The 133,754-nt window shown below is 54.7% G+C and overlaps 9 protein-coding genes and 1 pseudogene across 21 annotated transcripts; 5 read left to right on the top strand and 5 right to left on the bottom strand.

Annotated features, from left to right (window-relative positions):
* Window positions 1-2,017: 2,017 nt before the first annotated feature.
* LOC110141305 (hemoglobin subunit alpha) lies at window positions 2,018-2,806 on the bottom strand. The gene is made up of 3 exons (XM_020900181.2): window positions 2,653-2,806; window positions 2,347-2,551; window positions 2,018-2,242 (listed from the first exon to the last, which is right to left on the bottom strand). Exons 1-3 carry the CDS (start codon window positions 2,745-2,747, stop codon window positions 2,114-2,116), a joined length of 429 nt encoding a protein of 142 aa, XP_020755840.1. The 5' UTR covers window positions 2,748-2,806; the 3' UTR covers window positions 2,018-2,113.
* A 1,412-nt stretch (window positions 2,807-4,218) lies between these two features.
* On the bottom strand, window positions 4,219-4,995 carry HBM (hemoglobin subunit mu). The gene is made up of 3 exons (XM_020900183.2): window positions 4,904-4,995; window positions 4,545-4,749; window positions 4,219-4,412 (listed from the first exon to the last, which is right to left on the bottom strand). Exons 1-3 carry the CDS (start codon window positions 4,993-4,995, stop codon window positions 4,284-4,286), a joined length of 426 nt encoding a protein of 141 aa, XP_020755842.2. The 3' UTR covers window positions 4,219-4,283.
* A 7,883-nt stretch (window positions 4,996-12,878) lies between these two features.
* On the top strand, window positions 12,879-13,805 carry LOC139032796 (sorting nexin-12-like; annotated as a pseudogene).
* A 4,528-nt stretch (window positions 13,806-18,333) lies between these two features.
* On the bottom strand, window positions 18,334-19,916 carry HBZ (hemoglobin subunit zeta). Its single transcript, XM_020900180.2, has 3 exons — window positions 19,369-19,916; window positions 18,740-18,944; window positions 18,334-18,570 (listed from the first exon to the last, which is right to left on the bottom strand). Exons 1-3 carry the CDS (start codon window positions 19,461-19,463, stop codon window positions 18,442-18,444), a joined length of 429 nt encoding a protein of 142 aa, XP_020755839.1. The 5' UTR covers window positions 19,464-19,916; the 3' UTR covers window positions 18,334-18,441.
* A 12,175-nt stretch (window positions 19,917-32,091) lies between these two features.
* Window positions 32,092-64,499, top strand: NPRL3 (NPR3 like, GATOR1 complex subunit). Of its 8 annotated transcripts, none has more exons than XM_070460371.1 (14): window positions 32,092-32,582; window positions 36,503-36,572; window positions 42,466-42,595; window positions 43,661-43,735; window positions 48,411-48,564; window positions 49,711-49,792; window positions 54,295-54,462; window positions 55,343-55,480; window positions 56,552-56,708; window positions 60,167-60,273; window positions 60,666-60,795; window positions 62,366-62,555; window positions 62,683-62,918; window positions 63,193-63,304. In XM_070460371.1, the coding sequence occupies exons 1-14, from the start codon at window positions 32,465-32,467 to the stop codon at window positions 63,208-63,210; spliced, it is 1,773 nt and encodes a 590-aa protein (XP_070316472.1). In that variant the 5' UTR covers window positions 32,092-32,464; the 3' UTR covers window positions 63,211-63,304. The 8 variants fall into 8 exon arrangements, with proteins under 8 accessions (XP_070316472.1, XP_070316470.1, XP_070316476.1 ...); XM_070460368.1 differs by lacking the exon at window positions 62,683-62,918 and adding an exon at window positions 63,821-64,499 and having other exon boundaries at window positions 32,097-32,582; window positions 63,193-63,385; XM_070460372.1 differs by lacking the exons at window positions 32,092-32,582; window positions 62,683-62,918 and adding exons at window positions 32,656-32,794; window positions 63,821-64,499 and having other exon boundaries at window positions 63,193-63,385.
* MPG (N-methylpurine DNA glycosylase) lies at window positions 64,444-71,905 on the bottom strand. Of its 2 annotated transcripts, none has more exons than XM_020900198.2 (4): window positions 71,492-71,905; window positions 69,354-69,587; window positions 66,911-67,115; window positions 64,444-64,885 (listed from the first exon to the last, which is right to left on the bottom strand). In XM_020900198.2, exons 1-4 carry the CDS (start codon window positions 71,888-71,890, stop codon window positions 64,461-64,463), a joined length of 1,263 nt encoding a protein of 420 aa, XP_020755857.2. In that variant the 5' UTR covers window positions 71,891-71,905; the 3' UTR covers window positions 64,444-64,460. The 2 variants fall into 2 exon arrangements, with proteins under 2 accessions (XP_020755857.2, XP_020755858.2); XM_020900199.2 differs by lacking the exon at window positions 71,492-71,905 and adding an exon at window positions 71,120-71,344.
* Window positions 70,909-95,563, top strand: RHBDF1 (rhomboid 5 homolog 1). Of its 3 annotated transcripts, XM_070460367.1 has the most exons (18): window positions 76,637-76,769; window positions 88,623-88,761; window positions 88,831-88,961; window positions 89,806-90,019; window positions 90,441-90,650; window positions 90,727-90,849; window positions 90,921-91,078; window positions 91,530-91,787; window positions 91,887-91,998; window positions 92,118-92,192; window positions 92,365-92,526; window positions 93,266-93,366; window positions 93,529-93,592; window positions 93,968-94,062; window positions 94,258-94,333; window positions 94,409-94,509; window positions 94,606-94,759; window positions 94,913-95,563. In XM_070460367.1, exons 2-18 carry the CDS (start codon window positions 88,645-88,647, stop codon window positions 95,330-95,332), a joined length of 2,571 nt encoding a protein of 856 aa, XP_070316468.1. In that variant the 5' UTR covers window positions 76,637-76,769; window positions 88,623-88,644; the 3' UTR covers window positions 95,333-95,563. The 3 variants fall into 3 exon arrangements, with proteins under 3 accessions (XP_070316467.1, XP_070316466.1, XP_070316468.1); XM_070460366.1 differs by lacking the exon at window positions 76,637-76,769 and adding an exon at window positions 70,909-71,078 and having other exon boundaries at window positions 88,623-88,961; XM_070460365.1 differs by having other exon boundaries at window positions 76,636-76,769; window positions 88,623-88,961.
* Window positions 95,564-96,074: 511 nt separating this feature from the next.
* SNRNP25 (small nuclear ribonucleoprotein U11/U12 subunit 25) lies at window positions 96,075-98,163 on the bottom strand. Its single transcript, XM_020900191.2, has 5 exons — window positions 98,036-98,163; window positions 97,515-97,605; window positions 97,194-97,299; window positions 96,759-96,833; window positions 96,075-96,330 (listed from the first exon to the last, which is right to left on the bottom strand). Exons 1-5 carry the CDS (start codon window positions 98,075-98,077, stop codon window positions 96,273-96,275), a joined length of 372 nt encoding a protein of 123 aa, XP_020755850.1. The 5' UTR covers window positions 98,078-98,163; the 3' UTR covers window positions 96,075-96,272.
* A 272-nt stretch (window positions 98,164-98,435) lies between these two features.
* On the top strand, window positions 98,436-101,115 carry POLR3K (RNA polymerase III subunit K). The gene is made up of 3 exons (XM_020900190.2): window positions 98,436-98,594; window positions 99,674-99,761; window positions 100,604-101,115. Exons 1-3 carry the CDS (start codon window positions 98,484-98,486, stop codon window positions 100,729-100,731), a joined length of 327 nt encoding a protein of 108 aa, XP_020755849.1. The 5' UTR covers window positions 98,436-98,483; the 3' UTR covers window positions 100,732-101,115.
* Window positions 101,116-106,248: 5,133 nt separating this feature from the next.
* Window positions 106,249-124,591, top strand: LOC110141301 (interleukin-9 receptor-like). 3 transcript variants are annotated; one of them, XM_070461286.1, is made up of 9 exons: window positions 106,249-106,576; window positions 110,659-110,760; window positions 111,036-111,147; window positions 111,245-111,405; window positions 111,889-112,034; window positions 112,329-112,530; window positions 112,951-113,056; window positions 115,529-115,613; window positions 118,745-124,591. In XM_070461286.1, the coding sequence occupies exons 1-9, from the start codon at window positions 106,333-106,335 to the stop codon at window positions 119,090-119,092; spliced, it is 1,506 nt and encodes a 501-aa protein (XP_070317387.1). In that variant the 5' UTR covers window positions 106,249-106,332; the 3' UTR covers window positions 119,093-124,591. The 3 variants fall into 3 exon arrangements, with proteins under 3 accessions (XP_070317387.1, XP_020755838.2, XP_070317388.1); XM_020900179.2 differs by having other exon boundaries at window positions 111,227-111,405; XM_070461287.1 differs by lacking the exon at window positions 110,659-110,760 and having other exon boundaries at window positions 111,227-111,405.
* The last annotated feature ends 9,163 nt before the right edge of the window (window positions 124,592-133,754 follow it).

Below are 133,754 nucleotides of genomic sequence, written 5' to 3'. Positions count from 1 at the left end.
GGGTGCCCGCTCCTGCATCCTCTAAGAGTCTGCCAGCTCCAGGCTGCGCTGTCTTGAGAACGAAATGGAGTAAGTCAGCCCGTGCTACCCGCACCGGACCTAGGCTTGGCACACTCTCGGCACTTTAAACTTGTGCAGTATCAGTGAATGAATGGGCGATTGAGTGCGCCTAGTCCATGCCAGAGGGAGCTGGACATAACACACTTGACTCATCATTCACATGTAATCAGCTAATTCCTCCCCACCCCCACTCCCGTCCAACTCTCCTGTTCCTCTTTAACCTTGGTGCTTCCAGATTCCTTTCTTTCCGCAGAGAGTTTTTGAGTGCAACTGAATGGCAGTCTTGGAAGGAACAGATACTGAGAGTGGGTTACAGAATTTGCAAGGAGCTCCGGATTCAAGTCTCCTCTCCCTGGGTGCTGGTTACTGCAGCCCTGGCCCTTTTAAGGCAAGACTTGAGGAACGTTTCTCAGCCGATGTCTTAAATTCATAATATAGGAAGACCTCCAGCATAGATATAAGGAAAAGACAAATGACTTATGAGAACAATTGACAAAGGATTCTACCAGAAAATTAACAGGAATATGGAAATAAGCGAGACAGAACTGAATGAATTAGCCAGAAAACAGGTAGAGGAGACACAGATCAGTGAGAAGAGCAAGTTGAAGGAAAAAAATATTTAAGGTAGAATGATATTTTTTTTGGGGGGGGAGGGAAGTACAGTTATAGACATAACTGCATCCCCTCAGCACAGAATAGGAGCCAGTGGGCTCAGTCCCAGACTTTGAACCTTGGCTGTTTCTGCGGGGGTTGGGGAGACAGGATGGAGGGATTCTCTTACTCTTTTGAATAACATAAAAAAGGTGCACATGGTGAAAACATTGTTATTGTTGTTTAGTCGCTCAGTCATGTCCAAGTCTTTTGCGACCCCACGGACTGTAGCCCGCCAGGGCCCTCTGTCCATGGGATTTTCCTGCAAGAATACCGGAGTGGGTTGCCATTTACTCCTCCAGGGGATCTTCTCCACCCACGGATGGAACCTGCGTCTCCTGCTTTGCAGGCAGAATTTGTTTTTTTTTTTTTTTTAACCCACTGAGCCGCTGGGGAAGTCCCTTGTGAAAACATAGGTGGATTTTAATTTTTTATTTAGTTTTTACATTTAAATAAAAGTGAAGGGGGCTGTGGGACAGTGGAAGAGTGCGTGGTGAGAGGGGAAGTAACTCTTCAGCTGTTAGAGGTCCTTGCCCAGAAAGAACGTGATCATCAGTGGCCCTGCCACCCTCCTCACCTTTTATCCAGTGCAGAGTTGCCCTGAAGATGGGGGCTGGGCTGGAGGCGCTGACTGGGGGTCCCTAAGGGCTACAGGGTGGGTGGGGTGTTCGAGGTTCCAGTGTGGAGTCCAGGGGCCTTTCTGAAGGTTGCTCACAGGACCAAGGCAGAACTGCCAGGAGACCCCAGGAGCCTGGATGGGGGGAGGGGGCTTAGAGGCCGGGGAACGCAGTCCTGGGTGCACGGTGAGCTTCGCAGACTACAGCGACAAGGGAGCGAGGAGCCTGCTGAAGGCTGCAGTGAGCTCGAGGCCCCTCTTCTCCCTGACTGCCCCTCCCCCACAACGCCTCAGAGAGTTCCCTTGACCCAGGACAGGGTGCCTGGGGCTCGATCCCTGTTCCAACACCCTTTGTCTCTGAAGGGGGAGATGGGATCTCCTGGAGGTTGTCCTGCCCCTACTTTTGCACCAGGAAAAGCCTATTTGTGTGGTTTGTTTTTTGTTTTCATCTAACTATGTTTAAGGGGGACCAGAAAAATTTCAAAACAGGGTGGCCATTTCAGCACTCCCAACCTCAGAGAGAACTCTTGGACGTCTTCCCAGGACGGGAACTTGGTTCAGCAGATTCTGGGACCCTCAGCCTTAGCTCTCCACCCTCCTCCACCCTCCTCCACCCTCCCACTCCTAGAGACTGAGAATCACGCCCACCCCCGCCGGTTCGCGGACACAGAGACCCGAGGCTACAGACACTGCAGCCCACTCAGACTTTATTCAAAGATCAGGAGGTGAGAGTGCGCAGAGCGCAAGGGGGCTCCAGGCCAGGGTGGGGGTCGCCGAGGCTCCAGCTTAACGGTATTTGGAGGTCAGCACGGTGCTCACGTTGGCCAAGAACTTGTCCAGGGAGGCGTGGACCGCGGGGGTGAAATCATTGGGGAGGTGGGAGGCCAGGGTCACCAGCAGGGTGTGGCTCAGAAGCTGCCGAGAGAGGAGACGTCAGGGGGGCGGGGGCTGGGTGGGGGCACCGCCTCATTCTCTGCCCCGCTAGCCCAGATCTGTCCCGGCCCGGCCCACGAGCTCACCTTGAAGTTGACCGGGTCCACACGCAGCTTGTGAGCGTGCAGGTCACTCAGATCAGACAGGGTACCGGGCAGATCGTCCAGGTGGCCCACCGCTTTGGTCAGTGCGTTGGCCACCTTCTCGCCGTGGGCCTTGACCTGGGCGGAGCCGTGGCTCAGGTCAAAGTGGGGGAAGTAGGTCTTGGTGGTGGGGAAGCTCAGGAACATCCTGGGTGAAGAGGCAGGAGAACCGGGCTTAGGCCGGGCGGCCCGGGACAAGGACGCGCCCGGCGTGCGGCCCGATCCCCGCGGGGCAGGTGTGGTGCTCACCTCTCCAGGGCCTCTGCGCCAAAAGCTGGAGCGTTGCCGCCAACCTTGCCCCAGGCGGCCTTGACATTGGACTTGTCGGCGGCAGACAGCACCATGGTGGGTTCTCTCTGAGTCTGGGTCGGGACCAGAAGAGTGCGGAGCGGCGAGTGCGCGAGCCTTTATGCGCCCGGCGCCAGGGGCACGCCCGCCCGCGCTGCGCTCATTGGCTGGCGCGGGGCCAGGAGGTGCCGGCCTGGAAAGGTGGATCTGGAGAGGGTGTGGGGTGTTGTGGTCCCAGGGAGGCCCCTGCCCTGTCCCGCTTTGGCTGCAATCCAGCTATTTATGGTACCTTCTACCCTGGTGCTGTGGGTCGAACGGTTCACACACTTTTCTGAGCCACCCAAACCCCCTGGAACCGAGTTTGTACTGCGTTGGGGCAGCATCGAGGTTTCCATTTGCCAGTCTGGGAGAGGACCACAATCTTTTTCGAAGTGAAGCAAGCTGCTTTCTCACTAAAGGGCATGGACCGAGGGGGGTTCTGCCCAGTCTGGGTGAGGGGTTAGTGTCCAGCATCCTCCTTCGAACTTGGTCACTGACTGTCCAGCCCTGCACATACTGTCATCCAGGGAACCATCCTCATTCAGAGTTTGGAGAGCTTGGAGGATTGGGCTGTTGTCTTTGCAAAGGCTCTGGACTGATCGCTAAGATCTGTGCCCCAGTGCTGCAGAGGAGAGATTGACAGTGTGTGTGTGTGTGTGTGTGTGTGTAAGATGGGGCGCTATGGCCCAGGGACCACGGAGACTGAGCCAGAGTGCTGGAACTGGAGTGGGGGTTGGGTACACTTGGGCCTGCCAGGCAACCAGCCTTCCTTAGGATTATTATTTCAAATATCACTTCAAAGACCCAGCGAAGTTGGGGATTTTTCGCTCGGGTTAGATTGCTTAGGCTCAGATTGCTTAGGGATATGCCTAGTGTCACACAGTATGTCTATGTGGACTAGGAATGTGTCCACCTACCCCACTCCCTGCCCCAGGAGATTCAGAGGAAGGGATTAATTCGGACGAGGGCCAGGCAGCCTCAGGCTGGGCACTGGAGTTGGAGGAGGAAATGGGGGAGGAACAGAGGTGAGGGCCCTGGGCCACCAAGTCTGTTTGACCTCAGGCCAGAAACTTGGCCGCAGGTCTCTGGTGCCCACTACTGTGTGTTAGAGAAGATTGACACTTGCAGTTCCTGAGGGAGGTAGTGATGGAGATGAATGAGAGTGAATGAGGACGTGCTTAGCAAACGGTCTGGCAGCCACGATGCCAAAAGTGAGCATGCTATGGGCCCAGCACATGCCGCTGCCCCAGGAGGGCAGCTGTTTCAGGGTGCCAGGCGTGTTCTAGACCCAGGACTGTCAGCCCAGGAAATGTCCTCATTCAGGCTTTGCTGAATGCCAGAGGCCCCCCACCTGGGCCCCCGGTTCCACTGTCAGCAAAGATTCTGGGTCGCACCCTACGGTTCCGGGAGTCTCCCCTCAGGACCCGGAGCTTCTCCACCTGGCGACTTTGAGGTCAGTCCGTCTGCTCCCTAAAGACCACACGTGCGCAGGTTCCAGCCTACTGAGGCCTGTTTATTGAATTTCGCAGACCTAGACCCGCAGGGCACGGAACTCAGCGATACTTCTCCGTCAGCACCACAGCTATGCCCGTCAGGAACTTATCCCACGCCGCCTGCATCTCCACCGTGAACTCGCCCTGCAGGTGGGAGGCCAGCACCACCTGGAAACACTGGATCACCAGCTGCCGGAGAAGAGGCCAGTGAGAAGGGCCCTGTCCTCGCTAGTGCCTCCCCCGAACACCTCCCCCTCCCCGCCCCCAACCACTCCCCGCGACGGGCTGCGCCGCGAGCCCTGCTGCGCCCTGGTGGCTCACTGGGAAGTTGGTGGGGTCCACGCGCAGCACTTGTGCGTGCAGGTCGGCGAGCGGGCTCAGAACTGCGCGCAGGTTGTCCATGTACTGCACGGCCACGCCCACTGCCTGGAGCATGCGTTGACCGTGGTTCAGCAGCTGCACCTCGTCTGGGTGGTCACCCAGGTGTCTGAAGTAGACCTTGGTGCTAGGGTACACAGTGAAGAGCCTGTGGGAGCAGGGATGTGGGGAGGACGGTCCCTCCAGCGTCTGCGCTGCCCAGATCGTGGGAAAACCCGCTCAGACTCGCCCTCCACCCAGGACTCAGGCCCAGCCCCCTGGTCTCCTCCTCCCAGCGATTCTGGAGACCCCGCCCAACCCACCTGCGTAGCAGCTCCGCCCCGAAGAGCGCCTCTTGGCCGGCGATCAGGTCCCAGACTTGTGCTATGTGGGCGCGCTCTTGGACGCTGAGCATGGCGCTGGCGTGGTGTGCTTTAGGGACCGCGCCCGCCGCCCCAGCCTCCTTATAGCGGCCTCCCCTGGCGCCCCGCCCGCCCTTATCTTCAGGAGCGCGGCTGGAACCTGGCGACCCAGGTGGCCAACCCAGGTCCTCCTCACCGCGGAGAAACTAAATCACGCCGTGTGTGGGTGCCTTTGCTGCAGACTTTAAAGGGGTCTGCAATATTCCCCTGAAGGCAAAGTTACTGCTCCGCCAGACAGAGCGATGGAGGGACAGGGAGAAAGCGCATGGGGCAGGGAGCCCCTTTAATCCGAGGGGCCAGAAGGTTTCAGGGTTCCTCGCAGCGGTGAGCTGGGATGACAGGCTCTGAGGGAAGTACTCTGAGTCCCGACGCATTGAGTGAAGCCACAGGCTGGGTGACGTGGGTTGGGACAGAAGTCCCAGTGCAGGTCTGACCCGAGAACGCGGCGTGGGCCGTCCTGGGCTGCCCTGCTCCTTCCGGTCGCGACTCTGTGTTCTGCAGGTCAAGGACCGGTTCAAAGCGCCCCTTGGAGTTACTCCAAGCTGGGGGTGACACCGTGGTGCGGTGCGTTCCTGCCAAGTCCCCATTCTCTCCCGTCACTCTCCCCTCTTTCCCCCAATACTGAGAACGCACGACCAGGCTCCTTCCATCCTCATCCATTTATTGGGGGTCCCTATGGAACACTAATAGGGTGCAGGGGAAGAGGAGGGCTCGAAGAATGTTCTAGGGGTCCTGCGGCGGCCTCAGCGGTACTTCTCCGTCAGGACGCCGGACACGATGGACAGGAACTTGTCCCAGGCGGCGTGCGCGTCGGCCGTGAAATCGGCGGGGATGTGCGAAGACAACGTAACCAGTAGACAGGCGGAAGGGAGGGCGGTCAGCGAAGACGGCCTGGACGAAGCTCCGCCTCCGGGGCCTCGCCCCGCCCAAACCCCGCCCCACCTAGATACCACCTCGCCCCGCCCTGGGACACCGGCTCAGGAAGTAGCCCCGCCCACCGAGACCTCGCCCCGCCCCCGGGGCCCCGAGAGACACAGGTGACCCTCAGACCGCCCCCATCACCTCCTCTTGCTTCTGACCACCGAGACACTCCTCACCTGCTCATGCTCACTGACCTTCCTCACTGACCACCTCACTGACCATCCTCACTGACCCCTCCTCACTCTCCCCTCCTCACTCACCCTCATCACTGACCCCTGTTCTCACTGACCCCTGACCTCACTGACCCACACGTCCCCTCCAGGCTCCACCCCAGCCCACCTGGTGCTCACCTCTCCAGGGTCTCGGTGCCAATGGCGTCCGCCCGTGTGGAGATCTTGCTCCACAGGGACAGGATGATGGTCCTCTCAGCTCTGGTCAGAGACCTGGTGGCGGCTGAGCGGGAGCTGGGCGCGCTGAGAACTGGTGTTGGTGATGCTCAGCCCCCAGGGTCCCCTTATGTGGAACCAGGGCTGGGGCCAGGGTCATCACTGGGAGAAGGGAGGGGGCAATGGGGTGAGTTTCTTATCATTTCCAGTGGCAGCAAGTGGTCAGGGCCTGGTGGGCTTGATGGCTGAGGGGCTGTCACTTCGGCTGCCCTGGCCAGATAAGGGCCCTGGCCTGGTCAAGGGTCCGTGTGTCCGCTCAGTCCAGGGCCCAGCCTCCATAACGATTGTCCCTGACCTGCCTGTCCCTCTGAGGGGAGGATGACCTGGGGGGCGTCCCTCCCAGAAGCGCTCTGTTCTTATTTTAAGTTTCTGCGGCTCCACCTGATGAGAAAAGTGAAGCCAGGTGTCAAGGTGGGAGTAACAGTAAACAGCCTTTGCTGTAGCCCGCTCCTTACCCAGCTGAGGCTCCTTCTGAGGTCTCCTCCACCCACAGGACCCCAGATGCCTGGGAGGGGGGGCCTCTGCACGCTGTCACCCTGGGGAGGGCGTGCCCTTCATGCAGTGCCTGGGGCAGAGAAACCCATGGTTTTCCCTCCCAGGTTTCCATCCCAGCTGGTGTCCTCACCTGCTTTATACATTCATTTCCCTTTACCCTCTTAGCTTATCCCCTCCTCCCCAAAGCAACCATTTCTATGTGCTTCATGGGTTCCTTGTTCTTACAAAGAGTACATTTTTATATATGTATTTTAGATTAAACAGATTATAGCTTGATTAAAAAATTTTAATTCCTATAAACATTTCCTTATAAGCACATCTCTTTTGAAAGATAGAATTTTTTAATAAGAAGGGAAAGAAACTGGATATACCACAATTAATTTGGGCTTCCCTCATAGCTCAGCTGGTAAATAATCTGCCTGCAATGCAGGAGACCCTGATTTGATTCCTTGGTCAGGAAGATCCTCTGGAGAAGGGATAGGTTATCCACTCCAGTATTCTTGGGCTTCCCTGGTGGCTCAGATGGTAAAGAATTCACCTACAAAGCGGGAGACCCAGGTTTGATCCCTGGGTTGGGACGATCCCCTGGAGGAGGGCATAGCAACCCACTCCAGTATTCTTGCCTGGAGAATCTCCATGGACAGAGGAACATCCCAAGCTAAAGACCATGGGGTCACAAAGAGTTGGACATGACTGAGCGACTAAGTACAGCGCAGCACATGGTTGGTTTAAAATGGTCTGTTAATTTCTGCTGCACGGCAAAGTGACTCAGTGATACACACATGTACATTCTTGTTTATATTCTTTTTCATTATGATTTACCCCAAGAGATTGTATATAGTTCCCTGTGCTGTGTAGTACGACTTGTTGTTTATCCATTCCGTACGTAATAGTTTGTATCTACCAATCCATCCTTCCCCGTTCCTTTCTCCCACTTGAGAACCACAAGTCTGTCCTCTGTTTATGAGTCTGTTTCATTTTCCAGGATAGGTTTGTTTGTGGCATATTTTAGAATCCACATATAAGTGACATCATATGCTATTTATCTTTCTCTGTCTGACTTACTTTATTTAGCATTGTAATCTCTAGTTGCATCTATGTTGCTTCAAATGGCATTATTTTGTTCTTTTTATGGCTGAGTAGTATTCCATTGTATGTTTATACCACATTTTCTTTATCTATTCCTCTGTCAATGGTCATCCTGTCCCTGTGGAGCCATGTCTTGGCTATTGTGAATAGTGCTGCTATGAACATAGGAGTGCATGTATCTTTATGAATTATAGTTTTGTCTGGATATATGCCCAGGAATGGGATTGCTGTATCATATGGTAATCCATGTTTAGCTTTCTGAGGAGCCTGCATACTGTTTTCCATCGTGGCTGCACCAACCTGCATTCCCACCAGCAGTGAGGGAGAGTTCTCTTTTCTCTACTCTCTTCAGTATTTATTTGTAGACTTTTAAATGATGGCCATTCTGACCAGGGTGAGGTGGTATCTCTTTGTAGTATATATAGGTATATTTCTATTTGACTGTGGTCAGGTCTTAGTTGCAGCACATGGGATCTTTAGTTGTGGCATGTCGGATCTAGTTCTCTGACAAGGGATCACACCTGGGCCCCCTGCATTGGGAGCATGTTGTCTTAGACACTGGACCACCAGGGAAGTCCCCCAGATATTATTTAAATAGAAGGAAGGGATGGATAGAAGGCAGCAAACTGGTAAAACAATTGTCCCCAGGTAATGGGGTTTGCAGGAGTTCTAGCTTGCTCGGTTTTGCATGTTTTCACTGGGCTTCCTCCTGAGCACACGTTCCTGGAACCACCAGGTGCCATGAGGTGGAGCTGAGCTGTGGGTGGCCTGGCACCATGCCCCAGTCTCTGTGTTGAGCCAGGGGTTCCCCCATCCCAGAGCCCAGGCCTTGGTCCTCTGGGGTGTTACTCCGGTCATGTGTCCCCCCAGTCCCCTGTCCATTGCCGCAGAGGAAGCACCAAGGGTGCTTAGAGAAGGGGCTGACCCCCTTCCACACCCCATCCACAGCGCTGTCCCGAGGGAGTCCATGTTCACGTGCTGGCCAGTTTCAACTCTTAATTGTTGGTGGTATTAATAATGTGTGTAGGGACACCTGGTTTTATTACCTGGGGCGGACGAGCATTTTCCCACATGACAATTAGAATCTGTTTATTCCTTTTCAGTGTTCAAATGGATTCAGGGTGTATTTTTGTAACTTGTTTTTTGTTTTTTTTTTTTTTGGACACACATACGATCAATCTCCAGACACACATGCACTGTCCTCACACACTCAGGGTCTTCTTTCTACATTTTTTTTTAACACATGTTTTCTGCATGTATTTCAGATAATATTTTTAAAAATTGCAAATTATACGCATTATTTGTAACAGCAGCCTTGGAAAAAGCACAGCTTAAAAAGCGAAAGCTCCCTTCTGTCCACCTCACCTGCACAGGTGACCTTTCTTTATGTATTTCCTGGGAGTGAGCTACCAGTGGAGGGACAACCCCGCGCCGCGGACAGCGCATGTGCAGGCCGCTCCCCGCCAACTTAAGGGGCCCCGCCAGCGTCGTGTCCTCAGATGCTCCCTAACAGCCAGGATTCCTGTTCCTACCAACAACACAGAGGAAGAACACAGACTTCTGGGTCGCCACTCACCCTTGTGTATCTCTTTGTTTAGCTGACTTCCCGGAAATCCCACCAGTGTATTGATGCTTTTCTCTTCCTTCTTAGTCCCTCGGTCCAGCAAGAGTGTGCCCAGCACAGCTGGCCCCGAGGGTGAACTTGAAGCAACTGCCTGGGAAGCTCGCTCTGAAGCTTAGACTTCAGTCCCAAGCTTAGCCACCTGAGCCTCCCCGTGGGTGCCGTTTGCAGCCCGGTGCAGTGGCAGTCACCGTGAGGAGGTCAAGTTCAGCAGAAACCATTTCCTTTCAGGCCCAGGAAGGGGATCGGTGGGGACAGGGTGATGTTTGGGCTCCAGGCTGGGAAGGGCAGGGACCACAGGAGACTGCCAGTCCCTCTCCTCGTCTTGGGAATTCTCCAGCAGGGGAGTCTCCAGCCAGAGTGGAGGGTGCCAGGTGTAAACAGGAGTGCGGTGGACCTGTGTGGGTGTGGGAGGTGACAGGGGGAGGAGCAGGCAAAGAAGTCAGACTGGATTAGAACCTGGTTGCAGGACCCCAGCCTTCAGCCCCCAGAAACTCAGGCCGGGGCAGGGGGCCTGCAGGCCGAGAGGGGCTGGGATGAATCCAGGGAGGGCCTGAGGGCAGGAGGTAAGAGCCTCTCCTTCTGGGCTGGGGCTGTTACTGACTGCTCCCCTCTCTCAGCATTTGTCAGGTGGTGCACAGACGTGCTTTGCCCCAGTGTTTTCTTGCCTTTCATTCTTCTCCAGGGTAGTCTGTGTCCTGACCCCACAAACTTGTGCCTAGGGAGTTGATTTTAGTGGAGGGGGGTGAGGGCCCTGGCTCCGTCCCCATTCTAACCCTCCTCCGTCTGCCCTTAGTCCACTTGGTGGCACTGACCTCCACCTGTGCCCTGAGACACCCCCACCCGCTCCCAGGCTCACATCCCTTCCCCTGCCTCCCGTCCCTCCTGTAGATAGCTGCTCCATCCTTCCTTCCTGAGGTTCAGATCAGTGACCCCAGGCCTCTCCAACCGTCATTTCTCACCCGAGCCCTGCTGTGGCTTCCGACCCTCTGTGAGGGAAGCCCCCGGCTCTGCCTCCCTCCTCTGTCCTCCTCCAGGCCCTGCGCTGCCCCGCTTCTAGCCTGCTCCATCCTCCCCAGGCCTCCCTCCGGGAAGGTCCTCCTTCATTGTCACCGTGTTACTAGGCCCACAGTGACCACCCCATTTACAATTGCAACTCCCCCACCTGGCCTGTCCAGTCTCCAACTTGCTACACTTTTCTTTTTTTCCACAGAAAAACATGTGTTTATTACCCACTAGAATGTAAGCTCAGAAAGGAAGGGAATTTTGTTTTGGTTTTTTTGTTTGTTTTGGTTTTGTTTCCTGGTCTGTGAAGCCTCCTGGACAGTCAGGAGCCCAGAGCTGGCTCCCCGCAAAGAACTATCTAGTGACCCAGGGGTCTTGTGCCTCAGCCCCATGCATGCACTGACGCCGTCTCCCCGAGCGAATGCTGCTGTCTGCCCTGCTCCTGGTTGAGCTGGGCTTGGGGCTGGGGGTCAAGGATGGCTGGCTGGGGCCTGCCCGAAGGTGGACGAGGGGGCTGGCCTCTGTCCTCACAGAACAGCAGGCCCACCAGCACAAACGGTGCCAGTTCTTTGGAACGTGAAGGGTTCCGGAGTCTCCTGGCCCCATGGAGAAGCTGAAGCCTAGAGAGCGGGGATGCAGCTATGGTCACAAAATCCACTGGGGCCGAGGCCCGGGCCTCAGGGAAGAGACTCCTCAGACTCAGGCCGCTCCCCTCCGCTGAGGCCTGAGACCCAGCCCCTAGGAACTCCAGGACAGTGAGGTGCATGGGTCCACATCCTACAGCCATGCTTTTGGGCAGCAGTCCCTCTGGTCAGAGTCCTCCCTGGAGGAAGGGAAGGAGGTATCTCATTTAAGAGAGGGTCTGCAGCCCTGACCAGACCCTAAAGGCAGGTGAGCAGCAGGCGCTGCCTTCGGCAAGCTTGTGAAGGCCCAGAAGCTCCATGCATTCCTCTTGGGTGATGTATGACCTTCTAACCAGTGCCAGACCACTGCTAACTGCTGGGTGCCCCGCCCAGGGCAAGAAGACACTCCTGCTGAGGAAGGTGTGCAGAACAGGATGAGGGCACCAGGTAAACATGCCGTGAGAAGGAGAAGGGTCGCCCTGGACACCTGGGTTTTCTCCATGACGCCTGTGCACTCCTGTGGAACATGACATCAGACTTGGCCACTGTAACTGCAATGCTCCAGGCAGAAAAGCACTGTCCAGACAGAGAAAACAGGGGCCACTCCCACCAAGAGAACATCCCCGTGCTGGCTGATGAGCAGCTGCAGCTTTTCTGTCAGTCACAGTATTGCTCATCTTCAGGATGAGAATTACTGAGACATTCGATTGTAGGATGATTCCCACCTCCCGGTTCAGTCCAGAGCTAGCCTGCTTCCTTGAGCCCAGGCTCAGTCTTCTGACTCAGATACAGGGCTCCCCACGGCCGTGGTCTTCTCTGTGGCCGTGAGTTAACAGGCCCAACTCTGTTTGGCCGTGGCCGTGTTTCAGGTGGTCTCTGGCTAGAGAGAGACAGGTGGCATTGCCATCAGAAAGGAGAGAGCAGGGAAGTGGTGTAAGAGGAGCTCAGAGGGGTTACACTTTTAGATAAGGCTCCGGGGAAGGTGGAGCTGAGATGGGGATTCTGAGCAAGTATTTGAAGGAGCTGGGAGAATCAACCACAAGATGTTTGGGAAAGAGAGTGAGTGGTGCCAGGTGCAAGGGCCTGAGAGGGCCCAGGTCTCTGTCATCGTCTGAGAGACAAAAAGGCCAGCGGTGGGGTGGAGTGACAGGTGGGGAGCACGCTGAGGTCAGGTCTGGCACATAGCGAGCAGTATGCTGAGCTGCTGCGGTCCCTCCACCGGGACCAATCATCGCTAACATTTGTGTTGTCAGTGTATATGGGGATATGTCTCAATGTGTTTTATTTTTCTTCCAAACACTATGGACACATGTGATGACATCATGTCTCTGTGTAAACTTGAGCACAAGTCTCCTAGAATAAGGAGGTCCTTCTATATAAATAACCACAAGCCTATCCTCAATCTAAGTGAACCAACAACTTCTCTTTGCACTGAAATTCCCTGTTCATCCCCCACACTTGCTCAGTTTGTTCAGGTTGGGATCTGACCCAGGTTCTTATGTAGCTTTCAGTTGCCTATTCATTTTTTCCTTCCAGAAGCTCCCCACCCCATACCCGCTGTTCCTTATCAATGACTGCAGAACAGTTCAGGCCAGCTGATTGTAGAATATTCCATTTTTGGGTTGCTCTGATAGTTTCCCTGTGGTGTTATTTAGCTGGTTCCTTTGTCCATGTGTTTCCTGTACCCTGGAAGTCAAATCAAAAGACTTGATTAGGTCAGGTTAAAACCTATTGACAGTGAAAGGGCAACTCACAGAATGGGAGAAAATATTTGCAAACCACATATCTGATAAAGAACTGTATCCAGAATGTAGAAATAACTCTTACAACTCAACAACAAAAAGAAACAACCCAATGAAAAATGAACAGGGACTTGAATAGACTTTATCCAAAAAAAAAGAATAACACATGAAAAGATGCTCAACTTCGTGACTTGTTTGTGAAATGCAAATCAAAACCACAATGAAGCCCCCGGTCCAGGTCTCTCCTTTGGAAAGATGTCAGACATGGCAGTAGCTAACACCCAGACCCTTAACTTGAAGCTGCAGGAACTGACCAACGCTTATAGGCTGCCAAGTAACTTTCTGGAGATCAACATCTTTAATCCACAGACGGTAGGCGTGGGCTGTGCTCGCTTTAACCACCTATGAAATTTGCATGTGGACAAAACTACTTGTTTTCAAACTGAAGGAGTCCTGTGCATGATGGTGCTGCAGGGACTTTGAGTGACTAAAAATGAGCTGGAGCAAGAGAGAAAGATTGTGTTAATAGTCCCGCCACTGCATGGGAAAGCCTTGAAATGGCAGCTCCCTTTTCGAGGAGACAAAAGGGTCTTTGAGGATTCCTTTATTGAAGAAAGGAGGTAGGGCCTCAAACAGTTTATTAGCAGAATTGCTAATAAATTGGATGGATGCTGGGCATCCACTAGCTCAGAACGAACGCTGCCTACACATGTTCCTGCAGGAGGAGGCAACTGACAGGAACTACATCCCTGGGAAGGTGTGCCCAAAGGAGCCCCTCTCACTACTGACCCTCTAATTTCCTGCTGAAATGACATTGGTTGTTACACTAAGCCTCTCTCTCTCTCTGATCTGAAGTTGGCTGTCCATGCTGTAGCCTGATAGACTGTGTGGCATTGTGTTTCTTGGCACCTGACTGTACCTTGAGTGCTCTGCTAGGATCCTCTTCTCTGAGGAGAGGTGGAAAACACAGGCAGATGCCCTTTGCGTTGGGTTGAGGTCGGTGGGGATTGCACTAGAAGGCAATTTCTTTGGCATTTCACATGCCAGAGGCTGACCCTGGTTGGGGAGCATGTGCTGGTGGGACCCTTGGATACATACTGATGCTGAAAATCCAGGGGATTTTCTGTCTTGAGCTTAGCCAGGAACACAAAGCAGGGAAGGACCCTGCCTTTCCTACTTGCATGAACTCTTTCCTTTCGGGGAAGGTGGCAGAGACCTCAAAGCTCTCATTTTCTCCAGGCCCATTCCCAGTTTTGTCAAGAGTTTCCTTTGTTGTACTTTCTCGAGACAGACCCTGTTGCTCTTCATGGCAGTGATTCTGAGGACTAAGCTGTCTGTCGTGTGGAGCGAGGTGTGCGGGTTTTCTAGGCCCGTCATCATGGCTGCTTCAAGGTTAGGAGAAAGCTGTAGGGTAGTCGAGGGGATCCTGTTGCCTAGACCCCCTCCTTTGTGGCTTGCTACTCTAGCTGCCGGTCTTTGCTCACCAGTAGGTAAGGCAGTATGGGCTGGGCCAGCAGTTCTGCCTCCCCAAGCCCTTGCTACTTTATGGGTTAGTTTTGCAGGTTTTGTGGCTTGAGGGCTGGGGGAGACTCGCCATGGCCAGGTAACTCCCTGAAGGGTGGGAGTGGGTCATTTTCTAGGTACCTCCCGGTGGTCGGAAAGGGTGTCAACGCTCTGCACTTATTTTCCATGGGACCCCAACATCCTCCCCAGAAGCTGAGCTAGCAACTGGTGTAGATTTCCCAAATCTTAGAGTCTGAAGCAGCTTCTTGAACCTGGCAACTTTCCTGGGCTTCTGTCTGGGAGGTGGTGGTTTGTTTGCTGGGGCCCGATATCTATCCCAAGTGGTGTCAAAAGTGAGGGTTCTTTGCTCAGGCTCCCTGTCCTGGAAGGACTGGAGTTCTTTATATAGGGTCTCAGGGAAAAGGGTTACTGGTTCTGACAAGACCCTGATTGGAGAGATTAGGTTTGTGTTTAGAGTCCATCCACATGTTGAAGTTCCCTGAGACCGATCAGCTCTCCAGTTCTGGGCTGAGCAGCCCCCCGAGAGAGGCTTGCTCCCTTTCCCACTTTTCCAGTGTTGGTGTTGTTGCTGCCTTTTTCATCTGTATCCTCTGTTACTGACTTTTTTTTAAGTTAAAAATTCCTTCTTTCATTATACACAAGTGCTGGGAGCCTGGCCCCATTTCTGCTGTGCGTGTATCCTGACTTGGGGCTTTATTCAGCAAAATGTTCATTCTTCTGTCCGACAATGTCATACTCAACTCTCTTCATATTAACACACTGAAGAAAAAAAACCCCCACAATTCAGGGACTTCCCTGAATTGGCCCAGTGACTAAGACTCTGCACTCCCAGTTCAGAAGCCCAGGTTTGATCTCTGATCATGGAACTAGATCCCACATGCCGCAACTAAGCAACCAAATAAATAAAATAGCAAATATTTAAAAACAAAACCCAAAACGTCCGCAAAAATATGAAGATCATGCAAGGAGAGACTGAAGAGCCAGGCTGAAGAAGACTAAATGCGAAGTTTGATGTTGACAAATAAAGGCCATTCTTGGGAAACACTGTGTGTGATGAGATCTCTGTTGATGGATTTGGAGTGGTGTTAATCTCCTGACTTTGGTGGGAGTTCTCTGCCTATGCAGGTGCCCCAGTGGCTCAGATGGTAAAGAATCTGCCTGCAATTCAGGAGACCTGGGTTTGATACTGGGGTCAGGAATATTCCCTGGAGAAGGAAACAGCAACCCACTCCAGTATTCTGGCCTGGGTAATTCCATGGACAGAGGAGCCTGGCAAGCTACAGTCCATGTGGTTGCAAAGAGTTGGACATGACTCAGCAACTTTCATTTCACAATCTCTTGATTTTGGTGGTAGTTCTCTGACTATGCAGGTAAGTGTTCTTATTGACTTTAGGAAATCCACAGATGTTTAGGGATGCTGAGAGTATTAAAGGGAGTCATGCTGCATTCTACTCTCAAGTGACTCAGAAGGAAAGAGCAAGTGAAGGCAAGTTGTAAACTGGGGAATCTTGATGAGTATTTGGGAGTTTTGTCTTCTTAGCATATTTTGCATGTTTATTATGGCAGAAAGCGAAGAACTAAAGAGCCTCTTGATGAAAGAGAAAGAGGAGAGTGAAAAAGTTGGCTTAAAGCTCAACATTCAGAAAACTAAGATCATGGCATCCGGTCCCATCACTTCATGGCAAATAGATGGGGAAACAGTGAAAACAATGACAGATTTTATTTTGGGGGCTCCAAAATCACTGCAGATGGTGACTGCAGCTCTGAAATTAAAAGACATGTGCTCCTTGGAAGAAAAGCTATGAGCAACCTAGACAGCATATTAAAAAGCAGAGACATTACTTTGCCAACAAAGGTCCATCTAGTCAAGGCTATGGTTTTCCCAGTAGTCATGTATGGATGTGAGAATTGGACTATAAAGAAAGCTGAGTGCCGAAGAATTGATGCTTTTGAACTGTGGTGTTGGAGAAGACTCTTGAGAGTCTGAGGAAGATCCAACCTGTATATCTTAAAGGAAATCAGTCCTGAATATTCACTGGAAGGACTGATGTTGAAGCTAAAACTCCAATACTTTGGCCACCTGCTGTGAAGAACTGACTCATTTGAAAAGACCCTGATGCTGGGAAAGATTGAAGGTGGGAGGAGAAGGGGACGACAGGGGATGAGGCAGGTGGATGGCATCACCGACTCAATGGACATGAGTTTGAGTAAACTCTGGGAGTTGGTAATGGACAGGGAGGCCTGGTGTGCTGCAGTCCATGGTGTCGCAAAGAATCAGACACAACTGAGCAATTGAACTGAACTGACTGAGTTATAATTTCCATGTCATCCGATTCACCCACTTAAAACATAGCAGTTCATTTTTAATTCACAAAATTGTGCAACTATTACAGTTTTAGAATATTTCCATCATCCCCTGAAGAAACCCCATACCCACTAGCAGTCACTCCTATTTCTCCATCTTTGTCTTATTTTTGCATTTGTTTTTTGATAGTTTGAAAATGTTTTAAAATACAAGATTATGAACTTACAGTATCTGTGTTGTAATAACAATAAGTTACTGAGTATTAGAGATTCTTTGCACAGCCAAGGTACTATGTTCACAAGTCACTTGGAATAGTTCTTTTTTTCTGGTCGTTAGATTACTACATCCTCAACCAGTTTAGTGTAACTTAGTTTCTTATTCTGATGTTTTTATTTTTTGCTCCTTAAAATTTTCTTTTTGATGATTTAACATGATTCAAGGTCAAGATAGTGAAGAGAGTTAGGCTTGGAGGAGCACACCTTCAACCCCATCCATGTTGCCATGTGTAATCATTTCCAGTTTATCTGTCCACAGTTGCTTTTTGCAAAAATACGCAAACACACATAAACAGATGAACATTTGCAAGGGCACACAGAGGTCAATGAATCGCTCACACACGTGTGTGCCCACACATACTTGAATTTCCCCTCCTTATAGAAAAGAAATCATGCTATACATACACCAACCTACTTTTTCATTTTTTTCTTTTTCTTTTTGACTCTGTAAATCCTGGCTATCATGTCACAACCATCATAAGAAATTTTCTTTTTTTTTTCCCCATTCCCAGTACCCTGTAATGTGGATGTTCATGGTTTGTTCTGTCGTTGAATCATTATGGACTGTTTTCCAGACTATAGCAAACTCAGCTGCCCCACTGGCTCTATGCATCTGTATCCTGCTCCAAACCACGTTGTAGGGGGGCCACCAGCAGAGTGTGGTCAAAGTCTTGGGTTTTTGTTCATCAAGTAGGTGGGAAATGGATCCCAGTGAAATTTTTAGTGTTACTTTGCATTTCTCTTGTTATGAGCAAGGTTGAACCTCTATCCCTTTTCCGTGTCTGATCTGTATCCCCCACTAGACTGTCAGCTCCACCAGTCAGAGCTTTGCTGATTTAAGTGGTCAAATGCATGGCCTAAAAAGATTCTTGGGCCCCTTATGGGCTCATAAACAATTGCTTAATGGAGCAATGAATGGGTGGATGAATGAATGAATATATTCAGCTCTCATCTCTTACTGAAATCAGGCATAAACCAGGAAACAGTATTATATATTCCAGAAGAAGAAGAGAGTATACCACCGGAAGCCCCAGAGACAGCCAGAGGGGCCAGCTGGGTTCCAGCGCTGCCTCCTGCCCCATTCCCAAGTAAAGGCCTAGAAGCGCCCTCTCTGCAGAATAGAAAGTGCTCCCCCCAGGTTACGGGAGCCAATCTCTGCCCTCAGACAGAGGGGGTCAGTGCAAGGATGCCCGCAGCCCTCCCGTGTGACCCAGGCAGGTCCTGCATCCTCCCTCCACCTCTGCCACCCCCACCCACAGTGGCCCCAGTGACCACAGAGGCAAAGTGGACGTTAATTCGTTTATTGGCCCGTCTCGGGGAAGGCGTGGGGTGGGGTGTGAGACTCCCTAGAGCATCTGGGGGCTCATTCCGTCCTGGGGGTCCTGCAGCGGCCTCAGCGGTACTTCTCCGTCAGGACGCCGGACACGATGGACAGGAACTTGTCCCAGGCGGCGTGCGCGTCGGCCGTGAAGTCGGCGGGGAAGTGCGAGGCCAACGTGACCAGCAGGCAGTGGGACAGGAACTGGGGCGGGAGGGAGAGCGGTCAGCGCTGGCGGCCCGGACGAAGCTCCGCCTCCGGGACCTCGCCCCGCCCCGGGACCCCGGCCCAGGAAGTAGCCCCGCCCACCGAGACCTCGCTCCGCCCCCGGGACCCCGGCCCCAAAACCCCGCCCCCGGGGCCCCTAGCTCACCTTGAAGTTGACCGGGTCCACGCGCAGCACGTAGGCGTGCAGCTCGCTTAGCTTAGACAGCGCGATCGCCACGTTGTCAATGCTCTTGACCGCGTCGCCCACGGCGGCCACCACCTTGGAGCCGTGCGCGCGCAGCTGCGCGGAGCCCGAGTGCAGGTCGAAGTGCGGGAAGTAGGTCTTGGCCTGGGGGTAGCAGGAGAAGAGCCTGCGGGCGGGCGGGCGGGTGTTAGTCACCGCTCTGGGTGACTCTTGTGGTAGTGAGCACTGCGCTGCCCAGTAAGGCCCGGCCACCTCACCCTGACCGCCCGTCTCCAGGTCATTCCTTCCCTCCCTCCCTTCCTCCCTCCCTCCACGTGATTGTGGGGACCTGGGTGCTGGGCCCCGAGAGACACAGGTGACCCTCAGACCGCCCCCATCACCTCCTCCTCCTGCTTCTGACCACCGAGACACTCCTCATCTGCTCATGCTCACTGACCCTCCTCACTGACCACCTCACTGACCACCTCACTCACCCTCCTCACTCTCCCCTCCTCACTCACCCTCATCACTGACCCCTGTTCTCACTGACCCCTGACCTCACTGACCCACACGTCCCCTCCAGGCTCCACCCCAGCCCACCTGGTGCTCACCTCTCCAGGGTCTCGGTGCCAATGGCGTCCGCCTGTGTGGAGATCTTGCTCCACATGGACACGATGATGGTCCTCTCAGCTCTGGTCAGAGACATGGTGGCGGCTGAGCGGGAGCTGGGCGCGCTGAGAACTGGCGTCCTGGTGCTCAGTCCTCAGGGTCCCCTTATATATGTGGAGCCAGGGTGGGGGCCACGCTGTGGTCATCGTTGGGGGAGAGGAGGGGGCCGTGGGTGTGGATCTCTTATCAGATCCAGTGACCATGGGCGGTCAGGGCCTGGTGGGCTTGGTGGGGTGAGGGGCTATCACTCCGGCCACCCTTGCTGGGCCTGACAAGACTCCAGGGGAGATAGGGGCCCAGTCAGCCCAGAAGGTCATCCTGCATTTGTAGCCCAGCCCTGCACTTTCTTGTCCATTTCAGAATTGCAGAATGGGAGAAGCCAGAGGAATGCCCACATACCGGTTCTCGGCTGGCCTGTGTCCCTGCTGGCCCCATTACTGCTGGGCTGGGCTGTGGCTGGACCCACAAGACACCTCCCCCCCTGCCCAATGCACACACTGGCTCTAGGATCCCTGGGTTTCCTCCAAGAAAACAATGCATTCATTGCCTGGTGGGCCCTGAGGAGGGAGATACTGACTGGTTTCTGAAAAGCTGCGGAAGTGGCAAGTAAACAGAAGAGAATTCTTCTAATATCATGTGATTTTAAGTTCTGCAGTGTTGCTCACCAAGTCATAATTTAAACAAAGTGAGGCAGATATGCCTTTCTATTTCAACCTACAATACAATTGATTTTTTTTAGTATGCTACTCTGTGAATTTTGACACGTGTATAGATTTTGTAACCTCAACCATAATCAGGACACACAGAGCTCTATCACCCCCAAAACTCCCACTGGCTGCCCCTTTGCAGTCTCATCTTCCTCTATCCCCTAAACTGACACCACTATACTTCTGTCTTTTTTAACATGTCCTGTAAACGGAAATATACAGCTTGTCAACATACAGCGTGTCATCTTTCAGGACTGGCTTCTTTCTTAGCGTAATATTCTTGAGATACATGCATGTTATTGCCTGTATCAATAGCTGGTTTCCTTTTACTGCAGAATAGTACTCCGCGGTAGTAATGTTCATTCATTCTCCCACTCAAACTGGGTTTTTCCCAGTTTGGGGGTATTACAAGTAAAACTGCTGGGAACATTCTTGTGTGGTCTTTATGTAAACATGTATTTTTATTTCTCTGGGATAATACCATATCTAGGAGTAGAATTGTGCTAAGTGTATGTTTAACTTAGTAGGAAACTGCTAATCTGTTTTCCGGAGTGGCTTTACCATTTTGCATTCCACCCAGCAATGAAGAAAAGTCCTAGGTGCTATGTGTCTTTGTCAGCACTTCCACACGTTGGTTGTTCTGATGTTGCGGGGCCATACGACATGCTGGCTTCAGTCTGCATTTCCCTGACAGCCAGTGACATGGAGCATCTTCTCACATGCTTGTTTGCCATCCAGGTTTTCTCTTCACTGAAATCTCTCTCCTGGTATTTTGACCATTTTAAAATTGGGTTGTTTGTCTTCTTACTATTGAATTTTGAGAGTTCTGTATGTATTCTGGATGCAATCATTTGTCAGATATGCACTTTGCAAATATTTCCTTCTAGTCTGTAGCTTGTTGGTTCATCCTCTTAATAGTATCATTTGCAGAGCCAGAGTTTTATTTTTTGATGAAGTTTAATTTATCAAGTTTTTCTTTTAGGATTCATGTTTTTAGAGTCATGTCTGAAAATTCTTTGCCTAATCCCAAGTCACAAAGCCTTTATCTAAGTGTTTTCATCTAAGACTTTTTTCTAAGTGTTTCAGAATTTATATTTTACACTTAGGTCTGTGATCCATTTTGAGATCATTTTTGTTTGAGGTATGAGGCTTAGGTCCTGGGTTGTTTGTATTTTCTCTTTACCTATGAGTGTCTAATTTATCCAGTACTTTTAGTTGAAAACACTATACTTCCTCTATTGAGCTACCTTCTCTAACTTATTTGTAAATGATTAATTGCACATATTTCTGCACATCTATTTCTCTACTCTTTCTTTTATTCCACTGACCTATGTGTCTATCCTTCACCAATATCACACAGGCTTTATTACTATAGCTTTATGTCATGTCTTAAACTTAGATAGTGTCCCAAGAATGAGAGAAAACATTTGCAAATCATATATTGGATCAGGGACTGATCCAAAATATAAAAAAATCTTACAAGTCCAGAACAGACAGCTAACTGAAAACTGGGCAAAGTACTTTAATAGACATTCCTCTAAAGACATCATAAAATGTCCAATAAACCTGTGAAAAGGTGCTCAGCATCATTACTCATTCAGTTCAGTTCAGTTCAGTCGCTCAATCGTGTCTGACTCTTTGCGACCCCATGAATCGTAGCACACCAGGCCTCCCTGTCCATCACAAACTCCCGGAGTTCACTCAAACTCATGTCCATCGAGTCGGTGATGCCATCCAGCCATCTCATCCTCTGTCGTCCTCTTCTCCTCCTGCCCCCAATCCCTCCCAGCATCAGGGTCTTTTCAAATGAGTCAACTCGTCGCATGAGGTGGCCAAAGTATTGGAGTTTCAGCTTTAGCATGAGTCCTTCCAATGAACAGCCAGGACTGATCTCCTTTAGGATGGACTGGTTGGATCTCCTTGCAGTCCAAGGGACTCTCAAGAGTCTTCTGCAACACCACAGTTCAAAAGCATCAATTCTTCTGCACTCAGCTTTCTTCACAGTCCAACTCTCACATCCATACATGACCACTGGAAAAACCATAGCCTTGACTAGACAGAACTTTGGTGACAAAGTAATGTCTCTGCTTTTTAATATGCTATCTAGGTTGGTCATAACTTTCCTTCCAAGGAGTAAGCGTCTTTTATTTATTTTTTTATTTCTTTATTTTTTGCGTCTTTTAATTTCATGGCTGCAATCACCATCTGCAGTGATTTTGGAGCCCCAAAATTAGGGAAATGCAAATCAAAACCAAAAAAGATAGCACATCATACTCATTAAGATGGCTGTAATCAAAAACCCCAGCCTGAGCCCTAATCCTAACCTTACCTACAACTTATAGAATGGCTCTATTTAAAAGACAAAATGACAAGTGTTGGTAAGGAGATGGAGAAATTAGAATCTTTAGACTGCTGATGGGAATGTAAAATGGTGCAGCTACTATGGAAGACAGCCTGGCAGTTCCTCAAAAGGTTAAACAGAGTTCCCACATGACTCAGCAATTCCATTCCATAGTACACACCCAATAAAATACATCCATTTGAAAACTTGTACTGTGTTCATACCACCACTATTCATAACAGCCAAAAAGTGCAAACAACCCAAATGTCCTTCAAGTGATGGGTGAATCAAATATGGTATATAATCTAGACAGTGGAGTAGTATCCAGTCATAAAAAAGAAGAAGGTACTGATACGTGAGTGAATCTTGAAAAAATTCATATTGTATGATTCCGTTTACATAAATGTCGAAAACAGGCAAGTCCTTAGAGACAGAGAGTAGATTAGGGAACTTGCCTAAGCTGTTAACTTGCCCAGTGGTTAAGAATGCTCCTGCCAATGCAAGGGACATGGGTTCAATCCCTGGTCCGGGACGATTCCATGTGCTGAAGGGCAACTAAGCCCATGTACCACAACTACTGAGCCTAACACTCTAGAGCCTGAGAGCTGCGGCTACTGAAACGCACCTGCCTAGAGCCTGTGCGCCACAGCGAGAAGCTCCCACACGAGAGACCCATGCGCCATGCTAGAGAGCAGCCCCTGCTTGCTGCAGCTAGAGAAAGCCTGTATGCAGCAGTGAAGACTCAGAGCAGCCAAAAATGAATGAATAAAATTTAAAAAAGGTAAAAGTCGATTAGGTTGTCTGGGGCCAGGGTAGTTGGGGTCTGTGACTGTTAATGGGGCTGGGGGTTCTTTTGAGGTAATGAAAAGTTTCTAAAATTGTGGTGATGGTCACATAACTCTCTGAATATACAAAACCCCACTGAATTGGACACTTAATTTTTTTCTTCTTTTTTTTTGGTCTGCGCAGCATGGCTTTTGGGATCTTAGTTCCTTGATCAGGGACCACACTTGTGTCTGCTGCAGTGGATGGGCACAGTCTTAACCACTGGACCACCAGGGAAGTCCCAAATTGCACACTTAAAATGGCGGGATGTATGGTATGTGAATTTTATCTCAATTAAGGTGTTAAAAGAGTGGGTAATATCATTCCTCCATCATTATTCTTCTTTTCCAAAACGGTTTTGGCGACTCTGGTTCCTTTGCCTTTCCATGTGAATTTTTTCTGTTGATCAGTTGCTCAGTCATGTCTGACTCTTTGTGAACCCATGGACTGCAGCACATCAAGCCTTCCTTGTCCTTCGCTATCTCCTGGAGTTTGCTCAAACTCATGTTCATTGAACTGACAATGCCATCTAACCACCTCATCCTCTGTCGCCCCCTTCTCCTCCTGCTCTTTCCCAGCAAAATCAGGGTCTTTTCCAATGAGTCAGCTGTTCACATCAAGTGGTGAAAGTATTGGAGTTTGTGCTTCAGCATCAGTCCTTCCAATGAATATTCAGGGTTGATTTCCTTTAGGATTGACTGGTTTGATCTCCTTGCAGTCCAAGGAATTCTTAAGAGTCTTCTCCAGCACCACAGTCGAAAGCATGAATCCTTCATCATTGTCTTCTTTGCGGTCCAACTCTCACATCCATACATGACTATTGGAAAAACCATAGCTTTGACTATATGGACCTATGTTGGCTAAGTGATGTCTCTGCTTTTTGAATTTCAGAGTTAGTCAAAGAGTTACTTGCACAAAAGCCTAGGAGTTTTTCAGGATGGAGGTAAACGTTTCCTGAGTGGAGAGTTCTGATCACAGATATTTTGCTAAACTATTCTTAGAGAAAATTGTGAGGCTCAGACAAGCCCTCTGATAGGAAAACATGTGCACAAGAATAAACAAGTGTTGAGCACCTTCTGTGCTTGGCGTGTTACTGTGCTATGCAGCTTGCTTCTCCTACACCTGAGATGGGGCTGATGAGACTGTGGAGGTCTGCGGGCGGGTGCTGCCTACCGTGGTGCCTCCCCGCTGCTGAGCAGAGAGGGCAGGGATCTCCCAGGGCTGTCAGTGCCTGTGTGTGGCCTGGAGGCCGAGTCTGCCTTCCTGGAAGCCCCTTCCAGTTCTCCCCTTATGTTTTACATCTGTGCCCTCTTCTCATGTGACAGGGTCTCCCTCTCCCAGGGTGTGCCCACCCTCCGCTGGCCTTGCGCTCGTGGTCACCTCTCCTGGCCATGCTCTGCTCTGGGCCCAGGTGTTCACAGGGTGTGTGACTTCACCTCTCTGGGCTCACCCCAGAGCTGATGAGTCTGGCCGTGCTCACCCCTGGTTTAGGAGACTCCAGGGCCACCGCCTGCATCTAGGCCTGCAGTCAGGGTATGCGAGTCTGATCGTGAGGCTTCAGCTCCCCAGAAAGAAGAGGAGGAAGGGAGACAGACAGGGACAGATGGACAGACTGGCAGAGAAAACAGATTGAGCCAGGGAGACCGAGGGGGCTGAGGAACACGTGGAAGTTCAGGCAGAAGGAGGGAGTCTGGAGGTCCTGGGTGAGGGTGGAGCTGACCTGCTGGACAAGGTAGGGGAGCACAGAGGGGCCTCAGTGAGCGATGTGCCTTGGACAAGGCCCCCAGCTACAGCGTCTGAGGTCTCGGCCAGGAGTCAGTGAGGGGTGAGGAGTGTGGACTCCAGGCCTCCCACTGTGGGGCCGGTCCTCACTCCCCTCCTGGCAGCACCTCCCCCATCCTTGACTTTCACAGGACAGTCACAGGAAGCCACTTTGATTCTGAAACTTCCAAGGCCTGCAAAGCATTGGTGTGGGTGGGCATCCTTTCCCTTTTACTTTTTTTCATTGTAAAATATAGCACAAGATTATGTCACAGCATAATGAAATATTATAAGGCACATATTGAGCATCCCAGTCCTCCTCAAAGGTGACCCCAACCTACTTTCTTTCTTTACAGTAGCTTTTACTACACACTTATGTGTCCTTGGACTTCCCTGCGGCTCAGATGGTAAAGAATCTGCCTGCGACGCAGGAGACTTGGGTTCTATCCCTGTGTTGGGAAGATCCCCTGGAGAAGGAAATGGCTACCCACTCCAGTATTCTTTCTTGGAGAATCCCATGGACATAGGACCTTGGTGGGCTATGGAGTCCATGGAGTCGCAAAGAGTTGGACACGACTGAGCAACTAACTCATATTACTACTATCGTGTGTCCTTAGGTGCTTGAGTTGGCGTTGCCTGCCTTTGGCTTTCAGGTCCCATGAAACAGTGCAGTGGGTCATCTCCTGTCACCCACGTTTGTGACATGCCCGAGCTGCTGTGGGCATTGATTGTCATCGCCGTGTTGTGTTTCCTGGTAGGGACATATCACAAGTTACTCAGGGCGACAGGGATGGACATTTTGGCTGTTTAGTTCTTGGCTGTTGTGAGTAACGCTGCAGTGAACATTCTGTTGGGTATATCCCCAGGATGGAGGCTGCTGGGTCCAGGGCATGGAGTTCTCGGCTTCAGCAGTTAATGGCAGACGTTTTCTGGATCAGTTGTACTGCCTGGCACTCACCTAGTGATGTGCGAGTTCCTCTTGCTCCACACCCTTCTAAAAGTTTGTCATGGTCAGTCCCGGTTAGAGGCGGGGGCGGTCTCACGGTTCAGCTTTTCTGCTGGGTGTATACTAGCTTCTCATGTGATCTTAATTTGCACTTTCCTGACACTGCTGAGCTAGGTCCCTGCTCACATAGTTGCTGTCCTTTGCATTGCATTTGCATTTCCTTTTTTTGTTGAAGTTTCCAAGTCATGGCCATTTTTCTACTGTGTTGCCAGTCTTATTGCTTTATAGGAAATTTAAAGAGATTCTAGGTAGGGTCTTCCCTGGTTGTCCCATGGTTAGGAATTCACCTGCCAATGCAGGGGCTATGGTATGATCCCTGGTCTGGGACGATCCCACATGCCGAGGGGCAGCTGAATCTGACCCAGCACACCGCAACTACTGAGCCAGCACGCCTGGAGGCCATGCTTGGCAACAAGAGAAGCCACTGTGGTGAGAAGCCTGCATGTTGTAACTAGAGAGTAGCCCCTGCTTGCCACAACTAGAGAAAGTCAGCATGCAGCAACGGAGACCCAGTGTAGCCACAAATAAATAATTAATTTTTAAAAACTACTAATGGACAGAGAGGCCTGGCATGTTGCGGTTCATGGGTTGCAAAGAGTCAGACACAAGTGAGCGACTGAACTGAACTGAAGGAATACTCACAAAAGTATTCAGTTTCATATGTCAGTTTCATATGTCGTATCTCCCCCAGGGCTGTACTTTGCCTGCACACTCTTACTGCTGTTTTTGGTTGAGCAGAAATTTATAATTTTAATGCAGTCAAATTAAGTGATTTTTTAAAGTTCAGTTTAAAAATGTACCATTCTATATGTAACAGCTAAAAGGTGGAAGCAACATAAATGTCCATGCATGGATGAATGGATCAACAAATGATGGTATTTCCATACAGTGAGATATTTACTAAACAAACATGAAAATGAAGCTGAGAAAGATTTAGGGCAGGAGAAAAGGACAATAGAGGATGAGATGATTGCATGGCATCACCGACTCAATGGACATGAATTTGAGCGAACTCTGGGAGATGGTGAAGGACAGGGAAGACTGGCATGCTGCAGTCTGTGGGGTCGCAAAGAGTCAGATGCAACTGAGTGACTGAAAACAACATAAAAATGAAGCACTGACAGAACATGGATGAACCTTGAGAATGTTACACTAAGTGAAGGAGCTAGACATGAAAAGCCACATACCGTGTGACTCCCCTTATATGAAGTGTCCAGAACAGGCAAACCCAAAGAGACAGAAAGTGGATGAGTGTGTGCCAAGGGCTGGGGGCGGGGATGGGGAGGATGGGATGATGAAAATATTCTGTAACTAGTTAGTGATCCTGGTTGCACTCATTATGAATATATGAAATGACATAGAATTAACTTCACTTTCAAATGGTTAATTTTGTGTTATGCAAATTTTCCCTTAAATTTTTAAGAAGTGGAATAAGCATTATGCTGAAGGCTGAGGTGAAGTGAACCTTCTACATTACTTTTCTAAGAACTTTACTGTTTGGTCCTTTGAGCTGGCCACAGTCCACCTTGGATTGCTTTTGTGTGGAGTGAGGTGAGGTCTGCGGACCAGCTCTGACTGGTGTGAACCGAGTGTTCCCTAAGTCCTGGCATGGTGTGGACTGGGTACTCTCAGGTTGGGTGTTTGCCCCTCACACTTCTGCGAGAGAACTTTTATTTTTCAAGATGCCGTGTTTTAAGATAAGGAAACGCAGGCTCGGGAAAGTTTACATGTTCACAGTTTCCGTAGAGAAGGAGCAGCCCCAGTGGGCAGAGGAGACCAAGGTTTGTTGTGTGTGAGGCCTTCTGTCTCTGGGCCTTGCTCTCCACCTGAAACAAGAGGGACTGGGCCTGTGCAGAGCCTCAGGGCGCTGAGACCTGCTGGCCTCTGGGCCGAATTCCAAGTGCCAGGCTTGTTCTGAGCTTGTGTACTGGGGCTGAGTTCAGAGGGGCTGTGGTCTCAGCAGAAGATTGAGACAGAGGTCTGCAAATGCTTCCTTCTCGCCTCCTCCAACTGAGAGCAACCCCTGGCTGACCTGGGCAGGATGAGCTCCATTGAGAGCCCTGGTTTCACTGTTTTAACCTCGAGCGGGTCCTCCACCTCACTCTTAGGACAGACAAGCTGCTGCTGTGTGACCTCGGCACACAGCAGTGTGAGTTCAAGATTATCGTTGTTCTTGTTGTAGGTGAATGATTTTCCTGGGCAGATACCCTGTGGTGGGGATAGTGGAGATATCACATTGGTCTGAGATAGGGTCCATGAGCCCCGCCTGGCGCTCGACCGTCGATGGTGGCTCTATCGGGGCCAGACCGAGTGGCAGGACCGATAAGGCCTAGCCGTCCAAGGAGCCTCCTGGCCCTGCCCTGGGTTAGGATTCGGTGCTTTCACTGCTATGACTTAGGTTCAGTCCCTGGTCAGGAAACTGAGATCCCGCAAGCTACAAGGCATGGCTTCCCCTCAGAAAAGACAAAGAAAATGAGGACTGGGAGATGTGGGGCACTGGCAGGGAAGTGTCTGAGGGCACACCCTGCAGTGAGCAGAGGCCGAGCCTGGGCATGATGCTGCCAGGAGGCCATTAGTTCCCACTGCTGTTCCTGTTGGGGAACCAGAGCCCAAAGTGGGGCCACCTACCCTCATTCCCTCTGCTGCTGGCAGCTGGCTGGACGGCCCAGGGAGTGACCATGAGCCCTGGTTTCCCTAACAGCCCAGGGAGGCAGACAGACATTGACACTGAGGTGCCAGTGGGGAGGGTGCTGTGGAATTCGGACCCCCACTCCCGCCGGTCCAGCCTGAGACATCTGAGCCTCGGGAAGGGCTGTGTCCTGGTGAGCTCCCTTCACTATTTATGGATTCCGGTGCTTGTTACAGTGAAAAGTCATGAGCCACACAGCCAGGAAATACACAATGAATGCTCTGGGGAAGGTTGCTAGCATGAAGTGGGCCCTGAGAGGGTAATATAGGAATGGTGGTTTCTCCACTTTTGGGTCTTCCCCCAGCCCAGGCACAGCCAGTTCTGGGGTCATAGGCCCATCCAGTGGGGCAACAGCATGTCCAGGGAAGTCAGAGGAAGGAGACCAGAGCCAGAGTCCTGGCTTTCACATCTGTCCGCAGATTCCCAACGTCCGGCAGGGAGGCCCCATCCATACAGCTCTCCGAGCCTCACCTCCTGCTCCTGTGTCCTTGTTTCCATTCTGAGGACATTCATGGGAACTGGGGGAGAACTCAGAAACCTTTTGATGATACATAAAATCAGTATATTCTAGGGACTTCCCTGGTGGCCCAGTGGTTAAGAATCTGCCTTGCAATGCAGTGGACATGGGCTTGATCCTGCTGTGGAGTAACTTAGCCTGTGTGCTGCACCTACAGAAGTCCAGGCACTGCACTGAAGATCCTGCATGCTGCGACTAAGACCGGACACAGTCAAACAAATAAATACAATATTAAAAAAAATGAATATATTCTAGACTGGAAAAAAGGACTTGCAGAATCTGTAACAGAGGTGAGCTGTGGTGGTGGTTTAGTCACTAAATCGTGTCTGACTCTTGCAACCCCGTGGACTGTAGCCTGACAGGCTCCTCTGTCCATGGGATTCTACAGGCAAGAATATTGAACTGGGTAGCCATTTTCTTCTCCAGAGGATCTTCCTGACCCAGGGATCGAACCTGGTTTCCTGCACTGCAGACAGATTATTTACCCACTGAGCTATGAGGGAAGCCCCATTTGTATTATTACCCTTATTTTACACAGAACATGAGGCCCTATATAAAAGAAATGTCTCTTTCCTTATCCATAATATCTATAGCATTTTTTAGGCCATGGATATAAAAATATTTCACCAAAGAAAGATCCCATGAACAAAGGACAAACAGAGGCTTCCCTGGTGGCCCAGTGGTTAGTAATCCACCTTGCAATGGAGGGGACACCGGTTTGGTCCCTGGTCCCAGATGATGCACAGCAGCTAAGCCTGTGTACTGCGCCGACTGCATCTGCATGCTAGTCCTTGAGCCACAACTCCTGAAGCCCATGTGTCCTAGAACTTGTGCTCCGCAACAAGAGAAGCCACCGCAATAAGCCCACACACAACAATGAAGACCCAAATGCAGCCAAAAATATAAATAATTAAGAAAGGTTTCAAAGAGGGCAAACAACACAAAAGGAAACATAAAGGCACTTCTTCAGTTCAGTCGCTCAGTCGTGTCCGATTCTTTGTGACCCCATGAATCGCAGCACGCCAGGCCTCCCTGTCCATCACCAACTCCCAGAGTTTACTCAAACTCATGTCCATCTAGTCGGTGATGCCGTCCAGCCAACTCATCCTCTGTTGTCCCCTTCTCCTCCTGCCCCCAATCCCTCCCAGCATCAGGGTCTTTTCCAATGAGTCAACTCTTCGCATGAGGTGGCCAAAGTATTGGAGTTTCAGCTTTAGCATCAGTCCTTCCAATGAACACCCAAGACTGATCTCCTTTAGGATGGACTAGCTGGATCTCCTTGCAGTCCAAGGGACTCTCAAGAGTCCTCTCCAACACCACAGTTCAAAAACATCAATTCTTTGGCGCTCAGCCTTCTTTACAGTTCTGGGCTCCAGCAAATAAGCAGTACAGTTAGTTCTGTTCCTCAGTAATACAAAAATGCAACATGAGACATTATTTTCCTTAAAAAAAAGTTTTTTTTTGGATAAAAAAGGTCATTGCTATGCAGTCCTGGGTAGGGCAATCTGTCTGTGGGGAACATTTGAGACATTTCAGAGATATGTACCCATTACCCTGGGAGATTCAAGCCATGAATATGTTCTGAAAAATACACATTTGTGTTACTCTCAGGGAAAGAGGTTACTTTGGCAATGAAAATGCTCATTCCTGGAACTTCCCTGGTAGTCCAGTGGTTAGGAATCTGCGGTGCAATGCAAGGCACTTGGGTTCAATTCCTGGTCAGGGAACTGAGATTCCACATGCCTTGGAGCAACAAAGCCTGCATGCAGCAACTGCTGAGCTCACCTGCCAGGATTGAAGAGAGTCTGTGCACCACAAGGGGAGATTTGCCCAAAGCAGTGAAGGTTCTGCATGCAGCAACTAACCCAACACACACAACTAGATAAGTAAAAGAAAATGCTCCTTCTTTAGCCCATTGATTACTTTCCCATCCATCTGATGTGTTGAAAAGATTTGGAAACAGTCACAGTAGACTGTCCACCACAGTCACCTCCTGGGACCACAGGGGTGGAGTGGGTGGATTGCTTTTTTTACTTTTTAAAAACAGCTGTTTGGTGAGACAGAATTCACATATCATACATTCCACCCATTCAAAGTGTGCAGTTCAGTGGGTTTTAGTATGTTCAGAGAGTCATGCAGCTACCACGATTTTAGAACATTTTCATCACCCCAAAGGAACCCCCATCCCCTCAGCTCCCACCGGTGGTGTCTAAAGATTCCGATTTCACCATCTGCTTACTATTTTTTTTTTTTTTTCAAGTATAGCCATCCTAGTTGGTGTGATACGGCATCTCTTTTGATTTGTTGCTGTTGTTCAGTCGCCCAGTTGTGTCGGACTCTTTGGGACCCCACGAACTGCAGGCTTCCCTGTCCCTCACTAGTTTTAATTTGCATTTCTCTAACTAGAGATGTTTGAGCATCTTTTCACGTGTTTCCAGGTTCCTTGTCTATATTCCTCAGAGAACTATCTATTCATGTCTTTTGCCCACTTTTTAGTGGGTCACTTGTATTTTTCCTGTTGTGTTTTTAAAAAATATATTCTGGATACAATCCCCTCATCAAATATATGACTTGCAAACATTTGCCCCCACTCCGTGGGTACTTTTAATAATTTTTATAACAAAGAAAGGCACATTTCCAGACAGACCTCCAGCCAGAAGGCTAAGCCGGGCAGCTTTCTATTTGCATTCTCGCCTGCTCCCCTAGTCGGAAGCGGGCTGCCGCAGGAATGAGCGTAAGCCCAGAGCCGGCGTCGCGCCTGCGCACACGGAAGCTTGCGCCTGCGCAGACGTCGCCGATCTGCGTACAGGGTGCTTCCGCAAGTTTGTCTCATACTGTCGCGAAGTCTCGCGAGCCTCTCGGGCCGCGATAGGTGCGGTGTGGGGTGCTGGCCCGGCCTGCGGGCTCGGTGGGTCTGGCTCCGCTTGGCCCCCGCCTCCCGCCGGTCCTCCCCAGGGCGCTGGGCGCTCCCGGGTCCTCAGTTCCCCCCCAGGCCGCTCCTCCTCAGAGCCCCACCCGCCCCTCGCCCCTCGCCCCTCGCCCCCGACCCGTCAGCCTCAGAGCTGCCTCAGCCCCGTCCACGGCGCGTCCTCCTCAGGGCGCTGGGTCCCGGGTCCCGGCCCCTCCCCCACCCGACGTCCTCGGGGGCCCCCACCAGGCCCCGGCCCGACCCCTCCCCGGGCCCCCGGCAGGATGGGGGACAACACCAGCCCCATCAGCGTGATTCTGGTGAGCTCGGGGAGCCGGGGCAATAAGCTGCTGTTCAGGTACCCTTTCCAGAGGAGCCAGGAGCACCCGGCGTCCCAGACGAGTAAGTGGGCGCCGGGCGCCGCCTCCCTCGCTGTGAGCGGTGAAGCCGGTTTCCGTCTTGTGTCCGTACTGGCGGTGCCTTCTCATCACAGAGTCCTGGGGAAGTGTAGAAAAGTAAAAAGGAGCAGGAAAAGAATCACTCATAGTTTCAACATGTCAAATCACTGTTGCTGACGTTTCATCGGTTTCTCTAGCCTTCTACCTGGGATAAAGGTACAATGTGAATGTATTCAGCTAGGATGAAGTTACGAAATGCAGGGACGTCGGAGTTTTCTTTGGCCACTTCCCCTCAGTTCTGCTGCTCCTCCCCCGTTAACCACTTACCATTTTGAAAAGCGTTCCTCTTGAACATAGACACCAAATATATAGCCACAGAAAAATAGTTTATTACTTTGGGTTTCTCAGTCGCTGTTTTTTCCCGTTGAACCGTCTGTCTTGAAGCCTTTTCCTGCCTAGCAGACAGATCGCCTCCCTCTTGGTGTAGCGCACAGCTGCCTGGTAGGGACATACTCTTTCCCTGCGGATGGACATTTAGGTTACTTGCGGTTTTTCACTATTGTGGATGTTCAATTTATAATTAATTAAAAAATTATTTTTAAATTTGTTAACATGGAAAAAGTTTTAAAGGCCCAGAGGGGTTTAGATTATGAAAAGATGGTTCTTTCCTCTCATTGACCCCCAGTCACCCACATCCCTTGCAGGGTCAGATGCTGTTAGCATTTACCTGTGCATCTTTCTAGAATCTTACATGTAAATGAAAGCATATATGTACATTATTTTCTAAGCACAAGTGAACACACTGTTCACACTCTTTTGCCCTATTTTCATTTTCACTTTACATCTTGGATATAGATTCTAAACTATGGTCAGAATCATAGGAAGAACTTATGGTTTATTCATCCAATCCTCTGTTGGTGGACATTTGTTTCCAGTCTTTTGCTAGCAGTGTGAATGTCTTTTATGTATGTTTTTTTATTCCGTAGAATATATGATCAATTCCCAGAAATGAAATGTTTGGATCCAGGGGTTAATAGTCATGTATTTTTAAAAATTTATTTATTTGGAGGAAAATTGCTTTACATTGTTGTGTTGAGCCATGTATTTTTAATAGATCAGATTTTTCTATATTTGTTCATGAGATAGGAGAAAACTTTTATGTGATAGTAGTTTTTTTTTTTTTTTTTTTGTGATAGTAGTTTTAATGGGCTTTTTGCCTTCTGACTGAGAGTGAGCATGTTTTCTTGTTTTTATAGTCATTTGGATTTCCTTTTTACTTAAGAACCTACTCATAACCTTTGCTTAATTTCCTCTTGGATTGCTTAGTTGTTTTTCTTTGTTGGTTTGAAGAAGCTTTTAATATATTTAGGAAAAAATAGTCCTTTGTGACAAAGCTGTACCTACTTAGCCAGTTTGCCTTTTGAGTGTTGATTTTTATGGAGTCGAGTGTTCAGTCTCTTTTGTGGTGTCTGAGTTTTGCTCTACATAGAAAGGCCTTCTGCGCTCCGAGATTATTAACAAAAGGAGTGTCTGTGTTTTCCTGGGGAACATTTATTGTCTTTTTAAAAGATATTCTGTATTTAAAAGATATTTAAAAGATATTCTGTTTTATAATGTTGTGTTAGTTTCTTCAGTACAACAAAGTGGATCAACTTTATGTGTATGTACATAACATCCCCTCCTTCTTGTACCTCACCCGCCCATCTAGGTCATCACAGAGCACTGAGCTGAGCTCTTTGTGCTGTGTAGCTGCTTTCCACTAGCCAGCTACCAGTCAATTTGTCAATCCTACGCTCCCAATTTGTCTCACCCTCCCGTTTCCCCACTGTGACCACATGTCTATTCTCTATGTCTGTGTCTCTATTCCTGCCCTGCAAATAGGTTCATCTGTACCATTTTTCTTGATTCCACATATGTGTTAATATATGATATTTGTTTTTGTTTTTTGGGCTTTTGTTTTAATATATGATATTTGTTTTCTGTGTCTGTGAATCTGTTTCTGTTTTGTAAATAAATTTATTTGTATTATTTCCTAGATTCTACATATAAGTGATAATCATATAATATTTTTCTTTCTCTGACTTACTTGACTTAATGTGATAATCTCTAGGTCCATTCATGTTGCTGCAAAATGGCATTCCATTGTAGGACTTCCTGGTGGCTCAGTGGTAAAGAATCTTCCTGCCAATGCAGGAGACATGGGTTTGATCCCTGGTCCAGGAAGATCCCCTGGGAGAGAAAATGGCAACTCACTCCAATATTCTTCCCTGGAGAACCCCATGGATCCTGGTATGCTGTAGTCCATGGGGGTCACAAAGAGTCAGACATGACTTAGTGACTGAACAACAACAAAATTCCATTGTATATATGTACCATATCCTCTTGATCCATTCATTGGTTGATGGGTACTTAGGTTGCTTCCATTTCCTGGCTATTGTAAATAATGCTGCTATGAACATTGCAGTGCATCTGTCTTTTTGAATTAGAGTTTTTGTCTTTTCTGGGTATATGCCCAGGAGTGGGATTGCTGAATCAAATGGTAACTCTGTTTTTAACATTTTAAGGAACCTCCATGCTGTTCTTCATAGTGACTGCACCAGTTTACATTCTTACCCACAATGTAGGAAGATTCTCTTTTCTCTGCACCCTCTCTAACATTTATTCTTTGTAGACTTTTGGATGATGGCCATTCTGACTAGTGTAGTTGTAGTTCTGATTTGGATTTCTCTAATAATTAGAGAAAGGGGCTTCCCTGATGGTTCAGTTGGTAAAGAATCCGCCTGCACTGTAGGAAACCCGGTTCGATCCCTGGGTTGGGAAGATCCCCTGGAGAAGGAAATGGCAACCCACTCCAGTAATCTTGCCTCGGAAATCCCATGCACAGAGGAGCCTGGTGGGCTACCATCCATGGGTTTGCAAGAGTCGGACACAACTTAGTGACTGAACCACCAATCTAATAATTAGAAATGTTGAACATCTTTTCATGTGCCTGTTGGTCATCTGTATGTCTTCTTTGGAGAAATGTCTGTTTAGGTCTTCTGCCCATTTTTGATTGTGTTACTGGTTTTTTTGATACTGAGTTGTATGAGCTGTTCGGAAACTTTGGAAACAAAGCCTTGTTGGTCACATCATTTGTATCACTAAATATTTCCTCCCAGTCTGCAGGTTGTCTTTTCATTTTGTTTGTGGTTTCCTTTGCTATGCAAAAGCTTAAGAGTTTGATTAGGTTCTGTTTTTTTTTACTTTTTTTCCTTTGGGAGCCTGACCTAAGGAAATATTGCTACAATTTGTGTCAGAAGGCTTTCCCTATCTTCTCTTCTGGGAGTTTTATGGTGTCGTGTCTTATATTTAATTCCTTAAGCCATTCTGAGTTTACTTTCATGTATGGTGTGAGGAAGTGTTCTAATTTCATTCATTTGCATGTGGCTGTCCAGCTTTCCCAAGGTCACTTGCTGAGGAGACTGTCTCCATTGTATATTCTTGCCTTCTTTGTTAAAATTAATTGACCATAGGTGTGTGGGTTTATTTCTGGGTGCTCTGTTCTGTTCCAGTGATCCATGTGGCAGTTTTTGTGCCAGTACCACACTGTTGTGATTATTGTAGCTTTGTAGTGCTGTCTGAAGTCTGGGAGGATTATTCTTCCAGCTCTGTTCTTTCTCCTCAGGATAGGTTGGCAACTCTGAGTCTCTTGTGATTCCATATAAATTTTAAGATTGTTTGTTCTAGTTCTGTGGAAAATGTCATGGGTAATTTGATAGAGACTGCATTAATCTGTGTAGTTTGCTTTGGGTAGTATGGCCATTTTAACAGTATTAATTCTCCTAATCCTAGAGCCGAAACCATCACTTTTATTGGTTCCACAACTTTCCCATATGTGGATGGGTCCTGTTTTCTTAGCTTTTCTCCCCTTTTGCCTTCACTCAGGTAAGCCTCGTAGCAGATACGCTGTCAACAGCACCGGAGAGCATGCCGAAGACCAGGATGGGGACCCCAGGTACGGGCTCTGCAGCTGTTCCATGGGCGCTGGCCCCCTGTCGACCCAGACATTTTCCCCCCTCAGGAGCCCTGTTCCTCTTCTCCACTTGGTGGGTGTTTCAGGCAGATTGACATGGGATTGTGGCACCCATCTCTGGCTTTCTTTGTGATTCGGTTCTGTGATCCTGCTGTGGGCTGTGTGGTTGGTGGGACAGGCTGGAGACTAGATGGGGCCATGTCCCTTCAGGATGTTTATCTCCCATGAGAGGAGCACAGAGGAGGGGACCCTGATGCTGTCCTCGGACCCTTGTCCTCAAGCTCGTGTCCAGAGGTTGAATGTGGGTGCTTGGGTGCAGCACAGCGTGTCTGGGTGGTACAGCAGGCTGAGAGCCAGTGCTGCTGTGACCTGGGCTTAGGGCCCAGAGGAAAGCAGGTCCCTTTCCTTCTGGGTGTGCTCCCCGCTTCTCTCTGGGAAGTGCTCTCAGGGTGGCAGCCTTGAGAAGTGGCCACTTCTGCCTTCTTACCTTCATTTTAAAGCTTAAGAAATGGTGGTACAGTCCCAGATGAAGGAGAACAGATTGTGACCTGCCAGTCCTGCGTGAGATCATGTCCGTGGGAAGGCACCTGTGGGTCCCACCCTGCGCCCTGGCCATGTGAGGCGTTAGTGCCGTCTCCCTCAGTTCTCTGACGTGGCGCCTGCCGTCGCCTGTGTGCTTTCTCTTCTTTTCTGTGAGGGTGTTGGGGCCTCTGGCATGACTGCTGACTGGCTCTGAAGGGGGTGGGTTTTGGAAGCGGCAGGAAGAGGCAGGGGTGTGGGGGCTGCTGGGCATCCCGTGGGTCATTCTGCTTGACATCGAGGCCTGTGGGTGTCTTGTCCTTTAAAGTGACGCCTGGGAACACCTCTTGTCTGTGAGGCACATAGTAAGGCATATTGCACTGCACACCCACTGAGTGCGTTTTGTCCCCATCCTGTGTCACAGGTGGTCCAGGGCAGGGCTGGCCACCTGCCTGCCTTCCTGCAAGCTCCACGAATGTGCGGCTCAGCCCACTGAAGACTCAGAAAGAGCTCTTGGAACAGTCTGGGAGAAGGGCTGGCGAGACCTATTTGCTGCCGTGACTTTTCAGAGGCTTACAGTAGAATGACTGTGAGGATATTTTCTGGGGAATTCATTCTGCATTTAGTGTAATGAAGACAGGAAACCAGGGGACAGGAGTAAGTCATTGTGGGTCAGTCAGGATCCCAGACAGACTTGCTCCCTAGGGAGAGCTGGTCTCTGCAGATGCTTATTGAACGTAAGAATGCCTTTGTGGGTGATTTTAGCACATTGTAGCACCTGGTGACCCCACTCCTCACCCACATACCATCAGAGGTGCAGGTTAATACCCCAGGGCCTGGTTGTATTTTGTCTTACAGACCTGCCAAGCTCCTGCTCTGCCCCTGGCACACAGGAGACCCCCACCCAGCTCAGATGTCTCCCCAGAGCAATGCAGTGATGTGCCTCACACTCACTCCCTGTTTTCCTTGGTTGTCGTTCTCAGAGGGGCTTTTTCCTCTGGAACCAGTAGAGTCAGTTTGCCAGATTGAAGCTGTGTTAACAGGCCTGACGGTCCCCTCTGAGTGTGGTGGTAGCTGACCTCACAGGAGTGCGGGTGCAGAACTGTGCTGCCCGGGGTTGTCCTCATTGGCTAGCCATTTAAGTTGAGATGGACTGAAATCAAATAAAAGTAGAAACTGAGTTCCTCAGTTGCACTGGCCACATTTTACATTCTCAGTGGCCACCTGTGACAAGTAGGGAGAGAAGAAGGTGGATATCGTCTCTTTTCTCTTAAGGCCTGAAGTCAAGTCTAGAAAAGATGCTGTCTTCCTGTTAGGGAGGTCAGCTGTGTAGCGGCCACAGGGTCTTGGGAATTGAGGCTGAGATACTTGGTGGTGTTGTGTGGTTCTCATGAAGCTTTTGCCTATGGGGCCTTGTCTGATCTCCTTGACATGGTTTGGGCAGAAAGACTGAGCACTGCTCAGGCATTTGGCGCTTGCCTGTGCTGCTGGGCTCTGATCTGGGTCCTCGGCCTTGTTCTTGCTTCTGGGAACTGACCCTCCTTCTTGCCCAGCCCGAGTTCACTCGTGAGGATTTGAGCATTCCTGGGAGGACTGTGTGGTAAGTCTTCCATGTTGGGAGAGTCTGTTCTTCTGTTCTTTCTTGTGTGGCAGGTGGTGTAGTCTTGACCTCAGCAGTTAGTGTAAGTGGTGGTACTTCTGCCAGACCTTAGCGCTGTGTTAATCATGATCTTGTAATTCTTGATGAGTTTCAGAATCAGTGTGGTCTTAATGGCTCTGGTCCCATCACAGTGAGCGAGTCCTCCAGCCGGTGAGCGACTGGCTGCAGGGTGGCCAAGGCTTCTCCACCCTCCTGTCTCAGTTCCTGCTGCCTTCTCCTTGCTTATTCTGGACGCCTGGTTTCCCTCGGTACTGGGGATGGACTGCTGGGTGCACAGACTCACTGCCTCACGAGTGCCCAGGCTTCCTGCAGCCCCTGCTCTTTCTGCACCTGGGCTTGCCTAGTACTCTGAACTTGAGTGCCCAGACAAGGTTGGCTGGCACCAGGGACCTCTGGGACTGAGTACTCTCAAATGCCCCCTCCTCCCAGCAGGCGCTGTGCCCCTGGGATGGTGTTCAGCAAGTGGAAGCAGGGTTTCTTGTCTCCCCCATCTGCCCCTCCCAAGAGAGACCCTTGGTCATCATGCCTCCATCTCTCAGAGGGGTCTGTGAGGTCTGTCCTAAGGGCTGAGTGTCACTGTGGCACTCAGGCTTGGATGCTGTCCTGTGCCCATCACACACTAAAATGCCCCCGGGGGCTTTATATGGCACTTCTCTAGGAGGCAGGAGTGCAGGGGGCCCTCCTGCCCCTGACAGGGCACCCCCAGGGTTTGGAGGTGCACAGCACACCCCCAAGAATGAGGAGGGCGGAGTTGCGCTCCCTTCCGAGCTATCCTGCCCTCTGGTTTTGGACTGGCCCGAGAACATGCCCTGTTCCCCGGTGTCTCAGAGTGGATGGTCTTGGTTTGACTTCCAGCTGCTCTGGTTCATCTTTCTAAATGTGTTTTCTTTTTTAATCTCTTAAGTTATTGCAAAAATGTTAGTTTTTATAACAATTATTTTATTGTATTAAAATATATCAGTATTTACCACTCCTTTCATCATCAAAACAAGGGAAAGGATTTTGTAAATTTTGGAAACATCAAACAAATATTGAGAGAATTCCCTGATGGTCCAGTGGTAAGGAGTTGATGCTTTCATTGCTGGGGCCCAGGTTCAATCCTTGGTTGGGGAATTAAGATCCTGCAAGCCGCATGTCACAGCCTGGAAAAAAAACCAAACAAATATTGACACTTTTTGTTTGAATTTGCTATTTATGACTATTAGGTCGCCTGACCCCACATCTCATGACACAGCTGTCTTTGTGCATGTTACGTTGGCAGATGCTGTATAAAGCCTGCTGCTGCTGCTAAGTCGCTTCAGTCGTGTCCGACCCTGTGTGACCTCATAGACGGCAGCCCACCAGTCTCCCCTGTCCCTGGGATTCTCCAGGCAAGAACACTGGAGTGGGTTGCCATTTCCTTCTCCAGTGCATGAAAGTGAAAAGTGAAAGTGAAGTCGGTCAGTTGTGTCCGACTCTTAGCGACCCCATGGACTGCAGCCTACTAGGCTCCTCCACCTGTGGGACTTTCCAGGCAAGAGTACTGGAGTGGGGTGCCATTGCCTTCTCCTGTATAAAGCCACTCAGGTGTTTTTCTCATTATAAACCTGTAGTGTTAAGCTCTGGTGAATGGATTTCCGTGTGGGCCAGACTTGCCCAGACAAGTAGAGTGGCCAGATAGCAGAGGGGTCTCCCCGAGTGCCTGCCGGCGGTTGGGGGGTGGCTTTTACTTGAAGCAGTGCCTGATTTTGTGGTTGGTTCCCTCTGCAGACCTCTGCTGTCTGGGCCCAGGTGGAGAGAGTGCTTCTCAGGTGGCCTTGGGGTTTGGAGGCTTATAGATGTGAGTGAATGAGACCACCGTTGTTTGCCTCTGAGTCTCAGGGCCCGTCCCACGGCCTGGCAGACTCAGGTTCCTGGACGGGAGGCTGAGGCCAGGGCTCAGGCCTGTCTGTGGCTCTTCATGGCAGAGCAGAGGTTTTGGAGGAGATTTTTGATATCACAGGAAAAAGTGAAGACTCTGGGCAGTGGGTGGTGTTCTCCTATCTGTTCTTGTGGTGTACTGAGTCATGGGGTGGCAGAGTAGTGGCGGGTTTACTCAGATAGGACAGGAGGCCCTGGTGCTGGGCCAGCTGCTGGGGTGGTAGTGTCTGTGAGGCTCCATCACCCTGCGTCCTCTCTTGTCTCCAGGCCCTGGCACGGCTTCCCGGGCAGAGTGAGCCACTGAGACATTTTGAAGAAAGACCTAGAATCTCCCGTGTCTGGTTGACTCACCAGAGGGCAGTGTTCCCAGGAAGGAGGCCCCACGGTGGGAACTGAGGCTGGGCGCAGGCTCTGTGTTTCCCAGAATGTCTCTGATGGTGTCCGTGCAGGAAGGGCCGACCTCAGCCCTGACTGTGAGTGGCACAGCGGCCCGCGCTGACAGACCATCTGGGTCTGGTTTGTTTGGGGGCCCCAGGTGACTGAGCATGCCTAGAGGGCCGTGTCAGTCCTGGAGGAAGCCTGGACGCCAGTGTGACCCTGCCCCGGGCCTCAGCGGTTTCCACAGGAGTCCTGCAGCTTCTGGTCTCCTTTATACCTGTCCTGGTGTTGGGCGCATGGCAGTCGCTGCCGCAGGGGCCCCGACCTTGGCCCACACTGGGCAGAGAGCCCTGCCGCAGTGAGGAGCAGGGCCCGTCCCCTCCTGGACCCTTGAGTCCCGGGGGTGTCCGGTTGCTTTGTAGCTGAGTGGAAGCAGCAGTGCGCACAGTGTGCAGCCCTCCTTCCTCCGGGGGCGAGTGGTCTCGTGGCAGGTGCCCCCCCCAGAGCGTGGCCCCTGGGGGGAGGCCCGGGGTGCTGCTGTCAGCCCCACTGCTCAGGAGGCCTGTGTCCTCAGTGGCCCCCGTGGAGCCCTCCCCACACAGCCTGTCCTCCCTCCTGGATGATGGAGTGGCTTTTCCCCGGTGGCGGGGTGAGCACAGGACTTGCTGCCCTCTGGCTCCAGGTTTGACATGGGGTGTCTGTCTGCAGAGCAGAGGCCCCGGGCCTGGGCTCGGAGACAAGGCTGCCCTGCACTCCCCTCCCTGTGGTGACGCCCCTACCCCGACGCCCTGGGCTGAAGGGAAGGGGCTGTCCTGCCGGGCCCACAGCCAGCTCTCACTAGCCCTTCCTCCTCTGCGGCCTCCATCTCTGTCTGTCCCTGCATCCTCGCCGTCAGTGGATCTGTGTGTTTCGTGCATCTGAAATGTTTTTTCCTGAATAAAAGCTGGAGGGTGACGTGTTCAGGGTGCGGGAGACCTGGGAGCTGCCCTGGGATGAGAGCAGTTCACAGGCTCCAGTGCGTGGGTCCCCTTGGACCTCAGTCAGCACTGAGGGGCTGGCGTCTGGGGGCTCGGGGGGCACCCCAAACCCCTGGGCCCGTGAAGGGAGTCCCCCCAGCCTCCGAGCCTTAACGAGGTTCCTCAGGGCCGTGCCAGCGCCTGCAGGCTTCCTGAGGGCAGACACCTCTCTCCTCCTGCCTGGGTGGGGGCCGGGGTGGCAGCACGTGCCCTGCGGGACCGCTTGCGCCTTCGCCTTGAAGGTCTGGTGACTTTTGTCCCTAACCCTGGGGGCTGCTTCCGAAGGGCAGCTGTCGGGTGGAAGCTTCCCGGTAGGCGGCGCCGCCCCCCGCCAGGGCAGTGGGCCTGCTTCTGTGGCTCTCAGTTAACTCTTTTCCACTCTACTTTCTTTTTAAATTTTAAGGTTTTCAGATGTCATTCTGGCAACAATTTTGGCAACCAAGTCTGAAATGTGTGGCCAGAAGTTTGAATTGAAGATCGATAACGTGCGGTTTGTTGGGCACCCGACGCTGCTGCAGCACACGCTGGGCCAGGTATGGGCTCCTGGGCAGGTGGGGGCCCCTGGCTCCGTGGCCTTTGGGGCTGTGGAGGGCAGAGCTGTCAGGTGCTTGCCCACCTGCACCTCCTCGTAGGCCCTGAGTCCTTGCCCAGAGCTTTTGCTATTTGCATCTGGAGTCTCTCTGGACCGTGGCCTTCCCCTTTGTGTATACCATGTCTGTTTTGGGGGGAGGCCGAGAGGGAGGTCAGCAGTGTGTGTCAGACCCTTGAGCTTTATATAAAGCAGTGCAAGCATTTCTTCTTGCTCTTTAAGTGACATCCTACCCAATATCGTTATCAGTTTAGCTCTCACTGTTGTGCTGAGCCCACTCTGTGTGTTCTCTGTGGAGACTGGATGCACTGTTGCCCAAGGGGATTTGCACACCGGAACTGCCAGTCAGTCCTCTGCATGCAGGCAGAAGCGACACCAGTGTCCCTGGGATTCTGAAGGGTTTGATGTGACACACACATGATCCAGAAATCCTGTGAGGGCCTGGGGTGTGGTCCTCCGGTGTTCTTGTCTGGAGGAGAGCTTCTGAGACAGCAGGACACGGTGGGGACATGGCCCCTGGGGCACCCACCCTGCCCACACTGGCTCCGCCCCCCTGGTGGCATGTGGGTGGGGTGGGGGGCTTGGGCAGCCCCTCGCCATCCTGCCCGCAGAACTGGAGACACAGGGCCGGAGACAGGCCTGATGGGTGGCCCAGGGATCCCTTTGCCCTCTGCTGGTGACGCTTGTTGGCAGCTGGGTGCTTGGGCCCTGGGCAGGCTGGGTGCCCCAGTGGCCCCTGCCGTCTCTCCTCTGGGCAGCCAGCTCACTTGAGGTGGCAGGGCAGTCTCGTCCGTTTGGGTCACAGCACTTTTCTGCTCCTTTCTCCACCATGACCATCTGTGCAGCGTGCACTTGCCTGTGCAGACTCTGGGTGCCTCTTAGAGGCCTTGGGCTCAGTTCTCCTCTGGTTCCAAGTACTCTGGAGCATCGTCCTGCCTGCAGTGGGATCGCTCCAAGCGCTTGTCCTGGCAGGTGGTGGCTCTCACTCAGAACTGTGCCCCTTTCACAGGTCTCCAAAACCGACCCGTCCCCAAAGAGGGAGGCTCCCACCATGATTCTTTTCAATGTGGTGTTTGCACTGAGGGTGAGTGTAAATGACTGGAGAGCAGATCAGGGAGGACGGGGGGTCACGGGGGTGGGTGGGGGAGAGGAGGTGCTGAGGAGGAGGGGTTGGGAGGGGCTGGGGAGGGGTGGAGGGGCAGTGACTCATTTCCGGTGACTGCCTCATTCACTCAACACAGCCGGCTCTGGGCACCGCACTGGCCCCTCCTGGTGCTGAAAGAGTCTAACTTCGTTCTTCCCCTCTTTTTAAGTAAAGTGTGCATAAACGTATCATCTTAACCATTTTACAGTGACGTTTTGGTGGCATCTGGTAACAGTGTTGCGTGACTGTCACTGCCGCCCTATTTTCATTGTCCCAAAAGGACATCAGTTATTCTGAATGCGCTCTCCTCCCCCAGCCCTGGGAACTACCAGATTGCTTTCTCTTTCTGTGGATTTACCTGTTCTGTATGTTTCATGTAAAACGGATCCTACAATATGTGACCTTTGGTGTCTAACTTCTGTCACTTAATGTAATGGTTTTGAGACTCATCCAGTTTTTCGTAATCTTTTTTTAAAAAATTGAAGTGTGGTTGATGTATAATGTTTCAGGTGTACGGCAGAGTGATTGACATATACATATATTCTTTTTCAGATTCTTTTCCATTACAGATTATTATAAGATATGGAATATAGTTCCCTGTGCTGTACAGTAGGTCCTTGAGGGTTTTTTAAATAGTCTTTTAATTGAATCATGCATGTTGTAATGTATGTCAGTACTTTATCCCTTCTTATGGCTCAGTCATATTCCGTTGAATGGAGATCATACTTTGTTTTATCTGCTGTGAACTTTTGGGTCATTTCCACCTTTTGGCTGTAAGAAAAATGCCATGAAGGGCATTTATGTACAAGTTTTGTGTGAACACATGTTTTCATTTCCCTTGGGTGGATACCTAGAAATGGACTTGCTGGGTCATGTGGTGACTCAGTGTTTAACCTTTTGAGAAACTGCCAGACTGTCTTCCACAGCAGCTGCACCATTTTACACCCGCACCAGCCATGTACGAGGATTCCAGTTTCTCTATATTTTCAGCAACATTTGTTATGTTCGGTTGTTTTATAATTAAGCCTAATTACTTCTTAAGGCAGTTCCTAGCACTGTCTAAAGTTTTGTTTTCACTAGTTAGAGGAAATTTCTTCTCGGTAGAGCCGTCAAAGGGCTTCCCAGGTGGCTTAGTAGTAAAGAGCCACCTGCCAGGTTCAATCCCTGTTTCAGAAAGATCCCCTAGAGGAGGAAATGGTAACCTACTCCAGTATTCTTGCTGGGAGGATCCTATAGACAGAGGAGCCTGGTGGGCTACAGTCCATGGGGTCCCAAAGAGCCGGACTCGACTGAGCACAGCACAAAGCTGTCAGAATACAAGGGGTCTCAATAAGCATAAGAAGCACTCTAGGTAAGGACTGGCTGGTTTTACGAAGGAACTTTGAAATCTAGGAGACCTATGCTCAGTTAGATGTGGCGCTGCTCCACCACCAGATTTCACCGGAGAGTCCAGTCGTTCTTTCTGGTTGGGCACACGTGTGCTGCAGGTGGCTTTCGTATAGAGGTGTCAGAGAGAGAATGACTGTATCTTGGTGACAAGGAGCAGGGACTGTGCTCTGTTCCCTGCATGGTGGCAGGAGTGATTACAGCAGGAGAGGACCTGCCACCTCAGCTGCCTTCTGAGTCTCAGAGTGTTTTTCCCACAAGGCTTTTTTGATTTCACTGAAGAGCTCAGAATCAAAATAATGCCCATTCTGAAGGGAGCTGCATTCTCAAAACTGCCCCCCTGCTGATCAGTGGAGAGCTGCCAGTTAGACACAGTGGTCTCTGCTGGTGACTGTGGGGCTAGAGGTGCCCAGAGGGGAGTGTTGCTTTCTGCTTCGTGCACTTGGGCAGCGTGTGCTCGTTCAGTGTCTTTCTATTATTTATATTGTTATATAATGCAAACATCCCCAGAGAGAATTCAGGGAAGTTAAAGACAAACCAAAACCAGACCAGTGCTGTCTACCCGTCAACTCTGATAGCCCCTGACGGGTGGGGGTGTGAGGAGCTGCTGCGGCCCCACCCTGGACGTTACAGGCAGGCCCTCCGCTCTGGGAGCATCGGCATGTGATAGCTGAGTGTGTGACTCCCCTGGGCGCGGCAGTCAGGGAAAAAGGCAGATTTTAAAGTGTATGGGGATTTTTATAATAAGCAGGCTGGAGATAATCCTGCTGTCCAGTGGTTGGAGAACAGTTAGACAGGGTGGGGGTTCATACACTGGCGTGTTCTGTGGCCACTGCAGGTGAGAGTGGGGGTGAGGCCAGACCCTGGAGCGAGTGGGTGGGTCCCTCCCAGGTCAAAGCCTCAGGAAACGGCAGCGTAGGAGTTCAGAGCAGAGAGGCCGTGATGTGAGCAGTGGGAGGGATTGAACATAAGGTAAAGAGTGGACGGGTTTCATTTCCTCTTTTCTGTAGTCATATAAAAATGTACACTCTTTTTGCTTTGAAGTTTTCAGCATGCCCTGGGCTTGCGACAGTAGACTGATGACCCTTAGGCCCCTGTCTCAGGTCCCACGGCTGCTGCCTCTGCCCCTGGCTCCTGTGCCTGACCCTGTTGCTCGACTGAGGAGGACAGGTCTCAGAGCGCCTGTATGCTCACCCCTACATACTTCAGGAAGTGTCTCTGAGAGGGAACAGCTGTTGTACACCATACCTGACAGAACAGCTAGTGTCTTGTTCGTGGAAACGTGTCCCAGTCATCACAGCGTTTTTTCCCGTTGGCCTGTCTAAACTGGAGTGAAAACCAGAAACCAGCCCACAAAAGCGTGGGGGGTTGTGTGCCTAGCCTCTAACGCTCTCCTCCTCTCCATCTAGAACTCTCTCCTCCTTTACCCTGTGGACAGATCCACAGTCAGGCCCGTTTCTGTGCAGACAGTCTCTGTGTCTCCTGCAAACTGGACATCTGCTCTGAGGGCCTGTCTGTGTTTGGTGGGAGTTCCAGGGGTGAGACAGTCTCACCGGCGATGCCCTGTGCATCATGCTGCTTCACAACATGTCTACAGGGAGGGTGTGTTTCTCAGCGCTCCACTCGGGGCCAGCACCTCCTAGGTGGTCACCTTCTTGGTGTACCCCATGTTGCCGGGGCTCTCCAGACACCTGGAACCAGGCCCGGCCTTGCAGCCAGTCGGGACACCTAGGCACACTCGTACGTGTGGGCCTCGTCCAGGGGTGTGAGTGAGCGGCCCTGGGCACCCGACTTGCGGCACTGTCTTGCCCCAGCCAGTAGGTGTGTGCTGGGGGGTCAGGGAGTAACCATGTGCCCAGGTCACTCTCCTCCCTCTGCTTTGCTGGGAGGAGGACTTTTACACATATTTTTCTAAAACCTAAGGCAAAACATTTTGATTTGAGGCACTTGTGTACACACTTAACCCAGACCTATCCCATGACCTTCCGGGGACCCTTGAGGGGCCCTCCTGGATGTGGGGAGGGCTGCAGTCTGCAGGGGGTCGCGGTGTGGACCTAGCCCTCAGCCCTTCCCTCCCCACACAGGTGTGCTGCCACGGGGGAGTTCTGCTTGTGAATGTGGATCTGCTAGGAGCTAGAGTGTCTCCAGCTCCAGGTGATGAAGATGTTTACTTTGTCTAGGTCAAGGTTTGGCCCAGGAGCCTGGCTGTGGGCCTTTTGCGTCTCCAGCTCCAGGTGATGAAGGTGTTTACTTTGTCTAGGTCAAGGTTTGGCCAAGGAGCCTGGCTGTGGACCTTTGCTGAGGGCCATGCCTGCAGATAAACAGGAGGGGAGGCCAAGTGGAGGCTCTAATCGGGGCCACCACTTGTCCCCCTCCTCCCACCTCCACCCCGAGATGACTCAGCCTCCCTGTTGGCTCCTGGGGCGCTGAGTCACGGCGGGCGGTTATCAGCTCTGGGAGCATCTTCACAGACCTCACAGCTGCCTGCCCCACCTTTGGCCTGGGCGGGTGCACAGGCCTGGCCTGGCTGTGGCCCCCGATAGGTGCCAGAATTAGCAGAGGGATCTGCGGGGGCCTGGTGCCTGCTGACCTGTTGGCCAGCTCTCAGGAAGAGCGCTTCCTCTGAGGACAGAGGTCTTCACTGCGCAGTGGGCCTAATGCTGTGCCTCACGCTCCGTCCCTGTTGTTACTTGTGTGACTGTGACTGAGCTCTCACACAGCTGGTCCTTTGCAGACTGGTGCATAGCCACTCCCTGGAGACCGTAGACACCGCGGGGGCTCTGCTCTCCCTAGGCTCACTCTGAGCACTTGACCTGTGGGCTGATGGGTGAGGGAGGGGTCCTTGTTCTTCCTCAGACAGGAGCCTGTGACCTTGGGTCCCCCTGCACGTGGTGGCGGGGTCTGGGCCTTCCATTGTGTCACTGGGCTACCCCTGCCAGGCCTGGAGTGCATTCCTGAACATCCCCCGCTCCCTGGACACGCTGGCCTGGGGCCCTGAGTACGGGACCCTCTCTCACTTGTTAGAAGCGCCTGCGTGCCTGTCCCTCCCCACTGGGGACGCCGCAGGGCTGTCTGTGCTGCTGTGTGGGCAGCAGCTCCATGCCCACCATGGAACGTGAGCAGACTGGCATTGCTGGGAGAGGCCCTCGAGGGGACCCAGGACGGGACACCCAGAGAGGGCTCTTTCACGGTCTCAGCAATGCTGCATGTCCTCCTGGGTGCCCTGCAGGCCCATGCGGACCCGTCAGTGATCAGCTGTCTGCACACCCTCTCCCGCCGCATCGCCACCGTGCTGCAACACGAGGAGCGCCGCTGCCAGTACCTCACGCGGGAGGCCAAGCTGATCCTGGCGCTGCAGGACGAGGTGTCCGCCATGGCTGACGGTGAGCGCACGGCGGCTTCTCCAGGCTGGGGCCCTTAGGCCTTGATATGGAAGCTGGTGGGCTCTGTGCTGGACTGAGCATGCCCTGGGTGCACAGCAAGACCCTCGAAGGTCACAGCGAGACCCAGGCTCCTGATGCTCCGGGAGTGGCTCCCCAGCCCAAAATGTCCCCCTCCCCCCAGACCCCTGCATGATGGCTCTTCCCGCAGGTCAGATACCACCCTGGTCCTGCTGGGCAGTCTCCCTGGGGTGGGGGGCATGCGGAAGGGCAGTGTCGAGCTGGAAGGAGGCCACTTCTTTGCTTTCAGCAGAATTGACAGGGAGCCCAATTGAGCTGTCAGCTGACCAGTTATTAAAAGTAATATCTGCTGATCTGCTTGAGGCTTTGGTGCACTGTCAGCATTTCAGAGCTGAGAGATGCCCACCTCTGTCACAGGCTTTGCACCTCTGTCTTCTCAGGTCAGCATCTCCATAGCAGAAGAGAAAACCAGGACTACATTTGCCAGTGAACTTGGGCTAATTTTAGCTATAAGTAAAAGTACACGTGAATGTGCCACTTGGAAAAGTTTGTTTTTGATGTTTGACAGTTGTCCAAATGTGTATTTATTTTCCCCAGTTATGTACTATTAATAATCCAAAAGTTTTATCTTTTAAAAACATTCTTTAGAGTTTGTGGCTTTTTCACCAGAATTTTTAAAAGTTCAATGTAAGTACATATATTTTTTATTAGATGTTACATGAGGCCTGTACCTGCAGAGTCAGGTGGGCCAGCAGTCAGGGGAAGTCCAGACACCGCATGCAGACAGTGGAGTGGACTAGCAGGCGACGTCCTGATGTTTGGTGTGTTAAGTGTTAGTCGCTCAGTCTTGCCTGACTCTGTGACCCCATAGACTGCAGCCCACCAGGCTCCTCTGTCCATGAGATTTTCCAGGCAAGGATACTAGAGTGGGTTGCCATTTCCTTCTCCAGGGGATCTTCCCAACGCAGGGATCGAACCTGGGTCTCCTGCACTGCAGGCTGAGTCTTTACCGACTGAGCTACAAGGGAAACAGTCACTTAAAGTTCTTCTTAGCCTACACTTGCCATCTGGCCTGTGTGAGCTCTGTGCTATGCAGGCTCTGAGTCCCCTGTGTTGCAATTCTTGCAGCAAATGACGGGCCTCAGTCCCCATTCCATCACATCCTGCCCAAGTGCAAGCTGGCCAGGGACCTCAAGGACGCTTACGACAGGTAAGACGAGCAGCCTGCTGCCCAGGGCCTCCGCAAGGCGGGTGCCATTTCCCCACTCTGCCTGAGATGGGAGGGAGGGCGGGAAGGTGCCTGACTGGGCCGGCACCTCCAGACCTTGCTCTGACTAGAAAATGGACCTGAAAAAAGCTGTGTGTGGGCCTAGAACGCAGGGTGACGCCGACAGAGCACAGCACATACCACGTTCCAGGCCCGCCTTCTTCAGGCGAGGTCACTGTGGCCCCCGCACCCAGGAGGAGACTGAGGCTCAGGGTCTAGGGCTGGGTTGGCCCTGCTCCCCACCACTAGCTCTAGGGTCTTGGGTATTTGGGACACTGAGTGTGTGGGGCAGCAGGCAGTGGAGACATGGCGTGAACCACAGCTCAGCACCAGCTCTTACGTGTGGACAAGCAAGGCACTCTTCTTCTTTTTAAAGTGTGTCCATGGGGCTTTGACCACTGTTCCCTGGCCCTGGGTCTGCTGGACCCAGTCCTAGGTGGGGAGTGGGGGTCAGGGGTCGTCTGCCTGAGTGCCGCTGGCTGGCAGCTTCTGTTCTGCACCTGGCCAGCGGGCTCAACAGGGGCCTCTCGGGGCTGGGGGACCTAAATGTTGCTGGACGGAGGGTGCGAGGGGCACTCCCCCCTCACCTCCCCTTGCCGCCAGCTTCCCTGCCCTGCGCCTTCCCTGCCCCGGCCTCCTCCATCCAGGAGACCGTGTTCCCTGCTGGAGGCGAGCTTGACCTGAGAGCTGTGGCCAGAGCACCCTTGGAGGTGGTGGTTTGTCCACATCCTTTCCTTTTTCCATGTAAGTTTTCTTTTTCCCCATGAATTCTCTTCTTTTTTTTGGCCACACGGTGGGGCTTGTGATAGCTTAATTCCCCGACCAGGGATTGAACCTGGGCCTCCTGCAGTGGAAGCGTGGAGTCCTAACCACTGGGCTGCCAGAGAATTCCCCCCTCCTTTCTTTTTAATGTTAATTTTTTTTCTGATTTCACCAATATTATGTATTTATTATAGATATATGGAAGTATAAAGAAAATAAAACCATCTGTAATCCCATGTGCAGTGATACTCACTATGATGTTTTGGTAATTGCCCTTTTTTATTTAGCTTAAGCCTTTGAGGAGGTCCCCTGTCTGTCAGGTCTGAAAATCAGAGCACTGAGCTGCTTTCCCCTGAGACCCTCGCCAGGTCCTGTGCCGGTGGCAGGACATGACAGGTGGCTCCATGTTGTGTGCCCGTCACGGCACGGAGCACGGGAGGGTGAGCCCGGCGCATACTGCCTGTGCGGCTGCCCTGTACCTCTCACCTCCGTGTGCAACTCAAACATCTGTCTGTTGGTAAATAAGGACTGCCTTCTCTGCTGCCCAGCTGCCTGCCACCTCCCTGGGGCTTCATGAGCTCCAGCTTTTGCTGCTGAAGGACATGCAGCTTAGCCGTGTGTGTTTTTTGCGGGTGGCTGTGCATCTCTGAGAGAAATGCCTAAGTGGCTACTCAGCCAGGTGTTTATGTCATGGAGGTACTGCCCTCTGTGGCAGCGGCTGCCCACCTGTCAGCAGCAGCTGAAATTGGCACACAGGGTCTTGTGAGCTTTTGGGTTCTGCCGACCACGATGGGTGGCGGATGGTGTCCCAGCTCAGCCGATAGGAATGCAGGTGTGCATGTCTTCACCTGGGCGCACCCCTGTTCCCTTCTCTGTGAATGCTCTGCTCTGGCCCTGTTTCCTCCTGGGGGCGCAGGTGCCTTTAGGTGGGAGGGAGAGCTGTCCTCGAGGATGCACGGTATGGCTGCTGTTTCCGTGTCTTTATTTTGACGAGCTCTGGGTATCAGAGGACATCAGAGCAGCGTCCCTTGAAACTGCACGGTAGATCCAGGCCAGTGTGGGCTTATAGTAAAAAGCAACCCAGAGCCAGACTGTATGTTTCTGAGCAAACAATGAGCTGTGAATTCTTAGGCTTGAACTGTGTTGGGATGCTGAAGGGAACCGGGCCCTCGAGAGTTGACTGCTGCTTTTGTGGTCTGCTGGACCAGCCGAGCCCAGAGCTGGGGCAGCCCGGCGCCCTCTAGTGGCAGCAGTTCCAAGGACAGGAGTCAGCACTTCAGCAAGAGCAGCTCCCGGGTCCCCCATTCAGCCCTTTGCCTCCTTTCTGAACCCAGACGACCCCTACCTTGTTTCCAGGCCCCACTCTTGGGTCCTTGGTCCCACCCAGTGCTTCTCCCCTTGGAATCCCAGGCCATCCGTGTCCTCCCCTGTCCCCTGCCTGTTGACAACAGCAGCTCTGACCCAGCGGGAACGCTGTAAGGGTCTGGACTGGCCCACCCTGCTCCTGCAGGGTGGGCTGCACTGAGGGGCAGGAAGGCAGGTGGTAGGGAGCATGCAGACCTTTCTCGGTGGAAGCTCGCTGGCAGGCCCTGGGAAGGGCTTTCTCAGAGCAGAAGTAAGAGGCCTGAAGCTGAGGTCTGGTTGAGGTTCGAGGCTGGGCCGGGACTTTGCACAGGGGCGTTCTGGATCGAGTGCTCTGACTGCAGTCCGGCATATGGTGTGGCCTGGAGGCCCTGTGCGCCGGGACCTCTGCTTCTGTGAGCCGCTGCTGCCGCGTGACTCCACGGAGCCCACCGCTGCTTGCCCAGCACCTGTGTCTCCCCGTGTAGCTTGGTGACTTCAGCGACAGCATCCCCCGTGGTTGGGGATGGCCCCTGGCCGTCTGTGCTCAGCATGTGGCTCCCATGGTGGGTCTTGAAGAAGTGTTTGCCAAGCAGTTCCTGGCCTATGGGCAGTGCTGGGGGTGTTGGGGACTCTGCCCTGCTCATCGCTGCCTGTCCAGGGCAGGCCTGGGCCCACTGACTTGCCCACGAATATCCTAGGAATTTCAGTCCTTTCCACAAAGTGCACCTGTGTTGGAAAGTTCAGTGTTGGCTTTTAGGAGCCCACCTAGTCCTCTTGGGTCATGTGCAGTGTTGTCCCTCTGTGTGTTGTGTTTGGGACCAGAGGGTGCAGGGCTGGCTTCAGAGGTCTCTGGTCTGGGCAGGGAGAAGGGTGACTGGTGCAAGCCCACAGGAGGACGTTAGGTTAGGGACTGAAATTCGGATGCTGAGATGTGAGGTGGGGGATGAGCTTGCATCCTGTGGCGTCTGGGATGTGAAAGATAAGAGCTTGTTGAAAGGCCAGTGTGATCTCCTTGGGTCTCGGGCTCTGGGGGGGCATCTATCTCATGTTGCAGGCGGGGCGGGGTCTCAGAGCTGCAGTCCAGTGTGTGGTGTGGCCTTATCCGTGTGAGGGGCCAGATAAGCCTCACACGGGGACAGTGTTTTCCTCAGTGTCCCCACCAAACCGTTAGCTGCCCTGAGGATACAAGGACGAGCTGCTCAGGACCCTTTTCGGGCCCAGCCTCTACCCTGCCAGTGCTCAGTCACACGGTCCTGTCCAACTCTTTGTGACCCCATTGACTGGGACCCCAGGATGCTGCACAGGCCTTGACGGCTTGTCTGCCTGGTACCAGATTGGCAACTCTGCTGATCCCCATGAGGCCCCAGGCCACACCTACCCCTGCCACCTCCTCCGCATCCCTTTTCTTACCACTCTCTCCGGCTTCTTGTGTTCACATAGTTTGGTTACAATTCCCCGTGTCTTTCCTTGCATGGCTGAGTGGGAGCCCCCAAATGCAGACTGTAAATTGTGTACCAGGAGCCTGCACCAGTGCCTGGGGCCACCTCCTGCGCCTGGTGACTCAGCAGCTTGCACACAGCATCGCTGGCTCCTGGAGGAGCCCACTTGGCTACATTTGAAAAGAGAATCTCGGTGTTTCCTGTGACTCTGGTGTTGCAGCAGCTACCTTGTGCCATGTCCTAGAGGGGAGCTCAGAGATAGGAAGACCTTGGTTCTGCGTCCACTGCCTTTCTGAGCAGGTGTGACGTGAACTCAGCCACAGCTTGTGGCCTCCCTGCAGCTGGGGGCCTGAGACCTTCTCTCATCCCTCAAGGAGGACGACTGGGGACAGGGAAGCCCTGGGAGAGGGCCCAGTCCTCCAGGTGCTCCGGCCGCAGCACAGGAGGGAGCAACGCTGGGGCTGGCAGGAGTCCTGGGGGCAGCTGAGGTCACAGGCGTGCTCCGTGTTCATCCCGTGGTTCCTCTCCCTGGTGCCCGTTCCCTACTGGAGACAACAAGGATTGATTTTTACATTTGAAACTGTTGCCTGTGGATTCCACACAGGGCAGGGCTGTGGGGACTGTAAGAACAGCCTGTGGATGCGGGGTGGGGGCCACGTGCTGCCTCTAGCACCCAGATCCCTGAGTCTGTGCCTGAGAGCCCCAAGGCCTGAGTGCCAGCAGCGCAGGCTGGAGTGTGGCAGGAAGGGGGCCGGGCAGTGGGCACAGGCCCCATGCCCTCCTCTGCTCTAGCAGTTGCTCCTTCTCTGCCCAGCACCTGGGCTGGGTCAGGGCCTCAGCTTTGTTCCTGAGAGATGGCGGCCCAGAGGGTCTCATTCTCAGGCCTTCTCCTCCCTCCAGGCAGGAAGTGCTCTCAGTGTCCCTGCCTGTTGCTGGCCGTGCAGTAAGCACCGCACCTTGTGAATTCTGGTTGCAAAACAGCATTGACCGTGGACAGGACAGATGGGAACTCGGAGCCGCCCGCAGAGCTGGGGCCAGGTCCGGCTTGGGGCTCACCCCACTGAGAAGGTGGGCCTTGAGTTAAGATCTGTAGTCAGGGAGGAGCCCTGGTGCCCGAGGGAGAGCGTGTGGCCAGGGCAAGTCCACGAGCTTGGAGAGCAGCAGGGCGGCCTGTCCCGCTGGACTCTCCAGTGGGAGGACACAGGGTCGGCAAGAGTGGGCGGGCCCCACAGGGCTCTGGCACTTTGAGGTCTTAGCTGGGACTGCTGAGGTGGGACCCCTGGGGGTCTGCGTAGGCAGGGCGGACTGAGGGGGCCATAGTGGAGCAGGTGTGCACTTTGTCCCTGTGTGGAGCAGGTAGGAATGACAGGCGGTCTGAGGTGGATGTGAGACACGAGAGTCAGACACAGAGTCGCCGTGTTTGGCCTGAGCAAGGTTGGAGAGACAGGTGCCAAAGGCCCGAGTGGGGGCTGGCGTGGCTGCTGGCTGTGGAGCTCCTGCAGGGCTGCGGCATCTGCAGGGGCGGGCTCCTCCCTCAGGATGTCTGGGGGCCAGCACCGCCACCCTTCCCTCCCCCTCCCCTCCACTGCTCCCCCTTCCTCATCTGCACATCTCTCCCTTTTGGTGACGGGCCCTGCCCTGCCCAGCCGCCCACCATGTGCAGAGGAAGCCCTGGGACGCCCAGGTGCATTGAGCCTCCAGGGCAGAGATCTGAGAGACTTCCCTGATCCCTTGCCTCTGGTTGGACTGCAGATTCCAAGGCTGGCAACTTTTGTGTGTGTTCCTAATAACATCATTTTCTTCTCTTAACCCTACTGAGGTATGGGGTAGGATGCTTTCTTGTCCGGGAAGCCTCCCTGCAGTGTACTTGTGGGCCGGGTGGAGGTGCCCTCAGGTGGGTGTGCAAGGTGTGGTCGCGTGTGTGAGGCTGGGGGCCCTCTCTCTGCAGCTTGTGCACATCTGGCGTGGTGCGGCTCCACGTCAACAGCTGGCTGGAGGTGAGCTTCTGCCTGCCCCACAAGATCCACTACGCGGCCAGCAGCCTCATCCCGCCAGAGGCCATCGAGCGCAGCCTGAAGGCCATCCGGTGAGTGCCAGCCCCACGCCCGCCAGCCCTTCTCTCCTGTGGGTCCTATTCCTGCCACAGAAACTGGCGGGTGGGGCTCTGCTCTTTGTAAACACATGTTTTTGTGTCCAGTTTTGTCCAGGAGTGACCACCATCCCCAGCTCACCCCCAGAGCCTCTCGGCACCACCTGGCTGAGCGGGGCTTTGTGCTGCAGCCCCAGCCTGGGGCCTGGGCAGGGCTGTGGGCCACACCTCACAGCCAGCAGCTGGCCTGACCCTCAGAGGGCTGTGTCTTTACGGTGTTACTCCCGGGGTCTCTGCTTGAACCAGAACTTGTGGGATCTGTTTGTCCATTTCACTGATTTCCTGCAAGGAAACCACAGAGCCCAGTCGTCTGCCTTCCCCTCCCCCACCAAGTTCTCTGTCTCCTTAAATGTCTTAACCAGAAAAAGAGATCTGGGCATGGAACAGCAGATGTTTCGATGACAGAAAGCAGAGCACTGTCTTCCTCCCTCACCCAGGCCCCCACCTGCCCATGCCCTTCCTCCTGGGCTTCCTTCCCAGCGTTGTGTCTGGTAGTTCTGTTCATAGTCTGAGGTGGGGATTTCGCTTTTCCCGTGTGTTGTGTGCTGTGCTTAGTCACTCAGTCGTGTCCGATTCTTTGCGACCCCACGGACTGTCGCCCACCAGGCTCCCCTGTCCATGGGATTCTCCAGGCAAGAATACTAGAGTGGGTCGCCATGCCCTTCTCCAGGGGATCTTCCCAACCCAGGGATCAAACTCGGGTCTCCCGCATTGCAGATGGATTCGTTACCATCTGAGCCACCAGGAAAGCCCTATTTGGGACTGTTTCCTTGGGAAGGGTTGACTCATTTTTCAGTCAGCCAGTGTTTGCAGGCAGTCCCAGAAGTGGGATGGAGCCGGGTCATCAGGGCTCCTGCAGTTCTTTCTGCTGGCAGCAGTGATCCTGGCAGGTTTTTAAAGGCCTCAGGGCACAACCCTGTCTTGCAGTTCCTCCCGTGGCCTCCTCTCCAGGTGCCCACCCCAGAGCCCGGGGCTGCCCGTCCCGCTGACTGTTTCTCTGCCCTGCAGCCCGTACCACGCCCTGCTGCTGCTCAGCGATGAGAAGTCCCTGCTGGGCGAGCTCCCCCTTGACTGCTCCCCGGCCCTGGTGCGCGTGATCAAGACCACGTCCGCTGTGAAGAACCTGCAGCAGCTGGCCCAGGACGCAGACCTGGCCTTGCTGCAGGTACCTCTGGGGGCCTGGGGAGATAACCCTAGGTGGGCAGGATGGGCAGTGGGGGGCGGCTGGACGTGTCACAGGAGGCACCTCAAGCTGCCTCCCGAGGGCCATTAGTCCAGCTGATAGCCGCTGCACGGCCTGCCACAGTGATGGATCTGGAGTCAGACCGGCCTCTGGGCTGTAGGCCTGACTTCCTTCTGAGTGTCTGTATTGTGGTGGGGGTGCTGGGCTGTGGCAGAGAGGAGTGAGGCCTTCATGGTGCCGGGTGACCAGACTTAGCCCCTGTGGGAGCTGTGCAGAGCAGGACCACACCCTGCGGCATGCGGGCCTGTGCTCTGTATGAAGTGCCATCTCCCTGCTGAGTCACATGCTTGGGGGCTGCCCTTTCTGATCAGATGGCAGCCCCTCCTCTTTGGCTGTAGAGCTGGTGAAACAGTGGACAGGGCTGAGAGAGGAAAAGCATAGGAAGAAGCTGGAGGCTGGGGCAGGGGGGCCTCCAGCGACAGCCTGAGGGGGACCCTGGGTCTGGAATGGGGCAGCATGTGGCCACCAGGGGGCAGCGGAGCCCGGGCCAGGGGCCACGGCTCCTGCGGAAGCTGGGACAGAGCTTTTCAGGGCCCTGTGAGGCACCTCCAGGGGGCCTGCGGTCTTTGCTCCTCAGCACATTCATTGTTGTTGTTCGGTCGCTAAGTCATGTCCAACTCTTAGCAACCCCGTGGATGGCAACACGCCTTTGTCCTCCACTATCTCCCGGAGTTTGCTCAAATTCATGGCCATCAAGTCAATGATGCCATCCAACCATCTCATCTTCTGTCGTCCCCTTCTCCTTTTGCCTTCAATTTTTCCAGCATCAGCATCTTTTCCAATGAGTTGGCTCTTCCCATCACTTGGTCCAAGTATTGGAGCTTCAGCATCAGTCCTTCCAATGAACATTCAGGGTTGATTTTCTTTAGGATTGACTGGTTTGATCTCCTTGCAGTCCAAGGGACTCTCAAGAGTCTTCTCCAGCACCACAGTTCGAAAGCATCAATTCTTTGGTGCTCAGCCTTTATGGCCCAATTCTCACATCTGCACACGACTACTGGAAAAACCGTAACTTTGACTATATGGACCTTTGTCAGCAAAGTGATGCCTCTGCTTTTTAATATGCTGTCTAGGTTTGTCATAGCTTTTCTTTCAAGGAGCAAATGTCTTTTACTTTATGGCTGCAGTCATCGTCCAGAGTGATTTTCTAGCCTGGGAAAATAAAATCTGTACTTTTCCCACATTTTCCCCATCTGTTTGCTGTGAAATGATAGGACTGGATGCCATGATCTTAGTTTTTTTAATGTTGCGTTTTAAGCCAGCTATTTCCACTTTCCTCTCACCCTCATCAAGAGGCTCTTTAGTTCCTCTTGGCTTTCTGCCATTAGGGTGGTATTATGTGCATATCTCAGGTTATTGATTTTTCTCCCACAGTCTTGATTCCAGCTTGTCCTTCATCCAGCCTGGCATTTTGCATGATGTACTCTAGACATCAATAAATAAGCAGGGTGACAATATACAGCCTTGATGTACTCCTTTCCCAGTTTTGAACCAGTCCCTTGTTCCATGTCTGACTCTAACCATTGCTTCTTGACCTACTCTTTAAGAATTCCCATCTCTTTAAGAATTTTCCATGGAGATGGGAACATTAGCACAGTAGGGGAGCTTGTTCACCAGGCCTGACTCTCGTGCCATTTTTCCCCCAAAGCAGCCTTTTGGGATTCTGTTGTCTAGAATCCTTCCCCCGTCTTTACCCCATGACCTTTGTCCACCCCACATATGAGTGTTTATTGACCTGTGCCTGGTGTCTCACATGGGGTCCTGGACTGCCTTCCTAGCACCCAGGAGACACAAGCCTCGGAGGCGCTGGCCGCGGTGTGTGCAGCGCTGCGCGGCATCCTGACCGGTACTGCTGAGGGCAGATGTGTGTGTGTAGCTCTGAGGGGCCCTCTTTGCTCCTGCGGCTGCCCGACAGGGGCCTGTGTGGACGTGTCTCCCCCTGGCCACCGTTGCCCTACACAGAGCTCTGATGATGTCCCTCTGTCTCTCCCTGGCTGTGGCCTTGCCATGGGGCCCCTTGCCGCCCACTTCCTTGCCCCTCTACACTGAACCTGGTGCAGATCGGGGTTTACTGCTGGTGTGGTCACGCAGGGCCCAGCCCCAGGGGTGGACTGTGCTGGCCGCTGGCATTGCTGCTTCCTTCAGCAAGCGGCCCCGCGGGGGCCCCGTGGTGGGAGGCTGGCGAGCCTGGCTGGAGCCCCTGCACGGATGTCAGAGGATGTCAGCCTCAGGTGTGAGTGTCATCAGGTGATTCGAAGGTTTTTGTCATGCTGAAACTAATATATTCTTTCTTACAAAAGTTCAAATATCACACAAATTATACACACAGAGTAAGTGTCCACAATCCCATATCTCAGCAGTAACCACAGTAGGTTCCTCCAACTCTTCTTTATACACGTTAACACATAATCTTTGAATAACAAAATTAGGATTATACTTACATTACTTGTGATGAATGAACAGTGCCCTCCTAGACCTCTGCGTCCTAATGTGAGTGGGACCTTCCTTATGTGGGACTTTGCAGATGGAATTAACACTCTTGAGATGGGGCAATAATCCTGGATGATCTGGGTGGGCCCTCGTGAAAGGGAGACAGGTGGAGAGGCTTTGACTACAGAAGAGGAGGCGGGAGGTGACCTGCAGAAGAGGTGACCGCGGAGGCCAAGGTGGGAGGCATGGCCTCACCTCACCTCACTCCAGGAACAGCAGCTTGTATCTTGGAGGCAAAGATCAGTGTCCCTGCCAACAGCCTGACTCCAGCCCAGTGCCCCCAATTTCAGGTTTCTAGCCTCGAGTGGGTGCTCTGGCTGCAGGGAGAGGGGATGTGGACCCGCTGGGTGAAGTTGGTGGCAGAGATGGAGGGGAAGTGAGCCTGTTTCCTTTAAAGTCACTGTCACTGGGACTTGGGGTGAGAGGGAGGGTCAGCAGTGGGACTGAAACATCCTTTGTGTTTGAGTTGGGGTCACTGGAGGCTGTGTTTGCTGAGACGAGGTGGGGGTGTTTTGGCGCTGTGCCCGCAGGCACTTGGCTGTGGTGGTCAGGGTGAGCACTGCCCAGTGCCATGGTCTCACCCTGGCCCTCCCTCCTGGTGCTGTGGTCTGTCTGTGGGCCATCCTGATGTCTTGAGAGCCCAGGGCAGCAGGACAGAGGGAGGTTCTCCAGGGATGAGTGAGGGGTGGGGGTGGGTGCAGCAACCCCTTATCCACTGTCCTGGTGGGCTAGGGGCCGGCCTCTGCCAGGAGGAGCAGCCAAGATCCTCACACAGCTGTGTTGACCTCGTCCTGGCTGCCCCAGGCGTCCGTGCCCGTGTCAGCCAGGACAGCTCAGGGACCGGTGGTGGAAGGGTCGGCCTCACAGCACTGTCCGCCCCCTCCCTGCAGGTTTTCCAGCTTGCAGCCCACCTGGTGTACTGGGGCAAGGCCATCGTCATCTACCCGCTGTGCGAGAACAATGTCTACATGCTGTCTCCCAACGCCAGCGTGTGTCTGTGAGTCCCTCTGGCTGCCAGGGCCCCCAGGTGGTGCTTCCAGCTCAGCCAGGACTGTGTCCCAGTTCTGGCCTGGTCCCGCTCCTCCAGCGCCACCCAGGCCCGTGCTGCTCTGCACTTGCAGCCTCTGGGAAAGGTCTGCGCCTGCCCACGCCTGCTGGCAGTGGGCCCCACACAGGGCGCCTGCTGGGAGGTCAGGAGCCTGGGTCCTGACTTGGAGGCTCACAGGGGCTGTGGTGTGGGGAAGGCATCTGGGCTCTGTCCTCACTTCACCCTTCTGGCCCCCTCACTGCACTGGGCCCCCTCCTGCCCAGCGCGGGCTCAAGGCGAGGACGCAGATGCCTGACCGAGGGGAGGCCTCTCGAGCTCAGGGATCCTCACCCCATCCCTAGGTATTCCCCGCTCGCCGAGCAGTTCTCACGCCAATTTCCATCTCATGACCTGCCATCTGTCCTTGCAAAGTTCTCCTTGCCTGTCTCCTTGTCAGAATTCAGGAACCCCCTGGCCCCCCCTGTGCAGGAGGTGAGTCTTGGGAGCTGGGGGACCCCAGGGACTAGCCACTTGGCTTTGGTCCCCGATTGATCCCAGGCCCACAGAGTTGCTGCGCCTGGAGCCTGGGTTGGGGGCGGTGCTTGTGGTGTAGGTGGTACCTGCCCCGCCAGGAGCCGACTGCCTGGCTAGGCTGCCTGCTGACACTTGGGCAGTGCCAGTCCCTCTGCGCACGGAGCCCTGTCTGCCCGTGGCAGGCAGTTCTCAGGGTCACGGTGGAGCTAAGAGGTCAGTGGGCAGGAGATTGTGACCACTCCTAGGACGACTGAGCCACCAGGTGTCCCTTCTGGACCTGGTGGTCCTAGAATCGGAACACAGGGTTTTGTTTTACTGAGCCTGGGCCCTGCCCTCCCACTCCCTCTCCTGCCTGCCAGGGTCCCGGAGACCACGGGGTCTGTGGCTATAAGTCTGAGCTCACAGACCCCCAGAATTTTCATGTCTGGGGCCTGGACAGGACGGGCCTGGGTCTGGGTCAGGGTAGTGAGGGGCTGGCAGGGGTGTGGGCGTGGTGTGGTGGCCACCAAGGAGGGGCAAGGCGTGGGGAACGAGCCAGCGAGTTGTGTGTTTGCAGCAGGACTGAGTGCGGCCTGGGTCCCAGAGCCAGGCCTCGCCCCGCCCCCACTCCAGCCTGTGCCCTGGGGCCCGGCTGAGAGCCAGGTGGGATGGACGTCGGAGATGGGCTGGTGTTTCCAAGGCTTTGTCTTCAAAGTGAAGTGTTTGCTATAACAAGTGCTGGGGCTGGTAGGCGAAGCCAGTCTTTAAAAGCAGCCCTTTCCTCCTGAAGTTGTGAGTGCAGAGAAGGAACCGTGTCAGTCACCATCTGGTCCTCCCGGGGTGGGGTGTGGTCTGCTCCAACCCCAGGCTGGAGGTTGGTCTGTTGGTCCCTTCACTTAGATGCTGAGCATGACTGTTCTAAATGCCGTCATTCACGGCAACATTGGTTTCCAGGAACAGTGCCAGGTTGTGCCAGCTGAATAGAAGGCACACTGTGTGTGCATCCTCCCCCTCCCCAGTGCAGACTTCCCAGTGGTCCGGATGGCCGGTGGCTTTTCTTAGCTTGAGGGGAGCTGGTTCTGATTCTGCTGGGTCCCCGGTGAGGCCACCTGCCTCCCTGACTCCCGCTTCAGGCCCCAAATGTGTGTAGGTGCTGATGAGGTCTCTTGAAGTATTTTACAGTCCTTTTCCATTTTCCTTGCTGTGACTGGGTCACACATGCTCACGGTACACCTGTGTGTCCATGCCTGCCCACCGCTCCCACCCCAGCAACAGGAAGGTGGCATGTGGGTCTGAGGATGTGGATGCCCCCACACGGGGGTCCCTGTCCACAGCAGGCTTTCCAGTCAACCCAGGGGAGGACTTTCTGCTCTCAGGGTGCAGGCCATGGGCAGGGTCCCCACAGAGCCCATGGGCTGGGAGAGGTGGCACAGCATGGTCCTGTCAGCTCTGGGCAGAAAGGCCTGTGGGCAGCTGGGCACGTGGCGGAGTGAGGGCCGCTGCGGCCCCACCGGGCTCCCCTTCTGACTTCTGGGCGCCCTGCCTGTAGACGCAGCTCGTCCAGATGGTGGTGTGGCTGCTGCAGCGCCGGCTCCTTGTGCAGCTGCACACCTACGTCTGCCTGATGGCTGCGCCCAGCGAGGACGAGCCCCGCCCCCGTGAGGACGACGCGCCCCTGGCCGCCAGGGTGGGCGGCCGCAGCCTCAGCACGCCCAACGCCCTCAGCTTTGGCTCCCCAAGTAGGACTTCCTGCCCCGGGCATCCGTCTGGGGAGGGAGGGGGGTGAGCACCTGGGCGCCCTTGGGAGAGGCAGGCGGCCGGGAGGCCCGACTTGGGCACCTGTGATTGACCATGACACCATCACAGGGCTGCACTCGAACCCCTGCTCACACCACCCTCTGGGCAGCTGTGTCCCTGCGTGGATGTCACTTGCCCCGCTGGGCAGCTCTGCCTCGGGGGACAGGAGGTCCTCCCCTACTTCCCTGAGGACGGGGCTCTGCCTTGCTGAGTCGGAGCAGCCTGGCCTGGTCGGGTTGGAGCAGACCACACCCCATCCCTGGAGGACCGTTGAAACCTGCAGCCCCAGGGCCTGTGTGGAGATGGTGACTGACATGGTCCCTTCTCTGCAGAGCCATTCGGCCATAGTGTCCCCCTAAGGCAGCAGCCCTGAGCCCAGGTCCCTGGCTTGGGGATGACTGGCTGGCACCTTCTCAGGCTCAGTGCTACCCCCAGCCTGCCCAGGGCCCCGTTAGTGGGAGGGGCTGGATGACCCTGGGGTTTGGGGCAGCTCCCTGAGGGTGTGGCGGTGAGCTCCCAGATGGGTGTGGGTGACTGCAGGGCTGGGGCCGCCGCTCCCTGACTGGTGCCGGTTCTCAGCCAGCAGCGACGACATGACCCTCACTAGCCCCAGCATGGACAACTCCAGCGCTGAGCTGCTCCCCAGTGGGGACTCGCCACTGAACAGGAGGATGACAGAGAGCCTGCTGGCCAGCCTGTCCGAGCACGAGCGGGCCGCCATCCTCAGCGTGCCTGCGGCCCAGAACCCGGAGGACCTCCGCATGTTTGCCAGGTGGGGCGGGGCCCCGTGTGGAGAGAGACGGGCAGCGGACCACAGGACTGCTGCCTGCATGTGGGGCGACTCCTGGACCTCCTTCTGAGGTTGCTTGCCACGTTATCCTTGTAGGGCTGGGCAGGGATGGTCCCAGGATGCTTGGCCTGGGGGCGGGGTGGGGCCTGAGGTCTGCACATCATGGGTGACACAGACTTGTCACCGCCAGCCCAGACCTGAGGGTATTGGGTATATGGTGTTGCGGGAGCATCAGGTTGTCAGCGGCCAAGCTTGCAGCCAAGACTCCCCCGAGCTGCAGCGGCCTGAAGGGTGGAAGCTACAGCTGCCCGTCCACCCCCTCCTCCTCCAAGGGGCCGTGGCGGGAGCGGGTCCCGCAGGCTGTCCGAGCCCCCCGCCATAGCTGTCCTCACACCCTCCTGCCCCCACCCCCGGCAGGCTCCTGCACTACTTCCGCGGCCGCCACCACCTGGAGGAGATCATGTACAACGAGAACACGCGGCGCTCGCAGCTGCTGGCGCTCGTGGACAAGTTCCGCAGCGTGCTGGTGGTGACCACCCACGAGGACCCGGTCATCGCCGTCTTCCAGGCCCTGCTCACGTGAGCTGGGCGGGGGCACTGCCTCTCAGCCCTGGCTCTCTCCCCCTTGCTCTCCTCATCTTTGTCTTCAGGACAGCCTCAGACGCCCTGGGCTGGGAAGGTGAAGCTCGAGGTAGGGGTGTGACCAGCACGCGGGCTTCTTGAGGGCTGCATGCCTGCCACGCGGTTCTGCCTGTGTCCCTTGCCACCCTGTCTGCCTGCGGGCACCCTCCCCAGTCCCACCCTCCCCACTGTCCTGTGTTGGCCTCCTGGAGGCTGTGGCCTAGCAGTCCCCTCTCTGGCCATCTGAGGCACCAGGACCTGGCTCAGGACGTCCTGTGGGGAGTTGCTCTCTCTGCTTCCCATGGGAGTGCGTCTGCCAGGGTGGCCTCAGGCCTGAGAGAAGGTGGGCACAGTGGCCCTGGGTCCTCCCGGAGCAGAACTGGCTGCCAGGGGGGCTCTGGCCATGGTGCAAGGGACACTTTTCTAGAAACAGCGTTTATTTCGTTTGTAAACAATTAAAGTCCTTGTGGGAGCAGGCCGTGGCTCCAGCCTGTGTGTCCCGCTCTGCTGCCCTGTCCACCACGCTGACCCAGGGGCTGCCCCGCACATAGAAGCGCAGGGGCTTCTGGGCCCACTCGCCAGCCTGCCCTATGCCCACACGGGCTGCCGTCACCACGGCCGGCTCACTGGGTGTGGCGGGGCCCTGCTCCAGCCACACAGACTCGTCCCTGGCCAGGTCACGCTGATCGAAGCTCCTGTCGATGGCCAGGGCCTGGCACAGCTTGGAGGGGCCGTTGCAGAGCTCACGGTCTTTGAGGGCTCGTCCACCAGTGCCTTTGCGGAGGGCGTGGCGAAGCTGCCGCATGGCCTCCAGGCCCCCCAGGGGCTCCAGCGCTCGGAGCAGGACACATGCCCCGTCCCCTGTGGGAGATAAAGCTTCCAGGCTGTGGTCCTCCTACCCAAGGCCCGACCAGAGCAGCCGGGGACACCTGTGCTCACTCTGCCCAGACCGTCTGCCTGCCACCCGTTCTGCTCACCTGTGCCTCCTACAGGCACCTCTGGCCGCCTGCCCACCAGCTGGGGAGAGAGCTCCCTGGCTTCCTCTGGTTTGCGTGACTGACACTAACTGTAAGGTCAGTAGGCAATGGAAGCCTCAGAGATGGCCCCCCACAGGCATGATCCCCCCGACCAGGCCCTGGGGCCCCAACCATCTGCCCATGGGAGCAGCCCCCAGTGCACACGGGGTGCAGGTGAGCCCTACCCCATGACCCAGTGGGGAGAGGTGCCAATAGCCCCCCACCTCGGCCCCCTTCCCCCCCCAGGCCACTGAGGGATGGCCGACACCCAGGGCCTGGGATTCCCCAGAGAAGACACCCCGTCCAGAGCCCTTGATTCCCAGCTGAGCACAGGGGTCCCTCTCTGGGCCCAGGATCTGCCCTGCCTGCTGGGATCTGAGGGGCTCAGCCCGACGCATGGCCAGGCCAGTCCCTCCCGGGCCTGAGCCACACAGGGCTTCCCATCAGCACCCAGGAGCTGGCCTCCTGCACAGCCCGCAAGTCTTAACCAGCCACTTTTCAAAGCACTTCAGGACGGCCCGAGGGTGCCTAAGCCTGGGCTCTAGTCCCTTTGTGATTCCTGGGCCCTCCCTCACCAGCTGCACAGCTCCCTGTGGTTCCACCAAGCGCGCTGGGTGACACCTGCACACAGGTCAGGGGAGCAGCTCATCCCTCCTCTCTGAGGACGCGTGTGAGTGCAGCCCCAGCTCTTCTCACCAGGCCTCCCCATCCTCCCCCCCAGCCCCGCCCCTCACCTGCACCAGCTGCCCAGTCTCCGCCAGGCCCCGAGTCCCCGCAGGCACAGACCAGCCCAGCTGCCTCTGCCTCCCTCCTGGATGACGCCTGGCCCTGGCTGTCTGCACCCTGCAGTTTTCTGCTCCACCACCTCCCTCATCTGTCCGGTCTAACTGTACCCTGGAAAACGCCTTCCCTTCTCACCAACTGCAGCCTCTTGTCCAAGTGCAGTGTCCCTTCACAAGAGGTGTTGGTTCTAATGCCAAAGAAAAGTTTGGTGACTGGAAGGTTCTCCAGGAGATAACACGCACCCCGGGCGGTCCCTATCACTCAGCTTCACACACCACCTGCCCTCTGTGGGGCCAGGTGCAGGGCCAGTCAGGGCTCCTCGCATCCTCCAGCCCGTGGCTTGCACTCAGCATCTGCAGCTGTCCACTCTGGGTGATCACAACTTGTACGTCACTGGAGTTCTCCAGTGTGACCGGCAGCCCTGACGTCCCCAAGTCTTCATCTCGGGACGGAGGCTCAGCAGATAGATGCTGGGACTGGCTGGCCAGAGTAAGCTGGGGAGACCCACTGCCGGGCGTTTTCTTCCCAGCACAGACCCCCAAGAAAACAGAGGTGCCTACCCACGAAGGACCTGGTGGGTCCCTCAACGAGGGGGAGCTCTAGATCAGCCTCTCTCTGTTTGGCACCGCTGACCCCGGGGCCATGATTCTCTGTGGAGGTGGCCGTCCCGCGCGTTGTGAACGGTGCACACCCTCTCTGACCCCTGCGCACAGGAAGCACAGCACCCAGGGCTCTGACGGCCGAGAACACCGGACGTTGCATCACGTTCCCCACCATGGCAGGGTCATCCCTGCTGAGGCCCCCTGACTGCCCACTGGCAAGGCTCCTGCCCGAGCCCAGTGCACCCCAAATTGATCACACCATTGTTTCCCCACAGTCGGCCCCTCCGAGTCCTCCCTGGGCCAGCCACGACACCAGCGGCCACCCGGGGGCTCCTGCACCCGCCTGCTCTGGCTTCAGGGTAACCTCTGTCCCACGGGCCCCCGGCGCCTCTGAGCCACTGGCAGTGCAGCCAGAGCTGACGTCGCAGCCTTACTCCCAAGATGCCCCCCCCCGCTGACACCTGCCCCCCCCCGGTCCTCCTCACCTCGGCTGGAGACGTTCATGCAGAAGTACATGCCGTAGATGAGATACACGTAGAGGGTTCCGGGCTTCATGAACATGCCACGGTTGCGGGGGGTCTGCCGGCCGCCCCTTGAATGGGCAGCTTCATCCTCTGGCCCCAAGTACGCCTCAGTCTCCACAATGCGGCCGCGGAGTTCTGTGCCGTCATCCAGCCGTCGGACTAAGATCTGCTTGGGAGGAAGAAGGGTGCTCGTTCCCTACTGACAGCCCACAGCCTGGACGCCCCTCCCCAGCTGGGGACGTCCCAGGTTGGCCCACAGCGCCCCCGATCCTGCTTGGCCGCCGGCCACAGGCCCTGCTCAGCAAGTGTCCTGTCCACAGGGCGTGGCCAGCCTGGGCCAGCCAGGGTCGGGGTGCGCCCAGCACCAGCTAGTCCTCGCGCCTCCTCTCACAGGGGCCTGCCCTCCCCGCCCAATGCCCCTGGACTTGACGCTTGGCCTGGGGCTGAGCGGTGTGACGGGCACAGGGCCCTGCCCAGGATTCCAGGCCTGTGGAGCTCTCTGCCCAGCCCAACTGCAAAGGGTTGTCGTGCTCAGCGCCTACCCAGTCAGCTCTGAAAGCAGCAGGACCTGCTGCCCCACGGTGCCCCCAGCCCCAGAGTCAGCACAGGTAGCGGGCCGGGGAGGCGGGCCTGATGGTGGCTGCCTTGGACAGCACCCTGGGGCAGGGACTGAGGCTGGCTGAGGACAGGGCGGGGGTGGCTGTCAGGGGCTGTCCCCTGGGGCCAGCAGAGCACCAAGTAAAGCAGGCCTCAGGGGAGCCAGGGCCCTGAGGAGCGCTGGGCACGCCAGAGCTGGGCCCGCCCCGCCTGGAGCCCCCTTGCCTGATGGTTGCACCACGCGGCACTGCGGCATGGCCCTGGGAATGGCTGGCTGCTGCCGTGTCTGCAGCCCCAGGTCTAATTCAACCAGGGTTCATGGTGGAGTCTCAGGGACGGCCACCTCCCCAGCACCTGCCTTGTCCTTAGGCCAGAGCAATTGATCGGATGGCCAGGCCACTGCCCCTTAACCCATGGAGCCCACTGTCTGGCCAGGGTCAGGAAACAGCCTGACAGTTTCCATGCCGCAGTGGGGTGGGCGGAGCCTCCTGCAGCCCTGTGCTCACAGTCTGTTCCTGCCCTGAATCGCAGGACCATCTCTCAGACAGCAGGCGTCGGCTGCCCCTCAGCCCCATCACAAACATCTCCTGCTTGCTGGTGGGGGTCCCGAGAGGACCCTTCTCAGCCCACGAGGTGACAGAGTGGTCTGGGCTGTTCTGGCAGCCTGTAGCTCCTTGTACTGACCTGCTTGAGGATGAGTGCACGACCCAAGCCTAGGATGGGCTCTAGGAAGGACATCCACTGGGAGGGTATGAGAAAGGTTCTCCTCCCGAAGGAAAGGGGCATACGGGATAAGACCCTCCCTTCTCTGCTGGACCCTGCCCTGTCCACCCTCAGGCTCAAATGGGCATGACGGGAGCCCAGGGGCAGCCTGTGAGGGCCTGGGGTCCTCAACAGGACGCTGGACTCACCTGCCCCCGTGTCACTTCATGTGAGATCATAACCTCTCCTAACTACATGTGCTTTCAGGACCTCTTGGCCCCTGCAGCTCAGAGCGTCCTCAGGGGAACAGACTGCTCCCTTCTTGACAAATGCACACTTGAGGTCACGCTCCACTAGCTTACATTTTAGGATCTGTTCTTGGCATCAGTTTTCAAATAGCCAAAGAAACTGACTCTCCTTGGCTATTTTAACTTAAGGGTAGGCTCACTAAAGGACACGATGTAGCCAGAGCCTCAAGGATGACCGGAAAGCCAGGGCTCGGGTTTGGCACCAGGACTGTAGCCCGATGGTGCTCCAGATAGATGTGGTACGTGCTGCGTGCACACTGCCTGGAGCAGGCTTCCCCGTGGGCCCTGGGCATCTGGCGCCCACCCCAAGGGCCGGGGCTGCAGGGGCTGCCAGGAAGCCAGCCAGTGGTAAGGAAGAGGCTGTCGTCAGACCGTCCCGATGCAGAATAGCCTGCGCGCCGTGGCCTCCGCTGCCGTGTGTGTAAGGCGCTACACACACAGACCAATTCCAGCAGGGCAGTGGCTGTGCCAGGGGACAGGGCAGGCGACACAGGGCCAGCACGCTCCCGCCCTAGGTGGAAAGTCCGATGCTGCAGCTGCTGCCTCCTCACTCTCACTGCCCAGAGCAGGCAGGCACCCCAACAACCTCGGCATTCTTCTCAGTCGACCCTGCACCCAGCCCCTGCCCCAGGTGACTCAGGTGAAGCTCCTCAGGGCACGTGTGGGCAAAGCGGCTGACTGCGTGAGGACACGCAGGGCCAAGTCAGGGACGCGAGCCCGGCGGGAGAGGGCTGTGCCCACAGACGCTGCCCGGTGGTGACTCTCATACGGAGGCCATGCTGCTACATTTCCATTACCTGCCCAAGAAACGCCCGGGCCAGGGACACTGCGGGCTGGTCGAAAAACGCTGATCCCAGGCGAGCAGGATGGCCCTCTGGGCTTGAGAAATAGATGCTGCGTGTGGGGCCCAGGGCTGCAGGCGGCCCCAGGTGCAGCTCCTTGGGAGAAGGTTTCTGGGTCCCATCTGATGGGCTCTGATGCCACCTGGCCTCCAACAGTCGCCGCTTTTTCTGCCCCATTGTGCAGGAAAGCTGAAATGGGAAAGGACAAAATCATCTGGGGAGGACAGATGGTCGTTCAGTGAAGTCAGGAGCTCGAGGACTCATTCAACTGCCTGCCTGTCCACCTCCTCATCTGCAAAATGGGGGCAACCAGCTGCAGACAACGCCACACCTGACATGCTCTGCCCAAGCGGGGGCCCGGAGGCCTTGGGAGAGGACCGCACGTGAAGGCAGTGACAAGGCAGCCACTCTGCCCCGTGAGCTGTCTGTACACAGCACTTACGCAGCTCAGTGGCAGAGGGCTTCAGGGCCTGGGGAGGGGACAGTGGCACCCAGGCCTAGGTCAGCGCTGGTCCCCGCTGACTGCCACTTGTCACGTGGTCCCCAAGTGGACTTCTGAGCTTCTGAGCCCTTGGCACCCAACCCTGACCAGGAATTTTAAGTCAGCTGTGACCCTAGTGGGGCCTTGGCCGGGGAACAGACTGGGGGTCGAGTCATCCACACCCCTTCCCCACATCGGCAGGACTCCTGCTATGCCTGACCCCTCCTACAAGGGCCCAGAAGGCCTGACACCCCCGTGGGTGAGCACCAGGTCGCCTGTCTCCTTGGCTCAGGACACCCCTGCTGAGTCCCCAGCTGTCCTGTGGCTCATGACTCAGGATGTCAGAATAAGGGGAACTGAAGCAAAGCTGAGGTCCCAGGAGTGAGGAGGCTCCACCGAGACCAGCACACCGTCTGCCTCCCAGCTGCTGCCGCAGGCCCAGGGACCTGACCACACACCCTCAGTCATGCTGAGACCAGCCAGTCTCCCAAGGAAGACGCAGGTGAGCACTGGGGCCTGGAGACCCTCCTCTGGGGTCAATTCCAGTGCCTCCCTGGCATGCGACCGACCCATTATCTTTAACGCAAGTGCTGACACTGTATGTTGTCTGGAGCCACTGGTGAGCTGAGAACGGACACTGATGTGACTGTGCCTGCAGCCCAGCCCGTCTTCCAACACCGAGCGTGGGCTCGTGCTCCAGGATGCTGCGACCCCACTCCTCAGCCCAGGTTTGGCTCCCGGCCTGCCCGAGGCTCCGGGGTGACTCTGGGTCTCTGCCCTGACCCACCCTGGGCGGTGGGGGCTCATACAGCTGCCCCCCGGAGGGAGGCTCAGAGAGGACTCGGTTCAGACCCTCGGGCTGAGGAGTGGGGTGAACCTGCTGTTGCACCCAAGAGTGACAGCTGCCCCAGAAAGTGACCTAATGTCTGTGCCTGTTTCACCTGCAGAAAGGGAACCAAAACTGTCACAAAGGGTGGTTCTGATAATAAAACGAGAAGCCAGGGAAGTACCCAGCCAGCCTACAGTGGACACTCACTGATGTTAGGAAGAAACACTCTCACCAGAACGCCTCTGGGCAAAACCTGGGGAGGAGGGTCTCTTGCCAGGCTGGGCCGCCCCAAGGGAGGGCAGAAAACAGCCGCCTGGAAGGAGGTGCCCAAGACACCTGCCAGCCCTCCGTCAAAACCTGGGTGAACAAGGTCAGTTACAGGGAGAGTGTTTATCCGTCTGGGACACGCACTGGAGGGAGCGGTGTGCGGAAGTAGCCTCTCGGGTCACGTCTGCGGCAGGCGGGCTCCGGGCAGGGGCCGTGTGAGCCGGGCCGTGTGCCCAGCACGTAACCAGGCAACCGGGCTCGGTCTCTCCTTCCTGGAGGCCTCGGGCTGGGCCTCGACTCTGCTGCTGGCAAATGAGGCGGCCGAGCGGGTCCGACCCCGCCGGCAGGGCTCATCTAGAGACTGCACACGCAGAGGGGCGGCCCGGGGGCACGTTACTGGCTCCCGCTCAGGACTCTCACCGCGGAGGGGCTGCGACTCCGGGGAGGGTCTCAGCCCAGAGCCTGTCCTTCGGCTGTGCGCCCTGGGAGGGACACGCTCCTGGGGCGCGCACTCACCTGGGCCCCGCGACGCGTAGGCATCCGGCGGCTCCGCCGCGGCTCCGGGGGTGAGGACCCGCCGGCGCGGAGCCCACCCAGGAGCCCACCCGGAAGCCCGCCCGGAAGCACCGCCCGGCCCGGGGGTGGAGCCGGCGCCTGCGCGGAGGAGGGCGGAAAGCCGGCTGTGGGCGGGGGGAGCGGGGGGAGCGGGGGGAGCGGGGCGGGGGCAGGCACTGGTCCGCCTCGGCGGGGGTGGAGGCCGGCCTGGGGACCCGCGTTTCCCGCTGGCGCCCCTGCCTGGCGCCCCACCTCCCATCTTGGACGAAGCCCGCGGCTGCTGGAACGCTTGCGGTGTGAGGGGGAGCAGGCAGCTGGGGTGAAGAGGAGCCCCAGGCTCCTCACCTCTCCCAGTGGCATGCCAGTCCCCGCCGCCCCCCGCCACACTTGCACCCTGCCCCACCCTCCCCCGCCGCAGCCGCAGAACGCACTCCTCCACCAGCTGGTGGTCAGACCTCCAAAAGGCCTGCTCTCTTAGGAGCCTTGACCTTGACTGGGCCCCGGCTGGAGGTGTGGTGGTTTTGGGGTGCACGTGGAGCGCGCCTGAGGGAGGGGGCATGGGAGCCCTGGTCCTTGAGACAGCCTTCCTGGACTGCGGACACGCATTACCTAGGGGGCATTTGGGTGGAGAGGATAGACTGGATGAGGGAGTGGGCCAGGAAGACTTTGTCCAGGAGGTGGACCCAGGCCTTTCTGGAAGTGCCCCCACCCCCAACACTTACGGGTGGGTCCCAGGACACTGTCTCGGCAGTGGGACCCCCACCCCTCCCACCACCTAAGGAGGCTGAGAGGAGCCTGCACAGTTCTGGGGGTGAGCTGGCTGGAGTGGAGTGAGGCCAGCGGGAGGGCTGTGGAGACCCCTGCCCACCCTTCCTGCAGAGCAGCGGCTGGGGGCGCTGTGAGGTGTGTCACTGCCCTTTGGGGCCACATGGGGCACAGCTCTGCCCTGGAGCATGTCCTGAGCTCTCTCACTGGGTCACCCTGGCCCTGTGAGGGGTACCCACGGGGCCTTGGGGAGCAGCTGGGCAAAGGATGGTGTGGGGGTGGGGGGAGGTACCAGGGCCTGTGGCGGCCAGGATGCACATGGCGCCTGGTCGGCAAGTCCAGCTGGGAGAGCCCTGGTCTCCAGCTCCTCCTCCTTCTCCTCAGACCAGCCCAGGGGCTCAGCTCCAGCGCAGGCCCAGGCCAGGGCCCAGCTGTGCACCCCCACCTCCCAGGGCCCCCACGGGGACTTCCTGCGGAGGGAGGGGCAGCCTTGCAGCGCCTGCTGGAAGCCGCTCAGCTGTGTGTGGCACCAAGGGCAGCTTCCTTCCGGGGCTGGGCAATGTGTCGTCAGTGTGAACTTGTGAGGCAGGCCTGGATGTGACTCCCACCCTTCTTTCCTCCTCACCCGCTGCAGCCTTTCTGCCTGAACAATGCCTCCCCCTTCCGGCCTTCCTGTGTGCCCAGCCTCCCTCCCCCTTCCCTGAGGCAAACTGAGGCCACAGTTGGGCCCATCCCCCTGGGGGCCAGGGGCACGGTGGTGGCTGCTGTTTTGGATTCGTTTTCATTTCAGTTTCGCGAATGGTGCGTGGACCTTGTAGAAATCTCAGGAGTTCACACATTCCTTCAGGGCGTCTTATCCCCAACTTGAAGAGAGTTTTGGAGGGCAGCCCAGAGGGAGGAGACGGGCTGGAGCCAGCAGCCCCTTCTCCAGATGTTCAGCCCAAGTGCAGGGCCTTGCACAACCTCTGCCCCCTCCTGCCTGCGCCTCCCCTGCCCCCCCCCCCCCCCCCCGCTTGCGCCTCCCCCCCCACCTCCTCCGGCCCCCCACTTCCTGCTTTGTGGTCTGAGGCTCCACCGCAGGCAGGAAGTGGTGAGGTGGTGGGCTGTGTGTTCCCACTGTGGCCTACAGGGCGGGCAGTGGGCTGGCTGGGGTGAGAAGCGGGTGCTCTGCAGGAGGAGGGGACTAGGGCCTTCTCCTCTGTCCCCCGTGTGCCTGCCTGCTGGGCTGGGAGAGGCTCCTTGGAGGAAGCCCTCTGTGCTCTGAAAGGGGTTGGTGCCCCGGGGAGCTGCCCTGCACCCTGGAGGGAATGGCGGTCTCTGAGCCTTGAAAGGACAGCGGCTCCATGAGCTCCCACCCAGCACATGGCTCATGGGCCTTCTCTCTGTGCGGGGGCAGCTGCCAAAGGGGATGCACTGTCCCTGAAGCTGCAGCAGGGCCGCCTCTGGCGGGGGCCCTCTGTGGCTGATGGGCCCGGGGCATGCAGGCAGCCCTCGGCTGTGTCTCCCCTTCCTGGGGCTGTGCTGCCAATGCTGACCCCTGGGGGCCAGGTGCTCAGGGCCCCTTTGCCAGGCCCCGAGACATGGGGAGGGGCAGCTGCTTCAAATAGCTAGTGACTTCAGGCCACTGGCTGGCCTGGCCTACTGCTGCCTCCTCCCCAAATAGCCAGGGGCTGGTCCTGGGCTCATCCAGGCCCCCAAAGTTCAGGCCTGCTGAGCTAATTCCGGGGTGGCTGGTAGGGATGCCTCTCAGTGGTTGGGCCCCCACCCCCTCGGGTCCTAGAGTGCCATCTGCAGGCAGGGAGTGGTCCAGACACTGGCCCATCCCATCACCTGCACACATTTGAGGCGGTTGCAGTGAATTCCTCCTTCCAGGGCCTTAGAAAAAATGAAAGAGGGATGGGGAGCTGGGCCTCCATGTCAGGCGTGCCTCCGTCAGAGCATGGGGCAGTGAGGCTGGGTGCACGTGTCCCTGTGGCCGGGGTCTGGGCCTCTGCTCACACTGTCCTGGCGTCAGGGTCCTGCTCAGGAGGCCCGGGAGGCTGAGAACCTGTGGACTCCTGGGGTCGCCTGCCAGGGTGGATATGGCAGCCACTCCTGTGAGGGGCGAAGGGCAAGGTTCTGCAGCAGAGGCTGCTTGGGGTCTTGGGCGTGGTGACAGGGAGGGTCCCATGGCAAAGGAAGCAGGAGGAGGCCACCCTCTCCGGGAAGGCAGCTTGCACCCACGGAGGACGGCCCGAGGTGGTGCTGGCTGGGGTGGGACTGCTGCGGTGGGAGGGACTGGGGAGTGGGCCCAGGCCCAGCTGAGGGCCTGCTCTGGCAGAGCTCCTGGTTGCTAGGAGCGAGAGTCTGGGTCACGGAGGGGTTCTGGATGCCCTGTAGCACCTGCTGAAGGAAGACCTGTCAGTCTGGACGCCTGGCCTTGGCAAGTGCTGGAGGTGAGCCCAAGCACTGGACTCCAGAGAGGACACCACCAGCTCCGGCCCTGGCAGCCAGGCTGGACATCCAGGTGGACAGGGCAGGCTTACTGCTGGCAGGGTAGGGAATGCCAGGCATGGAGAGACTGTCCTGTCTCTGGCTGGGAGTCTTGCACGGACGCGGAGGTGGTGCAGCCAAGGCTCTTGGGTCACACCCCCCCCCCCTTGGAGGACCCTCCTGTAGCCCCTCTGAAGCTTTCATTGTCTCCCTCAACCCAAGACTTGTGTTGATTTCCCCAAGTTCACAAATGACTCAGAGTGTGCAGACACCGTGCTGTCCCGTCCTGCAGTGTGGACAGGCAGGCAGAGGGTTCTGTCCCTCTCCCAGGCTCCAGTGACCAACGTCTACTTGTCCCCTTTATTTTCTGTGTGGCCAAGGACCAGGGTGCCTTCTGAAGCCGTGCCCTGGGCTTAGCTTCCTGACCTGACCGTGGCAGCTCCTATGTTCAGGGAGGACCACTGCCTCCTGGTCCCAGGCCAGCAAAGGGCCCCTGAGGACACACGGGGCCTCTGAGGCTGGAGGGGCTGGGCCCCGTGTGCCTCAGGAATCTGCACCCAGTAGGAGGGTCTTCAGGACCCCTGGTCCCGGGTTTGCTTCCGAGCTAGCCGGTGGCCCTCTTCCACGCACGGTCCTGGTTAGCCGGGCCCGTTCTGGGGTCTGTCTCTGGTGGTTGTGTCAGGACAGAGAGACGCCGGCAGACTCCCTGGAGGTCACCTTGCGTCCAGCTCAGGGTGGCAGAGATGGGCCCCCCACTGGAGGGTGAGCTTTAAGACAGGCAGAGCACGCAGCGGGTGCTGCCGCCTCTGCTGTGGGGCTCCAGCCCGACCAGGGGCGCCTGCTGGGGAAGCCAGGCTCCAGCGGGCGGGGAGCTCAGGGCCCGGGAGGAGGTCACTGCTTCCGTCCTGCCTTTGGTTTGAGTGCAGCTGAGTGTAAGTAGGCATCAGTGGTCTGTTCACATGTGTAAGTGTGTGAGTGAGCGTGGAAGTGTTTACAGTTGTGTATGTGTAAGTGTGGGTATGGGAGTCTATGTAAACAGGCGTGGGTGAAGGAATACGGGGGCAAACATGAGTGTGAGTGGGTATGCTATAGAAACTAGCTTTCGAGAAACCAAGCGACACTTGGGAGAGTTGGAGAACTTGGGTTTATTCCGTCGCTGGCCCAGAGGAGTTAGCACACAAGCTCTGAGCTGTGACTGTTGGGTGTATAGTTCCTTTATCAGTCCCTATTCCCGGTCTGCGTTCTGTAGTCTGTTGGATACTGATGGGGAGGGAGTGGGGGACTGCCTGCCATTTACACAGACAAGCATAGTTAAGGTTACAGGGGCTAGACAATTGCAAAAGAAGGGGCAAGGGTGAGTGAGATGTTTTAGTTCTAGATTTGGACGTTTCCATTTTCCCCAAAACTAGCTGATCTAGGTGATCTAGACTATGCAAGAGGCAAGCTGTGTTACAGAAGCAGAGCATGTGTGTGTAAGTGCATGAAAGTAGGAGTATGTGTGTGCGAGTGAGGCTCGGAGGGAGTTAGACTTGGCAGCTGGGCCTTGGAGGAGGCTGGGGGTTTAGGTCCCTGTAGATATAGGGCTGTCTTCTGGACTCTCCACTCTGCAAACACAAGTCAAAGCATCTGCTAAGGTCAGGACTCACTCCGGTCCTGGAGCGGGTTAATGGACCATCAGATTCGGTCCAGCTGGGCCACCAGGTCCTCCCGCTCTGACCAAGGCGCTTTCGACCCCCAGCCAGAGGTGTCCCTGCCGCCCTCCCGGAGGAGGTGGTTCTCTGGCCGGGCGGGCCGCGCGCATTCCTGAGCCCTGAGTCACGCGGCCGCCCCCTTCAGCCGGGCCCGCCCCCGGCGCGCACGCCCCTCGCTCCATGGCATTCCCCGGCGGACGGGCGGGCCGGACGGGCGGGCGGGGACTCGGCGCGGGCGCCCTCGGGCCGGCGGCGGCTGCCCCTCCCCGCAGCCCTCAGGACCCCCGGGACCCCCGGCGCTGGCGGCAGCGGTGAGTGAGCGCGCCGGGCGGGGCTGCACGCGGGGCGCGGGCCGGGTGGGTCCCGAGACGGCGTCCGCCGCGCCGGGGCAGGTCCCCAGCCCTCCGCCGCCGGAGCCTCTCAGAGCGGCGGGAGGCTGGCCGCGTCCCGGCTTCGAGGAGTCTCCGCCCGAGACGGCCGGACTTTCCTTCCCGGAGTTTCCCGAGCCGCGCGAGGAGGAGGCGGCCCAGCCCCGGATTCCTAACTCGGCGGGCTGCAAAAATAGCCTGTGGCCGAATTAGCGCGTCCAGGCGGCGGCCTGACCCGGCCGGACAGCTCGGCTCCAGCCTCCGCCCGACAGCTGAGGGTCCGGGCAGCGGGAGGACTCGGGGTCCGGGGTGTCCCCAGGCGCCTCTGGGCTGTACCCTCCCCCCGCCCTTTACGCTTTCCTGCCCGGCCTCCACCAGTGGGTGGTGTCTCAAGTCGAAACTCCAGCTCGGAGGGTGGGACTTCTGGGTAGGACTTCTGCGGATCGTCGCTGTCCCAGCCGTCCTCCCTGGGGATGGGAATAACTTCCGCAATAGCAGTAGCTGTGAAGCTGGGGGTGTGGGGAGGGACTGACCCACCTTCAGCTTCACAATCCTGCCTCTCAACACTGGAGGCTGCGGGGCATCTTCCGTACCGTGTGCGCAGTGGCCAAGAGGAGCAGGCCAGGGCTTGAGCCTGCGGCCACTATCTGGTGCCTGGAAGCAGGCCTTCTCCTGGCTGGGGAGATGGCTGGACCCCAGGTGCTCAGGACCCTGCGTTGGGGGGCCTGGCTGCCCGCCCTGCTGGGGGCCCACCTGTCCCTGACCAGAGTTCCTCCTCGCGGGGGCACAGTTTGGGTGTGTGTGTCTGTGTATCTGGGTGAGCGAGGTCTGGATCTGGAGGCCCTAGCCCTGTGCTGGGAAAGGTCCCCCAACCCCCACTGGGGACTTCCTGGCAGACGAGATTCAAGGATGAAACTGGCTTTTCAGGTTTGGCCCAGCTAGATGCTGGATTATCCCCACTCTGGTGGGGCCAGCCCCAGCCCCCTTAGCCCCCACCCAGAGGTTAGGATGACCCAGCAGGTGGCCGGGGCCCAAGGGCTCCCTGAGGCTGAGCCCCTGCCACTGGGTTATTTTGGGCAAGCTGGGTTCTTTTCCTTGAGAAAAGCAGCAGCTACTTAGTAGGGCTCGTAGTGGGGTGACCCTGGATGAAAGGTGCCGGGGCCCCAGGCTCCCTCCCAGAGTGCTCACCGAGGGCCCAGACCTGGAGCACTGCAGTGAGAGCACTCCCTGTCCAGCATTCGCGGGACAGCCGGCAAACAGTTGCCCTTGGCAGTGCATAGTCCAGGGGACCCCGTGGTTCAGAGGGATCACCCAGGTCGTGCCTGCCTTCCAGGGTCCCCCCTCAGGGTCTCTGGACTCAAGCTGTTGCTCAGGGCACCTCCTGTAGCTCGTCTCCCCAGATATGAGGGGCTCCCCCTGCCTGCCCACCCCTCCCCAGCTCCGGTTCCTGTGACAGGATCTACTTTCAGCCCAAGGATCGGATTCCTTAGCGGCTGCCTGTTTTCTGGGTTGGGTGTGTGAGGGTGGCTCCCTTCTCCCTGAGCTGAGATGCTCCGGGTGGCATGGGAGTCTCAGAGGGGCTGTTGGCACTCCCCAGCCTGAGGATCCCAGATGGTCTGCCCTCCCCGGGGGGCCATGGCCCCCTCCCCAGCTCCTGGGCAGACATGGTCCAAGGCTTTGAACCGCCTGGAGGCTGGGTGCCCGCAGGTGGTGACCGGCCTCTCTGAGCTTCAGTTTCCTGATCTGTAAGCTGGACGCAGAGGACCCCTGCAGGGGTTGTGACAGGTCAGCGGGGCTAGCCAGAGTCAGGTTTGAGGCAGGTGTGCCAGGCTTCTGCTGGCTGAAGCCTTTTCTGTTCCAGTAGTAGAGTTCAGGGGTGGTGTCCCCTCTGGTGGCCTCGAGGGTGCTGTCCCCCAGCCGCAGTGTCCTGGGCAGGGCCGCTGAGCCCGAGGCTGTCTGGGCGCTGGGAGCATGTTGTGGGGCTGGTCAGGAGCACTTCTGGGGCTCCTGACTGGTGACAGGCTGCTCGTCTGTCCTCTGTCCAGGCCTGTTGATGGGGTATGGGTCTTTCCACTCCACAGCTTGAGGCAGGCTTGCAGCCTGACTCCCGAGGTCCAGTTAGATCCCAGATTGTCACACCCAGAACTGTTATAGCGAAGTCCCTGCCCTACCTGGAGCTGGCCGTGTGGCACGGACGGGTCCCCTGACCTTTATGAGCCTGGTGCTTCCCGATCCCAGGGTGTGTCCGCCTTGTTAGGCCCAGCTGGGTCATAGGCTTTAATTGGTGGCCAGTGACCCCTGGGCCATCTGTGTCTGCCGAGCCTTCGGGCAGCGCCTGGTCATAGGGCCATGCCCCCTTTCCTACATCACCCTCGCAGGGCAGTCCTTTCAGGGCTTTCTAAAGCAGGGAGTCTCCTGTGGTTCTGGCTGGCGCCCTACAGGTTCATCTGGAGTGACAGCTGGTATGGGTGCCTGGGCGCAGGGATCCGTTTTCCTCCTAGAAATGGCACAGGGCACCGAGCAAGCCAAGGGCCAGGTCTCAGGTCTTCCATGCTCCCTTCTGAACCTCATATCTTCCACAGAAAAGTGGAGGGTCACTGGCTGAGGGTGAGGAGCGTGAGGGCCTGCCCAGGGTCATTCCCAACAAGATGCTGGAAACAGACGAGGTCAAGAGGCTCAGGGGAGTGGCTCATTTCCGCTTTGCCAGAGTAGCACATGGTGGAGGACCAGAGTCAAAACTCCCAAGGGAGACCTGGGGCTGGGCATCAGACTCTGGGTCAAACGGGAGACTGAGGGTCAAAGATCAGGGCTCACAGTGGGAGGTCAGAGGAGCTGGCCCCTCCTGGGACCACACTCAGGTGATCTGGGGTCACGTCGGGAGGTCAGAGGAGCTGGCCCCTCCTGGGACCACACTCAGGTGATCTGGGGTCACGTCGGGGCGGGTGTCCTGGGGTGGGGCCATTTGCTGCAGCTGACCTTGGTGGCTGGTGGTCCCTGGGGCAGGGTCAGCCCCAAGCTTGTGGTTCTGGTCCCGAGGTCAGGCCACCCACTTGGCCTCCAGATGCCCCTGGTCATCGTTGTCCTCCAGGCGTGCAGGGCAGGCCTCAGTACAGAAGCAAAGGCTCCAGCTTTAATCCAGCTGTGGCCTGTCCAGGCCTAGGTGGGCAAGACCCTCTCCCCCATCTCCTCCTGCTTCTTGGCTATACCTTCCCAAACCAAGCCCCTCTGAAGGGTGTCGCCCGGGTTGTCCCACGCCACACGCTCTGATACGCAGGCTCTCCTCAGGGAGCTCCCCACAGCCGGCAGGCATCACTAGCCTCCTCCTTTCTTTCTTTTTTGGTTGAAGTACAGATAACTTAAGGGCTTCCCTGGTGGCCCACAGGGTAAAGCGTCTGCCCGCAATGCGGGAGACCCGGGTTTGATCCCTGGGTTGGGAAGATCCCCTGGAGGAGGAAATGGCAACCCACTCCAGTACTCCTGCCTGGAAAATCTCATGGATGGAGGAGCCTGGTGGGCTACAGTCCATGGGGTCGCAGAGTCGGACACGACTTCACTTTCACTTTCATAGATGACTTATACAGTATTATATTCTTTTTAGGTCCAGCATGTTTTTTTAAAAAATACTTATAGTTGTTTGCTTATTTTTGCCCGTGTTGCCGCGTGGGCTCTTCACTAGTTGCGGCCGGCAGGGGCACTCTCCCGTCGACGTGCACGGGCTTCTCACTGCGGTGCCTGCTCTTCTTGTGAGCATTGGCTCTTCAGAAGCTGCGGCACGTGGACTTAATTGCTCCACGGCATGTGTGGTCTTCCCGGGTCAGGGATCGAACCCTTGTCTCCTGCACTGGCAGGCAGAGCCGTTTCTGAATCAGCTGCTGCTTGAGCACCTGTGTGTCCCGGGCTCTGCTGTGGTATCTGGATTTGAGAGGGGAAGGTTCGGGCTCGCTCAGGGTTACAGGTGGCAGAGGGAGCTGGGACAGGACCCTGTCTCAGGCCAGGCTCCCACTCTGTCTCCTACTTCCCGGGCCCTCCTGGGCCCCTGCCCAGGACCTCCGGGGGTCATTGCCAGATCAGCCGCAACTGCTCCTTGGGGGCCTGCCCCCTCCCGCTAGCCCTCTGCCTTGCTGGTGCCTGCTTACAGCAGCCCTTGTGGTGGCCCCCAGCCCCCCAAGCATCGCCTCGTGCTTCTGAGCTGCTGTTGATGCGCCGTCCCTCCCCGCGCTTCCTTTGGCCTGGCTGGGAGTCCCTGGTGGATCTGGGCCCGAGGGGGCGGCCGTGAGTGTCGCTGGTGTGAGTCAGATGCCGTGACCGTGGCAGGCAGGCCCTCCCTGGGCTGAGGTCTCTCCCTGTGCTGGGGGCAGCAGAGGGGGGTACTGTTGGGAGATCCCCCAGGGGCCGTCTAGGAACAAGAGCCCCCTGTGTGCCCGGGGAGACCCAGACACTGAGCCACTGTCTCCTCTGGGCGGGTGCTGTGCCCCCTTCGAGCCCAGACTCTTTGTCCGGTCTGGGCCTGTCCCTCCCCCACACCCTTGGGGCCCACTCTGGAGCCACTCCCAACCCTGCCTGTGAACCCCACCCGCTTGAGGTCCAGAGTTTGGCATGGGTTGAGGGGGGCGGGGGGGACGGGTCACACAGAGCGGGTCAGGCCGGGAACCTGCAGCTCCGGGGGCAAGGAGCCGTGTGGCATCTGGAGCGCCGTCCAGCCTCGGCCCCAGATGTGGTGGGTGCTGGGGGTGGGGTTGGGCACCTGGAGGTCTGTGTGTTCAGGAGGGAGCTGGAGCCTTCCTTGTGAGATGCTCCTGTGTCTGTTGGCCCTGGCTGGTGGGGGCAGGGGGTGCCTGGCTCCTCTCTGTGCCCCCGGCCCCCTCCCACCTCCTCCCAGGCCCCAGTGACGGGGCATCTTCAGGAATTTCCCATCACCCCACCTCATGGGGCCTGGCCCCTGTTAGCTCACACTCTGAGATGCCCGGTGGCCACTGAGCCGTGGCTCTGGAGCAGGCCTGCCCTGGCCACTGTGGGTGTGGTGTGGCAGGACGGGAAGCACATGTGTGGCTATGCTCCCGACCAAGCCAGGGGGATCCAGGCCCTGGCAGGGTGACCCTGTGGGCAGAAGTGTGTCCTGGGGGAGCCGGCTGTGAGGAGGGGCCTTGGAGGGTCACAGGTGTGGGTGGTGGTGTGTGCCCGTCAGCGGGCAGGGGCTTCTGACTCTTCTGAGTGGAGGACCATCTTGTGGCACCTAGACGTTCTGGGTGTGTGTGTGTAAGCTTCTGCAGGGGTCAGTCCCCAGCACCCTGCCTGCGGGTTCCTCTCTGGACCTCGCAGTAGCCTCACCAGGAGCGTATGAGGCTATGTGAGGCGTGGGGTTTGGTGGCGGGGCCAGGCTGACAGTACCAGGGCTTCCACCTGAAATGTTGAGGGGCCCCGTCCTTTCTGCCCCTCCCCACAAGGCCCCAGGGGCGCAGCACCATCTGAGTGGTCCGATTGCCCGGGTCTCCAGCTGGCAGCCCCGGCCCAGTCACGGCTCAGGAGGTGACCCAGGGTGTCGTCCCAGCCCTGCAGCTTCTGAGCTCCTTCTGTCTTCCCAACGTGCCTAGTACTGTCTGAGATTCCATTACTGGTGCTCAAGACCAGTGTCCTGCCCACAGGGCAGCTCACAGTCTCCCGGATCTGTGGAGGGGGGCTGGTGGATGACGAGGATACCGTCTCTCAGGATGCTGACTTGTGGCCTGCTTGGCCACAGCCGTGCAACTCTGGGCTGGGTGGTGGTGTGAGTTGGACGTTGAGAGTTGGTCTCCTGGTTCAGACCCCAGAGGAACCCAGTTCTCAGTCAAGATGCCTTCATGGCAGACCTGCCTTCAGGTCCATAGCGAGCTGGTGGAGGCTCCGAGCAGGGTTCCTTCCCTGCTCTGTGCAGAGCCAGTAGCAGCTGCATCTCTAGTTATGTGACCTTGGGCAAGGCCAGCGTCCCTTCCTAGGCCTCAGTTTCGCTATGCGTAAAGTCTCCTCTCTGTGTCTCTCCAGGCAGTTGAAAGGGAGGCTCAGAAGTAGAGTCTGTGTCTCGTGACCTCGGTGCATGAGCCGCAGGCCCCGCAGGTCAGAATCTGTCAGAGTCTGGGGTGCTTTGAGAGGCTGAGAAAGTGAGAGTCTCCACAACGCCCCTGCTCCCTGTGGCCTCGTTGCGCGAGGACCCTCTCTGCTTGTTGTTTTTGCTGAGTTGCTAAGTCATGACTCTTTGTGACCCCATGGACTGCAGCACACCAGGCCTCCCTGTCCTTCACTGTCTCCTGGAGTTTGCTCAAATTCGTGTCTATTGAGTCAATGATGCCATCCAGCCGTCTCATCCTCTGTCACCCCCTCTCTTCTTTCCTTCAGTCTTTCCCAGCATCAGGGTCTTTTCCAGTGAGTCGGCTCTTCCCGTCAGGTGGCCAAAGTATTGGAGCTCCAGCTTCAGCATCTGTCCTTCCAATGAATATTCAGGACTGATTTCCTTTGGGATGGACCAGTTGCCTCTCCTTGTAGTTCACGGGACTCTCAAGAGACTTCTCCAACACCACAGTTCAAAAGCATCAATTCTTTAGTGCTCAAGCCTTCTTTATGGTCCAACTCTTACATCCATACATGACCACTGGAAAAACCATAGCTTTGACTAGACGAACCTTTGTTGGCAAAGTGATGTCTCTGATTTTTAATATGCTGTCTAGGTTGGTCATAGCTTTCCTTCCAAGGAGCAAGCATCTTTTAATTTCGCAGCTGCAGTCACTGTCCACAGTGATTTTGGAGCCCAAGTAAATAAAGTCTGTCACTATTTCCACTTTCCCCCTTCTGTTTGCCATGAAGTGATGGGACTGGATGCCATGATCTTACTTTTTTGAATGCTGAATTTTAAGTCAGCTTTTTCACTCTCATCTTTCACCTTCATCAAGAAGCTCTTTAGTTCTTGGCTTTCTGCCATAAGGATGGTGTCATCTGCATATCTGAGGTTATTGATATTTCTCCTGGCAATCTTGATTCCAGCTTGTGATTCATCCAGCCTAGCATTTTGCATGATATACTCTGCATATAAGTTAAATTAGCAGGGTGACAGTATGCAACCTTGACGTTCTTCTTTCCCAGTTTTGAATCAGACTGTTGTTCCATGTCCAGTTCTGTTGCCACTTGACCTGCATACAGATTTCTCAGGAGGCAGGTAAGGTGGTCTGGTATTCCCCTCTCTTAAGAATTTTCTAGTTTGTTGTGATCCACACAAAGGCTTTAGCGTAGTCAGTGAAACAGAAGTAGATGTTTTTCTGGGGTTCCCTTGCTTTCTCTGTGATCCAATGGGTGTTGGCAATTTGATTTCTGGTTCCTCTGCGTTTTTAAAATCCATCTTGTACATCTGGAAGTTCCCATACTGTTGAAGCCTAGCTTGAAGGATTTTGAGTATTACCTTGCTATCATGCAAAATGAGCCAATTGTATGGTAATTTGAACCTTCTTTGGCATTGCTCTTCTTTGGGATTGGAATGAAAACTGACCTTTTCTGGTCCTGTGGCCACTGCTCAGTTTTCCAAATTTGCTGGCATATTGTGTGGTACACTTTCATAGCATATCTTTGAGGATTTTAAATAGCTCAGCTGGAATTCCATCACCTCCACTAGCTTTGATGGTAGTGATGCTCCCTTAAGCCCGCTTGACTTCACATTCCAAGATGTCTGGCTGGCTGTAGATGAGTGACCACACCATCATGATTATCTGGGTCACCAAGACCTTTTTTGTACAGCTCTTCTGTGTATTCTTGCCACCTCTTCTTAATCTCTTCTTCTGTTAGGTCCTTATTGTTTCTCTCCTTTATTGTGCCCATCCTTGCATGAAATGTCCTCTTGATATCTCCAATCTTCTTGGAGTGACCTCTAGTCTTTCCCATTCTACTGTTATCCTCTCTTTTTTTGCATTGCTTTCTTATCTCTCCATGCTGTTCTTTGGAGGTCTGCATTCTGTTGGGTATATCTTTCCTTGTCTTGCTTGTCTTTCACTTCTCTTCTTTGCTTAGCTATTTTTTCTATATACTTTCCTCAGACAACCACTTTGCCTTCATGCATTACTTTTTCTTTGGGATGGTTTTGATTACAACCTTCTGTAAAATGTTATGAACCTCTGTCCATAGTTCTTCAGGCAATCTGTCTATCAGATATAATCCCTTGAATCTGTTTGTTACTTCCACTGTTTAATCATAAGGGATTTGATTTATGTCATATTTGAATGGCCTAGTGGTTTTCCCTGCTTTCTTTAATTTCAGCCTGAATTTTGCAATAAGGAGCTCATGATCTGAGCCACAGTCAGTTCCAGGTCTTGTTTTTGCTGACTGTATAGAGCTTCTCTGTCTTTGGCTGCAAAGAACATAATCAGTCTGATTTCGATGTTTCCCACCTGGTGATGTCCATGTGTAGAGTGTTGCCAGGCCCTGTGGTTCTTCTCTGGGGCCAGGGAAGCAGACCTGCTCGAAAAGTGCCGTTTTGTGAAGAGGGAAGTAAGTGCCAAGGAGCCCTGCTTATGTGGCTGCTGCCTCATGGTCCCATGGCTGGGCTGGGGTGGACCACATCAACCCCTCAGCTCTGGGTCCTGGGCCCTGCCCCTGTGCCCAGGGGAATGGGGCTTAGACTCAGTTCAGTTCAGTCTCTCAGTCAGGTCCGACTCTTTGCGACCCCCTTGAACGGCAACAAGCCAGGCTTCCCTGTCCTCCACCAACTCCTGGAGCTTGTTCAAACTCATGTCCATTGAATCGGTGATGCCATCCAACCATCTCATCGTCTGTCATCCCCTTCTCCTCCTGCCTTCAATCTTTCCCAGCATCAGGGTCCTTTCTGAGTCAGTTCTTCACATCAGGTGGCCAAAGTTTCAGCTTCAGCATCAGTCTTTCCAATGAATATTCAGGACTGATTTCCTTTAGGATGGACTGGTTGGATCTCCTTGCAGTCCAAGGGGCTCTCAAGAGTCTTCTCCAACACCACAGTTCAAAAGCATCAGTTCTTCAGCATTCAGCTTTCTTTATGGTCCAACCCTCACATCCATACATGACTACTGGAAAAACCATAGCTTTGACTAAATGGATCTTTGTCAGCAAAGTAGTGTCTGCTTTTTAATATGCTGTCTAGGTTTGTCATAGCTTTTCTTCCAAGGAGCAAGCATCTTTTAATTTCATGGCTGCAGTCACCATCTGCAGTGATTTTGGAGCCCAAGAAAAGAAAGTCTGTCACTGTTTCCATTGTTTCCCCCATCTATTTGCCATGAAGTGATGGGTCCAGATGCCATGATGTTTGTTTTTTGAATGTTGAGTTTTAAGCCAACTTTTTCACCGTCTTCTTTCACTTTCATCAAGAGGCTCTTTAGTTCCTCTTGGCTTTCTGCCATAAGGATGATGTCATCTGCATATATGAGGTTATTGATATTTCTCCTGGCAATCTTGATTCCAGCTTGTGATTCATCCAGCTTGGCATTTTGCATGATGTACTCTGCATATAAGTTAAATAACCAGGGTGACAATATACAGTCTTGACGTACTCCTTTCCCAATTTGGAACCAGTCTGTTGTTCTATGTCCAGTTCTAACTGTTGCTTCTTGACCTGCATACGGATTTCTCAGGAGGCAGGTAAGGTAGTCTGGTATTTCCGTCACTTGAAGAATTTTCCACAGTTTGTGGTGATCCACACAGTGAAAGGCTTTGGTGTAGTCAGTAAAGCAGAAGTAGATGTTTTTCTGGAACTCTCTTGCTTTTTCAGTGATCCAGAGGATGTTGGCAATTTGCTCTCTGGCTCCTCTGCCTTTTCTAAATCCAGCTTGAACATCTGGAAGTTCTTGGTTCATGTACTGTTGAAGCCTATCTTGGAGAATTTTGAGCATTACTTTGCTAGCATGTGAAATAAGTGCAGTTGTGAGGTAGTTAGCTCAGTTGGTAAAGAATCTGTCTGCAATGCAGTAGACCCTGGTTTGATTCCTAGGTCAGGGATATCCACTGGAGAAGGGATAGGCTACCCACTCCAGTATTCTTGGGCTTACCTTGTGGCTCAGCTGGTAAACAATCTGCCTGCAATGTGGAAGACCTGGGTTTGATCCCTGGGTTGGGAGGATCTCCTGGAAAAGGGAAAGACTACCCACTCCAGTATTCTGGCTTGGAGAATTCCATGGACTGTATAGTTCATGGGGTCACAAAGAGTTGGCCACGACTGAGGGACTTTCACTTGGAACATTCTTTGGCACTGCCTTTCTTTGGGATTGGAATGAAAGCTGACCTTTTCCAGTCCTTGGCCACTGCTGAGTTTTCCAAATTTGTTGGCATATTGAGCACAGGACTTTAACGGCATCATTTTTTAGGTTTTGAAATAGCTCAGCTGGAGTTCCATCACCTCCACTAGTTTTGCTCTTCGTAGGGGCTTAGGGTGGCGCTGAGCAAAGTGCAAGGAAGTCCAAGTGTTAGGCGCTCAGTCGTGTCTGATCCTTTGCAACTCCATGGACTGTAGCCTGCCAGGTTCCTCTATCGATAGAAAAATTCTCCAGGCAAGAAGACTGAAGTGGGTAGCCATTTCCTTCTCCAGGGGATCTTCCCCACCCAGGGTTTGAACCCTGGCCTCCTGCCTTGTGCAGATTCTGTGTGGTCTGAGCACCACGGGAGCTACTTTGCGGACGTTTCTTGGTGTGTGGCGCCCCCTGGTGGTGACAGCGGCGCTTCCACTAGGTGGTTTTCAGGAGGTCCCGGGGCTTCCCAGCTGTGCTAGTGGTAAAGAACCCCCCTGCCAGTGAAGGAGATTTAAGAGGCGTGGGTTCAGTCCCCGGGTTGGGAAGATTCCCAAGAGGAGGGCACAGCAACCCACAGTATGCCTGGAGAATCCCATGGAAAGAGGAACCTGGCATGTTACAGTCAACAGGTCACAAAGAGTCAGACACCAAAGCGGCTTGGCATGCAAGCAGCACCTGGCTGTCGGAACCCTCGGCCTCTGGGAAACCAGGTGGTCCCTCCTCAGAGAGAGGGAGGGCCCCTGCACCCTGTCGTGGACACAGTGGGCCTTCCATCTCTGGAGCAGCTGTCGGTGGCCAGGATACTGAAGGCCACCCTGGGATTCGCCCTGTGTACAGACCAGGCTGGCTCCTCAGCCCCTGCGCTTCCTCGTGCTTCTGCCCCGGCCATCCCCTGTGTGGGCAGCAGCCTGCCTGTGGCTGTGCTCTCTGGATCACGCTGAGAGTCTTTACTCTGATGTAAGGCTTCCTCTTACGTCAGAGTAAAAGGCTCTGCTTCACAGCCTTCCCGGGCAGGCAGCTGTCATGTGCTGTTTTATCCCCGTCACACTCTGCAACCTTTAGCGCAGTGTATATCCATGTGGGCTTCCTGTCTGTCTGGACTCCTGCTCCAGCACAAAGTAGGAACTTTGTTTTGGATCTGTTTCTCCACCAATGAGTCCTGAGCACCTGTGAGTGGCTCATAGTGGGTCCTGAACTGTTTGTCACATGAATGTGTATCATCTGGGGACCCAGTGTGTGCCTGGCCATGTCTTGAGATGTCAGAGACAGGCAGTGAGCCTGTGGGTGCTGAGCTGTGCTGGGGCCATCTCCTCTGTTTGTCACTGACCCTCCTTCCTCCCGGGCCTGGGCCTGCGGAACCGCAGAGACCTGTCCGTGTTGTGATTTGGCCATGCCGCATGGCTTTGGGATCTCCGTTCCCTGACCTGAGATTGAACCCAGGCCCATGGCGGTATTAAAGTGCTGTGTCCTAACCCCTGGGCCGCCGGCATTTCCTCTCACACTGTTACTGAGTAACACACCATGCCCCCAGGCCCGCCTAGTCTGCCTGAACCATGGGCGAGGCCCGCAGGGACAGCAGCAGCAGCCTGCAGCACAAGAAGCCGCCGTGGCTGAAACTGGACATCCCGGCCGTGGTGCCCCCGGCAGCAGAGGAGCCCAGCTTCCTGCAGGTAGGCCCTGGGCAGCGGGGGCTGCAGGTCCAGCCCGTCCAGCGCCCTCACCAGGACCCCGTTGCCCAGCCCTTGAGACGCCAGGCATTCCTGCGGAGCGTGAGCATGCCGGCCGAGCCCGCCCGCGTCCCTTCGCCCCACCAGGAGCCCCGGCGGCCAGCGCTGCAGCGCCAGATGTCCATCACGCAGACTATCCGCAGGTACTGGGCTGTCCTGGCCGCTCGGGGCAGGCGGGGCCCTGGGGCAGAGGCAGCACACAGGGTCCCTTCAGGCCCGGGGCTGGGAGGAGGGCCGGGGCCTTCTCGATCCTGCCCCTGCATCCCTGCTCCCCTGCTCTGGGGCCGGCTGCCGTCGCCTGCCCCTTTCTCTGCCCCCAGCACCTGCTCTCTCCTCTCTGTCTCCCCACCCAACGCTCTGGCCCCGGACAGCCGCTGGGTGTCCTCCCTGTGCGTCCACACTCTGCCCCTGTCGGGCCCCCTGCTGCCCGCAGGGCCCTCCCGCAGTGCCCGTCTCTCTCGGTCCCTGCTCAGGTACCGTGGGCAGGGCAGGTGAATGTTGGCATCCGCGAGCGTGAGCATGGCTTGTGGGCTCCTGGAGCTGGCAGCGTTGCTGGTGTCCCCAGGGCTCCTGACGGCAGGTGCAGCAGCGTTTCTGCTTGCATGTCCGAGGGCTGTGGGCAGCCTGCCCCGGGCTGCGCCACCCGCTTCCTGGGTCCTACTGTGTGCCAGCCCAGCTGCTGCTCGTGGCCATGCTCCATCTGGCTGAACTCTGACCTCTGTCCAGCCTCAAGGATGGCGTGAGGGCGTGTGTGAAATACCCATTTCACCCAGGCCTGCCATCTCGTGCTGGTGGCAGTTTGGAGTTGGCTGACTGTACGGGGGTGGCCAGGGCTGGAACCCTCTTCTCCCCTTGATCAGCTACAGCCCACCTGGGCCCCTGGAGGGTCTGGAGGCCTGCGGCAGGCATGCCCAGGGGGAGCGACTCTGAGGCCTGGGCCGGGGGCGGGGACAGCCGGGCGCCCTCGCTGACCCCCTCCCCCGGCAGGGGCACGGCCGACTGGTTTGGAGTGAGCAAGGACAGTGACAGCACCCAGAAGTGGCAGCGCAAGAGCATCCGCCACTGCAGCCAGCGCTACGGGAAGCTGAAGCCCCAGGTCATCCGGGAGCTAGACCTGCCCAGCCAGGACAACGTGTCGCTGACCAGCACCGAGACGCCGCCTCCTCTGTACGTGGGGCCGTGCCAGCTGGGCATGCAGAAGGTACGCCCTCCCACCGGCCCCTCACGCAGCTCCTCTGGGTGGGTCCGGGGACACAGTCAGCCGGAACAAAGGCGGTCCCTGGGAGCTCCTGGATTCAGATGGTGGTCGGCTGCTCCTGTAAAGGCTCCTAAGATGCTCTCTGGGATGAGGAGCTCCTGAGGGAGGACAGGGACCTGGGACTGAACCATGGCCAGCGTCTGGACGGGGAGCATCGCGGGATGGACAGCACTGTAACATAGACACAGGCGGAGAGGGGGCCCTGGGCGCACTGGGCTCGGGCCAAACCCACTCAGCTGTCCAGGGGCCCGCTGGGTGAGGGGGTTGAGCAGCAGCTGTGTTCTCCACATTGGGGTCTAGGGTGGGGAAGGAGACCTCTTGGCCAGACCCAGCCCCAACTCCGGCATCTCCTCCCCTCCTCCAGATCATAGACCCCCTGGCCCGGGGCCGGGCCTTCCGCTTAGCGGATGATGCCGCCGACGGCCCGAGCGCCCCGCACACTCCCGTCACGCCGGGTGCCGCCTCCCTCTGCTCCTTCTCCAGCTCCCGCTCCGGTTTCAACCGGCTCCCGCGGCGGCGCAAGCGCGAGTCGGTGGCCAAGATGAGCTTCCGGGCAGCTGCTGCGCTGGTGAAGGTGGGTGCAGGGGCCCAGGTGGGGTTTGGGGGTGGGTTGGTTGCATGGAGCCGCGCGCTTACTCCCTCGCTGGCAGGGTCGCTCGGTTAGGGATGGCACATTACGCCGCGCCCAGCGCCGAAGCTTCACTCCTGCCAGCTTCCTGGAAGAGGACACGGCTGACTTCCCTGATGAGCTGGACACGTCCTTCTTTGCCCGGGTAAGAGCCTGGCGCCATCACCCTGACCCCTCTGCCTAAGCTTCTCACGCTGACCGTGCGTATTTGCTCAGGAAGGTGTCCTCCACGAGGAGCTGTCCACTTACCCAGACGAGGTGTTCGAGTCCCCATCGGAGGCAGCACTTAAAGACTGGGAGAGAGCCCCAGAGCAGGTGGACCTCACGGGCGGCGCCCTGGACCGCAGCGAGCTGGAGCGCAGCCATCTGATGCTGTGAGTGCCTCCTGGCGAGCTCCGTGGGGGAGACACCTCCCGGCTGTCGGGAGCAGTTGCTCAAAGGCATGAGGCCCAAGGGGATCCCCGGAGGGGGTCATCTGGTGGACTGGGAACACAGCTTGGTAACTAGGTTTGGGGGCCCCAGGGTTGGGCACCATTCAAATTGGGCTGCTCATCCCTGGAAGAGGATGGCCGTCCCAGAGCCCACAGCCTGGAGAGGATCCAGCGGGCGAGGAGGTAGCGTCAATACTCGCAGATGTAGGTCTGACCCCACCTGCCTGCCATCCCGGGAGTGGCTCAGGCCGCTCTGCTTCTGCTCGGCGGGGCTGACTTCAGCCTGTCGCACATGGGAGCAGGACAGACTCGGAGGGTCGTCCTGGCCCCTCCGGGGAGGGACTGCAGCGTGTGGGCGCTCTGGGGCTGGCGGTGACAGTGCCCCCCTCCCCAGGCCCCTGGAACGTGGCTGGCGCAAGCAGAAGGAGGGCGGTGCAGCGGCCCCGCAGCCCAAGGTGCGGCTGCGGCAGGAGGTGGTGAGCACGGTGGGGCAGCGGCGGGGCCAGCGCATCGCGATGCCGGTGCGCAAGTTGTTTGCCAGGGAGAAGCGGCCGTATGGGCTGGGCATGGTGGGCCGGCTAACCAACCGCACTTACCGCAAGCGAATCGACAGCTATGTCAAACGCCAGATCGAGGACATGGACGACCACAGGTAGGCCACGAGGGGAGGGGTTTAGGGCAGGCAAGGCTCCAGGTGGGCGCGGGCGCTCCAGGTTGGGGATGGCGCCTCTGCTGACGCTTTGCCCCGCAGGCCCTTCTTCACCTACTGGCTCACCTTCGTGCACTCGCTCGTCACCATTCTAGCCGTGTGCATCTATGGCGTGGCGCCCGTGGGCTTCTCACAGCACGAGACTGTAGACTCGGTGAGACCGGTGCCCTCCGGGTGCCCTCCCGGCCCCGCCTTGCGAAGTCTGGACTCCCTCCCGCCCACTCTGACGGGAGGGGGCGCGACCGAGCTCTGTCTTACCTTTCCACCTCCCAGGTGCTGCGCAACCGTGGGGTTTACGAGAATGTCAAGTACGTGCAACAGGAGAACTTCTGGATCGGGCCCAGCTCGGTGAGGGCGGGGCAGGGCGGGGCAGGGCGGGGCAGGGCGGGGCCCGTTGAGGTGAGGGCGGGACGGGGGGGCCGGCGAGGGCGGGGCGGGGCGGGGCGAGGGCAGGGCGGGGCGGGGCGAGGCCCTGGGTTCGCTGAGGCCCAGCCGCAGCTGCGCGTCGTCCTCCCCGCAGGAGGCCCTCATTCACCTGGGTGCCAAGTTCTCGCCGTGCATGCGCCAGGACCCTCAGGTGCATAGTTTCATCCATGCTGCGCGCGAGCGCGAGAAGCACTCGGCCTGCTGCGTGCGTAACGACAGGTCGGGTTGTGTGCAGACCTCGGAGGAGGAGTGCTCGGTGAGTACCCACCCGCAACTCAGTTCGCACCCCTGTCTGCACCTTGTTTGTTTCCTTGGGACTTCAGGCAGAGCTGGTTGAGTTGTCCTAAAAGCCTGGTTCTCAGCACACGATGCCGGCCGTCTGTGCAAGGCCCCTTGCCTCAGTCTTTCCTTCTTATCCCATCCCTCCTCCATCTCCCGCTGCTCCCCCTGCAGACTGTGTGTCTTTAATTTTATTGTTATTTTTTTAAATGGCTGACCGGCAGGGCTTGGGGGATCTTAGTTTCTGGACGAGGGATCCAACCCAGGCCCTGGCAGTGAAAGTACCAAGTCCTAACCACTGCACCACCAGGGAATTCTGCATGTTTTTAATTTGGGTGTGGCCTTCCCAAAAACTTCCATCTTGTTTTTGGGTACCTGTCATAACTTTATGTAAGTGGTATTGCCTTACTTTTCTCACTAAATTTTAAACAGTTTCACCCAAGTTTTTATCATCTTATGTGGAGCTCCCAGTGTGTACCAGTTGCCTAATTTTGGGCACCGGTGGTTTCTGTTTTCAAGCTAATAGGAGCTATGCAGTTGAACTTACAACAATCTCCCAACATGCGAGCAGTTTCCCGAGTGCAAATTCATGGTGGGGCTGCAGGGCACGTGGGTGTGTAGAGCCAGAGGGAGGAGCTCAGGGTCTCTGATCCTGGCCTCCTGGAGACAGTGGGATGGTGGGCTTTGACCAGGGCTGAGCCTGTGTCCTCCCACAGTCCACGCTGGCAGTGTGGGTGAAGTGGCCCCTGCATCCCAGTGCCCCAGACCTTGCTGGCCAAAAGAGGCGTTACGGCTCTGTCTGCCACCAGGATCCCAGGTCAGTCCTGCTGCGACCCCCACCTCCGTTCCTCCATGTCTCCCTTGGGAGTGGGGGTGGCGGTGGAGGGAGGTATCGTTGCTCTCCTTATTGTCCAGTAGGGCGGGAGGGTGCAGAGCCAAGGGCACAGAGCGAGGCTGACCACATCCTGGGCTCATGCAGGGTGTGTGATGAGCCTTCTTCTGAGGACCCCCATGAGTGGCCAGATGACATCACCAAGTGGCCGGTGAGCTGCTGTGGAGGGGTTGTTTGGGAGTCACCTTACCGTGTCAGGGAGGAATCCACACCTCATCCATCAGTGATGCCAGAGGTCTCCCCCGAGGGACCACCATGTTTTCAGATGCTCTGCCCTGGCCTTCAGCCACCCGGTCCATCCACTACAGCCTCCCTAAGTAGAACCAGGTGGAGCCTTAAGAGTCAAATGACATGATGCCAGTTTGACAGATGCCCTAACTGAGGCCCAGGGTTTGTGACCTGCTTGAGGGCAACAGGGGCCTGTCTCCTACCCTAGGAGCCTGTCCATCTCTGTTCCAACCAAGCGTGGTGTGGGCCCCAAGGTTAGGGGTGACCTTGACCCAACTCATCCCCATTTGTGACCCAGATCTGCACCAAAAACAGTGCTGGGAACCACACCAACCACCCGCACATGGACTGTGTCATCACGGGCCGGCCCTGCTGCATCGGCACCAAGGGCAGGTAGGGGTGCCCTGGTCCTGGGCACAGAGCGTTGCTCTGGGGCTGAGGCCTGCTCCTGTATCCAGTCCAAAATGACCCAGGATCCCGGGGGGCTTGGGGTGAGGAAGGGGCCGGACCTATCCAGGCCAACAAGGTGGGCGAGTGGGGCCGAAACCTGAGCCTGGGAGTCCTCCCAGCTCTGGCCTGACCTTCCAGGTGTGAGATCACCTCCCGGGAGTACTGTGACTTCATGAGGGGTTACTTCCACGAGGAGGCCACCCTCTGCTCCCAGGTAGGCCTCTGGGGAGGGCCCCTCCCCATGCTGCGGCCGTGGCGGGCGGCGGGCGCTCACGGTCCCTCTGCACAGGTGCACTGCATGGACGACGTGTGTGGGCTCCTGCCCTTCCTCAACCCCGAGGTGCCCGACCAGTTCTACCGCCTGTGGCTGTCCCTCTTCCTGCACGCTGGGCAAGTGACACCACGTGGGCTGTGGGGGCTGGGGGGGGGGGTCCCCGGGACCCCAGGGCTGGCTGGTCAGCGCTCCTTGCTGCCCCTTCCCCACAGGGTCCTGCACTGCCTGGTGTCCGTCTGCTTCCAGATGACCGTCCTGCGGGACCTGGAGAAGCTGGCGGGCTGGCACCGTATCGCCATCATCTACCTGCTCAGTGGCGTCACTGGTAACCTGGCTAGCGCCATCTTCCTGCCGTACCGGGCTGAGGTGAGGCCGCCCGCCCCACGTGCCGCCCGGCAGACCCGTGTCCCTGCCGTGTCCCATCCCGCCTGGGGCTCCTGTCCTGATCCACTCTGGGCCAAGGGAGGGGGGCGGGCGGCCAGCTCCCACCCACTGGCTCAGGGTCACCTGCACCCCCAGGTGGGCCCTGCCGGCTCGCAGTTTGGCATCCTGGCCTGCCTCTTCGTGGAGCTCTTCCAGAGCTGGCAGATTCTGGCACGGCCCTGGCGCGCCTTCTTCAAGCTGCTGGCTGTGGTGCTCTTCCTCTTCACCTTCGGCCTGCTGCCCTGGATCGACAACTTCGCCCACATCTCGGGCTTCATCAGTGGCCTCTTCCTCTCCTTTGCCTTCCTGCCCTATATCAGCTTCGGCAGGTTTGACCTGTACCGCAAGCGGTGCCAGATCATCGTCTTTCAGCTGGTCTTCCTGGGCCTGCTGGCCGGCCTGGTGGTCCTCTTCTACTTCTACCCCATCCGCTGCGAGTGGTGTGAGTTCCTCACCTGCATCCCCTTCACCGACAAGTTCTGTGAGAAGTACGAGCTGGATGCTCAGCTCCACTGAGCCGGCGGGCGCGGGGCTGTGTGCCCACGGCCGGAGCCAGGCCTGCGGCTCAGGACTCTGCCCAGGAGCCCTGCTTCCCACACACTTTGCTGTGTTCACTGCTGTTGAACCCCTTGTGCTTCCGGGCATTTATCACACTAGTTCCCGAGATTACCTTCTAACTAGCCTTCTGACGACCACCTCATGTGGCCAATAAACAGACCGGGAGCGTTTTAGCTGCCACTAACTCAACCAGACCTGCCACCTCCTTTCTGGTTTCCGGCTGGGTGCTGTGGAAGGATGTCCTTCGGGCCCCAGGCCTCCCACTCACAAGTTCCCAGAACAGGGCATTCATGTCAGGTACACCTCCCAGGGAAGTCCTCGGCCAGGTGCACACACCCTGTCCCCCTTCTTTAGAGTGACTGGTAGGTGACAAATGGACAAGGGCCCAGGAATATCACACTCCCCACGCACACCTGGAAGCAGCCCACAGCAGCCAGGCCACATCCCTTTCCAGGAGCCAGGCACCCACGGGCTGAAGCTGGAGGCCCTGACCAGGCCGGGCTCATACGCCCTTGTTTCCCACAAGTAGAAACAGGGCCGGCACTCTGCTGTTACTCCGTCCTCGCTGCAGAGATGACAGGACAGGTGTGTATGGCTTGGGGAGTGGGGTGGCCAAGGGCTCAGGTACAGCATCCTGACGGTGTGACCGCCGGCAGGGTCCCCGCCTGTGCCCCCCCATGAGGACATGACTTTCCAAACCTCCAAGCAAACAGGGTTTATTCTGTACACAGGGCCAGGCCCATAGCCCTGGGATCAGGGTTCACTTGAGAGTCCAGTGAGTCCAGCTGGGGTCAGGCTCTCTCCCACCCGTCTGGGGACAGGGCACAGTGGCCCAAGGCTTCCTTCTGCCATGGAAGAGCTCAGCCGCCCGCACACAGAGCTGTCCAAGTCTGGAGATTCATTTCTGTCTCAGCTTTTTGATGAAAGACACCTCATCCCGATTCCGGATACCGTAACTGAAAGAGAAGGACAGGCACAGAGTCCAGCCTACAGAAGGGCCATCTGTGACTCCTCCTCTGAGGCTTGTGCAGAATGAGAGAGGCAAGGCGGGAAGAGCGTGGTGTTGGAGAGGTGAGGAGGGGGCAGGGCCATGCTCCCCCGCCACACACACTCATAACCCTCTCTCCTAGCTCTGCAGCCTGAACTGCCACAGCTCCTCCGCCTCCTGTCCTCCGGGCAGGGAGGCCTCCAGGGAGTTCCTTGCAGGACAGCCTCAGTCCAGTCAGGGACTCTCCTGGTTTCACACACTCCCCAGGAATGGATTTAAGACCCCTCCTTTCTTAAGAGCCTCTGGAGGAAACCCCGGCCCTATGGCAGAGCCTGGGGAACAAGAGGGCCACAGATCACATAGCTCCCTGTAGCTCAAGACGGAGCCTGAACTTACTCTCGGAGTTTCTTCCGGTCTTCCGTGAGCTTCTCTCCCGCGGAGGTCAAGTGGTATGTCCTCCACACGTAGGACCTACAGATGGGAATTCAGTAAACCACAAGCAGGGTGATTCAGGAGGCTGAGAGCACTCAGGCAAGGAGCCGGCAACAGCTCCTCTAACCAGGGAAGCCACGTCCAGACACACTGGGCACGCCCTAAGGTGTCCTCATGTGCAGCTACCCAGCTGCCCGTGTGGTAATGCAGAGGAGGAGCAGCTGGGGCAGGGCCCGGAGGCACAGGGGCACCTGCCCTTTTTAAAGGCTCGGGACAGGGTGCTCGATGCTCTAGGTTGCATCCTGAGCAAAGCCCAGGAGATGAAAAGGCTAGTTCGTCTCCAGCACGTCCTCCCCATCTCCCAGGAAGGGCTGAGGGAGGAGCCGGGGCTCCACTCACCAGCTGATGTGCTGAATGCCTCCCTCGCGCTCCTGCCTGAGCTGCACGTATCTCTGGATGGCCTTCTTCAGGTCCAGGACTGTGGCGTTCTGGACCACAACCACAGCTGCACAAGCGGGAGAAGATCCCCAGCGTCAGGTGGCAAGAGGAGAGCCCAGAAGCTCTGTTGAGTCCTGTTACTTCCCAAGGCTCAAGTCTGGGCAGGTGTGGGTGTGCCCACCATCCCTGGGCACAGCCCGGAGTTTCCACCCACCAGCCCTGCTAACATCCTCTCCTGTGAAGGTTCAGACTGCTCGGCCTGAGGGGGAGGGCAGCACTTACGCATAACTTCTCCATCCATCTTGCACACTCGGACTGTCATTGCTTGGCCGTATTCTAATGCTATTTGGGAATTAACCTCTTCTAAAGTAACCTGGAAAAGACCAAGGATGGAGGTGGGAGCTCTCTTCACCACCCTAAACAACAAAGGCAGACAAGATGACAGCGTTTATAAAGTTAGGCAGAACCTTCCTGAAGTCTGAGGAGAAAGGAAAACTGGGAAACATTGATCTTTTATTTTTTACTTGAAAATTACATTATTTTTGTTTACCCCAGGCTTCTGCACACCAATTTAGGTTGTTTTTTAAAACACTGCTGACATGTCCTAACTAGTCGGTTTTTCGGTGCCCCTTTTAAATTCCGCGCCCGAGGCCAGAGCCTCGCTCGCCTCCAGGCCCGGCAGGAGCCTAGACGCTCCGCTACGCTCGGAAACGCCTTCCCGAGGCCGAGGCCGCAAACCCCAGGCCCTAGGGTCCGTCCGCGCCCCGACCCCCGCCCGGGGGAACGACGCGGCCCTCGCGCACCTGGATCGGAAGGTCGCAGAGCAGCGGGTCCTGCACAACCATGGCCAGGCCCTCCTGGAACACGTCCACCGCCTCGGAGTGCGGCAGCGCCTCCTCCTCATCCTCCTCGTCGTCCTGCGGCTCCGGCCGCGCAGCGACCCGCGGCTCCTCCAGGGCGCCGGGTTTCCAGCCGGCTCTGCCGGTACAGCCGCTCCGCCCGGCAGAGGAGGGCGCGCACGCGCCGGGACGGCCACCGTAGCCCCGCCTTCGAGGCGTCGGTGGGCGGGGCCACTCGAGGACCAGTGAGAGATGAGTTACTGGGAGCCGGCCCGCCACTGCCCTCCCTGGGGGCGGGGAGGCGGCGTGATTATTGGTGGGCTGGCAGGGCGGGGCGGGAACCAATGGGCGCTCGGAACGCCGGCTCAGCCCTGCCGCGGGCTCTGCCGGGAGCGCCGGGCCGGTGGCGGCCATGCTGCTCTTCTGCCCGGGCTGCGGGAACGGGCTGATCGTCGAGGAGGGGCAGCGCTGCCACCGCTTCGCCTGCAACACCTGCCCCTATGTGCACAACGTCACGCGCAAGGTGGGCGCTCGCAGCGCGGAGGCCGACGCTCTCGCCAGGCGCCCGCGCGACCCGGGCCTTCCCCGCCTCCTTCCCCGCCTGGATCGGCGTCCTGCGGGCCCTGCCGGCCGCCCCGATGCGCTCCGCCCGCCACGCGCTGCTCCCGGGGCCTGTGCAGCGCTTTTGCGCCCGGGTCGCTCTTCCCCTCGGTATTCGTGTCACTCGTCGCTCGTGTTTTTACCCGAAGGATAATTTAAAATTGCAGCCTCTTTCTCCACCTCGCTCTTCTCCTAATCATATATTTTTTTAAATAGGACTCATTTGCCTTCCATTGCGGTTTTTAATTTACTTGTGCGCCTTGTTTGTTAACACTAGGGTATAGGCTGTAGGAGGGCGGACGTTTTTCAGTTTTTGTTCACTCATGTTCTAGTCTGAACATCTGGAATATATTGGATATTCATTACGGAATGATACGTACTGTGTTATAACTCTTTTACTTTCCACCGATAATGCGTCTTTCCTTTTTAGAACACCTTTAATAATTTTTAGAAGTAGAGCACGCTGGTGTTACCTCATTCTTAATGTTTATATACTGCTCCACCATGTAGCTGTGCTGTGGGAGTTTAGAGTCTCAAATTGTGAAGGGTAACATTTCAAGGACGGCTGTTAAAACTTGTTAGAAAAACCTCTGTCTGGGAAGAGTGGCTGGGCCATCCTGCCAACTGCTGCACTTTGGCCTTAGTCGTCTTTGGTTCCCTTATTTCAGTGACCAAGTATTGTAGAGGTGGGAGAACAAGAGGGTCACACCAGAGCCCTTTTTCCCTTCCTGGTCTGTTGCTTCATCCAGTCCTCACAGAGTCTTTTCTATGGGGACATCCAATTGTGGATCCTCCTGATTCACAGGGAGATTCCTGCTCTGTGACAGCAGGAACTGGGCTTTTGTTTAGTGTTCGTCCATTCGTGTTGAACGCAGGAAGCAGAGTCTGGGGTGATATTTGAAGGCATGTTTTGGTGACTTGGCTTTGTACTGTTCACTTAGAGTACAAAGTCTGTACTGTAAGTACAGAGAGTCTGAAGACCTGCTGTTTGTTGTTTGTTAGGTAACAAATCGGAAGTATCCAAAGCTGAAAGAAGTGGACGATGTGCTTGGTGGAGCAGCTGCCTGGGAGAATGTTGACTCTACTGCAGGTGAGAGGGAAAACCTTTTCTATTTAAGAGCTGTGGGTAAGGATGAGGCCGCTGGCTGTGTGACTGCATAGCAGAGTCTGTGATGTATCAAGTGGGCTTCTGAGACTAGAAATTATTTTCTTCTCTAATGAATTTGTTATGCAAACAGTATTGGCACAAGCTTTGGAGTAATTCAGACCTGAGTTAGAGTCTCAGGGTGACCTCATATTGATGCTGATTGGAATCATTAAAAAATCAGTCTAAGGATTTTGTTCTAATGTAGTTTTTTTTTAAAGTCAAAGATAGAGTATTAAACTGCCCTAAATATTCTGTAAAGTAAGTATTTGAGTCTTGATTCATTTCTGATAGCAACAGATGTGACTAAGAAAGGAAAGAGAGCCCTAGACACGACCAGTCCAGAGAGGAGGAGGAGCTTAGTGTGATTAGGACTGTCTTTTTACCCCAGAGAGGACCATCCAGATCTGCTCTGTTAAAAATCTCGCATGAGCAGAATTTGTCACTGGGAGGTGAATTATTCACCAAAATGGTGTCTGAGTGTTTGAAAGAGTTTCCATCAAGAGCAAGGTTTTTGAATTGAAATCTCAGTGAAAGTAAAATTAAAAAAGAAAAAAGTACAATCATGATCTCAGGTCTCCTTCCCTCAGTTGTGAGAGCACAGTGGGAATGACACCCCCTTGCAGGAACACCTTGCAGGGCACCCCAGGCAAGGGATACCAGTCGAGCTGGGGAGTGTCTGCTGCTGGGTTTCATGAAACGTACACTTCTAACAAGCACATTGATCACGAGCATCGTTTGTTTTTTTTTAGTAAGTGTGGGTCACTGTTTGTTTTTCTTGTTGCCAGAGCCGTGTCCCAAGTGTGAACATCCTCGAGCCTATTTCATGCAGCTTCAGACCCGCTCTGCAGATGAGCCCATGACCACCTTCTACAAGTGCTGCAACGCCCAGTGTGGACACCGATGGCGGGACTGAGGCCAGGATGGCCCAGCTGCATCAGCGTCTGCGTGCTTTACTGCCCAGGGTGTATTCCCAGCTGCGAGTGTGAACCGTGTGTCCTGAGGGTCTTGGCTGGTGTGGTGGAAAGCTGACCCTTTAAGGGTGGCTGCCCAGGGGGTCAGGAAGTATAGCCCGCCTCCCAGTCAGCAGATTAACTCCTTGATGTACAGGATGTCCAAATTCTGCCCATGCTGTGTGTGGACAGGAGTATCCATAACTGAGTGTCTCCTGTTTAAGGTCCTGTTCTTCCTCTTTTATGTTTGTTGGGCAATTGATATTCTGCTACCATCAGCCAATACTGTTTAATATTTACATTGTTTGTACAACTAATGAAGTAAATCTTATTAGTTTAGTACATTAGATGCCTCTCAGTATTCAACTGTTAATTGCAAACTTATTTAATCAAAATTTATCTTGAATATTTAATTAAAGTTAACTAACAGTCTTGTTATCATCTTCTCAGTGTTTTAAATGCCTTAAGAAGTAGACATCAAGCGTTAAACCCAAAACCGACTGCTGTATTTAGGGCCAAACTGGTTGTAGAATTGCTGTGGATTTCTATTTATTACTTGTATTTTTGTTTCTTAGAATTGCAGTACATTTATTAGATTGTATGTTTTTTTAATACTTTCTATGTCCATCTTTCTACTCTAAAGAGAAAAAGGAGACTCTAGGCTCACAGGGGCAGGATTTTGGTTATTGATAGGTTTGTTTCTTGCTCAGGGCCTCAAATTTAATTGCTTCCAAATCTCTCTCTTTATTTTGTTGAATTATAGTTTACTTCCCTTGTGGCTCAGCTGGTAAAGAATCTGCCTGCAATGTGGGAGATCTGGGTTCAGTCCCTGGGTTGGGAAGATACCCTGGAGAAGGGAATGGCTACCCACTCCAGTATAGTGGCCTGGAGAATTCCATGGACTGTATAGTCCATGGGATTGCAATGAGTTGGACACGACTGAGCGACTTTCACTTTATAGTTGACTTACAGTGTTGTCTTAGTGTCTGGTGTACAGCGTAATCAGTTATATGTACATGTATATATATAGACACACATACACACGAGTGTACATGTATTCATATATGTATACATATTCTTTTTTGTATGTTGTTCCATTATGATTTATTACAGGATTTTGAATATGGTTCCCTGTGCCAAATTGCTTAATAAGTTTCACTTATGAAATAATGGGACTTAAATTTAAGTCTTTTATACAGATTCTTGCTTTTCTCCAACTTTTTATTACTTTTTCGTTTTTGTCCTGTTGTGTAGCATGCAGGATCTTAGTTCCCCATCCAGGGACAGAACCTGTCCCCCTGTATTGAGAGCATGGAGTCTTAACCACCAGTAAAGTCCCAGCGTTTTACTTTTTTGAAACTTCTTGTTTAACATAACTTGTATAATTTGTATAATTCAGGAAATTATTATTTTTATTATTTTAATTTTATTTATTTGTTTTTGTCTGCGTGCAGTCTTCTCGTTGCGGTGGCTTCTTGTTGCAGAGCATGGGCTCTAGGGTGCGTGGCTCGTGGACTCTAGAGCCCGGCCTCAGCAGTGCTGGCACACAGCCTCAGTTGCCCCAGGCACGTGGGGTCTTCCGGGACTAGGGATTGAACTCATGTCCCCTTCATTGGCAGGCAGATTGTTAACCCCTGGACCACTAGGGAAGTCCACTTTTCGAGAAATTATTAATCTTTTGAAAAGATTATGGACCACATGTGTATTTTCCTGTTAGAACGCGTTGACCAGATCTTGAGTGCATTGTCTGCAGCTGTTTCTGTTGCGGAACAGTTTGCACTGTTTTTGCAAAGGTGTGTTTGTCCTGGGGTGTTACTTTAGTGCCTTCCTATGCCATCAGTTATGTTTCCTCAGGGGTCTGTTCTCGTTTTCACTTGTCCTTGGGGGCAGCCTGGTCAGCGGTGAAGGCCACGCACTGTGAAGTTAGCCTGCCTGCCTGTCAGTTGCTGAACCTCTTTCATTTTCTTCTGTGTAAAACGAAGATGGTAATAGTCTATTTTGGGGGTTCACAACTTTTTCTGTAAAGAATCAGTATTTTGGGTTTTGTGGGTCAAGTCAGAATCAAGAAATATGTAAGGAAGCGAGCTCTCACAGAGAAGCTCAAAATGTAACCCTGTGGTGTTTGTTACACAAGTCCCTTGATGAAATGAATGCACACCATTTTGTGTAACCGAGTTCATGTTTCTTGTTAAAGTTGCCCATGTGCGTCTCCTCACCCTGGTTCAGGGCGGGGGGCAGATGCAGGGCACTGTGACGGGTCAGTTGCTGATGGGTCAGTAGCTGCCGGTGGTGAGAGACACAGATGTTGTCCTCAGCGTGTTTGCCGGTGAGCATTGCAGTGACGAGTTACAGGCTGTGGACATGTTCTCCACAAGGCTGCCAACTGTGTGACCTCGCGCTGCACCTGTGCTCACCCGGCAGCAGGTTCCAGCTGCCCGTCTCCCGAGCTCACGTTTTCTCGGCTTTGCAAGTGCTCCCACGTGAGTTGCTAGTTGCTCCCTTGATCTGTGCCCAGAAGCTCATTCTTCAGTCCCTTCCCCGCTCAGCATTGAGGCATCGATGCCTCGCAGAATTGGCAGAGGGCTGGGTCCAGTGACTTTTGGAGCTGTTGAGAGCCGAGGAAAGGTGCTTCAGGTTATCTGCCTTATTTTTAATTCACGTGACGTTGCTCCCAGTGTCCTTAGCTTTCAGAACAGCTGTTCTTGACCAAAAATGAATGGTCTTAAGTGCATCTCATCTGGACACACTTCCTCAGCTCTGTGATCAGACGCAGTTAAGTCACCCTCAGTGGCTTTCCTTCCTGGGTTAACGACGGGTCCCTGGGAAACTTAATTCCGTTGCCTCATTTTTATTTTTGTGACGGAATTCTGCTTTGTGTTGAGACTCATGCCAGAGGAGCGCTCAGCCTGGTGATGTCGACCATTGTGGTGTCGCTGCACGAAACTCCTGCCATCCAGCTCGCTGACACGACAGCTCACACTACACTGCGCCTTAAAGACAAGGCGTTCGGAGCCCTGTCTTCTTACTGTGACATGACGGGTGTGCAGTGTAAGCAAGCCAGCAGAAGTGTTGTGAAACACTGTGGCCTTGAAATGCTGGTATGATCTCTGCTGAGCCATGAGCGGGCAGGGCAGGGCTCAAAGCCCTGTGACCAGTACTCCGCCGTCGTGCAGGAGGGCAGCTGCAGACAGCACACAGGCGGTGTTCCAGAAGGTGGGCCCTGACATTTGAATTTCATAGTCATTCCACGCGGCATGTAATTCTTTATTTTTTCCCCAACCATTTGAAAATATACAAAGTTATTATTTATTTATTAAATTTATCTGTGGCCTTGAGGCGCAGCACGTGAGATCTCGGTTCCCCGACTAGAGCGAACCTGGGCGCAGGGCAGTGAAAGCGCAGAGTCCTAACCACTGGACCACCTGCACATTTTCTGTTTTAACTGGTTTTAGCTCACAAGTTTTTTAACAGGGGGGCGGGCTTGCCCTGTGGCTGGTCTTCCTCGTCACGTATGAGGATGTATGTAGCTCAGTGTGTCCCATCCTTAGGGCCTGTCTGACCAGCGGTGCTTGCTATTCTGTGCTTGTCTTTCAAGGGGCTGGGTTTCGGGAGATACTTAGTCGCCCTGGTTGTATTGTCTTTGTGTCTGAGGTTTTCCCTCCATCTGCGGAATTTGCTTTGTTTATATCTGTATGTTATGACCAACCTAGACAGCGTATTAAAAAGCAGAGACATTACTTTGCCTACAAGGGTCTGTCCAGTTAAAGCTATGGTTTTTCCAGTGGTCATGTATGGATGTGAGAGTTAGACTGTAAAGAAAGCTGAGCACCAACGAATTGATGCTTTTGAACTGTGGTGTTGGAGAAGACTCTTGAGAGTCCCTTGGACTGCAAGGAGACTCATTCAGTCCATCCTAAAGGGCATCGGTCCTGAATATTCATTGGAAGGACTGATGCTGAAGCTGAAACTCCAATACTTTGGCCACCTGATGTGAAGAACTGACTCATTTGAAAAGCTGGGAAGGATTGAAGGCAGGAGGAGAAGGGGATGACAGAGGATGAGATGGTTGAATGGTATCACCGACTCAATGGACATGAGTTTGAGTAAGCTTCGGGAGTTGGTGATGGACAGGGAGGCCTGGTGTGCTGCAGTCCATGGGGTCACAAAGGGTTGGGCACGACTGAACAATTGAACTGAACTGTGTGTTATGGGAGGTGGTGGGGTGCCAGGCTGTGGCATCGGAACAATTGCTGGGCAGAGGAGGTGGCCTTCTTCACGCACCTCAGTGTGCATGTCTGTGACATGCTCTCCCGTCTCTGTAGCCTGCATGCTCTCCTGTGGGTTGTGTGCGGGTGGTGTGTGGTCTGTTGGTCTCAAGGGAGTGAGTTCTAGCCTGAGAGAGAAGGACGCTCTCTTGATAAGGATACTAGGGAAGGGATGGCACCAGTGAGTATAAAAGTGTGTAAGGGGCCAAGCTGATTAACATTTATTTGTTAGAAGTATGATCTTGTCCCTGGTCATTCCTAAGGTGTGTCATGGATTTGAGCCTCTGATGCCATCTTGCTCTGGGTACTGGTTTCTCCAACTCCAGAGAGCTGCAGCTCTGGCGTCTCCAGATCTCCCCTCAGCTGGGTTAATGCACAGAGCAGACACATAAAAACACACATATGTAAACTCAGGCACAGGGGCACGCTAAAGTGCAACCTTATTTGGCACCCCTAAGAACGCACAGTCAATAAGTTTTTAAAAAGATGCTTATCTTTACTGATAACCAAGGAAGTGCAAGACAACACTGAAACATCTTTGCCTATCAGATTGGCAAAGATTTAAAAGACTGCTATCAAATGCAATTGGTGAGGGCTGCAGGCATCCTTACATGTCTGATGGGAGCAGAAGTCTGTGTATTTCTGGGGGGCCACTTGGCAGCATTTGTTTTGAGGTCTTAAGCCTGACAGGTTGCCCCAGCCTGTTTTTTTTTGTATAGCACTCATCCTGGTGATTAAAGATCCAGGCCTGGAATTACTCATTTAAAATGGCATATTTACACCAGAAAGTAATGCAGTGTTGTATGTCCATTATATATACATCTATATATATATATATATATGTCCATTAAATTGAAATAGCGGATGTAGGCAACAGTGAAATTGTCCACCAACAGGATTATTAAACCATGGTCTGTACCACCAGTAAAGGCGTGAGGTAGGTTTTTATGTGCTTCTCTGAAAAGAATTTGAAAAGAGCTGAGCAACGAGCAGGCCGTTAAACGAGCGTTTGCTGGAACGTAGACGTGGTCTGGAGGGACTTGGGCCCGACTTCCCACGGGGCGGGGGCAGGGGCTCCCATCTTTTATCTCCTTCCTTAAGCGAGCCTGCAGTACTGTTAGGTTTGACTCCCTCTCCACCCACCCCTGTGCTCAGGGATTGCCAAGATGCAATCTGCCTGGGAGGCAGGCGCTGCTCTGAGCCAGTTCAGTGAGCAGCCCTGATCACCCAGCAATCGATGGACGGTCCCCAGGCCCACGTGTGGCAGCCTGCCGTCCCTGGGGGTGGAAGGTGGGGTTTATGGTGGGTGCTGGTCCCCTCTCGCCCCCCTTAGGCCAGCCGCCGCGCTCTGTGCTCGTGGTTTCAGATGTGGGCGGCCTGTGTCAGCCTCCCGCGCTAGGCTCACGTCACTGGTCGGTGCAGTTATCTCCTGAATCAGGCAGAGGGACTTTGCTGCAAGTGCAGGGGCGGCTGGGTGACAAGCCACCTGCAGGTCTCGGGAGCATCACGCCTGCCATGGGCGCCGGCAGCTGCATCTGGAGAGGTGAGTGTCGCCTGGTCAAGTGAGTGTCTTTACTGCTCAAGTCAGCGTGGACACTGGGGGACGGGGCAGGTGGCCCGCCAGCCCCGAGCTCAGGAGGAGCGTGAGGACCACGTTCAGAAGGGCGGCAGGGCGTTTGGGAGGCCACCCTGGTTTATCAACTCTGTCCTGTCTCGGGCATGTCCTGGCTACAGACATGTGCTATAGGAGTGGCGGGTGTCCTGGCCTGGCCTGTAAGCATCGTGGGTGCCACTGGGCAGAGGGGAGGACGCTGAGCTCGTCAGGTGGAGTTAGCGGTAGGGTGAGGGCCAGGGTCGTTCCTGCCCTCTTGGGGGCAGCACGTGGGCATTCTAGGGTCAGGTGGCCTCAGCCTGGACGACTGTGAGTGGAGACGGGGTTCAGTCCTGGGGCTGGTAAAGCCCCTTCTCTCACCCATGCCTTTGAGAGGCTTTAGGTCTGAAGAGGAGTCTGTGGACTCCCCCTGGGACCTGTGGGCAGGGCAGCAGGAGAGGGCAGGCTTCCAGGAGGGCTACGCCACTAAGAAGACAGGGAGGAAGAGGGCTCCAGAACCCCCTCCCAGGGCCTCCAGGCAAGGGCGGGTCTGGGGGAGGGTTGGGATGTCTCTTCAGTTGGGAGCAGGTGGGAGGGCACAGCATGAATCAGACGCCCTGTGGGAGCCTGATGCCAGAACTGCTGACGTCCAGTGCAGGCTGCTGGCGGGGCCGGGTGGGTGCGGGTGGAGCAGAGCGTCCCACCCCGTCGAACCCCAGGCTGGTGTCCTCATCCTTCCAGCCACGCCGTGGACGGAAGGCAGCGACGGCGGTGTGGGGGGAGAGTGAGGGGCTCGTCCCGAGGCCCTCTGTCCCTCCCGTTCCCAGCCTCAGCACCTCCCGCCCTTTGTCCTGGCTCCTGCTCTCTGGGCCCCGTCCACCCCAGGCCCCCTGCATCCCGCCCTCACCTCGCCCTGACTCTGGCCTGGCCTTTCTGTGTCCCGGGACGTCCACTGCCCTGAGGCAGGTGCCTGTCTGGCTCGGCCGTCTCAGTACAGGTGGCGAGTGCGCCTTCTTGCCGGCCAGCCTCCCTGCCCTGACGGCCCCACTCCTTGCCCTTGCCCAGCAGGGTCCTCGGCCCTTTGCCCTGGGGTGCTGGCTTGCCGTGGGCGCCGAGTCTCAGGCCTACCTCCCCCGTGTCCAAGCTGCCTCGGGAGCCAGCCTCTGGATTCCATCCTCCCATCCCAGCAGTGAGGGCAGTGGTGAACCAGTGTCATTTCAACCACAGCCTCCATCCCACCCCCTGCATCTGCTACCTTCTGGGATGGGCAGGGAGAGTAACGGGGTACCCCTCTTTCCCCATGAAAAAATACAGACTGTGTGAAAGGGGACAGGAAGTGGGTGAAGCCAATCTGGAGGGTGTGGTGCAATGTATAAACCCCGCCCTGCGGGCATCTCACCTGGTGAGGCCTGGGGGAACCGACCCTGGGAGGTCCCGGCAGGGGTCCAGCTGCATGGCAGCCTATGACTTCATGGCAGGCCGGGCTGGTGGGCTGTGGGCTGGTGGTCATTTGGCCAGACCTTGATGCCAAGGCCAGGGAGGAAACAGGGTTGGGAAAAGGGGCTGGAGCGCTGTGTGCTGAAGGCTGTGTCCAAGTGGGAAGGGACAAGCCGGGTGGGGATGTCGGCCCGGCCCCTCGCAGGACTACGTCGCAGGTGCCCCGCGACCTGTCTCCTCTGGGTGTGATTGGGCTTCCCCGGGGCCATCCCGGCGCCTCTTCCAGGACCAGGGAGTAGCTGCTGGGCTTCCTACCCGACCTGGCCCAGTGTCTGCTGTCAAGGATGGGACGGCCCTGCCTCAAGGGCGGGGCAGGCTTGCAGGCTTGTGTAGAAACTAGGGGGATGTGTGCCCAGTTCTGGAGACGGTGCCCCTGATCCAGCCAGCCTGGGGTCTCTGGCCCTCGGCCTGCTCCCGTTTGGAGCACAGTGCCGGCGCCGCCCCGCCCGACTCGCTGGGTGTGGACGGGAGCTCTGAGTGGAGGGAGCGTGGGGCCTCCCCGCAGATGGCTGTGGGCTGCTTGCCCTGCCCACCTCTCCCCAGGGTGGCTCCAGGCCTGCCACTTGGCACGAGTGTCCTGTGCGGGTCTGTCCTCCTCACGCCTGACCTGGGGGCCGGCTGAGCTAGGAGCCGCCCACTCCATGCTCCTGAGGCAGCCTGTGGCCCTGCTGGCCCAGGTCTCACAGATGCAGTCGTCCCTCCATGCTGTGGCTATGGCTGACCACGCTGGGGCCCGGGCCAGCTCTTGCCTGCAGTGGCAGCTGTGCCCCTGCGTCCTAAGTCCCCCTGCCCCCACATCCTAAGTGCCCCCCTGCCCCCCACATCCTAAGTGCTCCCTCCCCTCACATCCTAAGTGCTCCCTCCCCTCACATCCTAAGTCCCCCTGCCCCCCACATCCCAAGTGCCCCTTCCCCCCACATCCTAAGTGTCCTCCACTCCCCACATCCTAAGTGCCCCCTGCCCCCACATCCTAAGTGCCTCCTGCCCCCCACATCCTAAGTGCCCTCCACCCCCCACATCCTAAGTGCCCCCTGCCCCCCACATCCTAAGTGCCCCTTCCCCCCACATCCTAAGTGCCCTCCACTCCTCACATCCTAAGTGCCCCCTGCCCCCCACATCCTAAGTGCTCCCTCCCCCCACATCCTAAGTGCCCTCCACCCCCCACATCCTAAGTGCCTCCTGCCCCCCACATCCTAAGTGCCCTCCACTCCCCACATCCTAAGTGCCCCCTGCCCCTCACATCCTAAGTGCCCTCCACTCCCCTCACATCCTAAGTGCCCCCTGCCCCCCACATCCTAAGTGCCCTCCACTCCCCACATCCTAAGTGCCCCTTCCCCCCACATCCTAAGTGCCCCCTTTCCCCCACATCCTAAGTGCCCTCCACCCCCCACATCCTAAGTGCCCCTTCCCCCCACATCCTAAGTGCCCCTTCCCCCCACATCCTAAGTGCCTCCTGCCCCCCACATCCTAACTGCTCCCTCCCCTCACATCCTAAGTACCCTCCACCCTCAACATCCTAAGTGCCCCCTTCCCCCCACATCCTAAGTGCCCCCCGCCCCCCACCCCCTGCATCCTGGTGCTCCTCTGACCCCGTCTCAGGCTCCCTGAGAGCTGGTTCCCTCCACCCGTGACTGCCCTGGCGGTTTGTGGCAGGTGATGCTTTAGTCCAGGGGCGGGTGAGGTCTTCCTGCCTGTTGACCCGACAGGGATCTGTCCTGTGGGTCCATGAAGAGGCTGTGGGGGGCGGGGGAGGGCGTCTGCTGCTGGGAGAGTGGGTGCGGGCTCTGAGTGCTTCCGTGCTGCGGTCTGTGCTTGTCTGATGCTTTTCTGAGTCCTTATCACCCATCAGGCTTGCATAACCAGGCTGGCCCTGCTTCCTGCGAAGGAGCTATCAGTGTAATATCTGGGGCTGCAAAAATGGGGTGACAGGGCGTCAGCAGCCTGCTCACCCTAAGGTACTTCATCGCACACAGCCCCCTGCACTAGGAGTCCTGCCCCAGGGTGCTGTCCTCTGTAGGGCTCCTCGGGATGGACCTGTGGCAGACAGTGTGGGAGGTGCTGGCGAGCGTGTGGACACCCGCTGCCTTTCCTCTGCTCTCCTGGGGCAGAGCCCTGGGATCAGCTCCTGGTCGGGGACCAGGGATCACGCCCCGCCTCTCATGGCTCTGGTGGGAGCTCACGTGGATGATACAGCTTGCACAGTCGGCCCAGGTGTGACACCAGGGGCTCCAGTAGATCTGTCCTTCTGTTGTCATCCACAACCATGCTCCCCCAGCCCTGCCTCCCCTGTGGGAGGGACCTGGGGCCCAGGCTCGGAGTGTTGCCTGCTGGACAGACCTGGACACGTGGCTGATTCCGAGGCCAGCGACCTGGGGGGCCTGAGTTTGAGCTCCTGCTGGTGCCACTCCCCTGCGGGCTCAGCCTCCTTCACGGGGTAGGATGAGGGGGCAGGTGGTGACTTGCTTGAAGCGCCCCCTGACAGTGCCACCTCGGGGGGGGGTGCTCTCTACATGGCGCCTCAGCCCAGCCTGTTCCAGGTTGGACCTTGCAGAGTGAAGTTCTGATGCGAGAGGCGGGCACTTGCTTCCTGCTCTGCGCCTGGCTCGGCCTGGGGGTCCCTGTCCTGGGGGACAGAGGAGGTAAGGGCTGGCTCAGGGTTCGGGGGGTGTGGGTGCAGAGCGCGGCAGGGTCTGGGCTGCTGGTGCCGGTCTTCCGCAGACCATTTGGAGCTTCGGCCCCACCCGAGGCGCACGGTCAAAGCCCGTCCCCTCGGGGCGCCCAGCCCCGCCGTGGTCACCTTGGGGCTCCTTCTCTCAGGCCTGCCCTATCAGAGGGGGTCAGTGCTAGGCCCTCCCCTGACCCTGCCCCTGCCCTGAGGCAGCCACGGTGGACTTGCCACGGTCGCTGTTCCCAGGGCCAGGGCCTGGGGCTTTCACCTGCTACAATAACAACATCCTCAGGATTGAGTGCCGCTGGCCTGGCCCAGCGCCAGGCCAGGGAGCCGGCTCCTGGCTGCTCTTCACCAGGTGAGGCTGGAGGGCAGGGCGGGCAGGGGGCCGGAGGGGGGGGCCATGGTCCCTTGGTGCCCACGTGCGTCCTTTCCAGCAACCTCGCGCTGGGCAGCGAGCACAAGTGTGTCTTCTGGGCTGGCGTTTGCACCGTGGAGCTGCCACCCGAGGAGGTCCTTGTGCCTGCTGACAACTTCACCATCACCTTCCACCGCCACGTCTCTGGGAAGGAGCAGGTCAGCCTGGTGGATCCACAGTATCTGCCCCGGAGACACGGTGAGACCTGGGTCGGGCATGTTGACGGGGAACCCCCTGATCACAGAGCCCACCGCCCATAACCCCCGCCACCCAGTCAGTGCTCCCGGTCCCTGCGGACAGATCCAGGGCTTGCAGCAGGTGGGGCCCGGGGGGCGGGGGGCGGGCTCACTGGTTGCCGGGGGGCTCGGGCCTGGAGGAGGATGGAGGCACAGGGCTTTGAGTCGGGGCAGGAGCTGCAGCGTGAGCCCCTTGAAAGGCACTTCAGGCGCACCAGGAAGAACGTGCAGCAGCTGCTTAGATTTGAGACACGCCTTCGCTGCCTCGGGTTGGGGGAAGTCATAGCTGTCTCGTCCCACCTGGGCCTTCTCTGGACCAGTCTCCCAGTGAGGCCTTGCTCTGAGAGGGCCTCGGTCACACCCTCATCTTTCCTGGGAATCTTTCTGATCCCCAGTCTCGGACGTGCTGACCCACACACCCTCACGTGGCTTTGTACTCTTTCAGTGAAGCTGGACCCCCCCTTGGACTTGCAGAGCAACGTCAGCTCTGAGCACTGTGTCCTGACCTGGAGCATCAGTCCTGCCTTGGAGCCGCTGGCCACGCTCCTCAGCTATGAGCTGGCCTTCAAGAGGCAGGAGGAAGCCTGGGAGGTAAAACTGGGTCGCCCACCCTGGGTCTCTCCTGGAAGCAACAGGAGACGCTGCTCTTCCCACCAGGGTGCTCTCACCTTGGAATTACGAGGAAGGCAGTGATCAGAGCCAAGTCTATGTGAGTGCAGAGTGTGTGTGTGCACACGTGTTCACAGGGCCTGCCTGTGTGGATGAGTGTGCACGCAAGTGAATGGACGTACGCGTGCGGACAAGTGCAGTGTGCCCGTGTGCGTGTCCTCGAGGGCTGACGACCCAGTCTCACCACCAGCACCTCCTGGCTGTCCTTGTCCCCAGTGGGCTCGGCACAAGGATCACATCGTTGGGGTGACCTGGCTCAAACTTGAAGCTGCCGAGTTGGACCCCAGTTCTGCCTATGAGGCCCGGCTGCGCGTCCAGATGGCCACCCTAGAGGGCGAGGTGGCGGAGGAGGAGCAATATGACGGCGTGTGGAGTGACTGGAGCCAGCCTGCCTGCTTTGCCACCCCCCCGAGACGAGGTGGGCACTGCCGTGGCCGCTGCCCCCAGGGTCTGGGTGGGGCCCCTGCCTGCCTCCGAGTGTCCCACCTTCCCCCCTCCTACCCCCTCTCCCTGAGGTGGTCAACAGGGTCAGCTTGGGGTTCTCCCGGGAGTGACTGTGGCCCCAGGCCCCGCTGCTGCCCATGGAGCCAGGTGTGGCCTCGTCTGCTTAGGGTGGCCTGGCTGACCCCGTGGATGGAGGTCCTGAAGGGTCACAGACCCTGTTGACCCTGTGGATGGAAAAGGCGAGGCCCGGGGGTGGGTGCCTCACCAAGGTGCTCTTGCATGCATGAAACAAACCTCCAGGGCCTGTCACGTACTTTCCCTGTGGCCCAGGTGCTTGCCTGGATGCCTTGCCAGGCGAGTCAGAGGGACACAGCCCTGGTCCTTCTCGCCGCAGGTGGCCTGGTCCCTGCTCTGGGGCAGGCCGACAGCACCCTGGTCGCTGTGTCCATCTTCCTCCTGCTGAGCAGCCTGACCTACTTACTGTTCAAACTGTCGCCCAGGTGGGTAGCCAGGGGTGTGTGTGAGAGCATGTGCTTATGTGCGTGTGATCGTGTGCGGGAGCGTGTGGTTGTGTGTGTGTGATCGTGTGTGGGAGCGTGTGCTTGTGTGTGTGTGATCGTGTGTGTGTGTTTGGGCATGGGGTCAACAGTGCGTTGAAGGTCCAAACCTGCAGCCCCTCCCCGCATGCTCCTGGATGGGGAGGGGCTTCAGGCCTCTGCCCTGGACCAGTGGGGAGTTCCCAAGTTGCCACATGCATGGGGGTGGCAGGCAGTGTGTTCCCAAAGAGCCCTGGAGGGACCCAGAGGCACCGGGCTGTGGTCTGAGCTCTGTCTCCTGCCTCTGGAGGTGTCAGCCCGTTGCCTGGTGTGGGGACAGTGCTGGGCGTCTGGTTTCCGTGGGCCCCTGTCCCCGGCCCTGGGGGATGCTGCTGAGATCCAGATGAACGCAGAGGCCCCCCTGAAACAAGCCATCACATGGTCAGGTGACAGGGGTGCAGGGCTGGCCCCACAGGAGGCTGGCCGGGTGTGGACAGGGAGCAGAGAGGGTGAGAGGCGGCTGGACAGAGAAACCCTGGGCGAGGGAGGGGTCAGACTTTTCCTTGGGTCAAAGGAAAACCCTTGAAGCCTGGCCACACGTGATGTGACCTGGCTGATGTTTTGAGAGAGGAAGTTCATGGTACAAATGAGGAGGAGGCCTGCGGGGCCTCCAGCAGTGGTGGAGACGGAGGCAGGTGTGGGAGCTGGCAGGAGAAGCAGAGATGGAGCAAAGGGGGGGGAAGTGCCAGGGTCTCAGGAACAGAAACTGACAGGACGTGCGGGTGCATGTGATGTTGCGGGGGTCCAGCCTCCGCTGGTCCAGGGAACCCTTGGGATGAGCGGCGTCGGCGAATTCAAACACACACACACACACACACACACACACACTTGCAGTGGAAAACTTCTTCTCTTTATTTTTTCTATAACACCTTATATATCTTTTTTTCTACTGGGGCCAAGGTACGAATTATTGTTTTCAGATCTTTCCAAATGACGTCCCCCTTAGATCAGCAAAACAAGTCAGGGGATATTTTCCAAGACATAATTTCCCAGGGTACAAAATCTTCCGTCCCTAGTGGCGCGTGACAAGGATTGTTTTGGACCTCTTAGCCCACTCTGTTTTCAGGTTTAAACGTTCTTCTTGCTTCACTGCTTCACTTGAATAGACAAACGTTAGCTACAAAGAAACACATAGCTACAGGCAAAAAATATTTTAACAGTTTTACAGTATAATCAATCACTTAACCACTATAGCTTCTATTATAATTTTACCTACTATAAAAACTTAACTTTTATATTATACACATACTACAATATCTTGCTTACTATTTAATCTACAAGCCATAATTCATTCTATTTTCACACAGCCGTCTATGATACCTATAGCACTAACACTACTTTCTAGTGTACTCCCAGGTACACCATGGGCAGGGGAAATGGAGTAGCAGCAGCGCCGCAGCTGCCTTAACCCTTACTCTACAATATGAGAATTTTGGCATTGTGTGGTTATTAAACTTACAACTAAATCTAATAGTGTTTGCGTGTCCAGGGATGGGATTCACAATCACATTTATAAGCAGTTTTAACTTCTAATCTATTTCCATATTCCCTAATATATCTTCTATATATAAAATCCCACATATCTATAAATGGCCTAAATCTAAATACCTCCCGCATACCAGGTTATTCATATGGTTCCCATCTCCCTGGGGGCAGAGTAAGCCTAACTCTTCTGGGAAGCCCCCAGACGTTTACACCCTAGAGATGTCCCTGGGACCTTCCCCGAGGTCTACCAGGAACAGCGAAAAACCACCAAGAATTCCAAGAAAGAGTATTAGCACAGACAAGACACATATAGCAAGAATAGGGAGTGTCCCGGAGCCTACTGGACTCGGATTCCCCTTGGTTCATGGCCTCCTTGGGTCCATGACCTTTACCCAGAGCCTTGTCATGGGTGGGGCGTTCGCTTGTCCTCTTCTTGGCTCCCGACATGACGTGACCTGTTGGCCCCTGAGGCCAGCCCTGGTGTGGGGAATCCGGCCAGGCCCCTGGGGAGGCTGCTGAGGTTGACCTGGACCTGCTGGGCTGGAGCCCAGTGTGCCGTCCTCAGGGGAGGACCACTGGGTCCTGGGTGGGTAGATGCTCAGGAAGAAATCAGGCGGGCTTCCTGGAGGTGCTGTCTCCCTCTCAGACTGAGGACAAAGCTGGGCAGCTCCATTGCATGGCTTGGTATAACTCAGTTCTGTGGAGTCACCTGCGCGGGGGCCATAGGTGCCAGGTGTCAGACCTGGACCCAGTGAGGGGAGAGCGCACATGGGGCAGGGACAGGCCTGCTGCCAGAAGGAGCCGAGGTCCCTGCAGTGACTGCTGGAGCGGGGCTGTGAGGAGCCCCTGGCCAGGTCTCTGCAGCCTCTGACTGCTGTCTCCTGGCTGCAGGATGAAGACAGCCTTGTACCAGGACGTGCCATCCCCAGGCCCATTCTTCCAGCCTCTGTACAGCGTGCACAACGGGGACTTCCAGGTTTGTGATCCTGCGGGCCAGGGCTGGGGGTGGGGCCGGGGTGCCCAGATGTCCGGCCTACCCAGGATGTGGGCTTGGGGGAGGCTTGGGGGCCTCTGTCAGTGCTTTGAGCTTTTTTAGTGTATACAGTGGCCTGTAGAGTATATATATAGATATACACACACTGTGACTCAAATGGGCAAGAAGAAAATCAGCTTTGTCGTCTTGCTGAGTTCTTTTTCCTCTTGTGTCTCTGATTTCATTGCTGATGGAAAAGCGTGAAGATTCTTGTGACATTGCCTCTTCTGGTTTGCAGCAGCCCTTTGAGGTGCCAGCTCGGGGGGCTGTGTCTTCTGCTGCCCTGGGGCCGTCCCTGGTCCCTGGGCTACTCTGGTGGCCACTGTGGAGGGCCTGGCCCCTCCAGGCCCGCTGGGTGGTTGTGATGAGTTGATCTCCCACCCCCGACATGCTGCCTTTGTGGGCTCTCACAGGCCATGCTGAGGACAGCCTGGTGGCCCGCGGTTCCTGCTGCTGGCCGGGTGCCCCTGCCCCACAGGCGGAAGGAGCAGCAGGGGATCTCTACGGTGGTCGCTGGTGCCACTGTCTCAGGCCCCTTGCTTTGTCAGAGGATGTCTGGGGGTCTGCTGACCGGCTCTGCCCGGGTTCTCCCTGCTGGCCCTGCACGGCTGGGTTCCGCCTGGCCCTTTTCTCTCTTAACAGAAAGTATGGTTTTTAAGGTTGTCATCGAGAGAGACGATTTGGAGCTTAAAGCTGAGCCCTTGATCAGGGCTGTGGGGCAAAGGTTACCCTGAGCTCCCCTTCTGGGCTGTAGGCACCCAGCCCCTTGCCTGTAGAACCACAGGAGCTGCCGGGGGTTAGTTAGACCCCCCAGGACGTGGTCTGGAGCCATGGACTGGCTCTCCGATGGAAGGTGTGTATGCTGCACTCGATGGAGATCCCTGGCCCCATGTAGGAAACAGCTTCTTAAAAAATTCTTTTCCATGATGGTTGGTCATAGGGTATTGGCTCTACAAGAGGACCTTGCTGTTTATCCGTCGTGTATGTTAGTTTGTGTCTGCTAGCCCCAAGCTCCCAGAATATCTCTCCCCCACCCCCTTGGCAATCACAAGTGTCTTCTATGTCCAGGAGCCTGTTTCTGTTTTGTAGACATGTTCACTTGTGTCGTATAAGTGATCTCACATGGTATTTGTCTTTGTCTGACTTATTTCACTTAGTATGATAATCTCTGATTACAACCGTGTTGCTGCAAATGGCATTATTTCATTCTTTTTATGGCTGAGTTATATTCCACTGTGCGCGTGTGTACACATACACACACACACACATCTTCTTTATCCATTCACATATTGATGGACATTTAGATTGTTTCTATGTCTTGGCTATTGTGCATAATACTTCAGTGAACATTGAAGTACATGTATCTTTTTTAAAAAAATTATATATTTTTAATTGGAGGGTAGTTGTTTTACAATATTGTGTTGGTTTCAGTTATATATGTATATATGTATATATGTATGTATGTATGTATGTATGCATGTCCCTTACCTCTTGAAACTCCCTCACATCTCCCACCCCTTTAGGTTGTCACAGAGCATCAGATTTGAGCTCCCTGCCTCATATAGCAAAGTTCTACCAGCTGTCTAATTTTACACATGGTGATGCATGTATCTTTTTGAATTAGAATTTTGTCTGGATATATGCCCAGGTGTGGGATTGCTGGATCATATGGTAGCTCTGTTTTTTTCTTTTAAGGAGCATCCATACAGTTTTCTGCAGTGGATCACCAGTTTATTCCCACTAACAGTGTAGGAGGGTTCCCTTTTCTCTACACCGTCTTCAGAATTTATTGCTTGTTTTACTTATTTATGTATTTTTGTTTGTGCTGGGTCCTCGTTGCTGTGTGTGTGCTTTCTCTGGTTGTGGTGAGCGAGGACTACTCTCTGTGGCTGTGTGCAGGCTTCTCCCTGCAGTGACGTCTCTTGTGGGGAGCATGAGCTCTAGGCCTGTGGGCTTCTGTACTCACAGCACGTGGGCTCAGTAGTTGTGATGCACAGGCTTAGTTGCTCCACGGCACGTGCGATCTTCCTGGACCAGGGATCGAACCCACGTCCTCTGTATTGGCAGGTGGATTCTTATCCACTGTACCACCAGGGAAGCCCTATTTGTAGTTTTTAATGATGGTCATTCTGACCTGCGTGAGATGGTACCTCATTGTAGTTTCTATTTGCATTTCTCTAATAATTACTGATGGCAAGCATTGTTTCATGTAACTCTTGGCCATTTGTGTTTCTTCTTTGGAGAAATGTCTTTTTCAGTCTTTCACCCATTTTTTGATTTTTTCTTTTGTTGATGTTGTTAGTGAGTTGTATGAGCTGTTTGTATATTTTAAAAATTAATCCCTTGTTGGTCACATTGTTTGCAAATATTTTCTCCTAGTATGTATGTTGTCTTTTCATTTTGTTTATGGTTTCCTTTGTTGTGGAAAAGCTTGTTAGATTGATTAGGTTGCATTTGCTTATTTTTATTTCTGTTGCCTTGGGAGACTGACCTGTGAAAACTTTAGTATGATTTATGTTAGGGAATGTTTTGCCTATGTTCTCTTCTAGGAGTCTTATGGTGACATGTCTTATGTTTAGATCTTTAAGTCATTTTGAATTTTTTTGTGTGTGCTGGTGAAAGGGAGTGTTCTAACTATTTTTGTGTGTGCATGGTGAAAGGGAGTGTTCTAACTTCGTTGATTTATATGTAGAAACAGCTTCCTTTTGGAAGGTGGGGGGCCTCCTGTGGTCCCACAGAGGGGTCCAGGTCTGCTGACCTTGGCCCAGAGGTGCTAGGCCCAACAGCACCGCGTGTGTGCATGTGTTTGTGTGTGTGTGTGTGGGTAGTGGGGTTGGGGTGAGGGGCCCGTATCTACACTCTGGCTTAGGCCTCTGTGAGCCCCGGGCCCTGTGCAGGGGGGGGAGGAAGGGGGCCTGTGCCGAGGCTGGGCTGGCCCATGGCGGGTGGACAGGGCGCTCTGGGCCTCTGGGTGTGGCTGTCTGGAGAGCTTTGTGGAGAAGGGGCGGCTGTTCCCATGCTGAGTCCTGAACACGCCTCCTGAGGCCTGCCCTCTTCCTGTTGCTCTGTTCTAGACCTGGATAGGGGCCTGCGGAGCCGGCCCACAGGCAGGCCAGGACTGTGTTGGCCCCCCACGAGGAGCCCTCCTGGAGGCCCGAGTCCGGGAGGCCGTTGCTTTGCTGCACTGTGACCCAGCGGACGCCTGGCCGTCGGCGGGCCTGGAGGAGGAGGTCGGCCCTGGGCCCGGGCTCCCAGCAGGTGTGCTGCCAGCGGGACACGGGGAGCAGGCGGCGCCGTCGCCCGCCTACCTGCCTCAGGAGGACCGGGCCTCTGCCTCTGCCGGCCACCCCTGGCTGGCGCCCCCCCAGTGTGAGGGTAGCAGCGGTGACTACTGCGCCCTGGACTGCTCTGTGGGGAGCTGACCCCCGCCTTCCTGGGAAGCGTGGAGCTCTGCGCCCCCCCACCACACCGCCACCTCCCCCACCCCTCATGGCATTTTCTGTGACTGGTCGAGCCTGGACTCCCGGCCGGGAGGTGCTGTGTGGACAGGCCCGCGGTGCTGCAGCCTGTCCATCCTGCAGCTCATGGACCAGCGGCCCTGGAGCTGACCTGTGACTGGCACTGGACCTCCTGCGCAGGGCCACCCATGTGGTGGTCAGGTGTCGGGTCTGGGTGGAGGCAGGTGGGCTCTCCCCCCACCCCACACCTGTGGGCCTGGGCCTCTGCCCTCAGCGTCCTGCCATCCTGGCCCCCATCCACCATTCCCCTCCCTGCTTCTGGGCTTAACCCCAGGCCCCTCGGAAAAGCGAGGTGTTGTCCCCACAGCCTGTTCTGCCCTCAGCCCCTTGAGAGGCCAGTCTGGGCCCCGTGGACACAGGTGAGACGCAGCGATGAGGCCGAGGGTCCGCTTTCTGTGCCTCCCTGGGCTCCCTCCCCTACCGAGATTAAAAGGGACGAATGGCTGTTTCAAATTGCTGATGGCTCGGGGGCGGGCTCAGACGACATAGAGGGGAGCTGGGGTCTGCTGCTTGGGGTTTCTGGGGGTGCTCAGTGACCAGCTCAGGGAGGCCCCCCGCTCCTCCTCCTCCTCATCCTGCCAGGGGCCCCAGGAAGCTGCGAGCTATGGCCAGAGCCCCAAGGGTCAGGGCCAGAGTGACCGCCTGCCATGGCCTTGGTCTGTGAAGGGCCCTGCCTGTCACCTTCTCCGTGGTCTGGAGAAAGGGGGGCAGGGCAGAGGGTGCCTGTCTGTCCCCCGGTGCTGCTGCAGCAGCGTACCACAAGCTGGGTGGCTTAGAACAGCAGAAATTCATGGTCTCGCAGTTCTGGGGGCCGGAAGTGTGAAATCACAGTGTTGGCGGGGCCGTGGGGGTACCAGCGAGGACCTGACTCAGGCTGTGCATGGCTTGGGTGATTCCTGGCTTGAGGCTGCACAGCTCCAGCCTGGGCCCTGACTTCTGTCCAGAGCCCCTCTTTATACAAGTGTCATCACAGTGGATCAGGGCTGACCTGAAAGACTTGCTCTATTTTGGCTGAATTATGGGCTGAGGTCCTGTTTCTATAAAAGGTCATGTTAGCAGGTACTGGAGTAGGACTTCCCCTTTCTGGGCAGTGTCCCTGCCTCTACCAGACGTCTCTGAATCCCTGCTGGTCCTGGGGTGCCAGGGTCCCTCCGGGGCCTCCCTAGCACTCTCCCTGGGCCTCACACACAGACCCTGTCCCTTCTGGCTGCGGGACTTGGGTCTGGCACTGGGGTCATCTGTTTAGCAAGGGCGGCCGGGCCTGCCCTGAGGTTGGAAGTGCTGACGTATTGCAGGTGGGGTAGATGGAGGCCTGTCTCCTGGTTGCTGGGCCGGAGAGGCACCTCCCTGTGTTCTGAGCAGAGAGAAGCAAAGCCTCCCCAGGTCCTGAATGCACAGGTCCCTCTGGCTCAGACAGGCCCCCCACCCCGCCCCACTGCATGCTGTGGAGCCCTGAGGTTTGTGGAGAGCCACAGACGGGACCAGGCAGGACCCCAAGTGTATCTTTAGTTTCCAGAGAGTGGAGGTATGTGGACGGAAGTGAGGCGCAGGCACCCTCTGCTCTAACCAAGGATAAAAATACCAGTGTGAATCCACTTCCTAGAGCCGGCCCTGGGGAGCCCCAGGCCAGTGTATTTATAGTAGCATCTGTGTGGCTCCTGCAGCACATGTGGACCTGAGCCCCGCAGGACTAGACGGCTGGGCATGGTGTTTGTTTGACTCACACACTTGGTCCTGCTCTTGCCTGAGTGAGAAGCCACTTTTAGAGGCTGGTGAATGTAGATGGGCCATGCCTGCCCCTCAGGACAACCTGAGCCAGGTGCCTATACACAGTGAGGCTCAGGAAACACTAATTTCCACCTGTTCTGGGAAACGAACCTTGGCAACTGCACGCTGAGACCCCATGAGCCCTGATGAGGGGTTGCGGATCCCCATGTGCCTGTGAAGGAGGCCGGGAAGGTGGCCTGGGACTTAATGAGGGAGCTGCCGGAGGGAGGAGCTAAGTGACAGTGTGGCTGGGGCACGAGTATCCAGAGGGTGGCGGGCCGGGCCCCGAGGCAGCCGGGCCGTGGCCGGCCCTGAGGCTCTGCTGAGGCGGGGGCTGCCTGGGGGGCTCAGGGCGCTGTCTCTCTGGCTGTCGATGCGGTGAAATTTATATAGGATGAAATGAACTGTTTTAAAGTGTAGGCCCCTGTGACATTCAGTGCGTCTGTCCTCTGTGCAGCTGTCACCTCTGTCTAGTTTTCACGCTGAACAGAAACCCTCTAAGCACCCACCCCCCTCTCCACCCTCCCTGTGACCTCCGGCCCTCACAGCCCACTTTCTGTCTTATGATTTACCTACTGTGGATATTTCATACAAACGGCGTGGTATAGCACATGGCGTTTAGTGTTCTTTTCTTTTCCTCTTAGTGTAGTGGTTCTGAGGTTTGTCCACATTGTAGTGGACAGTCTATGGACAGACTGCACGCTCGTCCTTAGACAGATGTTTGGGTTATTTCCGCATTTTCACTCTTGAGAACTGTGCTGCTATGAAAGCTACTGTATAAGTTTTTGTTTGAATACCTGTTTTCAATTCTTTGTGTGTGTTCCTAGGTTTATACTTGATAGATTATGTGTTAACTCTGTGTTCATCTTTTTGAAGAATTGCCAAACTGTTTTCCTCAGTGCCTGCAACGTTACATGCCCATTGGCAGTGTACTGTGGCTCCATGTTCTGCATATTTTTTTTCCAACTCTTGTTAGTGTCCTTTTTTTTTCATTTCTTTTTTTTCCTTTTGTGAATTAAGTTGTTTTGATAACAGCCATTCTAATGGATGTGAAGCGGTACCACACTGTGGTTTTTATTTGTGTACCCTTGACAGCTAATGATGCTGAGCAGCTGTTCATGCCATCTGTGTATCTTATTTGGAGATAAGTCCTTTGCCCATTTTAAATTTGGGTTGTTTATCCCTTTGTAGCTGAGTTGTAAGAACTCTCTGTATATTCTGGATACAAGATGCTTATCAGACTTGTGATTAGCAAATATTTTTTTCTATTCTGTAGGTTCTTTTTTTCTTCACTTTCTTGAGAGGATCGTTTGAAGCACAGAAGCTTTAAGTATTTGTGAAGTGCAGTTAATTTATGTTTTATCTTACTGCCTGTGTTTTTGTTGTCATACCCAAGAAGTCATTGCTAAACCCAGTGCCAGTAAGCACGTGAAAAGATGTTCAGCATCACTAGCCATCAGGGAAGTGAGAAAACCACAGTGAGAGGGAATTCCCTGGTGATCTTATGGTTCGAACTTTGTGCTTTCACTGCCAAAGACTCAGGTTCAATCCCTGGTTGGTGAACTAAGATCCCGCAGCCCTCAAGGCTCAACCCACACAAACAAAAACAGAAATAACCCACAGCAAGATACCACTTCGCATCTATTAGAATGGCTACTATAAAAAGAAAAGAAAGAGGAAATTACTGTTGGCAAGGATGTGGAGAAATTGGAGCCCTGAAGAACTGCCGTGCAGCATGTGGAGTCTTCCTGGAGCAGTGACGGGATCTGTGTGCCCTGCGTTGGGAGGTGGATTCACCACCATCAGACCACCAGGGAAACCCCTGTGATCGGTCTTTTTATTCTCTTAACAGCATCTTTCATGAGATAGACATTTTAAACTTTAATAGACAGCATCATTTTTTTTTTCTTTCATAGACTAGTGTTTGGTGTTTTATTTAAAAACTCATACCAAACCCAAGATTATATAGATTTTCTTCTATAATGGTTATGATTTTGCATTTGAAAAATTAATGTTTGCGGACCATTCTGAGTGAATTTTTGTGTGAGTTAGAGTATTTGTATCTACGTTCATTTTCCTACGTGGCTGCCAGTTGCTTCCTGGCCATTTGTGGACACACTTCCTTCCTCTATTACACACTTCCTTTCTCTCTTAAACTGTCCGTTGACTGGTCACTTGACTAGATTCACATGGGTCTATTTTTGTGCTTTCTGTTCTGTTCTATGTCTCTGCTCTCCAGCATCACACTCTTCATTTCTATCGCTTTACCATAAGTTTTTGGGTTTGAACGATGGGTTTCTGTAACTTTGTTGTTTAGTCTTCTGTCATCTCCTTTAGGTTTTGAAACAGTTTGTCAAATATGTTTGGGAGGAATTTGACTGAGATTCTGTTGAATCTACAGAAAGAATGATCCTTTTAACAACGGTGAGTGCATTGCTCATGAACAAGGAAGAGCTCTGTATTTTATAATTTGTGCTCACCTGAGTGTTTTCTGCACGCGTGCATATATATATTTTGTAAGCTTTATACTTCAGGGTTTTAATTTTTGTGGTGCTATTGTAACTTTTTTAGATTACAGATTCCCGTGCATTACTGCTGATATTGCCGTGGTCCCTCTGGGCTGCTGTCACAAACTGCCACAGATAGTGGCCCATCCCATGAACAGTAGAAATCTATGTCTCATCGCTCTGGAGGCTGACAGTCAGGGTTGGGGTACCAGCCTGGCAGGGTGAGGACTCTCTTTTGGTGGCAGACTTCTCCTTGTGTCTCACGCGGAGGAGAGGGGCTAGGGACTGTCTCCTTCATAAGGGCATGAGCCCCACTCCTGGGGACCCTGCCCTCATGACCTGCCGCCCGCCAGGGGCGGCCCCGCCTACTGTGTGTGGCTCTGGGGGCACGCAAGCATTCAGACACAGCACTCTTGAAACAGAGAGTCAGTTGACTTAGGTTAACCTTTACTTTGCTTTTTGTTCTCCATTTTCCGATCAAGGCACAGGACTGGTGGGCTCTACTTCAGTTGGAATTTCTAAATTATGACGTTGAATAATCACAGCACTGAATTTCAGAAATTCACTAGGACTGTCTGAGGGGGTGAACTGGACAATTTACCATTCTGGTTTTTAATGGAAGTATACTCATCATGAAATATTTTTGAAGCAAGTCAAAATTTGATTGGCAGCAGGGAGTCCTGGCATGCTGCCATCCATGAGGTTGCAGAGTCGGACACGATAGAACAGCAACAAATTGTAATAGTGTGTAAAATACTGTCTTTTTTGTTAGACATTGAAATCCTACATCAGATAAAATGTTGGGTTGACCAGAAAGTTCATTTTTTTCCCATACAGTGACTCTAGTAGCGCTTAGTTGTGTTTAACTTCATTCAAAAGAAGCAATTTTATTAGATTGTAATGTGACAACTGTCATACCAGCATGCATTTAAAAATAGCTTACCAAAATTGGTAGACTTTTGTATAGCCATTTTAGTAATGAAAATGGAAGGAAAAAAACAATGTTTTCAGCATATTATGCTTTATTATTTTAAGAAAAAGAAAAGTGCAACAGAAATGCAAAAAAGATTTGTGCAGTTTATGGAGAAGGTGCTGTGACTGATTAAATGTGTCAGAAGTGGTTTGTGAAGTTTCGTGCTGGAGATTTCTTGCTGGATGATGCCCCACAGTCAGGTAGACCAGTTGAGATTGATAGTGATCAAGTTGAGATTTTTTTGAGGACAATCCATGTTACACTACGAGGGAGACAGTGGGCATACTCAAAATATCCAAATCAGTTGTTAAACATCATTTGTACCAGCTTGGTTAGGTTAATCACTTTAATGTTTGGGTTCCAAATAAGTTAAGAAAACCTTCTTGATCTTATTTTCACATGTGATTCTCTACTTAAACATAAGGAGAACGTTCTGTTTTTAAAGCAAATTGTGACAAGCGATGAAAAGTGGATACAGTACAATAATGTGGAATGGAAGAGATTATGGGGGCAAGAAAATGAACCACCACCAGCCACACCCAGGTTGGTCTTCATCCAAAGAAGGTGATGTCATGTATATGGTGGGAGTGGAAGGGAGTCCTCTATTATGAGCTCCTTCCAGAAAACCAAACGATTAATTCCAATAATGCTCCCAATGCTCTTCAGTTAGACCAACTGAAGGCAGCACTTGACAAAAGGTGTCTGGAATTAGTAAACAGAAAACATAATCTTCATCAAGATACTGTAAGACCACATGTTTCCTTGATGACCAGGCAAAAACTGTTAACAGCTTGGCGGGGAAGTTCTGATTCATCAGCTGTGTTCACCAGACATTCCACCTTCAGATGTCCATATATTTCAGTCTTTACAAAATTCTCTTAGCGAAGAAAATATCAATACCCTGGCAGAGTGCCAAAGGCACCTACAACAGTTCTTTGCTCAAAAATATAAAAAGTTTTGGGATGATGGAATTATGAGTTATAAGTTGCCTGAAAATTGGCAGAAGGTAGTAGAACAAAATGAATATGTTGTTCAATAAAGTTCTTGGTGAAAATGAAAAATGTGTCTTATCTTTACCTAAAGACCAGAGGAACCCTTTGGCTAACCCAATATGTAAGTGTAGCTTGGTATTAAAATCAGAATGTGTTAAAGGCCAATGAACATTCAGTTGTTAACGGCAAGCCAGCATTTCTTTTTGCAGTTTTGAATTGGTATTGAGCTGGTGTGAGGTGATACCTCTTTAGACTTTTGATTTGCATTTCTCTGGTAATTAGTGATGGTGAGAGTTTTTCTTGTGCGTCATGGCAGACACTATGACTTCCTCAGAAACACCCTCCTAATCTCCGGCCCATGTCTTCTGGGACTGTTGGTGTTTTTATATTGAGCTGCAGGAGCCGTTTGTTTTGGAGATGAATTCTTGGGGTTATGTTTGCAAATATTTCCCCTCTTCTTAGGGTTGTCTTTGTCTTTCCTTTAGGGTTTCCTTTCCTGTGCAAACTTTTTAAGGGATAGTTAGTTCCTGTTTTCTTATTTCATGTTTATTTTTCATTATTCTAACAGGTGGATTGTAAAAGAACTTGATGTAATTATTGGAAAAGTGTGTCTTTTCTATATTTTTCTCAAGAATTTCACGGTATCCGAATTTCCGGTAAGATCTTTATACTTTGTGGAGTTTATTTCTGTGTGTGGTGTTAGGGAGTCTTCTAGTCTCCTTCTCATTTTCATTAAGTAACCTCCACACTATCCTACATTGTGGTTGTTACCAGTTTGCATCCTGGGCATTGGTGCAGGAGGCTTCCCTTTTCTCCACATCCTGGGCAGCACGTGGTGTTTGTATAGTTTTTGATGATGGCCATTCTGACTGGTGTGAGGTGATTAGTCCATGCACTTTTGATTTAATAGTGAGTGGAGTGGGTTTCCCTGTGCTTGTTGATCTTTTACAGGGTGTAATTTACCACTTGAAATAGGGTTCTTGAAAGTGTGCACTATTTTGAATTCTTTTTTTTTCCATTTATTTGTATTAGTTGGAGGCTAATTACTTTACAATATTGTAGTGGTTTTTGCCATACATTGACATGAATCAGCCATGGATTTACATGTGTTCCCCATCCCGATCCCCCCTCCTGCCTCCCTCCCCATCCCATCCCTCTGGGTCTTCCCAGGGCACCAGCCCTGAGCACTTGTCTCATGCATCCAACCTGGACTGGGGATCTGTTTCACAATTGATAATATACATGTTTCAATGCTATTCTCTCAGATCATCCCACCCTCACCTTCTCCCACAGAGTCCAAAATTCTGTTCTATACATGTGTCTCTTTTTCTGTATTGTATATAGGGTTATCATTACCATCTTTCTGAATTCCATATATATGCATTAGTATACTGTATTGGTGTTTTTCTTTCTGTCTTACTTCACTCTGTATAATGGGCTCCAGTTTCATCCATCTCATTAGAACTGATTCAAATGTATTCTTTTTAATGGCTGAGTAACATTCCATTGTGTATATGTACCACAGATTTCTTATCCATTCATCTGCTGATGTGCATCTAGGTTGCTTCCATGTCCTGGCTATTATAAACAGTGCTGTGATGAACATTGGGGTACACGTGTCTCTTTCAGATCTGGTTTCCTCGGTGTGTATGCCCAGGAGTGGGATTACTGGGTCATATGGCAGTTCTATTTCCAGTTTTTTAAGGAATCTCCACACTGTTCTCCATAGTGGCTGTACTAGTTTGCATTCCCACCAACAGTGTAAGAGGGTTCCCTTTTCTCCACACCCTCTCCAGCATTTATTGCTTATAGACTTTTGGATAGCAGCCATTCTGACTGGCATGAAATGGTTCCTTATTGTGGTTTTGATTTGCATTTCTCTAATAATGAGTGATGTACTCTGCATATAAGTTAAATAAGCAGGGTGACAATATACAGCCTTGACGTACTCCTTTTCCTATTTGGAACCAGTCTGTTGTTCCATGTCCAGTTGTAACTGTTGCTTCCTGACCTGCATACAGGTTTCTCAAGAGGCAGGTCAGGTGGTCTGGTATTCCCATCTCCTTCAGAATTTTCCAGTTTATTGTGATCCACACAGTTGAAGGCTTTGGTGTAGTCAATAAAGCAGAAATAGATGTTTTTCTGGAACTCTCTTGCTTTTTCGATGATCCAGCAGATGTTGGCAATTTGATCTCTGGTTCCTCTGCCTTTTCTAACACCAGCTTGAACATCTGGAAGTTCTCGGTTCATGTATTGCTGAAGCCTGGCTTGGAGAATTTTGAGCATTACCTTACTAGCGTGTGAGATGAGTACAATTGTGTGGTAGTTTGAGCATTCTTTGGGATTGCCTTTCTTAGGGATTGGAATGAAAACGGACCTTTTCTGGTCCTGTGGCCACTGCTGAGTTTTCCAAATTTGCTGGTATATTGAGTGCAGCACTTTCACAGCATCATCTTTCAGGATTTGAAATAGCTCAACTGGAATTCCATCATATCCACTAGCTTTGTTCGTAGTGATGCTTTCTAAGGCCCACTTGACTTCACATTCCAGGATGTCTGGCTCTAGGTGAGTGATCACACCATTGTGATTATCTGGGTCTTGACGATCTTTTTAGTACAGTTCTTCTGTGTATTCTTGCCACCTCTTCTTAATATCTTCTTCTGTTAGGTCCATACCATTTCTGTCCTTTATTGAGCCCATTTTTGCATGAAATGTTCCCTTGGTATCTCTAATTTTCTTGAAGAGATCTCTAGTCTTTCCCATTCTATTGTTTTCCTCTATTTCTTTGCATTGATTGCTGAGGAAGACTTTCTTATCTCTCCTGGATATTCTTTGGAACTCATGAGAAACGCTGGGCTGGAAGAAGCACAAGCTGGAATCAAGATTGCCGGGAGAAATATCAATAACCTCAGATATGCAGATGACACCACCCTTATGGCAGAAAGTGAAGAGGAACTAAAAAGCCAAGCCTCTTGATGAAAGTGAAAGAGGAGAGTGAAAAAGTTGGCTTAGAGCTTAACATTCAGAAAACTAAGATCATGGCATCTGGTCCCATCACCTCATGGCAAATTGATGGGGAGACCGTGGAAACTGTCAGACTTTATTTTTTTGGGCTCAAAAATCACTGCAGATGGTGACTGCAGCCGTGAAATTAAAAGACGCTTACTGCTTGGAAGGAAAGTTATGACCAACCTAGATAGTATATTAAAAAGCAGAGACATTACTTTGCCAACAAAGGTCCATCTGGTCAAGGCTATGGTTTTTCCAGTGGTTATGTATGGATGTGAGAGTTGGACTGTGAAGAAAGCTGAGCACCGAAAAACTGATGCTTTTGAACTATGGTGTTGGAGAAGACTCTTGAGAGTCCCTTGGACTGCAAGGAGACCCAACCAGTCCATCCTAAAGGAGATCAGTTCTGGGTGTTCATTGGAAGGACTGATGCTGAAGCTGAAACTCCAATACTTTGGCCACCTGATGTGAAGAGTTGACTCATTGGAAAAGACCCTGATGCTGGGAGGGATTGGGGGCAGGAGGAGAAGGGGATGACAGAGGATGAGATGGCTGGATGGCATCACCGACTCGATGGGCATGAGTTTGAGTAAACTCCGGGAGTTGGTGATGGACAGGGAGGCCTGGCGTGCTGCGATTCATGGGGTCGCAGAGTCGGAGATGACTGAGTGACTGAACTGAACTGAACTGAAATAATGAGTGATGTTGAGCATCTTTTTGTGTGTTTGTTAGCCATTTGTATGTCTTCTTTGGAGAAATGTTCCGACGATTTACCTGGGGACGTTACTTGATGGCAGGTGTCACTTACAGCCCCACAGGCCTTGTGAATGTCGAGTCCATCTGCCCAACTGGATTTAAAGTTGTTGTTATGGGAAATGGCCAAAAGGTGGCAGCATTTCTTCATGCCCATCTCTGGTTTCTAGGGCATGCAGAGCCTTAGAGAAACTCCTGTTCATCTAGGTTTCTTGAGCTCAGGTAAGCCTTGCCCTGAAGCCCTCTTGGTCAATTACCAAGCTGACTGCATGTTAATAAAATTAAATAAATTTCCGGGTGTGTGAGAAGTTGACTGTATATTTAGTTCTTGCTTTTCCAGTGTTTGGGCACTGGATAAAGCCTTTGGTGTGTTGGTCTCAGCTTTTGTTTCCTTATTCATTATTTGCCTACTTGAACCAAAATGGAAAAAAAGAAGCGTTCCCCACTCAGGCCAGAGCAGGGTCTGTGCGACTGATGAGTGGTCTCTGCCTGTGGGGTGGGTGGAGGGCGCACCCATGGCCACAGCACCGGTTCCCTGGACAGCACGGCTTCTCGTGCGCCTGGGCTGTGTGCTCTTGTTCCCCGACACCTGCACCACCTTGCTACCATGACTTGGTGACCCTGCTCCAGTCGGGAGGGACCCAACAGCAGCACCTGAAGCCAGATCAGATGTGCCTTTTCATAGGCCATGGATGTACTGGGTATTAGGACTTTGCTTTGTGTCTAGAAAACAAACAGAGCCTCTAGAAGCTGATGTGTGCTGTGGACTTGAGCCCACCTGTGGGGTAGCTCCTACTGGACCCTGTTTTGCAAGCTTCTGCACAGGTGATGACCACACCAGTGCTTCCTGCCCAACCCCTCCAGGCCTCAAAGGTGGGCACAGCTGGACCCATACTTCACGGGCTCCCTGACCCAGAGCCTGAAGGGCAGGACCTGGAGATGAGAGCAGTTACTCCACCAACCACCAAAACTGAGCCCATCCCAGGCTCTGCTACAAGTCTCCTCGCCTTTGCTCTCTGGATCCTGAAGACAGACCCGCAGGAAACAGCGTCTGTGAGTCTCGTCTTGATAGTGTTCTGTGGAATTTCCATGAGGCCCTTTTCTGCCCTGTTCTGAGCAAATTACTAGTCAGTCTGTGCTACCATCAGCCCACAAGTAGGCTGAGAGGCTGAGGCTCCGAGCAGCCAAGTAATCCACCCAGAAGGACAGGCTGGGGCCATGGAGTGGGGTCTGTGCCTCCCGCCCCGCCCAGGGTGACTGCCCATTCATAGCAGGTTCACGTCTGCCCCTTCACCCCCTCCCAGGGCAGCTCACAGAGCCTCCTCTTAGGGGAACTCACTCACCTTCTTTTACCAGGACTCTTGTCTCACATCCTGTCTCTGGGATCATCCGGAAGGCTTGTCCCTCTGAAGCGGATTCAGCCTCATGTCACCAGGGCCGCTTTCCTGGGTCACACTCACCACCTGCTCGTCCACTCCCTCCTCAGACCAGAAAGGCCCCCCTCGGGCTCTGAACCCCCTGGCTCTGTCTGGGTGCTCACTCCCCTCTGGCTTGGCCCGTCCCTCTCACGGCCCCTGCAAGGTCACCAGGAGCTCCCACCACCCAGGGCAGGCCGTCTGCCCTGTCCTGGGGAGGCCTCCGTGGTGTCAGGTTTAAGAAACAACAGGTTCCTGTGGGGCCTCCCACACACAGCACAGTGGCCAGCACCCGCCTACCGACCTCTTCCCCCTGGATGGGCCCAGGTGGGTTCAGAGCCCCACTGTGTGTCCCAGTTCTCATCTCATCCCAGTGCTGCCCACGGGGAAGTCGCTAAGCCACTCTGTGCCTGCTTCACAGAGAGGGCGCTTGTTCACACACCCCTCCCAGGAGCACAGGGCTCTGGTGGGCAGGCTCCTCCATGGATGTGGGGCTCAGGTACCCTGCAGGGCTCGGCACCCAGGAATCGTGTACAGAGCCTGAAGGAGTCTTTTGGGCCTAGAATAGAGAACAACAGTCTCAAAGGCCCCCTGCTGAATCATCTAACTTCGGAGAAAACAAAACAGAATTTTAGTTCCGCCCTGATGCTCCAGGCCGGTTGCATCTATCTGGGACTTATTAACCCCTGTCCGGAAACCTTCCACCCCCTACACCTGCCCAGAAGACTTATCGCCCCCTGTCTGGAAACTTTGCACCCCCTACACCTGCCCGGAAGACTTATTACCCCCTGCCCAACTACAAATATCATCTCAACAAAAGGATACTCAAAATATCCCGCCTGATTAACGTTTCCCTTATCGTTTCCACAAACCTCCCTATAAGTATGGAGCCTCCCTGATCCCTCTTGGCACTCAGCCTGGTCGTTAGGCCGACTGTCACCCCTCCTTGCCTGAATAAAGGTAACCTACTTCTGTTGAGGTCGTTTTTCCTTTTCTGCCTCACCTGAACTGTACCTTACATTCTTGGTGCCGAAACCCGGGAGAGGGCGAGCTGCTCATCTCACTCTCTCTCACTCTCCCTCCCTCTCATTGTTTTCCCTTTTCCCTGGAATCTGGGAGCACGAACATGGAGCATCCTCCGAGCTCACTTCTCTGCCAGGGCTCTTAAGTTCCCCTTGGGGACACCTAGGGCCTTCGTGAGCGGTGCAAGCCTTGTGCTAAGGCTTTACTGATGCTTTGCGTACCCCCAGGACTTGGCTTTACCCCCTTTTCTCTCTCTCTCCGACCACCTCCAGAATAGGGACCTCTTGCCATTCGACTGCTCTACATGGAACACTCCACTCAAGCTGGCCCCTAGATTAAGGTGAGATCCGGTCTGGACAGAGTTCTACAGGCGCCCTAGAGCTCAGTCCTCTCTGGGTCCCGGGGACCCCCAGCCCAGGGCCACTCTGTAGGCGATGGTGGGGGATGCTCCACCTTGACACAGAGCTCTCCTCTCATAACTCCTATTGCAAATACGGGTGATGACTCGAGTTCCCAATAGGAGCCCCTGCTTGCCTTTCAGTTATGGGGTCTGGCCAATCTGTCCCAAAAGATTCCCCTCTGGCCTGTGTTCTCAAAAATCTCAAACCACTCTCACTCACTGAACTCAAAGCTAACCGCTTAAAGCAACTCTGTACACAGATTTGGCCTCAGTACCAATTAGACAATCAAGACCGCTGGCCTGAAGTCGGCACATTTGACTTTAACATTCTCCAAAATCTCACTGACTTCCTTAAATGGAATGGCAAGTGGTCGGAGATCCCCTATGGCCAAGCCTTTTGGGCCCTTCGGAGCAGGCCCTCCCTATGCCAGGCCTGCTCCACCCACGAGGTCCTTCTATGCACCTTGCCTCCCAAGCAAAAGGGCTCTTCTTCCTCAACTAACCGCAGACTGCAACCTTCCGCACCCCCGGAGCTCAACCCCACAGATGAGCCCCCTACCTACCTGCTGTTCTGCCCATAGTCTGAGTCCCCGGTCGGGAGCGAAGACTCCTCGAAACAATGCAACTTGCAATAGGGGAATTTATTACTGACTCGAGCCGGGGCCTCCCACCCTCATCAAGGGTGTGAGGACGAAAAGGCCCCGAGCCCCAGTTCTCTTGGGTATTTATTAGGTAAAAAAAAGCAGCAGGTAGTTGGCGCAAGCGGATTGGTTACACAGTTGCAAGGCAATTTTTGTTGGCCCAACATGGGGCTTTCAGCTTTCCCCTGATAGGTTCCCTTTTTCTTGCTAGGCACATGTTGATTGGCTAGCTCCAGGAGGCCTGATAATTATGTTACCCCGGGAAACTAGGCCCACTCCTAATCTAGGCTGCCTGTCATGGCGTTAGCTGTGACAGCCTCACATTTCTCCCCTGTCTTTGTACTTTTTCTTCACCCAGTGAAATTGACTGATATTGTTGTCTCAATACCATAATTTGGATGGTATTTAGGCGCTCTCTAATAAATGAGACCAGACGGTTTAAAATGCATGGACCAAAGGTCAGTAACAATATTAATATTATGAGTGGACCCAGGAGGGTGGAAATCAAAGTGGTCAACCAGGGGGAGTGCTGAAACCAAGATTCAAGCCAGCCTTGTTGGGCTTCTCGTTTTCTCTTCTGCTGGGCTAGTTCCTCTCTTACTTTCTGGAGAGATTTTTGTACCACCCCTGAATGGTCGATATAGACACAGCATTCTTCTCCCAGTGCTGCACATAATCCTCCTTGTTGCAGAAACTACAAATCTAAACCTCTCGTATTTTGTAACACTACTTCAGCCAAGGAGCTCAAGGATTCTTGGAGGTGTGAAATGGACTTCTCGTGTTGCTCAATATCTTTATCTATTGCAGCCCTTAGTTGATTATACTGTTCATCTTGTAATGTTAAGGCTGCAATCTCATTTTTCATTTCTATAGCACCCAATAGGACTGTTAAAGTCAGGGCAGTGACTGGTTCTCGTTTTACCCTATATTGACCCGATGGGTCTAACCTTGGTTGCAGCTCTTCCTTTGAGTAATAGTTTAGCCGGGGGATCAGGTGGACTAGGACACAGAAATCTTGGGAGGCATTAAGTGCTGCCTTATGGACACACGGGGTTATTCCGGCGGAGCAAGCCCACCACCCGTTTT

This window comes from Odocoileus virginianus, chromosome 33, assembly GCF_023699985.2.
Source record: "Odocoileus virginianus isolate 20LAN1187 ecotype Illinois chromosome 33, Ovbor_1.2, whole genome shotgun sequence".
Classification (NCBI taxonomy): domain Eukaryota; kingdom Metazoa; phylum Chordata; class Mammalia; order Artiodactyla; family Cervidae; genus Odocoileus; species Odocoileus virginianus.
The sequence above is the reverse complement of the archived record's forward strand: the minus strand, read 5'-3'. Positions and strand labels throughout refer to the sequence as shown.

What these genes read in the sequence shown, in the direction of transcription:
- LOC110141305 (XM_020900181.2), bottom strand. Translation starts at nt 2,747, where the DNA reads ATGGTGCTGTCTGCCGCCGACAAGTCCAATGTCAAGGCCGCCTGGGGC. An exon ending in GGCGCAGAGGCCCTGGAGAG is followed by an intron (nt 2,552 to 2,652) that starts GTGAGCACCACA and finishes CTCTTCACCCAG; the next exon opens with GATGTTCCTGAGCTTCCCCA. An exon ending in TGGACCCGGTCAACTTCAAG is followed by an intron (nt 2,243 to 2,346) that starts GTGAGCTCGTGG and finishes CTCTCTCGGCAG; the next exon opens with CTTCTGAGCCACACCCTGCT.
- HBM (XM_020900183.2), bottom strand. Translation starts at nt 4,995, where the DNA reads ATGCTCAGCGTCCAAGAGCGCGCCCACATAGCACAAGTCTGGGACCTG. An exon ending in GGGGCGGAGCTGCTACGCAG is followed by an intron (nt 4,750 to 4,903) that starts GTGGGTTGGGCG and finishes CTGCTCCCACAG; the next exon opens with GCTCTTCACTGTGTACCCTA. An exon ending in TGGACCCCACCAACTTCCCA is followed by an intron (nt 4,413 to 4,544) that starts GTGAGCCACCAG and finishes CTTCTCCGGCAG; the next exon opens with CTGGTGATCCAGTGTTTCCA.
- HBZ (XM_020900180.2), bottom strand. Translation starts at nt 19,463, where the DNA reads ATGTCTCTGACCAGAGCTGAGAGGACCATCATCGTGTCCATGTGGAGC. An exon ending in GGCACCGAGACCCTGGAGAG is followed by an intron (nt 18,945 to 19,368) that starts GTGAGCACCAGG and finishes GCCCGCCCGCAG; the next exon opens with GCTCTTCTCCTGCTACCCCC. An exon ending in TGGACCCGGTCAACTTCAAG is followed by an intron (nt 18,571 to 18,739) that starts GTGAGCTAGGGG and finishes CTCCCGCCCCAG; the next exon opens with TTCCTGTCCCACTGCCTGCT.
- NPRL3 (XM_070460368.1), top strand. Translation starts at nt 32,465, where the DNA reads ATGGGGGACAACACCAGCCCCATCAGCGTGATTCTGGTGAGCTCGGGG. An exon ending in GACCAGGATGGGGACCCCAG is followed by an intron (nt 36,573 to 42,465) that starts GTACGGGCTCTG and finishes TTAAATTTTAAG; the next exon opens with GTTTTCAGATGTCATTCTGG. An exon ending in CAGACCTGGCCTTGCTGCAG is followed by an intron (nt 56,709 to 60,166) that starts GTACCTCTGGGG and finishes CCCTCCCTGCAG; the next exon opens with GTTTTCCAGCTTGCAGCCCA.
- MPG (XM_020900198.2), bottom strand. Translation starts at nt 71,890, where the DNA reads ATGCCACTGGGAGAGGTGAGGAGCCTGGGGCTCCTCTTCACCCCAGCT. An exon ending in CCCGGGCGTTTCTTGGGCAG is followed by an intron (nt 67,116 to 69,353) that starts GTAATGGAAATG and finishes CCTCCCAAGCAG; the next exon opens with ATCTTAGTCCGACGGCTGGA. An exon ending in CATGAACGTCTCCAGCCGAG is followed by an intron (nt 64,886 to 66,910) that starts GTGAGGAGGACC and finishes TATCTCCCACAG; the next exon opens with GGGACGGGGCATGTGTCCTG.
- RHBDF1 (XM_070460366.1), top strand. Translation starts at nt 88,645, where the DNA reads ATGGGCGAGGCCCGCAGGGACAGCAGCAGCAGCCTGCAGCACAAGAAG. An exon ending in ACACGTCCTTCTTTGCCCGG is followed by an intron (nt 90,850 to 90,920) that starts GTAAGAGCCTGG and finishes GTATTTGCTCAG; the next exon opens with GAAGGTGTCCTCCACGAGGA. An exon ending in TGCATCGGCACCAAGGGCAG is followed by an intron (nt 94,063 to 94,257) that starts GTAGGGGTGCCC and finishes CTGACCTTCCAG; the next exon opens with GTGTGAGATCACCTCCCGGG.
- SNRNP25 (XM_020900191.2), bottom strand. Translation starts at nt 98,077, where the DNA reads ATGGTTGTGCAGGACCCGCTGCTCTGCGACCTTCCGATCCAG. An exon ending in TCTGCGACCTTCCGATCCAG is followed by an intron (nt 97,606 to 98,035) that starts GTGCGCGAGGGC and finishes GGTCTTTTCCAG; the next exon opens with GTTACTTTAGAAGAGGTTAA. An exon ending in GACCGGAAGAAACTCCGAGA is followed by an intron (nt 96,331 to 96,758) that starts GTAAGTTCAGGC and finishes CTTCTCTTTCAG; the next exon opens with TTACGGTATCCGGAATCGGG.
- POLR3K (XM_020900190.2), top strand. Translation starts at nt 98,484, where the DNA reads ATGCTGCTCTTCTGCCCGGGCTGCGGGAACGGGCTGATCGTCGAGGAG. An exon ending in TGCACAACGTCACGCGCAAG is followed by an intron (nt 98,595 to 99,673) that starts GTGGGCGCTCGC and finishes GTTGTTTGTTAG; the next exon opens with GTAACAAATCGGAAGTATCC. An exon ending in GAATGTTGACTCTACTGCAG is followed by an intron (nt 99,762 to 100,603) that starts GTGAGAGGGAAA and finishes TCTTGTTGCCAG; the next exon opens with AGCCGTGTCCCAAGTGTGAA.
- LOC110141301 (XM_020900179.2), top strand. Translation starts at nt 106,333, where the DNA reads ATGGTGGGTGCTGGTCCCCTCTCGCCCCCCTTAGGCCAGCCGCCGCGC. An exon ending in TCCTGGCTGCTCTTCACCAG is followed by an intron (nt 111,148 to 111,226) that starts GTGAGGCTGGAG and finishes CGTCCTTTCCAG; the next exon opens with CAACCTCGCGCTGGGCAGCG. An exon ending in TGCACAACGGGGACTTCCAG is followed by an intron (nt 115,614 to 118,744) that starts GTTTGTGATCCT and finishes GCTCTGTTCTAG; the next exon opens with ACCTGGATAGGGGCCTGCGG.